Source organism: Cupressus sempervirens, chromosome 10 (assembly GCF_028749045.1).
Source record: "Cupressus sempervirens isolate cs-2001-9-10 chromosome 10, ASM2874904v1, whole genome shotgun sequence".
Classification (NCBI taxonomy): Eukaryota; Viridiplantae; Streptophyta; class Pinopsida; order Cupressales; family Cupressaceae; genus Cupressus; species Cupressus sempervirens.
Window position 1 is genome coordinate 642,642,026 of NC_143127.1, and position 144,179 is coordinate 642,786,204.

The following is a 144,179-nucleotide window of genomic DNA, read 5'->3' on the forward strand; positions in this document are numbered from 1 at the left end:
TTTTGGATGAAAGCTATGAATTCAAGAGCCATTGCATGCTTTGTGTGAGTTCACTTTGCCTCTTGTTTAATTGATATTAGTTGTAAGGAAATTACTTGTGGTGATGGTCTAATGGAGGTAATCAAATTATTGGTATGCTAAATGGTGAATATATCTGACATGTGTATGAATGGGTATGGTTGTGTCATTTTGAAGATTTTTGAAAAATCTTGTTTTATTTCCTTGGATGATTGCATTTGAATATTTTGAAATGTAGATCCCTATTTTGTACTATTTTAGGTTTGAAAGATAAAATATTATTCTTTATAGAAGTTTGATTTTACTCATGGATAATGTCTATAGGGATTAAATTCTAGTTATTTTCTTTAAATCTCTCATTACCCTCCATCTGTTGAAAGTTTGTTGAAATATGAGTTTAGTAGTAGTTTATAACATTAGACTTAGTTTTCTTTGCAAAAATTTATATTCTAAATATTTAGGAAAAAAATTGTATTACAATCTTCCACTTTCTAGCTCAATGAACCAACAAAGGCCCACTTTGAGTACTTATACATTAATCTTCATTGATCTGCCCAATGCAAGTGTGACCCAATCATGCAAGAGCCTTGGGAGAAATTCTCATTTCTCTTTCAAGAGAGGGATTTGAATTTTTTATCCCTATCATTGTGTCATGTTAACAATATGAGCAACACAACTATCATAGCAAGTAGTTGAGGAATCAACAACACACTACTCACTTATAAGAATAGTGTAGAGGTGGGCTTCAACTCCATTATAATAATATGGTGTATTTGGAAATGAAAATGCTTCCTACTATATTGAGAGGTAGGGTGATTTGTGGAAAAATAATATTTCACTTGAAAGCAATATTCTCATAGTCAATTGGCTCTTGTAATGCCCTGCCCGAAGATCCTTGGAACAAGGATTCAATTTAAGACAAGAAATTTTTTTTTGAACAAGTATGAGTGCACATGACAACATCAGACACGGATCACATAGATCATAATGGAAGAATTAACCACAATCCTGACAACCAATGAATCTCTAAATGCCACTACCAAACTGACACACAAACTCAAAAATGAAAACCAAAGATGACATCAAAACACAAATTCTTTGATCTGTCGAATCATGGAACCACTAGCATTCTTAAAGGGTACTCAAAAGTCCAAATTTCATTCTCCGAAAAATAGTGGAGAGGCCCCCTATTTTTTGTGTGAGAGAATTACAACTAACAGTCTCACATGAGGAAGCACCTCTTCGCGCGAGAAAGTACACTAAGCCACTCGAGGAAACACCCTTTCACGCAACGACATGCTAGGATCAACAGTCAAAATCACTGCACTAGTGTGGGGTTTTGCATGAGAAAGTGCTAAAGGGCACGTGAGAAAGCTTGACAAACCATGCGAGATCTTGCATTCTCACGCAAGAAAGTAAGATTTTGCATGAGGATACACAATAGCAAACCAGAAACATAAAGCGAAAAAGATAGGAGATTAAATTTCCTCCACACCGAGGAGTACCAGATCCACATAAATTGAGGAAAGAACATTTGAGTGCATAAACAAAAAGATGCCATGAAACAAGAAAAAGGAACAAATATCCATCTAAACCATAGTAGTAAAAAGGACATATTGAAAGCAACATCATAGTGTACAAAAATAACATCACAATGTATAGAAATAACATCACAATAACTGAACAACCAAACTAAGTACACGATTCCTCCCAACCATAAATAACATCATAAGACCATCATGGATCCTAGCCATCCCCCGCGCATAACATCCCAAAATATCGACTAGATCGTTGGTGTTATCATATGAGGACGTCACTACTAAAATGTGCTACAACATAAGATTAAGGAAATCTAACATGCTAAAAGTAAAGCATTAGATAATCCAATAAATCAACCACATCATCTATCATATGCTAACATCATACGAATAGGAAATCTAACATGCTAAACTAATAAGCAATAGATATGCTAATAAAGTAATTCACATCATCTAATCATATGCTAAACATCATAATATCAAAATGCGTCAAATAAACTAACATCATCTAAACATGATATCCAAGCATTCCAATGAAAGCATAAATCACAAGAAAGCATACTCCAGAACCCAAAGTATCAAGTGAAAACATCCAGCAATAGTCGCACTAGGACAAAAGATCGTCTCTGTACACTAGTCCCCAATAGTGGTGAAGGTAGCTACGCCTCCCAACCATGTGGAAACCATAGGTCCACATTTGCCATGCTAATGGAGATAATGATTCAACCATAAACACACATAAAGCACAACATCCATGGCTAACACTCACGCCAGACAATATGATGACTGAAACCAAGAACATAGACAATGCATAAACTACAAGTCCTGATCAGATACTCAATGGCTATTAAGTAGGGCTGACATCATGGAGAGTCACTTGGCATCGACAAGCCCAAGCTAATATTGGCCGCTCAGACTTCCCAGTAGAAGGAGCACATCTTGAACCATTTTATTATCTTAAGTTTGATTACCACTCACACATTTTATTTAGTTATCACTTAATTAAAGCTCCCTTTGCCAACCCATGGTACCATGATCACCGAGCTGCAAGATAGAAGCCCCCTCCATATGCTACCCTACCCTACCCATGCTCATCCAATGATGAGTGCCCATAGGCATGCAAATTCCCAACCCAACCCCAGTGATCATAACTTCCAGAAGTACCACAGAAGATCGGGCTTCGCAAGTCACCCAACAAATGTATGTGCACGTACTCGTGTGTAACGCACCACCATCATGAAGATCATAACACAAGGACTAGATGAGAACACAAGCAAAATATCACTCAACCGAAAATAACTTAGGAGGATAGATTTTACACGAATCTCAAGAACAATAAAACCATACATCATAAAATCACTCAACCAACCTCAATCCGAGAATATGGATTCTACACGAATACCAATGATGCAACAAGACCACACATCATGAAATCGCTCAACGACCTCAATCTAGGGGCATGGATTCTACGCGAATCCTAGTGTTTACGAAACAAGAACAAAGGTCCAAAAGAAACCATAACAACAAGTATAAAATCACTTAATCGAACATGACATTAGGAGTACAGATGTGACACACATCCCAATGCAAACATAAAAGCAAAATAATAGTTTGACTAAAATCCTATGGATGATCCAAGTCCACGACCAACATCATGCCAAGAAAACCTGAGAAAACTGGGCAACACACAAATCGAGGTAAAAACCCCCAAAATTGGAAAAACTTCAAAATTAAAACCCATTTGGTCTTTGGGCACAAAAACCTCAAAAATTAAAAAATAATCGAGTTCAGGCACCGTATGCGAAAATGGCCAGCATAACAACACGAACCTCAAACCCTCATCTAAAAAAATAAGGAAATGCTCATACCCGACGAACCGGGTAGAACCAGCAAACAAAAACGAAGGAGAACACTAGTTCTCAACCTCCTAACAAATGGCTACCAAAAACAGAAGCTGAAACAGAGTAGAAACAATAAAACGGGAGAGCCATACTTCACAGCCAAAAGGGCAAAATGAGAATCTAAACCATAAAATAAAAATCTCGTAGAAGTAGCTGAAAATCGCGGCAATCCAAGGTCTCTTCGAGCTGGAACCAATGAGTCTGATCTTGTGACAATCCCATGCCCGCAGCTCCCACAAAAAAAAGAGAGCCAATCCTCATGAAGAGGATTTTTGGATTTTACTCTCCAACTTTCTAATTCAAAAGTGAGAAATGAGGAATTAAATTCCTTTTTGGATACTTATTCACTTTTCGAGTGAATAATTGATTAAGGCAATTAACCAACCAACCTAGTTAAACCCCGAATCAACCCAAACGAAAAAAGGCCATTCCTAGAAATAGGAATTCATTATGGCAAAGTTGCCATAAATTAAATTAAATTAATTTGAAAAGCCCTAAAACCCAAAAACACATAAATTTCCTTAACAACTTTTGCGACAATGCAAACCTCTATATGCACAGACACACTCACTAGTCTAACCACATAATGCAAATGAGTTCAGATTTAATAATCATCGCAAGGATTAATTTATCAAATAAAATAAGGATACGTCGACCATACAAGGACAACATTGGTGAAATATGAATGGCTGAATCACTAACTCCGTGTGCCACTGCCAAGGATATAAATCTTGCATCTAAACAACACGATCAAGTGCAATTGCATATAATAACATAGCCAAAGCAATAAATGCATTAAATCATCTAATTTAACCATTTATTTAATTGTACTCAAATAATCCATTTACATCACTCACATTCGCATAAAGCATAATAACGTAGGAACAAAGTAAATAACCATAGCATTAAATCCATCACATAACATAAGTAGAGATATGTCCAAATGCTGGATAATCAAATATCATCATAGAGCACACTGTCATCTCAAAATGGCGTCATCGTGCAATATGATCAACTGCCTGACCCTCAGGTCATCTCAAATGTAAAACATAACATGAGTAACAAAATATCTATCAGATCAAAATATAACAAGGTAAATATCCACAGTAAATAACTAATGAATCCAACATGGACAATTCATTTCTAATTATTTAAGCATTTAATAATGGTTGATTAAACAACATGAAAAGACACTTAAAACACATAAGCAAACATAGTCATAAACATGACTAACCATTGCTACAGGAACCTAGTCCAGTATAGCACGGTAATAGTACACAGTGCAATCTTTGCACATATCTTAGGGTAATCATGAAACAACCTCATGATACCACAAATCACATCATAATCTCAAAATTCAACCATAAGCATAAACAAAGCAACTAATATAGTAACATAAATCTAATCACTTCAATGGTGTAGACCACTCATGGTCCTAGTCACGATCCCTTCTCAAGGAGAGATCAACAATGTTGCATCCATCGGGATGACTTACAAAAGTCAAATGGGAGAGGCACTACAACTCCCTCTATTGCCTATTACCACTCTTTAATGAAATCAATATAGGAAGACCTTTTGATAATTCTATTTCAATGCAAAGACATGCACACAAAGATAATTCAAATTGATAGTTTCTTCTAATATGCTTTAGCAATATGCCAAATTATTGTGAATGGATATTAGATATTCAATTTCCCAAAATTGTAAGGGGAGATAAGGAGGACATACCCATAGAAATGTAGAGGAAAATGTCTTAGTTTGAAGGTCGAAGAATGGGAACCACAACTTCATGCATAAAAGTGTTTGTGGAAAAAAAGGTCCCGCCTTAATGACTAGATTCTTGTCTTCTTTGACTTAAATTCGAAGATGAAAAACCTCCTGACACAGGGGTAGATGCTAATTTCATCCATCATACATTATTCCACTTATCACTAGTCCAATTATGAAGAACAAACAAACTTGGCTAGGTTCACATCAATCAATATATTAGGGCATTATTCAGTAAAGATTCCTCTCTATCAATTGTAAAAAATGTCAACACTTAATAGGGGCACCAAATGTGAAAACAAAACTAAAAAATAGGGGTTTAGATTTCCACATGTACATTAGGATGAATGCCAAGCTAGTGAAAAACTATGAGGTGAGTTGGGAAGGTTGACATACTCGCCTATATAAACACCTTGTTACAAAGCCATCCAAAAATCTAATGGGCTTGCTATTAATTTCTTTTAATGAAGGGTAAGAATACACTTTAGTTAGCTTTTGTGTTAGTGCTTCTATCTCATTAGTGAGGAATTGAACTAAGAGATGACATTTGAGTAGCTTTCCAAACATTTCCTTGCTACAGGGCATAGGGCTCCTACCTAATCAACGTTAAAGAAAAAGGTGCCATAATTGTCGTAACATCACTACAAGAATTGATATGCATATCAACCTATGGAGAAACCTGCAAGGAGGGAGGCAAAGAGACCTTCAGATCCAAATCGAGACCTCAAGTGCCATGAACAATGACTCAGTAGAAATTTTTGCATGGTGTAGGGTGGACAAACCCTACATGCCATTTGTTCCAAACTAGTTGCACATTTATCACTGCTACCAAATGCCAAGCCCTCAAAAGAAGCAAATGAAGGGATAGTTCCATCCTTCATTCAAAGACCTATAATAACATGGTTGCCATTAGTCGCAAGAAATTCAAAATAGGTATATAAAAGAGTAGAACAAGACATTTTGGAATTGATTGTATTTATATCTAATGTTTTTATTAGCCATATATTTTTAAAATATACTCAACCAAAATATTAATTTGAATCAAATTTACAAAGTTTCTTAAAAAATGAATATGCTAATATATAATAATAATAATAATAAAAATAAAAGCATTAATACATTTCTTAGACCATCAAAAAGGCTAAAAATCTTTTTCCAATACGAAATGACCGGGAACCTACCAGTTCTATTCACCAAAATCTTCATTTAACTAATAATAATAATAAATATTACCGGGTCTTACCTCGGCTAAATTTTTTAAGCTCAAAAAAGTTGGGATTATAAATTCGTGTCACACAGAGAGAAAAATAAAATGAATATGTAGTCCGTTCAAATATATTGACGACTGACAGCTGTACGGCCATAAAATAATCTGCCCCTTAAGCCAAATTTCTTTTTATCGTTTTCTTCTTCCGGCTTTTTGCCTCTTTCGGCGACCAAGAGCATCGACACTCCATGGATAAAATGCAAAGGACAAAAATAATGGCGGTCGTGGAAGCCTCCCAAACCCTCTTAAATCCGCTCATCACTTGAGAAAATAGGCGAATCTGCAGCCAATTGTAATAATTTTCAGGTACGCTGAAAAATGCCACAAAAAATTCTCATATTTTGCCTGCAGAAAATGGTAAGACTTTTAGGAAAAAAGAACTTTAAACTATCTTGATGTTCTTCGAGAATGTGAGGCTATGGTATATTTAAGGATTGAATTGTCGCTTCTGAGCTGTTTCGTGAATTTGTCCGGCATTTGGCGTTTTCTGCGGGGAAAATTGATGGCTGTTTGGGTTGAAGAGAAGCAGATACGTCGGCCTGCTGTTTCAGTCGGTTTTGTGCGGTTTCTATATGGCGATGAACTGTGGATGTTTGAGCCCTTTATGCGTTATTCCACGGGAAAGTGTTAGCTTTTATTATTATTTTGAGCTGTTCTCGAATAGGTTTGAATTTGTAGAAGTTTGATAGGGCGTCTTTCACTTTTCCTCTTGTTCATTGGTAATATGTGGTCTGATTTTTGGCAAATTAAGCAAGTGTAGTACTCTGCACGTTGAAAATCATCGGATGTGTTTTTTTAATTCACTTTTAAGCAAAGTCAACCTAGTATTTTGCAGTGCACAGTTAGTTTGTTGTAATATGAGCGCTTTTTAATCTCACAGGTCAGAGACTTGTAAATATTTAAATGACCGTTCATATTTCTGAATTACCTGGGGCTAAAAGAGGCGATTGATAAGACGGAAAATGTACAGTCGAGAGGACAAAATCAAGGGTTTTAGTAGCAGGGATGTTTATAGTATTTTGTATGCGTGGTTTGAAGGCTTGCAATTTTATTTTTGAGGTTAATTTCTTTCTATAAACAGGCAGTCTCTGTTTTTGCATTTGTATTGCTGTTGTTCAAGAAGTCCAATTTTCAAACCAGGGTCCTGTTTTAAGTTCTTTACCTGTCCTTATTGCTTGCAGCGACATATGAGAATTTTGATGTTTTTTGGCTCCTTGATTATTTGTAAATAAACTCATGAAAGTGGTGGATAGGTTTTGGTTTCTGGCAATTTAGGGGCATTTTTGAGGAAAATGACTAAATTTAAAAGGATATATTAATTAATTTCTTATTGGATTTTCACACAGATTAGGGCACGCAGTCAATGGGATATTTGATTCAGTCAGAGCTGTACCTGTTATTTGACATTGTTTACAATGCTTGGTGGTTCTCCGTTTCTGGGAAAAACAAGCGTGTGAATGCATAAAAAGTACTATTCAAATTCCAGGTCGGTGTGTGAGCTATATGTAGAAAATGGTAAATTTATGTTTCTGGGAGTATGTTGAGTGGTGAAGGTCATACACTATTTCTGAAAGTTGACGTCAACCTGTACAGTTTATCCTCTATATCCAGACTTGGGCTTTTGCAGAAGTAAAAATCACAGGTACTCAGAAACGAAACATAAATAGAAATTCAAGTAATCTTACAAACATAGAAGCTTTGAGAAGTGGAATTACTTCCACTTTTCCTGGCTTCTGTGTGTTTTTAAACGCAGTGGACAATTTCCATGGCTGCTGGCTCCACAGTTTTGGGTTCTGACAGTCATAGTGACAGGTGTCCTTTGCTCATGGAGCACACATCGGAGCGATCAGATCAAGAGCACATTGTTTTGAATGTTAGCACTGGTAATACTACAGTTTCAGTGTCTCGTCAAGGGGATGTTGCAACTATATCAGAGCAGGAAACTCCGTCCACAAGCACACAGGCCCCATCTTGGCCTGTTCCTCCATCTTCATCACTGAGGAATACCTCCTTTCCTAGAGCTGGTGATTTGAGAAATTATGGTCGTCGACAAAGAGCAAGCCCATTGAATTCAGGTCTATGGATATCCTTTGAACTTACCATAACAGTTAGTCAGATAATAGCGTCTATTATCGTTTTGGCGCTGTCAAGGAATGAAAAACCCCAAGCCCCATTATCTGTTTGGGTTGTAGGTTATGCTTCAGGATGTCTTGCGACACTTCCTCTTCTATATTGGCGCTATAGGCATCGGTATATACGCATGCCAGATCAAGATCCTTCACCCTCATCCATTGCTTCCCGTTCTAGCCCCCCTCTTTCACAAAATGTCTCTTATACAACAATATCAATGCCTCAAGCTTCAGGGGAGGAAGAGGTCCATGGCAGATCTCAGTCATTAAGAAGCAATCGAGACACAACTTCGACAAATCCAAGGTACTAAAGTATTTCTTAGCGTTGTTTTGTCTTGACCTCTATTATTCAATTACCGGAGGGTATTTTGCAATATATAATTTTTTCTTGTTGTTGGCTTGGAGTTGGTAATTGATTTGGAAAGAGTTGCATTCGTGCAGTATTTGGAATCTTTATTTTTCAGACGTGGACTAGTTATTCTCATGGTTGGATGCATTAAATATGCCAGGGAGGATGAAAGTATACAACTGTCTTGTTTTATTGGTTTGCTGTCTTGCTTTTATATATTCAGTAGAATTAAGCTTGGAAGCAAAATTGTTGTAACTTGTACATGATTTAAATTGGATTGGTATTTGAAGTTTTTTTTTTGTTACCTTACAGTTAGTCACCTTTCTATGTCTATTAGCAGATTACTTTTGATTTGAGAATGCTTTGAAATTCACTATGGATATTCAAAATTGAAATAATTTTGAATTGATTCAATATGTTACTAGCCCTGAGGGTTTTCAGGGGTTTGATGGCTGTTCCCTTGACAAATTTAAGCTTCTCCTCTGATTTTCAAATTTGTCAGATGTCTCCATGAATGATTGGTCTAGGTAACCAAGTGATGGACATTCCATTGAGAAATAATGACAAATATATATATCTTTTGTAACCTATGGATAACATATTTACTTGAGTATCAGAAGAGATTTGTTCCCAGATTATGAATATGCAAAAGTCGAAATGACTTTATTCATATATAAGAATATACTAAAACTACACGATCTCTCATCATATTGGAAGGGCAATTTATTTTACCACATATGCGATGATGTCTACAAAGTAATTTCATAATATTTTTGATAAACCCATTGTACTTTTTTGGCTTTCATATTAGACAAATGTGAGAGAGTGTGCTCCTGCAATGTTAAAACTGAGCAATCATTTCTTATGTTATGTGTTTTGAAGCTGTATTTGATGTTATGCATTATTAAGTTGTATTTGAAGAGTTGCATGGTAGTTCTCTGGACCAAGACTTGTATATCTTTATATCAGTGACATTTTGCGTCTTCCTTTAGGATCATCAGGAGGGAAGAAACATTTTTGTATTTCTGCTTGTGTTCACTGTTGATGAAAGGTCTAACCTATGCTCCCTTCTATTCTAAGCCAATTCCATACTTACTATGTCTTTTGTGCATGATAAGTCCAATGTGTTTACATTTTTCATCTGTGACTGGAGAACTACCTTCCCTTACTTCTGTCTTCTAGCAGTAGTTTTTTTTATTAACTTTTGTCCAAACTATTGTCCTTTTCCTCTTTAAATTCTGAATGATCAGTTGAAGCTGAATGAGGTTGAATTCATGCGTCTATAAAATTTAATTTAAAGATTCTGGAAGGTATGCACTGATACCACTTCCCTCTGCCTGCGATTATTTTTCATTCCAGGCTTCATTCTGGTATCTGAAGCGGGGAGGGTGGGCAGCTGTGATCTCACAAATATTAGTGATATTCTCACAAATATTAATGATACATTTTTTGTTTCTATAACATTCTTAAAAACCTCAGAGCCTTACATTTTCTTGCTGTCCAGACATATATTTTTCCTTTTGACAAGGCTTCGGAAGCAGCTGTGATCTCACAAATATTAGTGATATTCTCACAAATATTAGTGATACATTTTTTGTTTCTATAACATTCTTAATAACCTCAGAACCTTACATTTTCTTGCTGCCCAGACATATATTTTTCCTTTTGACAAGGCTTCGTCTCTTGCATATCTAGTACAAGAGAAGATTTGATAATGTCGGAAAATATTGAAGGCAAGTGATCATTTTAAATCCATCAACCATCTGACTACATTGCGAGCCATCCGAGTCCTGTAAACTAACTGGGGCATCTGAAGCAGAGTGTCCAATTTGTGTGAACATTTAACACCTTGCTGCTATTTCGCATGGTTTTGGGTTCCTCCATTATATATTCATTTGTCTTCAACACTGAGCCATATTTCTCAGGCAAGCATTTTGAAATATTCATTTACACATGTATTCTTGATGAAGTTGCATGAGTTAATCCAACTGTTTTAGGGTCAATTGCTGACAATTTACTTAACATACTCCTTATAACGTGGAAGCATGCATCCATCTAGAGCTATAGGGTGAGACATGGGATCTAAACCCATATCTGTTTAAATATAAAGTTTTCAGACATTGGACTAATGCTAGGGAATCATGCTAGATCACTGGAACATTTTAATCCAAAAACAATGGTCCATTCTCCAAACTAAAAGATATATTGTCTATAGTTTGACACAGGCTTGAAAACCACGAGCGCAAGGATATCTCTAGCCTTCCTTTAATATTCTCTAACCAGCATATAGAAAACCATGAATAGATCAAGCCATAAGCTATTGCATTTATAGTGTAATTCTTTACTAGGAAAGACTCACAAAGCACTTCCTTTCCCAGCATTAGGACCAGAGCTCACCTGCACATACTATACATATTGATGTTAAGGTGACACATCTGGGGAGCTGAAACCACAACATTCTGCTTGCTTGCATCAATAGGAAACTCCAAAACCTCCAGCAGCTGTTCAACATTTGAGTTTCCTGTCCCATTTGATACACCATTGTCAGATATCTTTTAGATATTACTGACAAGGCCTTGTTTTCGAGGTGTAACAACGTGGGAGAGATGCTTGATTTCTAAATAATAGGGGCTCTAATCCTGCCTTGTCTTGTGCACATTGTTGTCCATGGATTCATACTCCTACGATTCTACCCCATAACCACGTGCTCTTGCGAAACTAAGGTTTGCAGAAGACAGATTGGGAGTTATTCAAAAAATTAAGAGGTGTTAATGTTTTGTAGCAGCACGAGACATCAGGGCCTGTTGTCTTTGTTGTTGATGCTCTACTGTTCTCAAGCTTGTTCAGTTCTGCTGATCAGAGTTGTCTTTATTAAATTATTTGGTTCCTCCATTTGTGCTGCTGTTTTAAGTTTGTTCCCTTTGTTCTCTAGCTGTCTCATCGCTGCCAGCTCAGATGCCTTTGTGTTCGTCTTGTGGTCATTATATTTAATATGTTGTATGTTTTGAAGGTGAATCAGCTATTCTTCATAACCGTCACTGTTCATGCAATGAAGGTTGAAATTCAAGTGTCGTCATTAGTTATTGTTAACCTTCTTGTGTACCTGCCTTGAACAATCAAGTTATGTTCATTTTAGTATCTCGTTGGTGCTCGTCAATTATTCTTACTATTTGCCAAAATGAAATTAGAGATCGCCATGGCTTAATTGCCTCCTGTGGTTCTATAAGACTGTGGGTTGTATTGGGCATTGATAGGTTGGTCTTTGGTGCAACAACAATCCTGACCATTCTAACAAGTGGTATCAAAGCTTGGTTGCAAGTTCAAATCCACACAGGCCACAACAAGTGACGCTAGGAGATGGATTGTTGGCAATGGGTCAATGTCCCTCACGGGGTTCCTGACATGTCTTAACCGCCTGTTGTGGTTCTATAAGACTATTGGTTGTATCAGGCAGTGACATGCCAATCTTGGTGCAATGGCAATCCTGACCATTCTAATGTAATTGCCATCACTTTTTCTCCTTGCCCATGCATTCTTCGGTATGGACAGTTTCTGTGAAGTCTATCTAGTGAGAGATTATTACAGGATTGAAAGTGGATTGATTATTGTATCTTCTGCAGACTTTATTTGTATATGATCTGCAAGATCATGTAGTGTGTTAGTCGTTGTTGATATTGTAAAAGGCATCCTGCTATAAGATTGTTAAGAGTTAACAATCCATGTCTACTTCTATCTTTTGATTAGGCTTGAGAGTACCATATTCAGTTTTAGGCATTCAATAAAGGATATATTTTTCAGTTGTGGCTTGGTTTTTCCTCAGTTTGGAGGGATTTCCTAGGACAAACTATTGTGCTTTCCTGTTCTTAAGTGTAGGGAGTTTCTAATTATTTGATCTTTGTTTTCTGGTTTAAAATTTAACATGGTATCAGAGCAGGTCTAAGTGAATGATACAAAACCAGAATTTTTTAAACTTCAAATTATTCTTTGCTGTACTTTCTGCTTGCATGTTTCAACTTCCAACAATGGTGAATGAACTCAAAGTTGAAGACGTGCTGGATGCATCCAAGATTACTTCATGGAAATTCGAAGTCCTTATTGCTCTTGAAGAAAATGGTCTTCCTGAGCCATGTGACTGGTGATGTTGTTGAGCCAATAGATGATACCGAGCAAGCTCAATGGAGGAAGAACAATACGATGGCAAGAAAGATACTTTTGATTTTTTCAAGGATCAATTGGTACCTGTTATATCCAAGTTGAATTCAGCAACACTAGTAGAGCTCTAGCTTTGAGATGCCAACTCCTTTACATTAAGATGGCTAGAGAAGAATCTGTTGTATCTTTCTTCATGAAGATTACAAAGTTGAAGGATCAACTTAATGCTATTGGAGATTCAGTTGAGGACAAAGACCTAGTTATGTCGGCCATGAATAGCTTTCTCACTCTTGGGAGTCTTACATTCAAGGGATTAGCGGAAGAGATGGACTACCCAAGTTTGATAAGTTGAGAGCTGATTGCATTCAAGAGTAATGCAGATCAGAGTCTAGAGGAAATGGGCTTAAATCTCACATAAAGAAGATCATGTCCTTGCTGCCCATACTCTAAAAGGAAAGGAAGGAAGGGAAATTTCAAGAGGTTTAGAGATAGGAATTATGAATCTACCCTTGCACCTAAGAAGAAGAAAGATTTCTCAAGGATTCAATGTTTTAGATGTGACAAGTTTGGTCACTTTTCCTAGAGATTGTTCATCAAGAGCCAAGCAACAAGTTGCTGCTTCAAACGTTGAAAATGATTCTCCTTATAGAAAGATAAGTGAAAATTCAAAAGGTATCTTTTTAATTTCTTCTCTTTCAAGTAATGTTGCTACTGATAGTGATTCCTGGCTAATTGACAGTGGAGCATCTCACCATATTACAAGATACTGTGTGCATTTCTCTGATCTGATAGAAAAGAGTACTCATTTACAATTTATTATGGGTGATGAGGTTTGCTATTTTGTGAAAGGTGCTTGAACTACATCTTTTGGTTTAGAATCTAGAGTTCTTCTTCATCTGAGTGACGTGCTGTTTGTTCCTGGAATCAAGAGAAAATCTGATTTTTATTTCAGTGTTAGAAGATAAAGAATACCAAGTGGCATTTGCTGAAGGTGAAGTTTTTGCATGGAAGAAACTTGTGAAATTGGTGTTCATCATGAGAGTCCATGTAGACTTTCAACTCATCCTATTTAAGCCTTAGCACATGATTCCACGAGTTCTAATGAGCTGTGGCATAAAGGATTCTCTTATTTAAATTCAGAACTCTTTCCTCCGTGGAGAAGATGGTCACTGGTCTCACAAAGCTAAATCAAGAACACGAGGGTGTCTGCAAAGGTTGTGCTCTAGGTAAGAACTTTAAAAGTCCTTTTCATAATAGCAAAAGTAGAGCAAAAGATATATTAGAGCTGATTGATTCTGACTTGTATGTTACTATGTCTGTTGCTTCATTAAGTGGCGTTTGGTAGTATGTTAATTTTATTGATGATTTCTCTCGTAAGTCATGGATTTATTTTCTGAAAATTAAAGAGTCCGATGAAGTGCTGTCTAGATTTAAAGAGTTCAAAGCTCTTGTAGAGAATTTGTTCGATAAGAGGATAATTTTTTTGTCTGACATTGTGGCCGAATATACTTTGCTGTATTTCAAAATGTGTGTTGAAGTTGGGATTAAGGGGAGGTTTGTGTCCCTTATAATCTACAACATAATGGAGTAGTAGAAAGAAAGAATAAGTCTGTTGCTGAGGCGTAGAAAGTCATGATCCATGATCAAAGTATTTAAACTTTTCTTTGGGCAGAAGCTTGCAAGACAAGCGTTTATGTTCAGAATCATAGTCCTCATCAAATTCTAGAGAATAACTCCTTAAGAAGCATTTAACATATATTAAACTAGAAGTGGATCATCTCAGAATTTTTGGATTTACAATTTACATACTGCTAGAAAATAAAGTCCACCAAGATAATTTGGGGGGGGGGGCTGCAAATCAGTTATGCATTTAAAACAATTCTCACTATCTTTATTACTTCTGAAACATGTAAACGATAGATGCAACAACCATAGAAAGATAATCATACACAATAACACCGGATATGTTAACTTGAAAAAACTTTGATCAAAGGGAAAACCCCGGTGAGAATGATGCCCACAGGATGATGTACCAATATAAAAGTTCCTTGTGAAAGGATAGACTCTTTAGGAGCCAATGAAATACAATCAGTACATATGAGTCCCTATTAGAAGACTTTGAATCCCTGTAAGGAGATTCCAACCCTGATAGGAGCTATGCTACCTTGTTAGGAGTTGAAAAAGGGACAACTGAACCCATTGTTCAAATAGTTTCAGACTGTCTTCACCAAACAACTTTTCAGGGTAATCATATCAAATTCTGAACTAACTAAACAACTTATTTGCCAATACAGTTCCTTTGAAGCTCATAGTACATCTTCAACATCAATCTTTGCTACAATTTTAGCCAAATTCACATTTAAGCCAGCATACAACGAAATGATCTCAGCGATCCAATGTTACACTTACAACCAAGGAAATGACATTTCCTTTATGCCAAGTCCTAAAACAAGTATTGAGTCGGCCATGAGGCTTTCTCAATTTACAATGAATAATATAGGACATCATTATGATATTACAATACACGTTACATTACAATTAAACTCTTTCCTTAAAGATATTTAACAATAGTTAGCTCATAGAGACAAGGACATTGAACAAACTTCATAAGTTGGCTCAAACTGAATATTTGATTTCACCATCTTGAACATAGCATCTTGACATTGTCCTTGACCTTTTTTCTATCACGTTGAACAAAATTCCATCTCTACTAAAAGATATAACCAATTTACCAGTACTTGCTTTCCAGAAACTCTCTCGGAAAGCTACCTCCAAAAAACATCGCATAACTCTGACATATCTTTACATCTCTTTCTACCCACATAATTGTAGCAACTATACACATCATTGAATATACTCCCAAGCGCGCAAATTCCAACTCATTGACCGTTGAATTCCAACTTTGCTAGAAGATATAACCAATTTACTAGTACCTTCTTTCCAAAAACTTTCTTGAAAGCTACCTCCAAAAAACATTGCATAACTTTGACATATCTTCATATCTCTTTCTGTGCACATAATTGCAGGAACTATACACATCACTAAATATCCTCCCAAGTGCACAAAACCCAACTCGTTGACCGTTGACTGCGCCGAGCGTTTCTTCATATGCAACTCTGGTAATCTTCACAAAACAATGTATGTGTTGACATCAATGACAAACACAGTCATGAATGCAACACAAGCGCATAAACGTCTCTCCAACAATGCTAACAATCTCCCCCTTTGGCATTGATGGCAACATAAGATGAAAAACATCTAAGTACCATGAATACCAAAGATACATTTCTTGCTCTTCTACCTTACTCCCCCATTCATGCTAACCATGAATGTAAACATATATCTCAATCTAAGTCAGGCTGTAAGGAGTTTTTAATGTTCAAATCACAACCATACAATAAATCGAATAATCAATATGCACAAAGAAAGTGTTAATCTCCCCCATACATAAACATCAATACTCTCTCTTCAATTGACATCAATCAATGTATTTCATGCTCTATTACATCACCTCCATCGACATCAGTGACAAAGGTATCATTATGTCAATTCAATCATTTCCAAAACAATCTGTAAGTGCTCTCAACAAAGTGTCCAAAAACACTGTTAAATATCAATACCAAGAGTCATCAGTGAATCAACTCAAACACTGATACTTCGCCATAGGAGGAGTTATCAAGCATCTAGTTCAGACAAAAAAATAGTGCTTTGTTGCATATTGGATTGATGCACTCTCTGCATCAACTACTCTGAAGTAGGTTGGGGCATGACCCCAAGCATACCTCTCAAATACTCAAATGCATTCTTAGCTAAAGGTTTTGTAAATATGTCTGCTATTTGCTCCTTTGTGCTAACATACTTCAATTTGATCTCTTTCTTTGCTACCTTTTCTCTCAAAAAATGATACTTAATTGAAATGTGCTTTGTTTTTGAATGTAAAATTGGTTTCTTTAACATACTCACTGTACTTGTGTTATCACAATGTATGATAACAGGCTCAGTAAACTCAATTCCAATATCCTTCAGCATCTACTTCATCCAAATTATTTGATCACAATTATTTGCTGCTGCTACATATTCTGCTTTTGCTGCACTCTGTGAAATGCAATCCTGTTTCTTGCTCAGCCAAGAAACTAATCTTCCTCCAAAGAAGAATGCTCCACCACTTATGCTCTTTCTATCATCTACACTTCCTGCTAGTCAACATCAGTGGATGTATACAATGTGAAATCATGTGATCTCTCATATCATAAACCATAATCAGGAGTTCTGTTCAAGTTAATAAAAAATATTTTTGTTGGTGCAAGGTGTGTCTCTTTAGGATCCGCTTGAAATCTCGTCACAATTCCAACTGCATTAGCTATATCAAGTCTAGTATGTGTCAAATACTGCAATTCACCAATCACAGCTTTGTACTTCGTTTGTTCTGTACTAAGGGATTCATCTTTTTGATAGATAACTTACATCCAGTTACCATAGGTTTTCCTACAAGTTTACAATTTTCCAACTTAAATCTTTTCAACAAATTTGTAAGATACTTAACTTGTGATATGAACATACCTTGTTTGTTTTGCACAATCTGCAATCCCAAGAAATATTTTCTCTCTAATCATACTCATCCCAAATTCTTTCTTCATTTCTTCTGAAAATGTCTTGCTAGCTTCATCATTACCTCCAAAAATAATGTCATCCACAAATACTATAACAATCAACGATCCATTTACATTCTTTCTCAAGTACAAATTACTATCAGCATTACCTTTCACAGTTCCCAAACTTGTCAAATGCTTATCCAATCTTCCATACTGGGCTCTAGGTGCATGTTTCAGTGCGTACAATGCCTTCTTAAATATGCAAGCCATATCATTTTCCTTTGTCAAAGTAAAACCATCATGTTGTTTTATATATACTTCCTCTTGAAGTCCTTCATTCAGAAAAGCTGACTTAACATCCATTTGATAAACTTTGAAGTTCTTATTAGCTGCATATGCCAAAAACATTCTGACTGCCTCTAGTCTAGCAACAGTTGCAAAGTTCCTTCAAAATCAATTATTTCTTGCTGTGAATATCCCTTACAAACTAGTCTTGCTTTGTTTCTTACAACTTCACCTTGTTTATTTATCTTGTTTATAAATACCCACTTAGTTCCAATAACATTCTTATCTTTAGGTCAATAAACTAAATCCCAAGTCTCATTCTTTTCAATTTGCTCTAGTTCCTCTGTCATAGCTTTTATCCAATAGTCATCTTTACAAGCTTCATCAACATTCTTAGGTTCAACTTGAGATATTAAACACAATTCTTCACTAACCTCGTTCCTTGTCATAACTCCTTTTTTCACACTTCCAATGATTTGTTCCATAGGGTGATTCTTTTCCACATTTCTGTTAGGGGTCGCTCAATTCTGATTTATGCTCTAGGTTCTCTCTGCTCTTCTCTTTGCAATTCAATTTGCAAATCAGTGTCAGTTTCGTAAAATAATTCTTGCTCAACATTCTGATTGTTAGTAAGACTATTGTTTGTATTGGGCATTGATAGGTCGATCTTTTGGTGCACTTTGATTAGTCTCTCCATCAGAATCATAATCAAGTATCCTCTGTTGAATTCTAAACTCTTCATCAACTCCCACATTAGCACTTTCAACAATAGTCTTCAACCTCTGATTAAAATAAATCTATGCTTTAATCTTTAATGAATACCCAAGAAACATTCCTTCATCAGTTCTAGAATCAAACTTTCCAATATCATCATCTTGCTTAATATAGCATTTACTTCCAAAGATTCTAAAGTATTTCACAGTAGGTGTATGTCCAAACTAAAGTTCATAAGGTGTCTTATCAGTTCCTTGTATAATCTGCACTCTGTTCATTGTGTATACTGCAGTGTACATTGCTTCTCTTCAAAGATGTGCGATACATTGTCCTGAAACATCATTGCTTCTCTTCAAAGATGTGTGATACATTGTCTTGAAACATCATTGCTCTAGCTGCTTCTGTCACTGTTCTGTTCCTCCTTTCTGCTATCTCATTTTGCTGTGGAGCCCTAGGGGCTGAAAGTTGTCTCGTTATGCCATTATCCCTACAAAAGTTGTTAAATTCATTTGAAATAAATTCTCCTCTATTTGATCTCAAGCATTTAATCTTCAAACCGGATTCATTGTCAACTCTATTCTTAAATATCTTGAAGTTCTCAAAAGCTTCAAATTTCTCTCTAAGAAATGCAACCCACACCATAATAGTAAAATCATCAATAAGAAGCATAAAATACCTTTCTCCATGAAATGCTGTAGTGTTTGTTGGACCACTCAGATCTGTATGTACAATCTCCAACAGCACTGAAGTGGTAAACATCTTTGCTTGGAAATGGACTTTTCTTTTGCTTTGCTAACACACATTCTTTGCAAATCATATTAGAAGGTTTTATAGCCTTAGGCAAATCTCTAACAGCAAATGTTGTACTGACCTTCACAATGTTATCAAAGCTGTACTGACCTTCACAATGTTATCAAAGCTGACATGACAAAATCTCTTATGCCATAACCAATTGTCATTCACTTTATCTACCAAACATGTCATTTCAGTAGTGTTTCACTGAAATAAATTACCTCTTGTTCTTGTACCAGTACCAATCAAAGTGCCATTCTTATCCATGATAATTCAAGTCTTCTTTGTAAATTGCAACTGATATCCCTTGTCAACAAGCTGTCCAACACTCAAAAGATTATGCTGTCTATCCACAAAGTAAACATCCTTAGTGTTAGCCTTTCTATCAAGAGTAATAGATCCTTTTCCTTTTATTTGACATGCTGCATTATTTCCAACTCTTAAGTATTCCATCATCATAACTATTGAACTCAACAAATTTGTTCATATCGCCAGTCATATGATGGGAACAACCACTATCAATAATCCAATCAGACTTCTTCTTCTCAATTTGTGATAGTAAGACTTTTTCTTTTCTTCTTTTATTTCTTTTTCATGGCTTTCTTCTTTAATTTCAACAAATCCCATGTCATCATCTTCATCATCACTGTCATCTAGGAAATTCACCATCTTAAAATCAAGTTCATCATCCTCAATAACAAAGAAGTAATCTTTAGGTATTCTTGACTTGTAAGTTTTTCTAGGCTTAAACTTCTTTTCTCTTAGGACATTTAGAAGAATAATGACCAAGTTCTTTACGTGTCCAACAAACAACAACTTTGTTACCTTTAGGTTCTCTCTTCACAAGTAGGGCAAGTCCTTCAATCTTCTTGTCTTCCTCTTGCTTTGTTGCTCGTCCATTAGCATAAGATCTCCAATTGTACTCACACTTCTTGTCAATGTAGGTCTATCTTTTTGTACGCTAAAAGCAGTCTGCTTTCTGCAAGAGGGTGAAACCTCATTAAGCTCTCTGTTCTTGGCCATAGTGGTCTATTATATGCTGTTTTTTTTAAAGTACTAGTTTTCAGGGATGACTGGGCTTACAAACATAGTGCTGTATCCAAAGATTATTTAAACTCCAGGGGCATGTTTTATTGTATTGATTGATTAAGTATGTTGCAACTATCAGTAAGATATAAGTAGCACTTATATAGTTGTCTAATTAAGATAGCAAGGACATCAATGACAAAGGTATCATTATGCTTCATCATGTTTTACCTACAACTCAGTTGTCTGCGACCTTACAAGAAGTGCAGACTGGTTTCAGCGTACAAAAAGATAGACCTACATTGACAAGAAGTGCAGAGTGCTTTCAGTGTACAAAAAGATAGACCTAATAAAGATAGACTGCTTTCTGCTTTCTGCAAGAGGGTGAAACCTGCTTAAGCTCTCTGTTCTTGGCCACAGTGGTCTATTATATGCTGTTTTTTTAAAAGTAGTTTTCAGGGATGACTGGGCTTACAAACATAGCGCTGTATCCAAGATTATATAAACCCCAGGGGCATGTTTTATTGTATTGACTGATTAAGTATGTTGCAGCTATCAGTAAGAAATAAGTAGCACTTATATAGGTGTCTAATTAAGATAGCAAGGACATGAATATGTCTAAGAAGCAAAATGCACTTAAGTAGTCCTGTTCATCCAAACTATAGAGCCCGCAGTTAATGTTGTTGATTCATTGTTTTAAAATCTTGGACTTTGCAAAAACTGTCCAAGCCCAAAAAACACAACTTGGCAAAACTGGCAAAAATTTGGTAGAACTCCACTAAAACTCAGCATCTTAAAAACTTGCTTAAATTTTATTAGAACAATTTTTTTGCAAAATTCAATTACAAGATCTATTCAACGAGACCATAAATGAGTACAAATTTGTTTTCTATTAAATTTCACTGATTTGAATGCAACTTGAGTACATAATCACATCCTCATGCAGAATCCTGATAATAGCTAGCTGACAGCTATTATGAATTTATGATATTTTCTTGGAACACCATCATTGTTCATTAGAATTCATGAACTGCATATTACATCATTTGACATCTTCCTTTTGGTCTAGTGAAAACTTTGAGTAAGATTCTCAATTTCTAATAATCACATAATTCATTTGAATCTTTGACATTGATAACAACAGTTTGTCATTTATTAATGATACTATGATAGGTGATAAAATTAGTTGTTTAAGTTTTCGCTTCTGGCTTCCGTTCTAGATTCCCTAATTGTAATCAAATTTTTTACATGACAAGATATCCCAATAACTAGCAGGGGTTTGGGAGTGGAGACTCAAATGGGTTTGAGGGGTAGTGATTGAAAGCTGCACAAGGTGTTACACATGAGAAATCTGAAAAACCTTATGATGGAGTGGGTGCAAAATTTTTTTAGACATCTTTTTAGTTGCATCTGGGTCTTCTTTATTGATGCAGCTTAGTTTTGGCCATAGATTTGCTGAGTTGTTCACAAAAACTCGCAAAATAGCTTGTCCTTTTAAAGGCAAGACTGTGCGACTAGAATTCATATATTTTTGCCTGAAACATTTGAGAGTTTCTGAAAAATTTGCCTAGTATTTGGTTAGTCTTGCATCTATAGTTGTTTCAATATCTGAAGTATGACGCTATTTGACAACTACAAAGTGGTCTGAAGGATGAGCATCAATTGCAAGCAAGCTGCATCAATACAATTTTATCTTGTCAGGAATGAAGTAACTCTTTGTACAAGTTAATAATTGCTACTCTGTGAATTTTAATGCTTCTCTGCAAACGTTAACTTCAAATTCCCCCCAACTTGTTGGATGGGCAGCAACAAAGGTGACATGGCTAAAGTTGAAACCATGGCTATTAAACTTGTTGAATACTAACCGAGGCTAGCCAAGTCTGCCAAGGCTAAAAAATTGAAAAAGGCAGCAATAAACAGAAAAATACAAAATTGATGTAAACCCTGTTAAAACAGTTCACTATCCGGTATAGGCTTATGAAAATTGTCGAGATTGGGGTGATGTTTTAGCTGAATTGATCAGCCAATCATAATTCAATTTTAGTACGTCAGGACGGCGAGACGTTAGAATGAGTTTCCGGGACGGGGGGAAAATGGGCCTCATTTTTAGGACGGCGGGGGGACGGCCAGGGGATGGTGGCAAGGGGAGGATGGGGCAGAGATGTCTCGGGGAAGTGTACTCCGAGGTTTGGGAGGGGGTTGCGAGTCCCCGTGTAACACTGTCATAATTTCTAATCCTAAGTTTTATTATGGTAAAATAATGAATGTGTTATAGAAACATTCTCTTGTATCTTGTATATATAGACCATTCATGATCTTTGTTTAATAAGACATTCATAATTTTACCATAATATGGTATCAGAGCAAAATCCTGGCCACTTCAAAAATTTTAATTTGAAATTATTTGTGCAAAATTTTCAAAATATTTGCCCAAGTGTTTAAAATTTGCACCGTTTTTTCTCTTGAAACTTGACTAGGGTTTCGGTGTCCAATTTTATTTGTGCAAAACTGCCTTTTTATCCAAATCTGCCCTCTCTTCAAGAACTTAGCAATTTTTATCATGTTTTTAAATCCGATTAAGGTTTTTTTGAAAACCCTTCGATTCTTGTGTTGGATTAACATTTTTTTTTGCATATTCTTGGTGGGTTTTGCAAATTTCAACTAGGTTAGTCACATTTTTTTTTGGGTGCATCATTTTCCATGCCTCAATTTTCGAGTCAACAGAATCAAAATCTAATAGCAGATTCTATTTGGGTTTCTTGAGCTCTTATTCGGGGGTCTTTTCAAATTTTCTAGGTCTTCCGTCAATTTGCCTAAAAGTTTGCACCATCTCAATTTTTTCATGCTCTTTCATTGAAAAACATGCAGTGACATTCCTCACTAGTCTTATGCTGGAAGGTCGACAATGATTCAATGGAAAGAACTACATCTGGAAGCAGAGAATGATGACACTCGGGTAACACTTGGTTATAGGTAACACTGAGGGGGAGATTGTTGGCAAAATGGTATGTACTCCCCTCAAGACTCAAAACAAGGGACTAATCGCCTGCTGTGGATTCTATAAGTCTAGCAGTTGTATTGAGCATTGAAAGGTTGAGCTTTTGGTGCAACAACAACCCTATCTTGTAATAAGAAGTTTCCCATAAAACAGATTTGAACATCCCAAGAAATTTGTTATATAGTGAAGGAACAACACCACACGGTGAGAGGGCTAAATAACCCTCACAAACAGGACATTTTGAAGAATATGACCAGAGACAATAGGCCGGATATTTTGGTTATTCAAGAAACAAAGATGCTGAAAGATAAGGTGGAAAACCTCCGATTGTTTAAGAATGGTAAGATCATTGGCAATGATTCGACGGGAGCTTCAGGTGGGTTGGCTGTGTTTTGGTCTAGTAGATGGATTCAAGGGGAGATTGTGTCTCAAAACTCTAATTTTATGAATATTAGATTCAGTAATTCTAGAGATAATTTTAGTTGGATCCTTATGGGGAAGGAAGGCTCTTTAGACTGAAATCTCTAATCAGAGGAATTTTTTGAGGATGAGAATTGGATTGTTATTGGGGATTTCAATACTCCGCTCAAAGATAATGAAAAGTGGGGGGGGGGGGGGGAGCCAGACTTAGCTGGATAATAGAATGGATTTAATGGAGTTCATTGACCACCACATTCTTCATGATATTGACTTACATGGTATCGAGTATACTTGGACTAATCTAAGGGCTGGTAAGGATCTTATTCAGGTCAGGTTGAACCGTGCCCTCATTAGTAATGAATGGCTCCTTCTATGTAAATGTAATCTTAGTGCTCATGTGAGGGTGGGTTTTGATCATTACCCTATTCATCTGACTGTTGATAAGATTAATTGCTATAAGAACTTCCCTTTTAGGTTTGAAAAAATGTGGACTCATCATCCGGGTTTGGAGACCCTTATTAAGGAGTGGTGGGATATTCAAGTTGAAGGTACAACAATGTTTAAAGTGGCAGCTAAATTGAAGAATGTTAAGAAAAATATCAAAATTTGGAATAATAATACTTTTGGCAATATCTTTGAGAACAAAAATAAGATCTTGGAGGAACTTAAGGATATTCAAGATAGGATACAAGTGGAGGGTTATGAGACCTTTTCTATGGAAGAGGAATGTGGTAAATTGGTTGAATTGCATGATATCATTGCTAAAGAGGAAACGTTTTGGAGGCAGCGCTCAAGAAAGGTTTTCTTAAAAGAAGGTGATCGTAATACTAAGTTCTTCCATGTTACTGCTCTCAAGCACAGGATGGCCAACAGAATTTGCAGACTTAACATGGATAAGGGACCTACGGAGAATGAAGAGATCATTAAAAAGGAGGCGGTGGATTTTTTTAAATCTTTGTTACAAGAATTTAATTTGGATCTGGGGAAACAGGATTTGTTTCTTGAGTGCATCCCTTCCTGTGTTTCTGAGAATCAAAACTTGTTTCTCACATCTATTCCTTCCAACGATGAGATTCTTCAGGCAGTTTTTTCCTTTGAAGGAGATAAAGCCCCTGGCCCTGATGGATTCCCACTACTGTTCTTTCAAAAGTACTGGAATATTGTCGGTATGGATGTTTGCAATGGGGTTAAGGAATTTTTTGGGTCTAGGAATATCCTTAAAGAACTAAATGGAGCTTTCCTTGCACTTATTCCTAAAAAGTCGGGGGCTGATAGTATGGACCTGTGCAGGCCCATTAGTTTTTGTAACTCTTTCTATAAGATCATTTCCAAGGTTCTTACTCTGAGGATTATGACTCTCTTACCCAATATTATTTCTAGACAGCAAAATGGGTTTGTTCCTGGCAGACAGATTGTTGATTCTATTATTACTGTGCACGAAAATATTCATTCTCTTTTGGTTTCTAAGAAGGAAGGTTTCTTTCTTAAGCTTGATCTTTCTAAAACTTATGACAGAGTTGATTGGCACTTTCTTCTCCGTGTTTTGGAAGCTTTTGGTTTCAATAAGAGATTTCAGGATCTCATTTTTATGCTGGTTTCTTCGGCTTCTTTCTCGGTGCTCGTGAATGGTTACCCCTTCTCTTTCTTCAAGGCTTCTAGGGGCCTTAGACATGGTGACCCTATTTCCCCTATTCTCTTTATTATTCTTGCTGAATGTTTGGGAAATTTTTTTGACAGGTTGGTTCTTAAAGGGGACTTTGTGGGTCTTAACCCTTCCTCCTCGGCTCTAGTGTGTTCCCACCAACAATTCGTTGATGATTCGATTGTTATGGGTGAAGTGTCGGTGAAGAATGCTAGGAGTTTAAAGAAGGCTTTGGTGGATTATGGTGTTGCTACTGGTCAAATTATCAATTGGAATAAAAGTTAGATTTTCTTTATGAATGTTAGTATGGACAGGCAATTGAAGATTAAAAAGATCATTGGCTGTGAGATAGGTGTCTTGCCAGGTTCTTAGCTGGGTCTTCCTATGGGTTTATCTCCTCCTAATAGCTTCTGGGACTCCTTGATTGACAACATTCATTCAAAACTGGCGGGTTGGAAAGGTTCCTTGCTCAGCCAAGCAGGTAAGGTTGTAGTTCTAAAATCTATTTTGCAGAGTGTCTCGCTTTATGCAATGAGCCTTTTTAAAATTCTTAGAAAATATGCTCTTGCTATTGAAAAGATCCAGAAATTTTTTTTATGGACGGGCATGGAGAATAAAAAAAGACTCCTTCTCATTGCTTGGGAAAACGTTTGCATGCCTTATAACAAGGGTGGTCTTGGATTACGGAGGGTTACCTCTATGAATGATTACTTAATGGCAAAGCTGTTATGGAGGTGGCACAAAGAGGATGGGGAATGGAAGAATATATGGAATGATAAATACAACTTGGATAACTTTGACTTCTACCATCTACTAAATAGTAATGTGGAGCAAGGAGGTTCTATGATTAAGGAGAAATTCTCAGAAGCTTAAAAATATTATTAGAAAAGGGATAAAATGGAAGGTTGGTAATGGTAGGAGAGTTCTTTTTTGGGAAGATGCTTGGATTTTGGATCACCCCTTGTGTGATGATGCAAGATGGAACATGTTTATGGATCTCTGTAAGACCCAATTTGGTTCTCTTGTGGCGGATTACTGGATAGACAATGATTGGGTGGACCTCTCTAGACTGGACCCCATTTTGGTTGAACTAAGAAAGTGCCTGAATGTGTTTTTCCTAATCCAAAAGGAGGATGAGCTGATATGGAGAAATGAACCTAGTGGTTTATTTTCTGTCGCTTCAGCCTATGCTGATTCTTTTGATAACCATGAAGAACCTTGCTGGGCCAAGGCATGGATGAAGGGATTGACACCCAAAGTCAACATTTTCTTTTGGATCCGTTTGTAGAATAAAGTGCTTACCCTGGATAATCTTAAAAAGAGAGGGATTATTATTATTAATAGATGTGTTCTCTGCAAGAATGATGGGGAATCAGTTGATCATATCATTTTGCATTGCCCCTATTCTAAGAAGGTTTGGGATGATTTATTCAAACTTATTAATGTAGATTGGGTCTTCCCTCCCACCATTCAGCTGTTCTTTTCTAGTTGGAAGGTACCTTCTAAGAATACCTTGATTGTAAATTATGGGACTTCATTCTGCCATATGTTGGATGGGGCCTCTGGAAGGAGCGTAATGATAGAATCTTTAGAGATGTTGAATCCAACTTGACTCGAGTCTTCCACAAAATAAAGACTCTATTGATTGAGAATATTAATAATTTGGCTTTAGAACAGCAATTTTGTAATGAATGGGAAACTAGTGTTCTTCACCACTGTAATTTGAAGAATGTGACAAAGGGGCAACCCGGGCAAAGCAGGGTGTGGTATTGTGATTAGAAATTCCAATGGTGATAATATGGGAAGTCTGGCTATCCCTATTGGATTTCAAACTAATCATGTTGCTGAAGCCTCGACAGCTCTCCACGGTCTTCTTTATGTGAAAAAAATGAACATGAAGAAAATCTGGTTAGAAGGGGACTCTCTGAATATTATTAATTGCCTAAATAAAAAAACCACATCTTCATGGACAATTAGTAATACAATTTATGAGGCTATCCAAATTATTAATTTTTTTGATATGTGTGTGATTTCCCATAATTTCAAAGAGGCTAATGGGTTGGCTGACTGGGCAGCCAACGTGGCTTGTAGAAATGACCATTCCTTCATTTGGGATACTCATGATCCCTTACCTTCGGAGGCTCGACTTCTCTTTAATCATGATAAATGGAGGTCATCAAAGAAGGCTTTTTAATTATGGTTGTATCAGTACGGGGTTATAATGTGGAGTTATGTGGTCGCGGGTTTTGTGTTTTAATTCCCAATGATTTTTACAAAGTCTCGCACGGATTTTGGGTCTATTTTGCCTTTATGTTTGTGGCTACTCCTGAGCTTTCCTTTACGTGGGAGTTGCAGAATAGGAAATTTAAGAGTTTAGGTGCTTGGATTATGGGAGGAAAGAGGAAGCGTGTTGAACCTGTGAGTTGCAGAGAATGGATGAAAAAGGACGAGGTGTCGGAAATTTTGAGAAGGGGTAGCTTCACTAGGTTTATGGAGAGGTTGAATGGCAACAATCCTACCATCATGCAATAGTTTATAAAAACTTGGAAAGAGGGCTTAGTCATGGTGGGCAATCAACGTATGGAGGTATCTGCGGAGGTGATCGCTGAGGCTACGGGTTTGGATATGGAGGGCCTCAATTTCTACAGGGAGTGGAAATTGTCTGACCAAGCCGTTGCAGAGTTTGTGGATTCTGAGACTGAGAAGAGCCGTCTGGTTAAAATTGGTAAGTCTTACATTAATCCGGCCTCTATCTCTCGTCCCTGGCAGTTCGTTATGTATGTTATAATGGAGTATTTAACTTTGGATGGGAGATTTACAAAATGTTATGGTTATCACTTCATGCTGGCCAACCATTTTAGGCACAGCGTCAAAATCAATTTCCCTTACTATCTGAATCAGTCCCTTAGCATTTCTGTTCAAGCTTTACAAAAAGACCCTAATGGCGATCATGTCTGTCATGAGGGTCTAATAGTGCTTATAATGAATGATCTTAAGTCCAAAAGAATTGTGAGGAACAGAGGTTGAATTAAGGATGCAGATTATGATACGGAAGGGAGCATGCAGGAGAAGGGTTACGATTTTGATACCCAGGATGAAACTAAAGGGGGTGATGTTAATACAAACAAGGGAACTGGGAATAGGTCTAAGAAGCAAAGAAGAGTGGTGGGTCATTCTGACTCTGACAAGGAGAGCGATTTTATGGAGGATTTGGTGAGGGACTATAAGAAGAAATCTGAGCTTAAAGGTAAGAGGGTTAAGGTGAGTTCGGGGGTGAGGGCTTCTTCCCCTTCGGATGATGAGACCCTGGCCTGTCGACTGGAGAAGAAAAAATTTCCTTCAAGGCGCCTCGAGAAAGATTTAGGTGATAAAGGGGAGTCGAGTGATGAGGACACTTAGGAGTAGGGGACACAGGAAGATTTTGATGACAAGTTTGATGTTTCTTCTAGACCTCTGAAAAGGTTGTATGGTAATTCAGGGGCTATTCTGAAAGAAATTGGGGTAATGAAAGGCCAAATGCAGACACTTGGTAGGGAGATGCAAGAATTAAGGACGAAAGTTGTGCATGCCAGTAAAATTGCTCGTGGTGAGCGCACTCTCGGCGAACATATTGACAGGCTCATGGAGGTGGTTGTAAATGCTGAAGATGTTAAAAACTTAATGATGAAGATCTCGCAGTTGGAGGCCAAGAACAAGGCTATGGACAGAGACTTCAATGCGAACCAAGGCAAGGTCACCATGATGGAAGCCAAGATAAGTAACCTTGAGAAATTGATGAAACAATTGGCTGACAATGTGGGTACTTTGATTAAAAAACTGGAAATGGATAAAGGCCAAAACTCCTCTCAGGCGGCCGATTGCCAAGGTCCCAGTGAGCGCACTAGGGCTCACTCGAAGAAGACGGATGACACGGGAACAAAGGATGAGGTGAAGGTAGTGGCAGACAACATGCAGATCCTGGCTGATCAGGCGTTGGATCTGATCAAGGCTACCTAGCTGGGTTTTTACTGTCTTTTCTGTTGTCTTTTAGCTGTCTCTCTGCTGTCTTTTTGCTGTTTCTTTCAGTAGTTCTTTATTTGACCTCTTTTGTGTTATTTCTAGAGGTTTGTTTCGTGTATGCTTCTACTTCCTCTATCTTTTTCTAGCTTAATTTGTTGTACTATGGTTTCGGGTCCTTAAAACCCGCTTTTACTTAATCAAAACACCAGACGGTGAGAACTGTTACAATAGATATGAGCTTGTACATGACACGTCATAATTTTTGAAAAGACAACGAAAATATGGGAAACACCAGAGTTTTTTCAAGGTTCACCTGGTAGCCAATTTTTTTGAAAAAGCCAATTAGTTGTGCCAAGATTTGTGAAATTGAAGATGGCATCAATAACAAATTGAAATGTTCACGGAAAAGGATTTGCCTTCACTACTTAGTGGAACAAAATCTACAGCTTGCTATTGAAGGTCTGCTAGTTCACACAATTGTGCTATTTATCTGCAGGCTTGCATTCGAAAACAACCGCCAATCCAATATTGAAGTTTATGTTGCTCATACACCTGAATTGTTCATCCATAGTTGATTACTCAAAAAAACCTATAGCTTGTAATCAAGGGTACAATGATTCAAACTCAGGTTTTGGCAAAATGTGACATGCTTATAAATATATAAATTCAAGTTGAAGTTAAATAATGTTCAAATTGCCATTAAGAAGGTTTAAAACATGAATTTAGAGAATATTGAAATTTCAATAAAAAAAAAAAAAAAAATAATGCACAATAAGACAAAGAATTATATTGGGAAAACCTTCCAACTTGAGGGGAAAAAACCCAGCCACAAATATATCACTAACATTTTATAATTGTGCATAAGTTTGAAATACAATATGCCTAAAGACAAGGTTCAAACTGAAGTGATGATTAACTACACTCCTCTCATTATTAGACTCGAATAAAATACTTCACACATCAAGTTATCAATCTAAGAATCTACATATGAACTACTCATGTAAGAATTTATAAAATTGCCTTGACCTTTCATAGTCATGCCATTACGAAGAGGAGACCCTTCGTTGTCTTGACCTTTCATTGTCTTTGACTCTTCAATGACTTGTCCCTTTCAAAGTGAAGACCCTTCGTTCTCTTCAATAAAGATAGATATTATAAATATTTCAAATTTGGGAGAGAAAGATAGCTCGCAACACTATATTTCTAATACTCCCTTTTAACTAGGGAGGTATCTTACTAGATATTCTCATGAATGATTGTGGAAAACATTTGTATCATGTAATCTCCCTCCCAATGTGATAACTATTATGATACTAGATAGCTTTTATTATTACTTAATGGTTATTTATTTGTAATCTATTGTAAATATTAGATTGTTTCTAATATTAGTTAGTCTGTAGTTATTTGTTAGCTTTCTTTAGCTTTCTTTTAGCTATAATAGAATGTTTCTATTCTTTATGATCATTTCCTAAGGAAAAAGATCGTTTTATTCTTTTGTATATATTGACTTCTCAGTCTTTGTTAATCTTAAGCAAGTATTTTACCAATTACTTCGTAATATGGTATCATAGCCAATTCTTTGAAATTTTTCCAAAAATATTACTATTTCTTGTTCGAAATTATTAGAGCAATATTTTTCGAAATTATATTTTGTGATATTGCTTTTTACGACCATTTTTTGCAACTGCCATTTTTTGTGGCTTTTTTTGCAACAGGGCCGTTTTTGTTCAAAACCCTAATTTTTTTTGTACTGGATTAAAATTTTGTTTATAGATTCTCGGTGGGTTTTTAGAGACCTCAATTGAGTTGTTTGTTTTTTTGGGTGCCTCGATTTATGTGCCAACAGATCCATAAACTACAACATATTCTTTTTGGGTTTTTTGAGCTCTCTTCTGGATACCCTTTCAAATTTTGTGGGTCTTCCTTTTTTTGCCTCAAAGTACTTGCCTTCATTAATTTTCACGCATTTTCATTGAAAAACGTGCAATGGCATCTTTGACTAATATTCTACTCGAGAGCAATTCAAAATTCAATGGTCGGAATTATGACACTTGGAAGCAGCGGTTAATAGCAAATTTTGAATGTCGAAATATTGATCAGATTGTTCTGGGTGTTATACAGCGTCCGAATGCCCTTGGTATTGATCAGGATATATGGGATCTAAATAATCGGGAGGCAGTGATACTTCTCAAAGTATCTATAGCAGATGATCGACTCTCTCAGATTCCATCTGGCAAGACAATTGCTGAGATATGGGCACATCTCAAGAATCTTCATGAGACTTTTGACAAAGCAGAGCTTTTTTTTGAAGAACACTCTGGCTCACCTGAATAGGATTCAAGAAATCCGTGATCAATTGCTTCGCATTGGTTGTAAGATGGAGGAAAAGGACATTGTGATTATCACTCTTTGGAGTTTACCCAAGTCCTATGAGCATTTTATCGAGACTCTCAACATCACGTCTTCTGGTGTTGATCTGTAGTTCACAGATCTCTACACACTTCTGCTTCAGCAAGATCGGTGGCAACAACAGTTCGGTAGCAGTTCCAGTTCAACCCCCACAGAGCAAGCCTTTGCTGCTAAATCCTTTCAGAAGGATAAAATCAAGTCTTAGCAGTCTTCTCAAAAGAAATCCTTTGCTCTAGATTTAAAAGGCTCCCAGAAGAAGACCATCCAATGCAACTATTGCTAGAAGTTTGGTCACATGAAGGTTGAATGTCAGAAATGCTTAGCTGACCAAACTAAGCAATTAGGTTTACAACCCAAAGCAAACAATGTAGAGCACACTGAACTGACAGAATTTGCCTTTACCCATTCATGTTCAAAAGACCAGCAGATCATGTGAAGTCGTCTGCCTAGTACATTGATTACTTGCCTCTCGTCATTTCACCCATTGCCGAGACTGCTTCAGTGACTACCAACATTAGATTCTATTATTTTTGGTGGTGGAGAAGAGAACACTGTTGTCAGAAAAGGCAACATTCTAATTCAGTCTGTTGGGAGGAATCTCATTTTCCTCGATGTGTACTACATTCCAATGATGGAACTAAATCTACTCTCAGTCAGTTGCTGCGACATACTCCACAATTGGATGTCACCTTCAATTCACATCAATGTACCATCCTTGATAGGGCAACTTAGTCTTTTGTTGCAAAGGGTCTTGAGGATCATGGTCTTTTCCCACTTACTGATTTTGGTGATTCTCCAAAATGCATGCAAGATGAATATTCAGTGCGTCTGTTGATGAGACTTGACATCCATCTTCAGCAGCTGATACAGTAGTAAACACAACACAAATGCTCGATGTGGTGGCTCTCTTGATTCTGCCAAGGCTTCCTTAATATTGCCGGCTCAATAAAGTCTGGAACTTTACCACTGTAGAATCTCTGCAAGCATGTAATTTCCAATTTGCCAACATTAGAAAGTCTGGGTGATAAATATTAAAACATCAAACCTAATAATAGAAGACAACTTTCATCAGATTATTATAAAACATCAAATAATATATATATATATATATATATATATATATATATATATATATATATATATATATATATATATATATATATATATATATATATAAAATAGCAATTGTGGATAATCTCATAACTTCACAATGATCTACGTCAACTGTAATCTTTTATACCTTTTTCAATTATCTTGAGGGTAATAATGAACTCATAATCTGGACACAGACCTATAATACTCAAATAGAAATACCCCTGAAAATTAAGATATAAATTTTCACAGCAGTTATAATATTAATTTGATTAAAGGACTAATCTGCAAAAGAGATCCGATATACTGAAATAGAGGAATTTGATACAGGCCTTTGGTGCAGAAGTATTGATTTGAAATACTGAAATGTTTCATGCCCAGTCTTCTGCCAGTGGCTTATGTCGTTCCACTCAAACATACCAGTATCTACAGATTGAAAAGGCTGCTCCAAGCCTTAGCAACACTGTACCACTCAGTTTTGAAGTGAAATCAAACCCAGATAAGTCTTCTTAACACCTCCACTACTTGGTATAAACACCATTCACACCCAACAACTGCTTTTTGAGTTTTAATTGCCAGTATAATTATATGCTACACTAGGTTATTAAGATTTTCACCTCAACCTGAAACTCATTGCTTCAGTCATACCCAAGTCGAACCATACACCAGCACCTTCAGTCATGATTCTTATGACATAAATCAAGTAGCATTATTCCAGTACGATTTATGAGGGCAGGAGAAAACGAAGGAGCACCAGCCGATAACACATACGTCCCCGATTGGAGGAGGGGACAAGAGACAGGGAGTTTGAAATGAGGGCAACCCCTGCCTTATACAAAGGTTTAGCCGGGAGCCCCTAATAAAACATAACCCCATTCCGAATGATTCTTAGCAGGCGTTGAGGAAGTACCCCCGGCCTATTGGCCCCCTTTCAGATTATTGCTAAGGCCCCCCCTAGCCATTTTATGGAACGATTATTGAAGGGAGCGAGTGCCAGGGCATATTCTTGAAGACCGCCGATATAACGTAAGCAAGCAAGGCTCCCCATAGAATTGTAGGGCCATGCGAGGACCAGATGCCGCCTACCATAGAATAGTAGGGCCATGCGAGGACCAGATGTCGCCTACCATAGAATAGTAGGGGCCCTCCCATGGTGATCAGTTCTATTCTCTGCGCCTGGAACCGGGTGGGTAAACTCGATGATCGGCAACCGGGGGTGCCCTTTTTTTATAGAATTCAGGTAATGAACTCGGCAACCGGGGGTGCCCTTTTATTTATAGAATTCTATTATTCTAGCTGCTAACCGGCGGAGATGACTGATGGATGCTGAAGAGGAACCAATAACTCGCCCATAGAATAGTAGGGGCCTGGGGGTGAATGGATGGCACCCACGGCAAATGAAAGCATGCTCCTTCACAGCCCTACTATTTGCCAGGCGGGTAGCTTTCCCTGCTACCTGTTGCCCACACCTCCATTTACAATTTCTTATAGGCTTGCTTGCCTATAGAATAGTAGGGCCGGTTAGTGATGTTTGGCCTCTCTATCCATCCACCCGGGGAATCAAACTACCGGGAGCAGGCTTAGCCGGGGTTCAAAGGATAGAATCTCACTGGGTTAAGGTCCCTTAACCAAAAGTTCGGGGCATGCAGAAAACAACAGACTAGCTACAGAGCTAAGGCATGATCACGACAGAATCCTGCTATATATCAAAATGATGTACTAGGTCTTCTGTTATCTATACTCGTGAACTCTACCCGCTAACACTCCAATCTTTGTCAATCTATTATCAAGATGTCCTTCCACGCAAATGTCTCTTATAACAGCTGCAATGTCACTAACAGCTCTGTATTGAAATAACATGGCATCCTTCCCTCGGATGCTTTGGCCGAATAGTCATCAGACCAGAAGGCTTCTGGCAAATAGCTGGTCAGATGACAATACTCAGGGGCTCTGATTGGAATATACCCTAGCTTGAGTAAGAGAGCTTGAAGAGATGGTGCCTCCTTGACATGGTCAAGGCATGTATTTATTCGTAAGAATACGAGAGGTAGACCTAGTGGGTCTATTGCCTCTAAGGCAATTGCTAGAGGCTCAAAAGGCCAACTGCCTAAATGTTACCAATTCTTCTAGACCCCTATGGATACTGAACCTCAAATCTTGTCTATGGAGTTGAACTGCATTATATGGGCTATCTGGGGGCTGGAATCCCCTGCTAGAAAATACGTGGTTAAAAGATTTTTAAGATCTCATACGAATATTGACGTTTTCCTAGTTTGCACTAGAAATCAATTTGAAATGCATTTAGAGAGATGCACATTTCTTAAGACTAATTACTGTAAGGGTTTGGGGAGGTGCAGCCATTTTAATCAGTTACAGATTGACTAATCAGATTCTTAAGTGGGGGTGGTCAGTCTGCAATAAAGGGGTGTGAGTCATCTTGAAGATTAAGGATAAGGAGGTCAGAATATGTTCAATATATGCATCTAATGAGTGTTGTGAAAGGGTTGAGTTGTGGAAATGGTTGACTCAGTTAAAAGATGTGCCATGGATTCTTGGAGGTGATTTCAATGTGATTGAAAGCCCCTCAAATAAATCGGATGGGAAAGGTGAAGAGAGGTGTGTACATAAAATACCTTCATGAGACATTAGATAAAGCAAACATCAATTTGAGAGCTAAAGATCTATTCTAAATAACAATGCGAACTGAAAGATTGAGAGCATTTCATGGATCTCTAACTAAAATGATTTAAGGATTGCACTCACATGCAAAGCATCCTCAAATGACAACTTCTAGAATGAGAATTAAGCTAAGATCGATGCAATTGATGGATCTAAGATGCAAATTATGTCAAATTGTATGCAAATCAAGCTAATCTATATGATGAAGATCACTAAAAACCTCATGAAAACTCTCCATAATGATACTACAATGCAAATTATGGAACTAAAATGATCTCAAATATGCTATTCTCAATGCCTTTGACTATAGTAATGATGCTACGATGATAATGGATCCATTGCTCTAATTGTGCATCCTATTTATAGGATTTACCAAGGGGGTGAGTGATTTGAGTTAACCATGATTAAGGCAAGTGGTTGAGTACGTTTGACTAGTGTGTCCAAATGAAGCGACAAGATTGATTCTCCAAAATGAAGGGTCTAGATAGCGAAGACTTGAGTGATCCATGTGCACATAACACTCTTCTCTCATTGATTGATTGATTTTTGTCTTGTAGTGGTAGGCGAGGGATTTATGTAGCAACTAATTCAAAGAATTAATTAAATTAGCATGCGAATTGAATAGGTTGGATACAATTATTTAAATGAACAATATAATCAAGTGATTAATACATTTACATAGTTATTTGATTTTTGAATTTAGGGCCCATTTGGTTGCTGGCAAAGGAATTGAAAATTAGAATAGAAAAATGGAACGGGAATGGAAATGGGGAATGAGAATAGAAAAGGGCAATTCCAATCCTGTTATGTTCACCTGGAATTCGATTGGGGAATATATTAATCCCTTGTTTGGTTGTACAAAAATGGAATAGGAATAAGGTTAAGTTTTGTATTTTTAAAAATATTTCCTTTAAATTTTTTTGTTTTAATTTATTGTTTTTGGTTAATTTTTCCAATAATGGTAAATAGGTTAATTTATTTCATTTTTATTTCATTCATTGAAGTTAATGAGAAATTTAATTTATTTTATATTTTGAAATAAATAGATATAATAATAATTTTTAAATAAAAACAAAAAAAACTCATTAAACTAGTAAAATATGTTCATTTATATACGAAAACACACAAAAATTAATCTCCAGGATAATAATTGAAAAAATTATGCGTGCCCAATCACAACGGATTTGAAAAAATTATGTAATTTGAAAATATCAGATTGGGAATAGGAATGGCCTATTCCAATGACAGATTTTTTGGCATAGACATATGCCCATTTTAGGGGCAAAATTGGAACATGTCTTCCTATTCTCAATTCTGATTGAGCGTAGCAAACAATGAATATAAAACATATTATAATTTTCTCTTCCTATTCCAGTCCTATTCCGACAACCAAACGGGCCCTTAACTAATCCAAATGGATTGAAATTAATTAATTGATGGCTTTGATTTAGTTTGCTGGGAATGAATGATTAACAAATTGAGGTTGTTTGATCCTATGATTGGTAAGATGGTACATGGTGTAATTTCCAATAGGGGAATGAAAGGATTTATAACCAAGTTATCGATTCTGGTTCTGATGCTGATGCGGGTGCGGGGTGCTGATGCGTGGATGCCTGGATTTTGGATGCGTTTGGGTGTGTCCATATATATATATATATATACACAAAGTTTTCAACCATAATTAATGTATACAAAGAAATACAAGAAATATACAAAAATAAACCATTCATTGAATCATTATCATAATCAAATTGAAATAACAGTAATGTATAATTAGTAAATTACTCAAGTTCAAGATTCTAATGCAATTTGAATTACAAAATGAAAACAGAGTTCATGGTTCAATGTTGATTAATAAAGAGTCAAGGCTCAAGATTCACAAATCACATTCAGTCATTCAAAATCATAAGCATTCTCATAAAAATCCACATTCTCATCATCTCCTCCTACTGCAAGACTTACAAGTTCATTTGAACTATGCATGGTACCTGTTGTGCTAGATGCACATGCTATGATGTTATCAACATCATCATTCGTCATCATAGTAAGATCTTGAAGTGTTGCATCCACTTTTGCACATTCAGGGGGCTACATCCCAAAGCTTGGTTGACCCTTCCTTGTATCCATCCTCCTTATGTGACAAAAGATGCAAGTTGGTATGTATATAAACCAAGTCCTCAGCTTTCTTTGAGCCCACCGGTTGCGCTTCACTGAATGGATATAGGAGTATGTACTCCAATTCTGTTTAGAGAAGAACTTGCAACTTGAATAGTGTTTATAAAAATTTAAAATTGAACATACAAATGAAAAGCAAATTAGAGAATGTTAAACACTAAAGTGTAGAATACAATTGCTAAATAAATAAATAAATGAAAACTTATTTGTGAGAGGATCTTAACTGCAAGAGGTTGTAGATTCTTTAATGGTTGACCATACATGTACCACCATGTGATAGCTCCCCTGTCATTTTTGGTCCTTTATTGCATATGGAGTAAGTTTTGATTCTGAAGCAAATAAGCCAAATTCTTGCCTCACCTTTTTATGCATTTCATCATCTAGGAACAGTCTTCCAAATGCAGTGTAGCACTCAATAGCAACTTCTTCATCCGCATATGGTGCAACTCTATTTGGCATAGCAAATGTTTCCAAGCTATAGTACCTTAGAGATAAGGCATATGCAAGGAGGTGCAATGGGGTAGTCATCCTCTCCCAAAGATGATGAGTAATATCCTCCACCTTTTTGCACAAGGCTTCACATTCTGTGGGGTTAGTCTCATGTGCTTGCATGGAAAGCTTTACCTTTTCTACCATGGTGTCTGTGCCATCGTACACATCCCCTAAGCAAGGTGCATCTGTTTCGGCAAATCGTAGCATAGTCATGATAGGCTTAGTGAAATCCAATGCAAATTGCACATGAGCCCACCAATACTCATCCAAGATCGTACCCCTGACCTTCAAGGCTCTCTCTGAATTTGAAGCCTTCCATATAGCCCATTGGTTACAAATAACCATTTGGCCCAATGCTGATTGCACCTTGAAAAGTCGTTTCAGAACAACAGTACGAGATGCAAATCTAGTCTCAGCAACCTATAAGCAAGTTGACAATATGACGTCAAATATAAAACACAAGTTATAAACAAGAAATTTGATAATTGAACATGAATATAAAACTTATGCAAAATAAATAAATAAATGAAACTAATTAATCACAATTTTAAATTTACCTTCAACAACTCCAACTTGGAGAATGCTCTGAATATAGATTGTGACATTTGGTGGTTTGTCACAAACATTTGTGTATCTCCTCTCCCTCTTGGTATATTTGCTTCACCCAATCTATTTGGGTACCAATTTGTTGCATGACTAGGTTGAGAGAGTGTATAGTGCATGGTATCCAAAAAATATGGTCATATTGAGACTCAACAAAAGCACTTGCACCCCTACAATTTGTGGCATTATCTGTGACCACCTGGACCACATTCTTATTACCCAACATCTCTATTGCTTCAACGAGAATTCTAGAAATGAATTGTGAATCCTTAATTTGTCCTTCACAATCAATAACCCTAAAAAACATTGCCCTTGTGGGGACATTGCAATCACATTTACCAATGGTTGGTTTCTTGTGTCTTTCCATCCATCAGACACAATAGTTATGCCAGAAGTTTTCCAAGATGTCCTAATTGATTGAAGAGCTTTGTCTATAGAAATCTTTTCTTTTTGCAAAAGAGTAGTACGAACCTTTTCAAACCCAGGGCTAATGTAATCAGCTGGTGCTCTAAGGATGGCTGCAATCATTTCCTTTCAATATGGCGATTACCAAATTGAAAGGAAGACTTGGGATAAAGGCAATGTGCAATTGCTTCATCAACAATCTCTCTTGCTTCCATTTTCAATGCTTGATCCAATGGACCTTTTTTGTAGGTAATAACTTCTACTTCATTATTCTCCTCTCCCACTTCCAAGAATGGATGTTTGGAGGATGCAACATGATCGGTGGGCACATTCACTTTGCTCTTTGTAGATCAAGGTTTGTACAAACTTGTTTTTGATTCGCTCATAAACGATCAGCAGCCTCTTGTTCTTTTATTAATCTGGCTAACTTGGCATCGCTCAACCTTTTTCCATCTTTACTTCCCTTGCACAATGCTATTCCTTTACCGGTAGGGCTCATAAAATGAGCTTTGACTTGAGAATATTGTTAAATCCATCACTTTCAATCATGCTGGTCTGAGTACAAATCATACTGATCTGATCTTGCATTAGATAGGTCTGAACTTATTGTATTATCCTCTTAGGATATCGGCACCTATAATGAAATACTAGTTTGAAGAAAGTACTAATCACCGTTGGTTAGTTTAGATTCTAAACTAATATATGCCTGAAAAGTTGCCAACTTCAAGAAGATGATTCAAAGGAGACTTTGGAAGGGACACTTCCTTTGTAAGGACATGCCCCTTGATCTATATATTTAATAAGGGTGTGGTTGAAGTCTTAAGGACACACAAGAAACAATAAAGTCTGCTCCTTAATCAATTCTGCCCTAAGACGACTTGCAGAAGTGAAAAACATTTCCAGATTTATATCTCTCAATTCATTCAAGACTGAACATTGAAGATTATCTACAGCAAGCATTTAGAAGGTATAATTTAAGTTTGATTGAAATCAGAATTTTGCAAAAACTTTACATGGTATCGGAGCTCTGGTAGTCGTACCTAGGCTTTGCAAATTACTTAATCAGACTTGATATCTATATCTAGCAGTATTCTCCTATCTTCAATGGCATACACAATTAGACCCGAGGACAGGTTTCATAGGAAAGAACACTTTGATGCTTGGAAATTCAGAATCATGATGATTCTTGAAGAAAATGATGTAAAACAATTTGTTGATTCAGCATCCAGACAACCTACTGTTGAACCTCATAAAACTATTTGGAGTAAAGGAAATAGAAAAGCCATTCAAATCATATTAGATGGAGTGAAAAATGATATTGTACCTATGCTAACGAAACATCAAACAACATTTGATATGATGAATGCATTATTAAATGCATATGAGGTTAACAATGCAACTAGAGTTCTCGGACTAAAAAGGTAATTAAATCACATACAAATAAAGAAGGGAGAATCTATGAACTCTTACTTCCTAAGGGTTGCTAGCTTAAGAGATGAACTTACAAGTGTAGGAACCATCATTAATGACACAAAACTAACACTGATGGCTATAGATGGATTACTAGATTCATGAGAAATATTCGCACAAGGAGTAAGTGCCAGAGATAATCTTTCTAACTTAAATAGATTTGAGGGAGATTGTCTTCAAGAAGAATCCATAAAACTTAAGAAAGGAGAAAAATTAAAAATAGAAGATGAAGAACTTCATGTTCTTAATACAAATTCTTATAAAGGCAAGAAGAAAAAGGGTAATCAAAAGAATGACAAACCTAAGAAAGATCTATCCAAAATAAAATGCTTCAAATGCGAAAAATTTGGACACTACAAATCTAATTGCCCTGAGAATCCTAAACAACAAGTGAACTGTACAAGCATTACTAGTGAAGAAGATAACTATGATCTTGAGAATCGTGTATTGTATTCGACACTATCAAATGAAGTCTCAAGTAAATCATGGGTGATTGATAGTGGATCATCTCGACATATTGTAGGATACAAAGAAGCACTAGATTCTATATTAGAAAAAAGTTAATGGCAAAGTCACCATCGGTGATGATTCAACACATTCCATTAAAGGAATTGGAAATTGCACCTTGAAACTAAAGTCGGGTAGTTTTCTTATTTTCAAAAGGGTACTCTATGTACCAAGAATAAAAAGGAATCTAATCTCGGTCACAACACTTGAAGACGATGAACATAATGTTGCATTCATGGACGGTAAAGTCATAACTTGGGCTAAGAACTCCTCATTTAAGAAAGCAAAATTGATTGGTTAAAGAAAAGGATATTTGTATGAATTAAATTTAGAACCTAGTCGACCTATTCAAGCCTTAATTCATGAAGTTGCTGATAAACGAAATATGGCATAGAAGTTTAGGACATCTCAATTTCAAAACCTTATTAACTATGGAGAAGATGGTTATTGGTTTACCTAAACTGAATAAAGATCACTCAAGCATATGCAAGGGATGCGCTTTGGGTAAGAACACCAAAAGTCCATTTCATGATATCACCAGAAAAACTAACAATGTTTTGGAATTAATCCACTCAAATTTATGTGGACTTATGTCTGTTCCTTTTCTTGGAGGATTCTGGTACTATATACTTTTTATCATAGTTCCAAGAATCACGGCGATTCATGCGATTCACGCGATTCGGCGATTCGATTCAAGCCAAACGATTTTTTGTGAATCGGTGAATCGAATCAGCGATAAAGGGTTTATGAAATAAGTTACTCACTAAATTTCAAGGGTTTTTTAAATTTTCCGATTCATGGCCGATTCGATTCCGATTCATGGCCGATTCACGATTTGATTCGGCCTTGCCGATTCCGATCCGATTCCGATTCTTGTTACTTTGCTTTTTATAGATGATTTCTCTAGGAAAACTTGGATTTACTTCTTAAAATGCAAAGAACTAGAAGAAATCCTGAAGAGATTTAGGGCCCGTTCGGTTGCAAGCGTAGGAATTGAGAATTAGAATAGAAAATTTGAATGAAAATGGAGAATGAAGAATAGGAATGGAAAAATGTAATCCAATCTTGTTTATCCCTTGTTTGGTTATGCAAGCTTAAATTGGAATAGGGTTAACTTGCAATTGGCGCCATTTGAAAATATTTCTGAAGATGCAACCGGTGCCATTGGAAAATCGCTAAAATATTTGAAAATATTGAAAACAAAGTTCCAGCGCTAACCCCAGGTCAAAGCGGATTTGAAAATTTAATCAAATTTGAGAAAGTTAAAATGAATGCAAGAATAGCAATTCCAATTACAGATATTTTTTGGAATGGACAAAAGCTCATTTTGGGGCTAAAATGAGAATACGTATTCCTATTCCCTATTCCTATTCCATGCACCAAACAAAGAATACAAATCATATTCTAATTTCCTATTCCTATTCCGGTTGTATTCCAACAACCAAACGGGCCCTTAAAGAATTTAAAACCTTGACTGAAAACTTATCAGGACATAAAATTAAAAGTCAATGATAATGGAGGGGAATACACCTCAAATTTGTTTAAAAGGTTTTGTAAAGAAACATGAATTAAGAGGGAGTATACCGTTCCTTATAACTTGCAACAAAATGGAGTAGCAAAAAGGAAGAATAGAACAATTATAGAAGTTGTAAGAGGTATGATATTTGATGAAAATCTAGAATATTATCTTTGGGCAGAAGCCTCTTGTACTACTGCCTATATTCAAAACAGAAGTCTTGACTCGTATCTTAGAGATAAACTCTTGAAGAAGTCTTTACTAAGGTTAAACCCAATATAAGTCATCTTAGGATTTTTGGGTGCCTAGTATATATACATGTTCCAAAAGAAAAGAGAACTAAGTTAGAACACTCTGGGAGGAAAAGTATTTTTGTAGGGTATAATGAAACATCTAAAGCATATAGGATTTTCATACCTAGTTAGAAAAATATTGAACTTAGTAGGGATGTAATTTTTGAAGAGGATTTAACATTTAAAAGAGCCCTAAGTTCTGAAGAATCCTCACATTTAACTAGTTTTGAAAGAAATACTGAAACTGAGTTTCAAAGGGAGAACATTGAAGAAATTGAAGATGAAATTCAAAATCTTAATCTTGAAGAAACTCAAAATTCTAAGAAAATACCACTTTGGGCCATTAAGACAATAGAGGAAGCACAAGACTTCGATGCACCATCCGGAACAATCAGAGAATGCAAAAGACTTAAAAGATTTTCTATTTATACAAAAAACATGAATGATTTGTCTAAATCAGAACCAACCAATGTTTCAGATGCTATTAAACGTACAGCTTGGAAGGATGCTATGATGGAAGAATACCAATCCATTATGAAGAATGATGTTTGGGAAATTGTTCCTAGACTCGAAGGAAAATCTGTTGTCTCTTCCAAGTGGATATTTAAAATAAAGCATGTGGCTGACGGTAGCATTGAAAAATATAAAGTTAGATTTGTAGCCAGGGGATTCTCTTAGAGAGAAGGGACTGATTATGAAGAAACCTTTGCTCCTGTTGCTAGATACACCTTTGTAAGAGCAGTCCTAGTTATTGCAGCATTGGAGGGATGGAAAGTACATCAAATGGATGTAAAAACAACATTCCTGAATGGAAATATTACATAAGAGGTATATTTGGAGCAACCTGAAGGATTTGAAACTCATGATCTTAACGTTTTTGTTTGTAGGCTCAAGAAAGTTCTCTGTGGGCTTAAACAGGCTCCAAGGGCTTGGTATGAAAGATTTGATAAGTATGTCACCAGCTTAGGATTCTCCAAAAAAGAAGCAGATCCAAATCTATATTATAAAAGGGATAAAGATGATATGGTAATTTTGATATTGTATGTTGATGATTTACTAATAACAGGTGATGATCATCTCATAGATCAATGCAAGAAAGATCTAATTAGAGAATTCAAGATGAAAGACTTGGGACTCCTTCATTACTTCCTAGGATTGGAAGTGCGGTAGAATTCTGACAACATTATACTTAATCAAGGAAAGTATACATTAGATATTGTGAAGAGATTTGGAATATGGAACTGCAAGTCTATGTCGTCTCCAATGGAGACTAATCTACATAAACTTAAAGAAGTAGCAGCAGAATCACCTTCCATAGATTCTACTCTACATACATATGATTGGGTCCTTTATGTACCTGGTAAATACAAGACCTGATATATGCTATGCTGTTAACACCTTAAGTCAGTTTATGTGTGAGCCAAAGGAGATTCACCTAGTTGTAGTCAAACACATTATGAGATACTTACAAGGCACTCTTAAGCTTGGCCTCAAATATGAGAAAGTTGACTTGGATTTATATGGATTTACTGACTCAGATTGGGGTGGAAGTGTTAAGGATAGAGAAAGTACTTCAGGATGCTGTTTTAGTTTAGGATCAATAACGATATCTTGGATATGCATAGAACAGTCTTCAATAGCACAAAGTTCCATAGAAGCCGAATACATTGCAATGACGATGGCCTCTCGAGAAGTAGTTTGACTTAGAAAGTTACTTGTGGGATTATTTGGTCAAGCCATGAATCCTACGATTATTCATTGTGATAATCAGAGTTCCATCAAACTTTTGGTGAATCTAGTTTTCCATGACAAGTCCAAGCATAACGAAATTCCTTACAATTATGTAAGAGATATGGTAGACATGAATATTGTAAAATTAGAATACATTTGCACTACAGATTAGACAATAGATATTCTCACCAAACCTCTCTCTAGAGTGAAGATAGATCACTCTAGGAAAAGACTTGGTATGGTTGAATTGTAATTCTTTTTTATTCTTTAAATTATTAATAAAATAATTTTATTGTTAGGCTATTGATTGTTATGGGCTCCACCATTTGTATTCATTATTTTACAGGTGACGATCTCTGCGATATTGAACACTTGTATGAACGACATTATGAGAGATGACGATCTCTTAGATAATGTGTTAAACAGTAGAGTTCTACTATAAGATCCATATGAGTTCAAGATCACATTTTGAAGTGGACATTGCTATGTTCATAAATCACAATTTGGATAAAGGAAGAATTTTATTATTCTTCGGAGTTTATCCTTTTGTCATGCCCTAAACCTAGCAAGGTAAAAATACAACTACTTTTTTTTTTGAAGCTAACTAAGATAACATGAATGGGTCCTTACTGAGTCACAGACAAATACCAACTCCTATCCACTCGAGAATGTTATCGAGTTTCAACTTCGATCAAAGTGATTCATAACTAGTGAGGTATTATTATTTAGTTGTTGATCAAATAAAATTGACAATTAATTGTTTAGTTGATTGATAATCAATTTGGATAATAGTATGCATTAGGGTCTTCTAGTTGTCTTCCCCTACATTCGCATCCTTAAGTTTGATTCCCTTATTTCCAAAGTAAGGTTAATCGAATAATCTCACTCAATATCCACATGCATCTAGGTCTTCCTATGTGTTATGGTATATGGTTAGCTAAAGAAATTGCTGTGGGGACTCACATAAACCCTTTGATATTTCATTACATCATTACCACTTTCAACTCTATTCTATAATTTGTAATAATAGGAGATCTAGAATTCATTTAATAGATTAATAAGCTTGCAAATGATTAATAGTTATCAGAATAAAATAAATATCTTAAGGAATTCAAGTTAGTGAAGTATATCAATTAATATATGATTAAGTCAAATAACTTAACTAGTACTTGAAACAATAGATAATCGTTAAAATGAATCCAACTCAGGATGTTATCCTATAAGATGGTGAAGTAAAAAGTAACTAAAGGTTTCCATATTATTAATTTTCAGTCCTTCTCTTCAAATAATTTAAATTCCTAAAAATCAATTCCTCAACCATTTGCAAAACGATTATAAATCTAAACCAACCTCTGAACCTAATTGATTTTTATCTAAACTATACGCCCCTTATCTATTTCCCTAACAAGTATTTGTTTAAAACAAGTAATAAGGAAGCAACAAATTTCATTCTCATGATTATCTTATTCCTTTCCAAATTTCGAGTTTACCTAGGTCACGTTCTCAACACTTTTTTTTAAAAATTATTATTATTTTGTTTCTTTTTAACAAGAATCATGTGACTTACTCTCCCTGTGCAGAGAGGATTTGACATCTCTACTTGACAAGGTTTAAGTCCCTTCAGGGACCCTTCCCAAGGCTGCCAATTATCTCTCCTTCTACACATGTGGGTCCCATTCTTCTTAGGCATGGTGGGGAAAAAAAACGTTTCCCAACAAAATCTCACACTCCCTTTTTGCACTTTTCCCCAAACCTAGGCGGATCTGCATTGTGTCAGGCGAATAACTAAGCTTTCTTTTCCCTGCGGTACTCTTGGTAAGTTTTTTAACAATACTCAAACATGGGTCGCCAAGTATTTGATTCAAGGTGAAATATAAATCACCTCCCAAGCACTTTATTTATTGGGAAAATAGACATGGGCAGCAGATTTAGGTGGGTCCCCATCGTCTCCTCCATAAAGTAGACCCCCATCAAGTGGCTTTTTCCTAGACCTTTGGGAAATTGGGCGCCTATTACATGGGGCCCCCAAATTTTAAATTTGGTTAATGTAGGAATGTAACAATAAGTGGGAAAATTGGATAGTTTAAATAGTTTATTTATTTAGTTATCCATTATTATTTTGTTTTCTATCCTGTCTTAGACTTTATATATGAATATTGGTCACTGTCAATGAGGAGAATTTGTTAAGGACTTGAGTGTTCAACTAGTATTAGCAATACTAGGCTTAAGTCACTTCTCTACAACTTGTAGGTCCAATCTAGGAGTTAAGTACATGTTCATATTATTATATTAGTCTGTATTCTTGGGGCATTATTCTTCTTTCTCCCATGCATTTTCCAGAGAGGAAAATGTAGGTCTACAACAAGTCAAATTTGGATTGATATAAATGTTGTTTTTCTCAACTAACCTCTTTATTTTGAGTATATATGTTGTATCATAAAAAGTTCTAGGTGGATATATGTATAGTAGAATAGTATTGTCTACTAGCAGATTTATTTGATCTTCAAGAAAATTCAACACGAATGAAGATTAGACATATATAATGAATTATCAAGCAAAAAAAATGATTTTCTTCCAAGCTATATTATGCACAACCTACAACTTTTCCATGTTTCTTACACTTTTTTTTTTTTGTATCTAACCGACTATATTCATAATCATAAATCTACATGTCACTTATAAAATACACATCTATAATGCATCAAGAGAAGAATTAGCTACAATCTTTCTTCATAACATATGAAATTTAACATAGAGAACTTCATTACAATTAAAATATGAGCATACAATCTTTCAATCTTCCTTCCACAATTTTCAATGGTAACCATGATACAAATATATTATACATCACATAATAACTCTTCCAATACTCATAAAACTTCAAATGATCATTTCTTAACAAGGATACATACATACATGTACAACACTCTCAAATTCTTCCCTCTACATAGTCTCATGGTAACAATGGCACAATCACTTTACATCACAATGAGACAACACAAGAGTCCTTCAAAATCATGAGCATTGAGAACATGAACATTGAGCCTTCTTCACTCATTTGGTTCTTCTCCTTTTAGACAAGGGTGAAACCCCTAATAGTTTATAGCATGAATCTTCACAAAAACCTGCACAAAACACACAATTAGGAACCATGGAGGCTCACCTCCCAACCTAGGCTTCTTGAAGCCACCCACCGAGCAGGGGAAACAAGGACCAAACAAGTTACACACATACATCACATGAATACACAACACAAACACAATCAACACCCTTCCATGGCTTGCACAATGATTCACCATTGGGAATCATAAAACATTGGGTGAAGGTGGGCTCTTCAAGGAGGAGAGATTCTAACAACATAAATATCATATTGCCAATGCATTTTGCTTCTCAAGGCCACCACAACATAAACAACATATTGCCACTGTATTGCCTCTCAAGGCCTTCAAAAACAACCATCTTCTCCTCATCCACCAAACCTCCTTATACCTCCCAAACAACAAGATTTCATGGCCATGATGGAGCCCATGCTCCATGATAATAACAAACCTCATCATGAGGTAAAAAAAAGATTTCTTTTCTCACCTGCAATGTCAAGCCCAACTTGTGCCCTTCACCCAAGGCTTCTCTGCCCTCCCTAGGGTGAGTGAAGCCTTCACACCCATAATCACAATCAACACTCACACTCAAACAAGAAACAACAACAAAACAAATGAAGAACAACAAAACAAAACCAAGAAAAGATCTTCATGAGCACAAGACACATTCACTTCTCCACATCACAATGACAAAGATCATAATGCAACAAGAACACTACATATTCTCACAACAACACAATATCCATCCAAGATACAAGACTCCCACCATAATGCATATTCCATTGACACATTCCTCATACTTGCAAATAAACTTTGCAATACTCAAGAATGAGAATGAAGCATGGTTTGGAACACTAACCTTGGTCCAAGCTAGGGTAAGGATAGTTGTAGTAGAGTTCCCTTCATCTCCCTCCAAAACTTAACTGTCTCTAAATTAGAGAGTGGGTGAACACTCCACTAGTTTGCCCAAGACCCTCTAATAAGGCCTTCACACTAACTATTTTTAGCAAAAACACTAAGCCATTTTCTCTTACAAACTTGTCTCCTCTGATTTTGCTATATTTGGTTTAGTGGAAACATGAAAGAGAACACATGTGACAAGTCCATTTTCGAATTTGAGGAAGAATGCATGGATAAAGGGGCCCTCTAGGGTGTCTAGTCACCATCATGGTCAAAATTAGGTCCCTGACATGATGTACTATCATATGGGTAACTTATTTTCACCTAAAAGACACTTTGGGATCACCTAATGACCCCTCAAAACCCTAGTCAAGTCCAAATTCGAATTTATTATGATTGAGACCCATCCTTCCCTTGTCAAGTGGGTTTAAATTACTTATTAATAGGGTAATTATTTTTAGGGTAAATTGCCACCATGGTCCAACCCAAAATGACACGTCAATCACATATAAAATTCACAAGTGTCAAGTGACACATAAAGCACATTCACCTTACCATGACACACTCCTAATGCACCTAACTTATGATTAAACATTTCCTCATGCAAACAAAGTTACATTAAAAACAACACATTTTCACAATGAGGCTTTTTGAATCTTCCAAAGATTCGCCTTGGTTAAACTGTGTTCACGTAGGTTTGGAACTTGTTTCCCCCCCAAAGTATCCATGGTTCCACTTCTTGCACATTCAACTTGAGCATCAGTAGTCCAAGGAGGTTATATGAATAAATATCATAAATGCCTATAATTTCAATCGTTACATAATCTTATTAACATAATTCAAATAAATTTCCTTTCCCAATCATTTCAAGTAAATCATTCAAAATGTTAAAATATCAAGATCTACATATCAAAATCAAGTCAACATATGTCTATGTATCATAACTCATCATAATCAAATTAACATTTATCTGCATACCACATTAATTATCAAATTAACATTTATCCGTATTTACATCATAAGCCATCGTAGTCAAATTATCATTTATCTACATATCATAGATCCTCGTAACCATCATATTATAATCTAATTTTATCATGTCATTAAGTTGCATCCATATGTGTTTGATCATTCCATTCACAATATAAGTTCTATTGTGCATATCGTAGAAGCAGAACACTACTATAAGTGTCAAAATCAATTGATAAGTAAGCCATTGTCCTACTAGATATGGAATAATGTCAAATATTCAATTATCGAATATAAATAATGAATCACAAGCATTTCTACAATTTAGCCTATATCAAAGCAATAGAAAAGGTCTAGTTCATGAGCAAAATCATTAATTATATCATTTAGGCTTTAATGTGCAAACATAAATGTGGATCATCAAAATGTAGATATTAAAATACCAGACTAAAAGTACCACAATGCAATTATGTCATCTATACTACGACGGATTGGGTAAGGTCTCACACCTTTGTTCTGGTAGATCTTAAACTCAGGATCATGTTGTGAAATAGGAATACTAGTACCTGTGAGTCACCACTTGGATAAATGAAGAATTTAATTATTCTCTGGATTTATCTTGTATACTGTATTGTCATATCACAGGTTTAGTAATATGACATTGTATCGTGTGTTCAATGATACCACATGCTAAGAAGATTCAAATAGATATAGAGTATTAGTCCTTGCTTGTTCATCTTAATTGATGTTGCTAGATATGATATCTTTCAGTATGATTATCAAGTTAAGAGGGAGTGTTAAATCCATAACTTTCAATCATGCTGGTCTGAGTACAGATTGTACTGATCTGATCTTACATCAGATAGGTCTAAAGTTATTGTATTATCCTCTTAGGATATCGACACCTATAATGGAATACTAGTTTGAAGACATACTAATCACCCTTGGTTAGTTTAGATTCTAAACTAATATTTGCATGAAAAGTCGCTGACTTCAAGAAGATGATTCAAAGGAGACTTTGGAAGGGACATGTCCTCCCCTTGATCTATATATTTAATAAGGGTGTGGTTGAAGTCTAAGGACACACAAGAAACTATAAAGTCTGCTCCTTAATTAGTACTGCCCTAAAACGACTTGTAGAAGTGAAAAACATTTCCAGATTTATATCTCTCAACTCATTTAAGACTAAACATTGAAGATTAACTACAACAAGCATTTAGAAGGTGTAACCTAAGTTTGATTCAAATCAGAATTTTGCAAAAACTTTACAAATATGAGCTGTTGAATGGTTTACTATGACATACATTGCATCTCCAAATGTATGACCCACCTCCGAAAACATGTGATGATCTTGTGGTGTGTCTCCATAATGTAGACACCACATCAATATTGAAGTTATCACTTCGTTCTTGCCCTACTGCTGAACTTTGACTATCAGTAGTGGCCATTCTTGCATAATAGAAACTATGAATCTAATAAGAAAATAGAGAAAAATAACTTAGAAATGTTTAAAAAAACTATGAACATGAAACATACAAGTGCAAATATACAATACAAAAATACTAAAAAAGATGGCTACACTTATTCCTTCATTTAAAAAAAAACGAAAAATCTTCAAAAAAATTCTTCTAAAACTTGAAAAATTAATGAAGATCTAAAAAAAATCACTAAAAAAGCTCATGAAATGGATCAAATGCTTACCTTAGATGCTTAATCGTCCTTTGTGGAAGTTCAATAGACACCCTACGAAATGATCCTTTTCAAAACAGATGACCTTGCTTTCAGAATGCCACAATGGAGACCAAATGAGAAGAGAGTCCAGCTGCAAACAAAATGGGAAGAATGGGCAATGAATGGCCTCTTTTAGGGCCGTTTTAGGGTTTTGAGGAAATAGGAGAAAAAAATATAATTAAAAAACACATTAAGCACATGTTTTATTAAGTTACTTAAGTGATTGGCCACTCAAAGCATCCGGATGCTCACGGGATGTGCTCAGATGCTCTCCCAAGCACCCCACGTGCATCCATGGGAGAAGGAAGTGCTTCCTGGCAGCATCCCCCACGCATCCTTCCGCTCACCAAAACGCATCAGCATCCGCATCCCCCTCTATCCTAGATGCATCGGTAACTTAGAATTTATAGTAGAGTGGGCAAGTATTATGCTAACAAAAGTGTGTTCCACTTCAAGAAAGAGACTAATGGAGGCAGTGTCTGTGTAATTCCTCATAAATTGTTGGATCTTCATCCTGTGCATACTGCTATTGTATAAGGCACTACTCAGGAGGATCACAAAAGTAAAACAGAGGCCTTTGCCTTGAATACTAGGCTCCTCCTAGATGATCATTTGATGCAGGCAGGTGGTATCATTAGATTCTTAAGCAAAGGTAACATTACCTTCCACAGTGCCAGGGAGAGGTGGAATCAAAATGTGGTTGCTTGGAAGGGACTCTTTCAGACAGTAGGCAGGAAAATGCCAAGAATATGAGGAAATTGGAGACATATCTGGATAATGTTTTGTATAAAACAGAGCAAATGCTGCAAGATGATCCTGCTAATAGAGAAGCTAACGATGTTCTCTGTCATGCCAAGCATGCCTTGAGAAGAGTTTCAAAATACTTAGATTATGGGGCTACAGAAAAGGGCCAGAGTTAAGTGGCTTGAGCATGGGGAAAAAGGCTCTTATGGTTTTGTTCAAATTCTTAAATGCAAGGACGCTAAGGAACATATAGAGAGCATATAGGACAGTGACAGAAATACCAGATATGGGACAATGACACAAATATCACTGATCGGATGGAGGTCTGGAATGCTCTCAAAAGCCTATATGGTAACCCTCTTTACCTCAAAGGACAATGAAAATGGGAAGGATGAGTTGTAGTGGAGATAGCAGTTTTTAAATGGTTTGATAGACCATTGCCTTGGGCTGCTTGGTTTAAAGAACTTAAAGATAACGTTCCTCAGGAACTTGATAGTTAAATCTGTATAAAATGGGCTTCCTATTTTGTAATGTATTTAGTCTATTGTCTGTATCTGAGATAACCCTGCACTTATAGATGTATATGTTGTAGTTTTGTTCATGCACACGGCAGCATTGATGATAGTCTTTAGCAGTTGGGGATGATGGTATTAAGTAGATCTTGGATCTGTTACTTTTGATTATAGTGAGCGCCTGTTATAATTAATAAAAAAAATTGTGTATATATTGTAAACTCCAGTTTCATTATTAAATATACAGTTACCATTTCCTGCGGTCCCAAGTGCAAACTCGTGCCCTTGGTGTTGGACTGGGTCCTAGGAAGAGGAAGATGATGGCATTCAAATCCACAGCTCCTGTCGATGACAGTGGCCGTCCTCGGGAAGTGAAGCAGGGTTGCGACATGGTAATGGCTTGAGGCGCTTCCTCCTTGGTCAAGGATGAGGCTATGACGGGTGGATGTTTTGTTGCTGGAGGACCGTGCTGGGGCATCTGGTTCTGGTAGTACTGCTGCGAAGAGTGGAATGCATGGAGCTTCATGGGGTGGAGAAATCCACAATTTCTCCCATGCTGAAGCAGCAAACTGGTTCAAGTGAACTACGGTCTGGGTGGGTATAGTGTTTTCTTACAGATTGTTTTTTGGTAGTTGTATTTTGATCACATTTTGGCCTGGTTGGGCAGTGATCTCGATGTAATATCAATGCTGTGTCTTTGTCATAGTTTCTAGGTTGGTTGGGGCCTCTGTTTTCATGTTTGGTCTGGTCTGTTCTGGTCTGGTCTTTAATGGCAATCAACTATCTGTAATCCTTTTTGATATCAATATAAATATTATCATTACTGATCAAAAAAATATATACAGTTACGACTATACATGGTATCAAAGTGGGTCGATGGCGTTCTACAAAGTTTGGTGAGTTTTTTTAATTTTTTTTTTAGTTTCCTCTCCGTATTTTTTCCCAAAAGTTTTTAATCAATTTTTAATAAAAAATCATTGGAGGTTTTTGGAATGTGGTTTCAGATTTTGGTTTTTGCAAGATTTTTGAGAAAAAATATGTTTTTTTGACTGATTTTTTTGTGATTATGCTCAGCTCCCCGGGACAAGGTTTTTGATTTTTTCCAAGGTTGCATGGGTACGGGAACGGGAACGGGTACGGGAGCGGGTACGGGTACGCATATTTTTCAAAATAGGGGACGGGGGTACGTGTGTAAGCCTAATTTTTTATATATAATTAATATTTTATAGAAAATATAAAAATCAAAATATCTGTCATGAGTCATGACATTGAGCATTCAAAACAAGAAATTTGAAAATATAAGCCATAAGTCAAATATATATATATATATATGCTATTGCTGAATGTTTAAAGTATTTTTCATAATAGGGGATGGAGGTACTTGGGTATGTCAAACTTATTTAAAAATTACACTTTTATATTTATAAAAAATCTGATATTATGAGTCATGACAATGGTTTTTCAAAACAAGAACAGTGATAAAGTTTGCAAATGTAATGTACTGTTTTCAGTTTCAGATTTGCTATATGTTTGAAATAATAACACATGATAAATGCTTAGATGCATAACAAAGAATGCAGACTTTAAACATGAACACGAAGATCCTAAACCATATGACAATGACATATTGCAAATGATAAACTTTTGACTTGAACAGTGATAAAGTTTATTGTTAATGAGTATCGAAGTTTCAAACTGATTTGGTATTGTATTAAGTTTGATAAACAACAAGCTAATACAAAAACAAAAAACCCAAAAAAAAAATCAGAATCTTAATCAAGGTCCTTAGCTATGATGCTCTCCACCGAGTACCCGGTACGTGGGATACGTGTACCCGGTACTTGGGTACGTGGGTACGAGTACCAGGGGTGTGGGTACGAGTACCCATGCAACCTTGATTTTTTCCCATAGTTACACCAACCTGGGGGACGGGGGGACGGCGAAACGGGGGGACAAGTTTCCGGGACGGGGGGACAGAGGGGCCTTAATTTGGGGACGGCAGGGGGACGGTGGGGGGACGGCGGCAGGGGACAAGAGGGGTGTATATATCTATGCATATGGTATTTAAAAATGTTAGTTATGAAAATATGTATTGCAATATAGGATGTAAAGATGTAAAAGAGTGAATACTTGAAACATTGCATTGAATTGGAACATTGAACATTAAACATAAATAGTTGAATTTGCAAATAGTGAATAGCAGGATGTCTCCCATCCTCGGTGGAGGTGGTGGAATCTAGTGGCACCGTTGGGGACGGGGAGACGGAGTCCCCAAGTCTCCGGTGCGTTGAAGTCTCCGAGACGTCGGGCAAAAAGGGGGGGGACGCGTCCCCGTGTTACTATGTAATTTTTCCACAAAAAAATCACAGTGGGCTGCATTTTGATTTTCACAGTTATGGCTTTTCCTTCTTTGCTGGGGGGTCTTTTGATTGTTTTCCACAAAAAATCATGATTGATGTTTCAGTATCTGGGTTTTATAATATTCTTCCTAAAAAACTGCTGTTATTGTTGATTTTTATTAACTTTCCTTAAAAAAATTATTCTATGGGTTTTGGTTGATTTTTCTCCTTAAAACTTGTATTTGGTTATGATTGATTTTTCTCCTCAAATATTGTTTTTGGTTTTTAAAATTTTTTTCATAAAAAGAAATCTAAGCGAATGGATTGCTTTGTTTTTTCCTAAAAAATTAGGATATTTTTTCGTGGGCGATTGTAGCATCACAGCAAGGGTTTGGCAATATTCTTCACAAAAATCATGGTTTCTTGCAGTCAGTTTTGGGTTGTAATGCCCATCTAAAAGAGGGCTTGGCGAATTTTTACTCAAATCCACAGTTTCAGTTTCAGAGGTTGAACTTGGTCTCTCTGGTTAAGAGGAGGGACAATTTTGTTTTCCAACATTTGGTTGGAAGGGTGTTTTTATTGGGTTTTCTTAGTTATTTCCAGAAGCTTTTGCGGTATCAAGGAGGGTCTCAATAGTAGATTCTTGGCGCAGAGCATTCTGAAGACAAGGGGGCAGCCTTCTACGCATTTGTGACCAAAAAAGACTTGCAGATTATGTCTTTTGTAGGGTTGTTAGAATGCTGAACGTTAAGGGAGGGTATTAAAGTAATGTAGTATTTCTGTAATGGTCATCTTAGTTGCTTTAGGTAGTTTCTAATTCCGTCTTTTGTTTTAAGTTTGTTTCTTTTAGAAGCATCATAATGTAATTGCATATATATTGTAAACTCCGTTTTTGTTATTAACTATACAATTTCCAGTACTATATATCTATATATATGCGTGTATACACACACTCACACATACTGTGTCCGCTGTAATGCCTCCTTATAAGATACTTTAGGGTTTGGGACTACTTTCCTAGATTTCACTTGCAGGAGATGTAAAGTTATACTCAAATATGGGTCTGGAGAGTAGCAATGTAATATCAATTATCTTGATAATATGAAAGGATTAGATTGTCCAATGCTACTTCTATAATGTTGGCAATTTCAATGATTAATGTTAATTCTCTCTCTCTCTCTCTCTCTCTCTCTCTCTCTCTCTCTCTCTCTATATATATATATATATATATATATATATATACACCCAAACAATTTTTTGCGAATCAGTGAATCGAATCAGCGATAAAGGGTTTATGAAATAAGTTACCAAATTTCAAGGGTTTTTAAAATTTGCCAATTCATGGCCGATTCACGATTTGATTCAGCCTTGCCGATTCCAACTCCGATTTCGATTCTCATTACGTTGATATATATCATGAGCAAGTGCTGTCCTTGATATCTTCTTGAAATATATGCAAATGTTTTGCCGATCAGCTTTATTGATTGATTTAATAACATAGTTACATTGTCGTGGGGGACGACAGAACGAGGGGACAAGTTTCTGGGATAGGGGGATAGAGGGGCCTTAATTTGGATATGTCGGGGTGATGGCGGCAGGGGATGGTGGGGTTTGTACATATGGTACTTAAGATGCTAGTTGTGAAAAGATGTGTTGCAATATAAGATATAAAGATGTAAAATAGTAAATACTTGAACATTGTGTTGAATTGGAAAATCGAACATTGAACATAAATAGTCAAATCAGCAAATAGTCAACACCGGGATGTCCCCCCATCCTCAGCAGAGGTGGCGGAATCTGGTGGTGCCGTTGGGGACGGGGGGAACAAAGACCTCATGTCCTCGGTTCATTTTTACGAACTTGTTCCAGAATTGAAAAAGGTCCATACCTCAAGGGGTTCATCTTTCTTTCTGCTACTTGAGTTATGCGCTCACTCAAATACAACCAAGCTCAACTACCCCCTTTGAATTTGTGTTAAGTGTGGTGTGACATGCTGCCTTGTATACTTTTCTTTTCCCTCCTTAAGCTTCTCTTATACCTGGATCTGCACTTGTTTGATATGTTCAATGAACTCTTGAGCTCTGTCCTCATAGTTAACTTCCTTACCTTTTTGATATGGCTGCCCCATTAGCACATCCTGTGGGAAGGGAGGTAAAAACCTATTAAATGTTTAAAGAGGTGATAAATTCCTAGATGAAAGCACTGCCTGGTTGTACGAATGCTAAACATGTTATGCTCTTATCCCATATTTTCTAATTTAAATGTCCACAAAATAATTGAACCAGAGACCTATGACCTATTTATAACGTTAGTTTATTTTCAGTTTAGTACCCATTTTCTGCAGAAGAATGCATCAAAGCTTACCAAAAAAATTGGAATCTTAGTCTAAAATGATGCTTTGAGGTAAACAAAAGAAAATCTATACAGTTACTAATAATGATTCTGTGGCACCCTTCTTGTCAATGATTTCGTACATGAAATTAAAAGACACATTTTATTGAATCTATCAAGCACCATGACCAAATAATTTTACCCTTTCATTTGATCGTTAACCTTCAATTCTTTTTACTGAATTGTATTCCTATTGATGAGTTGGTAGTGGAAGTGGCCGATGCAGTCCCAATTTCTGATTATTGAGCTTGCTCACACTGCATAATTTACAAGCATGAGCAGATTTTGCCACATCTTAAAAATAAAGGCCTGTATACATACCATTGGAAATCAGAAACTGTTTACATAACCCAAGTGACCAGGTTCTTCAGAAGTGTGTTCTCTTGAAAACACCAATCTCCTCTCTTTTGAAATGCACAAAAAAAACATTGAAGAGTAATCTGTTCTGGAATGAAAAGTTCTGCTTGGCTGGAAAACATCAGAGTTGCCTTCTTTTACGTATTGATGTATGTAAATGATGATTAAATTTATTTCAGATTAGAACTATGAATTTCTTTTAAATTTTCAGAATATGATTATTACTAATCTCCGAATTCTATTTTGCAGGATGTAATCAGAATTCAATCTTTGTGAAATGTCTATGCAAATGACAATGAGCATATATTAATTTTGATGTCTTTCCTTGGGATCAGATCTGCATTATATAGGATGCAAATAGACATATCCATGGGCGGACATGTGCCCGTTCATTGTTATCTCATGAAAAGGTGTCTCTTCATGTCCGATCTCTAATCAGGTTTCAACCCTTAACAATTGCAAATGATTTCCTTAATCAAGATCGAAAGTGATCTGCTCAAACATATTAAATGTCCGATCTGGTTCTTATTGCCGATCACGATGCTCGATTGGGATTGGATATCAAACATCAATTAACTGCAATATGCAATTTAATACTCTCTAATGCAGATTGATCATATAATTAGAATCTATGGTTCTTCAATCAGATACAAACATGATGATTGGTTTTCCAAAAATATATGAAGTAATGATATGGCTGAATGCAATACAAATATGTATGTGTGTATATATATCAGAATATACAGAGGCTGATATGCACACACACAAATATGTAGATACATCATGGAATCACTCATCATTTCAATATCTGACTGAAGCTGCCATTTATTCAACACTCCCTCTTAGCTAGGGAAGATAAATCTTGACCAAGTATAAATCACAATAATAGGCTTATCTATTGAAGGATAAAATATCACCTCACTCATGATATTAATGGATTATAATATGCTTAGGAATATCAAGTCACATGACATTCTTCATAAATATCCAAGTTATGGTATGTGCACTGACATCAAGTCTCATGATGTCTACCATAACAAATCATGGCATATCCACGGAAACACTTATCCGCCATGATTATCTCATAAGAAACATAATAATCTTCAACTAACATCAAGTCTCATGATATCTATCAAAATGTCCAAGAGATACTAACTATCATGATGTGCACGTATATAAAGTCACATGATATCCATCATGATAGTGAAACTAATCATTGTAAAGTTGTCAGCTTACAATGTCAAATACAAGTGTTCATTATCTAAAAGATTGTCACCTTTCAATAACATACACAAGGGCCCCATAAGGTCATGGAGTCACACACATGACTAAAGAGTTTACACATTAAACATCTTATATATATGTGTGTATATGTATATATATAGATATGTGTATATTAGTAGAAATAACAAGAGACTCAAATCTTAATAATAACTTACATTTCAACCATACCAAGTTTCACTCTAGGGACATGCTTGGTGAGAATGTTTGCTGTTTAATCGCTTGTACTAATATACTCCAACTGGATCACATTCCTTTCACCATATCTCTCACATAGTGGTAATGAACCTCTATATGCTTCGATCTATTACGGAAGAATAGATTTACTGAAAGCTTTATACAACTCTAATTGTCGTAGTGGATAATAGTAGGACTTAGGGGCTCACCAAATAATACCACAATCAATTTCCGGAGCCATACTGCTTGCCCATAGAGGTTGCAAAATATTTGGCTTCAGTTGAGTTTTTGTGCCATTAAAGACTGTTTCTTACTGATCCAAGAGATCACAGTCGATCCTAAATTGAAGCAACATCCTAGCACGCTTTTCCGATTAGTTAGACTTCCAGCCCAATTTCAATCAATGTATCCATGTAGATCTAGGTCAACATTTTTGTATTTAAGACCATATCCAATAGTACCTAGAAGTTATCTTATTATATGCTTTGCAACAACAAGGTGTATTTCTTTTAGTTCACACATAAATTGGCTTAAAGCATTCACTGCATAACAAATACCTGGTCTATTGGTAACCAAGTACATCATTGACCCAATTATCTACCTATAGAGAGTAGGCTCTGTAAATCTTGACTCTGCTGTTGCTTCCTTCAATTTAAGTAAGTTGGTTTCCATAGTTGTAGACATGGATCTATATTCCAACATCCCAACTCTCTTTAGAATATCAATAGTATATTTTCCTTGATATAAAGTGATACCATCTAATTTTTTCCAGACTTATAACCCAAGGAAGCAATGTAATACCTAAGTCCTTCATATCAACTTTTGAGGCCAAATCCTTCTTACATTGAGCAATAAGGTGATCTTCTCCTATAATTAGCAGGTCATCAACATATAAAATTAGTAATTAACATATCACCTTTAATCACATTAAAATAGCGATTTGGATCTGTGTCATTCTTTTGGAAAATCCTAGTCCCTTAAGATAGCTATCGATCCTTTCATTCCAGACTCGGGGAACCTGTATAAGTCCATATAGGGCTTTCTTCAATTTGCATACATGTGAATCTGCATTATGTATCACAAAACCTTATGGTTGTTATAAATACACTTCTTCATTGGTTCTATTCAAGAATGCAGTTTTTACATCCATTTGATGGATCTTCCAACCTTTAGTTGCTGTAATAGCTATTATTGCTTTGACAGAGGTGTACCAGGCAACAAGAGCAAACGTATCTTCATAATAAATACCTTTCTTTTGTGAGATTCCTCTGACAACAAAACATGCTTTGTGTTTCTCTATATTGCCATCTGCAACATCTTTAATTTTGAAGAGCCATTTGCAGGAGACAACAGATTTCTCTTTTGATCTAGTTACTAAATCCCATACATCATATTTCAAAATGAATTGATACTCTTCTGTCATAGCATCCTTCCATACTTGATGCTTGAGAGCTTTTGTGACACTAGTTAGTTCTGAACCAATGATTTCACTCATTAAGACAACACAGCTTGAAAATCTGTTAGGTCTCTTACTTTCTCTGAAGTTTACTTTGGGTGTTGCATAGTTCTCACCTTCCTCAGTCATCTTTCTAGCTCAAAGTGGTCTCTTTTTCTTATTGTTATTAGGATTCTCTTGTGGAGTAGTTTGGTTTTCATTTATGGTTTCTTTAAGATACTCCCTTTGAATCTCAAGAGTAGGATTCTCTTCCATGTCTTTTGGAGAATCTTGCATGTCTATCTCATTAGAACTCTTCACTCTTTTGAAGACAATGTCTTCCTCAAAGATGACATTTGTACTCAGTTCTATTTGTCTTTGTTCAGGTATGTATATTCTTTAATCTTTTAAGGTTTCACTATAGCCCACAAACATCCCTTTCTTTCCATTAGGTTCTAATTTACACCTCTTTTCGTTGGGCACATGAATGTAGACAGGGCAAACAAATATTCAACCAAATATTCTTAAGTGACTTATGTTAGGTTTTACACTTGTAATGCTTCTTCGGTAGTTTTTTCATCTAGATGTGTATGGGGTCATCTATTTTGATTGTAGACAGTTGTCCTAAAGGCTTCTATCCAATACGAAGATACTATGATTTGGTTGTACAACATTGCTCCAACATCTTCTACGATGGTTGTATTTTTCCTCTTAGCAACACCATTTTGTTGTGGATTGTAGGCTACAGTAAACTCCCTCTTAATCCCAACATTTACACAAAATTCCTTAAAAGTTTCAAGAGGTGTATTCCTTCTCATTATCTGTTCTCAGTACGTTAATTTTCTTCCTAGAAAAGTTTTCCAGTAAGAGCTTTGAACTCCTTAAACCTTTTAAGGGTGTCCTCTTACTCTTTACACTTCATAAAATATATCCAGTTTTTTCTAGAAAAAGTCATCTACAAAGTTTACATAATATAAGAATTCGTATAGACATGGGTCCACATAAGTCAAAGTGGACTAATTCTAATACATTTTTGGTTTTAACCTAGGGCACACCCTTTGCATGCCCCTTCATGAATTTGTTTTAATTTGGGCAATCTTGTTGCCAATTTTTCTACTGAAGGCAGGACAAAAATGAATATGTCCTAGTCTTGGATGCTAGATTTCATTTGAGTCAAAATTTCTATGAATGAGGGCTTGAGTAATGTTTGTGCAAAGTTTGTATAGATATCCTCTTCTTATACCTATAGTTTGTGCTTTCTTTATGGTGGAGTTCTATGGTGGAGTTCTTTGGCCATGCTATGCTAGAATTTTTCCATCCATAAAGGTAATTCTATATCAGTTGCCTTCAGGAGTAGAAATGGATATTAGGTTCCTCTTTAATCCTTGTACAAATAATATTCTAGTTAGTTGTAGAGAAATGCTAGACTTTAATTTCATGGTGCAAGTTCCAACACCCTTTATTGGATGTGCACAATCATTCCCAATAGTTACATCTTCGTCAGTTTCTTCTATCATAGTAACTAAGTGTTCTTTGAATCCCATGATATGTGTTGATAAACCACTATGAATCACCCAAGTGTTGAGTTTGTTTGATACTTGGCTTGATAATGCTAAGTAGAAGACAACTTTCTTAGAATCGTGTTCTATGTTTGTTTTTCCAACTTTAGCAAAGGATGCTTGTTGTTTTGTTCTATCAAGGCTCTTGATTGCATAGTGTCCATATTGATCACATCTGAAACATTGGTTTTGGGATAGTGTAACACGGAAAAAACTGGGCCATCTTGGAGACGGGGACGTCCCCGGGATGGGGGGACGACATCTCGGTGTTTTAGGCGGTGCAACTTAGAGCGCCATCTCCGCCAGAGACAAGGAGACGAGGAGACGTCTCCTTTGTGTGGGTGTGGGGGGATGCGACAAAGTTTGCTTTATTGTGGGGGGACGCGATGAAGTCTCTTTATTGCGGGGGGACGAGACAAAGTCTCCTTTATTGTGGGTGCGGGGAGACTTGTAGTTTTTGTTTGCATTATAATATTATATACTTATTTTGATATCATGATTCATGGCACATGATACTTATTATAATCATCTTTATATCATGACCCATGAGTCATGATTCATATGATCATTGATTACTTTTAGATAGTAGAATCTAGATACTCATACTATTGATTTGAAGACTGATATATAGACTAATATTTGCTGATGTTCAATGTCAATGCCCATTGTTTGTTTGTCATTTGATCATGAATCATGATGTTCTAGTTCAAAACTTCAATGCAATGTTCAATGTTCAATTTTTTATTGTTTAAGTTTACTGTTTTTTACATCTTTATATGATTATATCAAGTTATAATGTATAATTGGAGTACATATTTTCATAACTAGCATTTTAAGTACCATATGTATAATATATACACCCCTGCTCCCCCCGTCACCTCACCGTCCCCCCGTCGTCCCCCTAATGCTCCCAAATCAAGGCCCCTCTGTCCCCTCATCTCGAAAATTTGTCCCGCCATCCCCTCGTTTCCCAAGGCGGTGTAACTATGATTTGGGAAATATCTTTCCTCTTCTTGGATGATCCCTTCCCATAAGAATCCTTCTTTCTCTCGAAGTTTTTCTTCTTACCTTTCTTATGAGAATTTGAGTTTAATACATGAATATCCTCATATATGGGCTTTTGCTTGTTTATTTTTGTCTTCAGTCTTGCTTCTTGTAAGCAATCTATTCTTAGCCTATCAATTATAGGGAGTTTTGATCTTCACTTATTCCTTGAACAAATGAGTCCCATGTGTTTGTATTAAGATAATATCTTATACTTTCTATAATAGTCAACTACTTGTCTGTAGTCCGTCTTTCAGTCTAGATAGGAATGTTTCCTATCCCGTCTCTTTTTTCTTCAGTCCAGATAGGAATGTTTCCTATCCTCTTACTAGTTTTGTTTCTAATTCCGTCTTCAGTCTACGTTGTTTCTTTTAGAAACAACGTCCTTGTAATTCTTTATAAGGAACACATTTGTTCCTCTGTTTATCAATGAATCATCCGGAAAGCCGTTAATCTGCCAACTCTTCTTGAATCTTGTAACATGGTATCAAAGCTATTACTTAAATTTTTTCGAAAAATTTATAATTTCTTCGTGAAATTATTTGTTTAAATTTTTCCAAAATTATTTCTGTTGAATTTCTCTAAAACCCGCTTAGGGTTTTCGGCCTAGAGAAATTCTCGAACTCGGGTCTGCCTGTGTTTGTTCAGCACACTCTAGCCCCATTTGTCCATGCACATCAATCCTTGAAGAAAAATTTGCCATTTTTTATCAAGAAATTTGAAGTTTTTTCAAGCTTTTTTCAGCTAGGGCCGTTTTTTTTTCGAAACCCTAATTTTTGGGGTCAAAAAAATGTTTTGTTTGCAGATTCTTGGTGGGTTTTCCAAGAGCTCAACTAGGTTGTTGTCTGTTTTTTCTGGGTGCCTCGATTTTCGAGCTAGCGGATCCAGAAAACGAGAGCAGATTCCTTTTGGGTTTTTCGAGCTCTCTTTTGGGTCTTTCGTATTTTTGCCTCGAAGAACGTGCCTTCACAGATTTTTACAATTTTTCATTGAAAAACGTGCCATGGCATCTCTGACAAATATTCTGCTCGAGCATAATTCCAAATTCAATGGTCGCAATTATGGAACCTGGAAGCAGCGCATCATCGCAATCTTCGAATATCGAAACACCGATCAACTTGTTCTGGGTGTTAAGCAGCGTCCGACTTCTCCGGGTCCTGATCAAGATACATGGGATCTGAACAATCGAGAGGCAGTAATGCTTCTCAAACTATCCGTAGCTGATGACCAACTTTCTCAGATTCCATCCGGCAAGACAGCTGCCGAAATCTGGACACATCTAAAAGGTCTTCATGAGACTTCCGACAAGAGCAGAGCCTTCTTTTTGAAAAACACTCTGTTTTCTATTGTCATGGATGAGCTCATCTCGCTCCAGGCACACCTGAATCGGATTCAGGAAATCTGTGATCAGTTACTTGCCATCGGTCGCAAGATGGAGGAAGAGGATATTGTGGTAATCACTCTTCAGAGTTTACCAAAATCCTATGAGCATTTTATCGAGACTCTCAACATCACATCTACTGGTGTTGATCTAAAGTTCATTGATCTCTGCACCCTGTTGCTTCAGCAAGATTGGTGGAAACAACAGTTTGGTAGCAGCTCCAGTTCCACCTCCACTGAGCAAGCCTTTGCTGCAAAATCCTTTCAACAGAGCATTGGCAACCATCAGTCTTCTCAGCCTTCCCAGCATCAACCTTCTGCTCAATCCTTGGATGGCTCTACGAAGCAAAATATACAGTGTAATTACTGTCACAAGTTCGGCCATATGAAATTCGAGTGCCGGAAACGTTTGGCTGCCCAAGCAAGGCAAAATGCTTCCCAGCCAACAACACAAGTTGTCGAGCTTCCTGATCAAGGCGAAGCTGCATTTTGCGCCTTCTGATTTTGTTTCTGTTTTTTTGGGTTTGTTGATTTTCTCCTCAATAATCATTTCAAGTTCTCTGTAATACGCAAGGTTGCGTGAGATTTTGGGTTTGTTGATTTTCTCCTAAAAAATCATTTCAAGTTGTCTGTAATACGCAAGGTTGTGTGAGATTCTGGGTTTTACCCTTTTTTCCACAAAAACGAAGTTTTGTAAATGCAACTTATTTTGAGTCATAACACTCTTTTGACAAAGCTTCTTGGTTTCAACATTCTGTAGATCTAGGGAGGGTCTCAATTATCCCAGAATGTTCCAACATTCGTACGTTGACCATTAAGGGAGGGTATTAAGATAATATCTTATACTTTCTATAAGAGTCAACTACTTGTCTGTAGTCCGTCTTTCAGTCTAGATAGGAATGTTTCCTATCCCGTCTCTTTTTTCTTCAGTCCAGATAGGAATGTTTCCTATCCTATCACTAGTTTTGTTTCTAATTCTGTCTTTAGTCTACGTTGTTTCTTTTAGAAACAACGTCCTTGTAATTCTTTATAAGGAACACATTTGTTCCTCTGTTTATCAATGAATCATCCGGAAATCCGTTAATCTGCCAACTCTTCTTGAATCTTGTAGCAGTTTGATGGGGCACTTCGAGCTATTAATGTTAACTCCTTTCTATCAATATGATATTCAACTATTGATAGTTGATCTCTTAGTTCAATGATTCTCATGAAATATGCATTAATGGATTCTCCCTTGTTCATTTGTACAAGTTTAAGTTGCCTCTTTAGAGCAAGGGTCCTACTGGTGTTATTTATTTCAAAAGTGCTTTCAAGGGATTTAAACATTAGGTATGCACTATCATGTTTTGACAATATAGGTACTATATGGTCTGTAACTGCATTTACTAAAAGTTTCATAGTTTTCTCATTGTTCTCAATCCACTGGGTTTTCTTCGGATCATTCTCTGGTTCTATTTTGTTTTCTTTCACAAATGAGTCTAACTTATTTTCTTTTAGTATCATCATGATTCTACGTTTCCATGATGTAAAGTTGTTTGCAACTTCAAGACGATCCTCAAATCTGATTACACTTTGTCATTATGAAGAATGAATGTGATTGTGATTTCAAGAGAGAATATGGTTTAAAGTAATCTGATATCTCAAATTTAATCAGATCTTCCTTAGCAGGGCCTTGATACCATGTAAATGATGCTTAAATTAATCTCAGATTAGAACTATCAATGTCTTTTCAATTTTCAGATGATGATTATTGCTAATCTCTGAAATTTATTTTGCAGGATGTAATCAGAATTCAATCTTTGTAAAATGTGTATGCACATGACAATTCAATATTGCTAAATACCAAATATTAATTTGTAATTTTAGATCTGATATTTGTAGTCACCGAACTCCAAAGGGCAGAGAATATATTAATTTCGATGTCTTTCCTTGGGATCGGATCTGCATTATATAGGATGTGGTGGACATATCCATGAGTGGACATGTGGAGACATGTCCATTCATGGGTATGTCTCATGAAAAGGTGCCTTGTCATGCCTGATGTCTAAGCAGATTTCAACCCTTAACAACTGCAAATGATTTCCTTTATCAAGATCGTTCTTATTGCCGATCATGATGCTCGATGAGGATTGGATATGAAACATCAACTAACTACAATATGCAGTTTAATAGTCTCTAAATGCAGATCAATCATATACTTAGAATCTATGGTTGTTGAATTGGATATAAACATGATGATTGGTTTTATAAAACTATATGAAGTAATGATATGACTGAATGCAATACACATATGTATGTGTGTATTTATATCAGAATATACAGAGGCTGATACACACACACACACACCCATATACATCATGAAATCAATCATCATTTCAATATCTGACTGAAGCTACCATTTGTTCAACAATTTAACTCCCCAAAGTCTGCTCCATGTTTGTAATCCTTTGCACAAACCTCTTTACGAAATGATTCAAGAAGAGATAAAGTAGAAATGGCTGAAACCAAGGGTGACTAATAAATCAGTAAGCTTATTGGTTACCTTTCTTGTATTTAATAACAAGATGACATTGGTGTATGAAGCTTGCCTACTTCTTGTGCCTCACCTGTTGCAGGATTCATTTAAGCTCGATATATTGAAGTGGTTGATGATGTCTATCCACCAGGGTTTGCTTGCATCAGTGCATGTGGCTCTCTGTCAGAAGTGCAACATCTCAGACTGGACTCGTGGAACAGTTCGACTGATAACAGATTAGCTAGCATTTTGCAAGAAAACAGCACCTATAGAATAATTGCTAGCATCTAATTTCATCTCTAAAGTAAGTTGCAAAATGGGTGAATTACTGATGCACATTCTCCCATTTAAAATTCTTCCTAATACCAGTAAAAACCGGTAACAGAGTTGCAATGCAAGATAACAATTTTACAAACTTATTGAAGTTTTATGCTGACCTTGCAAAGCATCTTATCTTGGTTATGCTTGCAGGGTTCGGCCAATATACAATAGCCTCATCAAGGTCAATCTTTAGCCATACAATCAGTAATGATATGTGCAATATAAACCAAACTCTTTCTAACAAATTCACTTGTTCAAACATTTCGATGTAGCTTGTTTTTCTATAAGATTTTTAAGACCTTCCAGCAATGCTCAAAATGCTCTTCATATGTTTGACTGAAAACAAGAATGTCATTCAAATAAACTATGAGACAGCCATCAAGGAGTGCACATAGCACCTCATTTTTTATAACAGAATCTAAATAGAAGCACTAGCCATTCAAATAATCTATGCCTAGTCTTCAATGTTGCTTTCCAAATATTGTCCTAAATCTGATTTTATAAATATTTGGCATGTTGAAGCTGATCTAATAAGTCATTAATGTTTGGCAAATTGCAGTGGTTTTTAACTGTGATTTGTTTATGCTTGATGCACATGTCCAGTGTTTTATCTTCTTTGGCACCACTACAATCAGAGAACTACATGATGAAGTGCTAGGTAGAATAATTAAAATTTGTCTTTCCAACAAATCTCACAGCTGATCTTTTACTTCATTGGCTTCAATTCTTTTCTGCCAATAGGATCCTATGTTTGGAAGTGGACAGTTTGGCAATAAATGAATCTTATATCGACTAAAATAGGGAATCAATTGATGTATATCCCCCTTTTTGTTTCCCAGATGTAGTCCAAATTATTTTAGTGCGCACCACTAATTTTTCTTTGTTTTCCCCTCCTTATAACATTGATAAGCAATTTTTCTTGTAGCATCTATTAATTGTGTTGCTTGGGCAGCACTCACCATGGATACCTTGGGTTTCCCTCTAATAATTTAACCATCATCTCTCCTTCATTTTTCCTTTAATAGGTATTTGTTGAATCTGTGATAGAAAATTACTTCAGCTCATAGGCTCTACCAAGAACAATCCCATACGCATCTGATAATACAACATCCACGGTTACCTTGTCATCGAATTCCACCAAATATGCAAATTGATTTTGCATTACCTTTTGTCTAAAATTTCTATACCTTGTTTAAGCTGATCAAAGGTCTTTGGTTTTGGGCGCTTCTTTGTTTTCAACCAAGTTTCTTGCACTATATAATGAAAAACAATTGTTTTGGAGAAGAAGTATCAAAATGTATCAATTTATCAGGTGAACTTTCAAATGCGAAAAAGCTTGGTTGAGGACTTTGCATTACCTTTTGTCTAAAATTTCTATACCTTGTTTAAGCTGATCAAAGGTCTTTGGTTTTGGGCGCTTCTTTGTTTTTAACCAAGTTTCTTGCACTATATAATGAAAAACAATTGTTTTGGAGAAGAAGTATCAAAATGTATCAATTTATCAGGTGAACTTTCAAATGCGAAAAAGCTTGGTTGCCTTGTCCTCATTTTGAGCTTCATCATAAACAACGTTTGCCTTCAAGTTGCAGCACCTTTTGTCTTTTTATTTATTTCTAATGGGTGTTACCCCAGTTGTAATTTCTAGCTCACATCTTCATTATGACTCCTTGTCACAATATTTGCAATATATTTTTTGATTGCCTTTAGCTGATTTCCTGCCTTAGCACTTATTTTTCCTCTTTTGCCTATCCTTTGCCTGCCAACCCTCTGTCTTGCCCTGTTGTTTTTCCTTGTGTGAGTTGAATTTTTTTTTTCATTAATCTTCAACTGATGGGCCTCTGCACTTATGTTATTGAGATTTTGAGGTTTGGCCATTAATACAGCCATATGAATATATTTATATATTTAAATGAGCCTCCAACACACTTTAGAATACCATGCCCGCATAAAACACACTTTAGAACACTTTGTCTGCATCATTGATGGAAATAACGCTACTTAATAGCTTTTCCACTGAGTAGCGTATAGGGTAAGAGTGCTTCTTAAACAACTCTTTTAAATCTTCCCATTTTTGAAATGTTCGGGCTTTCCTCAATCACAAGTATGTATATTTGCTTAATACCATTTTAATGCATGACCAAATAACAATAAATAAGAAAAAGGAACCTTGGTTTATGTTAGATATAATATACCTTCATTTGAGAGACCCATTGATCTTCACTTCGAACAAAAGTGACGTATTGCTGTTCGAGGTGGCACCATGTTCATACGGAACCTTGGGCCCACTTCAGCTTTGGGGCATCTTGAATACCCAATTTTAGAGTTGTGATCATCAACACAGATTAAAATATGTACGTATTTTTCATATGATGGGAAATCACAATATCCACCTCATTTTTCAAATCTCTCTTCATCCTCATCCATTTTTCTTCCGCCCTTTAGTCTCATGGTTGGATCTCTATTTTGGTCTTCACTTTGAACATAACTGAAAGTGACTTATTGCTGTTATAGGTCTCACCATGCTCACATGTAACCTTGGGCTCCGCTCCTGTGTTTGGGGTCTCTGTAATGGCCATTGACAGACTTTCAATTATATCAATTTCTCCCATATGATGGGAGATCATAACAACTTCTGCCTCTATTTTGTTGAATATCTCTTTAGCCTCAACCATATTTCCTCCTCTGCGCACGATTTTACCAGTTGTTCCAATTGTAGGTTCACTTCCTCTGAAATCTTCACTGTCACTAGAACATGTATGGGAAAAATCCCACTAAAACTGTGATTTAAATCACCTAAAGGGCTTTCAAATCTGCTCTAATGCAACTCTGATCAGTAAACTGCTGCAGATATTTAAAATGGCTCACCAATTATGGATTTCTAAGGCTGGCCACTCGGAAAATCGTTCAATTGAATGCTAAACGAGAAATATGGTACCAAAATCAAAGCAAAATTAAGTATAGAACTAGAAATAGTAATACAAGATTTGGTCCAGAGAAACTTTAAAAGGGGAAAAACTCCAGTTGGATGAGTAAATACTAACCACAATATAACCAATCAGTTAATATAGATGACTTCGGCTTAAATCCATTCTTTACAACTCTTTTACAAGTGATGAGAGTGAAATATATTGATACTACTTCCCAGTTTTATTGCCATGATCATATTGTTTGCATTCACCTCTCTTGGTAGTACTGCTTGCCAGGGCAACCAAGCTTTCACCAAGGTGACCAAACTGTCAATAGGGGTGAGCTTGCCAATGTGAGCTAAAAGTCCAATTTTGAAACTTGTGTACAAAAATCTTGTTTCTGAGGATGCTTCAAATTACATGTCTCATTGTACTCAACTGATAAAAATAACCTCAACACTAAAATAAGTCCTAATTAAGCTTCTTGATTGAATTGGATTAAAAGGACATTCTAATTATAAAATACTAAGCTACATGTTTCTGAGGATGCTTCAAATTACATGTCTCATTGTACTCAACTGATAAAGATAACCCCAACACTAAAATAAGTCCTAATTAAGCTTCTTGATTGAATTGGATTAAAAGGACATTCTAATTATAAAATACTAAGCTACCGTTGGTTTCCAGGAGGGGTGATAGGGAAATGAGTTCCTGGGCTATATATATTTTTTAATATCTTGGGGTAGGGGACAGCAATGAGGAAGACTATTTGAAAAATAGGGGGGAAATCTGAAATTTTAAATATATTCATATGATTTACAATCATCATAATAACATGATAAATCTAAAATCAATGACCTTTCATCGAATCAGTATAGAACATAGCATTGTAGCAATTGAGTTGATAACTGAAATGAGAGTTCAAACAATAAAATTAGAGTTCAAATTTCAATTTCATATCTTCATAGATATAATTCATCACAAAGTATCATATCGTATATCAAAATGCCCAAAGGCTGAAAGTTTCAACAACATGAAAAGTATCACATCATATATCAAGACTCGATTATTATTGCATCAATGCATCATATAATGTTAGAAGTCCGAAGGGAAAAATAAAAACAAATATAGTATGTTGCTGTCCCCAATCTTGATCCATACCAGTGTCATTGCCACTGTTAGCTTGAGCCTCAAAGGTTGCATCACCCAATAGAATGCCAAATAATCTCTTCAGTGTGGCATCCACATCAACTTGGGTGGCATCTTCAGAATTAATACCCCATCGTAAAGATGGAGCCTGTCGATACTTTGGATTCTAATGATTCTCAAGTCTTAGAGCTATTCACAACCACCAACTTCGTTTTTTGTCTAGAGGTAAGCCTGTTTTTCTTGACGTAGTGGATAAAGCCATATGTAGACCGGTTCTTTTCAGAAGAGGAATTAGTAACCTGTGAGAGTAGACAAGTGGCAAGTGTCCTCAACTCTGGTGCATCTGATTAATGCCATTGCCACCATCTAATGGGGCTCTTTTATGCCATTACCACTTCCTTTAGCTAATCCAATTTTCCTTCTTGACACTATTCAATGAACAAGGCAAAGAAGAGATTTTTTGGGGTTAAAAGGGTCTTGTGCAAAGTCCTTGAAGACAATTTAAGGGATTTCAAATTTGTGAGGTTCATGTTTTTCTTCACCCCAACACTTCCACTACCACCCCCAACTGCAACTTCTTCCCCTTGCCATTCTTCATCACTACCACCACCATTAATGCCGCTGCTAATGTTTAAGGAGTGTAATGCAAGCTCAAAATATTGAAATATAAGGAGAAAAAAAATATTCAAAAATCAAAACTTTTTCTTGAAACTACAAAACATTGTTAAACAAACCCAAATATGAAAGCTTGGACCCATAATCAATGCGCTAACTCCTCCGAATGTTCCTTGAAGCCCTGTTGTTATCTTCTTTTCTTCAAACCCTACTGCCTCCAAGTCCTTGCTGCTTCCTTGCTCCTGTCAAAATGAAAATGAAATGAATGAGAATGAGCATCGAAGAAACATATTTAATCATATTTAGGGTTGCATCAAAGTGTGGGGCCCATGTTAGAATTAAAAAATTGCTTTTTTTAAAAATAAAATTGTCTTGCTTTATGGCTTCTGTGCCAGAAACAGCTGTCTGTCCTTGCAACAGCTAGGGGACATTCCCAGCCATATCGGGGATGGTCAACCATTTCTGTACAAGCGTTTACTGTCTCTGCATTTTTTGTACAGTTTCTGTTTATTTTCGCATGGTTGGGACGGCTTGGAAACATTTCCGTCCATCCCCTCGTCCCCAAAACTGTTTCCATTTCAGATACTTGTGCATTCAGAAAGGAAGTGCACCCTCAGTAACATAGGTAAAATAGGATCCAATTTTTTTTTTGAGAAATAAAAAACTAGAAAAAGGGACATAAAGTGAAAGATTGAGACCCTTGTATAGAACAAATAGGAAGGAAAAATAATAAAAGCATAAAACAAAACACAAATCCCGATCACGTACCTTGGAAATCCAGTTGAGAAATTCTTCAAATTTGTCAATGACCACTTAAAAGGCAACTGAAAGATGATTAAAACATGTTGCAAAGCTAAATACAACAATAATAAGTAGAAAAGTAAAAAAAATGAGGGATTATCAGTCATTTAAACTTTTAAGCCATGACTGATATATGCATGCAATTGATGAGTTCTTCCCATGAATGTGTGATCAACTATGAGTTTCCAGGTGAGAAGAAGCTCGGTGAATGTTTGCTGAGTATATTCAGCTCTTTAGTCTTGGGGGAATTTTCACCTCATTTCGGAATCATTTTTTGTGTCCAATCTCTTTTGGGATACCTCCCAAATGCTGTTTTAAGTACTATCCACGAAAGTGCATTTTTTTTGTCCAATTACTTTGGACGCTTGGTCTACTTTTTCTTCAGTCCAACTCTTAGCAGCATGTTATATATGAAAGAAGATATTTGCTCCATTGGTATAGACATTTGGGTCTAATTGGTTGATGTGTGGAGGCTTTGGCAAATTAAGGGGCCAAAAATGATTCTCACTAGGGCAAGGTAAATCTAATCTTTTGTTTAGAATTTAGTGGGTGGGATAAACATAGGGACAATGTAACAACTCTTTTTGGATATTGTTTTCCCTTAGTTACTAAGTTCGGACCCTGGAGCTTGGGTTCGGATCCGGATTCCTCTGGGTTCGGACCCTGAAGCTCGGGTCCTGATCTGGATTCATCTGGGTTTGGATTCGTGCTTGGGTCTGGATCCGGGTCCGGGCAGGGTCCCTAATTGGGACTGTGGGCCATAAAAGTGTTTCAAATTACATTAAAATATCATTTTAAAAATATTTTCAATGTATGATTTTCCTTACAATACTAACATTGATTAATGAGCGAGTATTTAATGTTTATCTTTGGCATTTGGCATTGATCAATGATAAAGTAACATTGATATATTCATACTATGAAATGACTTCGTAAGTTAGTTTTACAACTATGCATGTTTCTCTTTTTTTGGCATATATATATATATATATATTGACCCACACACACACACCCATGAACCCAAATGGGAAAATTTTCTTTTTGCCCGAACCCACAAACCCAAACCCCGAACCTGAATTCGTCCTTGAACCCGAATCGGCAACTTAGTTAGAAACCCAAGGACATCCGTTGGTCAAAGTGGTTAAAAATGGAGAAAGCACTTCGATAAAGAGTGAGCTAGCGATGGAAGTGGAAAACACTAAGTTGCCGATTTGGGTTCGGGGACGGATTTGGGTTTGGGGTTCGGGCAAATTTTCTTTTTCACATTTGGGTTTGTGGGTGTGTGCAAAAAAAAGAGAAACATGCATAGTTGTAAAACCAACTTACGAAGTCATTTCATAGTATGAATATATCAATGTTACTTGATCATTGATCAATGCCAAATGTCAAAGATAAACATTAAATACTCACTCATTAATCAATGTTAATATTGTAAAGAAAATCGTACATTGAAAATATTAAAAAAATGATATTTTAATGTAATTTGAAACACTTTTATGGCCCACAGTCCCAATTAGGGACCCTGCCCAGACCCGGATCTGGACCCAAGTGCGAATCCGAACCCAGACAAATCCGGATCCGGACCCGAGCTCCAAGGTCCGAACCCGGTAACTAAGGTTTCTAACTGTCATGTCTCTGTTACTGTGGCTACGGGTTACCCCTGCCTGAACCCTAATTGGTAAATACTTGTTGATGGTTGACTGCTTAGGTGTATTTTAGGCATAGGGATGCTTTCTTTGATTGGAGTACTACTTTCCCTTGGCTACTGCTTATGGTTTGTGTTACATAGAACTTGAAATATCACACAGACTGAATTTTCTGCACATAAGTCCGCCCTATGCTATAGTCAGGTTCATATTGAAGATGCTTGCTAATTATTTGGTGATCTGTGAAGGACATACTAATCCAAGCTAAGTGTATGCATACATTCCATATTTTATCGGTTGAAATTAAATGTGGAGCTATGGGTCTTTTTCATTTTAGGGAGTGAAAACATTTTGCTGGTTTACAAAGATAGAATGTTTTGGCTATTCTTACAGTTATAGCATGTTTTAACTATTCTTACAATTATAGCTTAACTGGTTACATTTTCATTTTATTAACTATTCGCAGTGCAACAAGTTCCTTAAATCACATCCAATATTTAGCAAAATATCAGGTGTTCAACTGATAGTTGTTAGCATTAGAAACTTAGTAGTAAGCTTCAGCACCAAAGCAATATATTATATATGGCTAGACATCTCAGTAAATACATGAGTTGGAAGCTGCCCCAGGAAAACATTGTTCTCATTGCTAGATTTCAGGGTATCTGGGAGGTTTTTGGTATTCAGTACCAGATGTGGTGGGTATCTGTGTACATTGTGCATTGATTTATGCCAGAAGCCTCACCTATTGGTGTTTGTGTTTCAGTAGATATAATAATAATGGAGCATCATATAGATGGTTTGGCTAATCTTCCCAGCTCTACCTTAAGTTACCCATTCCACAGATCCAGGATCTCATCTTTATTTTGACGGTGATACTCTCATTTTGCCTTGATACAAAACTCTGTTTATGCATATTTATTTTCACTAGAGATAATGAATTTAGCACTTCAGTTGTATCCATGGGTAAATCAACTTAAGCTCTATTAGTTTTCCCATAATGTAATTATTTAATCAGTCTTTAGTTTGTTCATCTATATGTTTGTGTCCTTTCACATTGAAGGGTGGTAACTGGTACAGTGTAACTTCATTTAAAATGTAATCCACACTCACAGCAATGGCCGAGTTGATTTGAGATGGGTCCAACTCCACTTGTGTCTGCTTTTTCTCAAACCGTAAATCTAGAAGCATGCTATCTATGGTTATTTAATTCACCTTCTCTGCCAGGGTCTGGTACTGGTGGTCCTTACAGGATTTGGGTGGATAGCACATATTGGGTCATGGCTGTTCTGTTTTCATCACATGAATGCTTAGAATGTTATTTTGTATATCTTCTTTTGTGATCATGATTTTTCATGTCCAGGTTTAATTTGTTCTAATGTTAGCGATCTAATTCAGATAATTGGTTTGTGTGTTGACTGGAACAATTCACAGATGGTGTCAACTTTCTGTCTGCAAAGATCTTATCCATTATTTGAAAATCTTAAAGCATCTTAGTTTTCAAAGGTAGAAAACACATTATATATCTTTGATATTTGCTTTTAATGTTGCAGGCTTAATGTATTTGTAGAACGGTTCAAAATGGCTTTGGATTGCTTCTTTGCTGTTTGGTTTGTTGTTGGTAATGTGTGGATATTTGGTGGTCATTCGTCTGCAAGTGATGCTCCAAATCTTTACAGGCAAGAAAAGCTCTTCAAAATTTTACTTCTGTAGTATGAGTTATCTGAATATTTATTTACCTCTTCACAATAACCAAATCTGCGTTAATTTTAACTGTTAATGGAGTAAATTAAAAGCCATTGGAGCTTCTAGAAAGCTTCTTACTTCCTAGATTTTGTGGATCTGTGCAGGCTGTGTATTGTATTTCTTACATTAAGCTGTATTGGTTATGCTATGCCTTTCATTTTATGCGCAACAATATGCTGCTGCTTACCCTGCATCATATCTCTCCTTGGACTTCGGGAGGATCAGACACAAACAAGAGGAGCTTCACCTGAAACCGTTGGTGCTTTACCAAAATATAAATTTAAAGCAAAAAAGTCAACTGAAGGAAATGGAAGCAAAGATGACAGCTCAGATAGTTCTTCAGGTGAGGGTGGCATTATAGCAGTTGGTACTGAGAAAGAAAGGTCTGTTTCAGGCGAAGATGCGGTATGTGCCATTTTATGTAATTGGAAATATAACTAAAATACTTTAATTTTTTGCATAGTAAAAGTTGTAGACCAAAAACTGCTCATGTGTTCCTATCGTCATAATGCAGATGTGCTGTATTTGCTTGGGCAAGTATAAGGATGATGAGGATCTGAGAGAGTTGCCCTGTGCACACTACTTTCATGTTGAATGTGTTGATAAGTGGTTGAAAATAAATGCATCTTGCCCTCTTTGCAAACATGAAATTGGAGAATCCAGTGAAGCAGCATCAGAATCTGTTGGAGATAGACAGAATGGAAATGGATAAATCTTGGATTGAGGTATTGTGAATCAGGGAGAACTAGTTAGTTATTTTTTATGTTGTACAGACGGGTAAGAAAATCCAGGACAAAATCATCAATTTTGACTGATTTTAGTCATATCCAACATATTGGCCACGCTTTAAGCAGATGGTCTACAACCAAAACACTTATGATCGAATTTCCAAAAACCTTTTTAAGAAAGAACAGCATTGTTTTCAGCTGAAAATAGGGAAAAGTGCAATTGAAATACAATAAGGTTCGCTGTACCACTTCTGGGATGGTGCTGCGTATGTATCTGATTTGCAGGGTACCACAGGAAGAGACTTAACAGTTGAATGCCCCCACCCGGCAGTTATTATAGTTTATTCAGTCCAAGCCATCTTCAGATGGGGTCATCAAAGGTGGCCATTTAAGGCGCTTAGACATATTCTAAAGGTTCTATATTTGCCGAGTACAAGCTAGCCTGTCAATAGTTTCTGAGATTTTTGAAATCGTTTGCAGTATTTTGTAAGATGCTGTTTGTAATTTGGATAGATATGATCTGATTTTTTTGTTTACAATTATCTGCATTCAAAGTAATTGTTTAGGCCAAGATGCTCTTTTCTATTCTTTCCCCACTCTCTGAAGTATTAATATGTGAAATTGATTTCTCAATGTATACGAAATTGCTCTATTATTATACCATTTCTCTCATGTTAATATTCATTATGATTTTTTGTGCTTATTTCTAGTCAGATGCAAAATTGGATAATGACTTTGTATCCGACTTTTTATGATTCTGATTGATTCTGATATTCTTTATAAGCTCGGTTAAGTACAGAGTGCCAATTGTTGGACGGATGTGAGGCTCTAGGGTCTATGGAGCATAGTGTTGAGATTCTTGAGATTCGGATCGGTCATATGATTTGCAACGAGCCAAAATGAATTTGATTATTCAAGATTCCCCTACTCTTGGCAAGACTTTAAGTTGAAGTACCTGGTTCAGCTTCCTAAACTCCCTTTTGCAGCTAAAGACATGATTTGAATCAGCTGTTGTGCTGAATTTTGCAAAGTTTGTTTGCAAAGCGGGGAGCCTCAAACTGAACATGCACATTGAAACAGAACTGTGCATTTAAATGTGACCATTGATTGGAGAATCATGATTGTAACCGTCAAACTAATTGTAACCGTCAAACTAATTTGGCTACCAATTTTTTGATCCATACGATGTAGTCAGTTAGAGGATAGAGTCAAAGAAGTTGCATCTTCGAAGTGAGAACGTGAGAATGAATTCGGTGCCTTGTTCTCCTGAACAACTAAGAACTCGAAGTCCTTACATAATAGTGCTGATTGCTATTTAGCTTGAATGTCATCCTGAACTGTTTGTCACTGATTGCTGTTGGGAGTACAAGTGTTGTGATTATGCCGATTGTACGATTCGTGCAATATTGGTCATGGATACTTGATCTACGTACACTGCAATTTTCACATCAAATTGAAATTTGATTAAACTTCTATTGCGTCACTGGTCATCACCAACTACTGCTGTAAACAATATAGTTAATGCGAATTCTGCTGAGCCAATCATTAATGCAACATGGTTAATGTATCATGGTAAGTGATTTTTTTTTGGCAAAGCAACGAACTACTACAATCATTGGGCAATTTCAACCATCCAATTGTCAAACTGTCACATGGAATATAAATAGTTGTTGATGCTCAAAATCACACCAATTTTTTTGTTGCTGCTGCTCTTGCAGTGGCACGCGCTTGTGATTGTATTGAACAATTTGTTAATTATAATACAATTGCTCCAAGCATTGGAGTGTAGAAGTTTTCTGTCAAAAATGTTTACTCCATATAAACTTAAGAAGTCCTAAAGTATAATTTTATTGCGCACTTTTATTTTTTAAGTCACTACCAGGGTCTAATTTATATGTACAAACCTATCCTTAAAATTAGATTAATAGGCGTTGCTACATTTATGCTTTCCTTTAATTTGATGTCAAGCCCAAATCATTGAAGATTTTCTTGAATTGGGCGGGAGCTCTTACGTATAACATGAAGAATAGAAATGGAGTTCTTAGGTATAAATTTAGCTTTGGAAGCTTAAGATGGAGGATATGCTTTATATGGAACACTATGAGCTATACTATCTAGGTTAAAACATTTCGCTACATCACAAGAACACAATAAGGTTGGGACAAAAAGAATGAAAATGAAGAGGCCTCCATTATACTCTATTTGGTAGACTTTATCGTTGAATGTACATAAAGAATCTTACATGGGCATAGTATGGAAGAAGTGGAATGAGATTTTGTAGGCAAAGTCCATGGTAAATAAATACTGCTATGTATTAGAGTTCGCATGGGCGTATAAGTTAACCACATTGTACGTATTAAAAAATAATTTAAGTTAATATTAGTTGTTGATCTATATCACTTATAAGTGTGTGCAGCTAACTACGTTGTACGTATTATAAAATAATTTAAGTTAATAGTAGTTGTCGATCTATATCACTTATAAGTGTGTTCAGCTGTGTCTAGAATAATGTGAGCTGACAAAGTGTTAATGTTAGTGCAGTTTCAGTTGGATAAATTTCTCTCTATATGTATGGTTATATTACATTGAGGTTATATAGGATCATGTGTTTATCCTTCCTAATTAAGCCTCCCTAATTAAGAGGGAGCGTTAATGTTAGTATAATTTCAGTTGGATAAAAAACTCTCTCTCTATATATATATATAAATTGTGTGTGTATGTACACATATAGTTTATTCAGTAGTATTTAATATAATTTGTTATATAACACGTATATGTATTTGCATACATATGAATATCGCATATATAATATTATGCATCACACATACACACACACGAGGTATATTACATATACATAATATTATATATGTGATATTTATATGTATACAAATATATATAGGTGTATTGATGAATAGATTATATGTGTGTTAATGTCTATCCATATTTCATCTAATATAAGAGAGATATCTTCCAAAATCAACACAAAAGATCTAAAAGTAAGAGTATTATTAAGTATTTGAATTTTTAAAGAAACTTATATATTTTGGACTTTGTTTTACACATCCTGTAAAAATGTAATGTCTATTGAACAAAAGTGAAGAAGATAGGTTGCAATGATTGCCCTTACCTCTCATATGGTATTGGATCCACTCTTCCCTCCATAGCTTAGTTGACCTCATATATGGTAACAAAGCTACTCTTCCCTCCATCACTTATTTGATGTCTCTGAGAGGTGCTCGACTTGTATTTTTCTTTTAGCTGGTCCAATTTCATGAGGTGATTGAAAAGTAAAGAAAATAAGGAATTGGAGAGTGGGGTGAATCAGTATTAGAAATATTAATAATAGTTGGGATAAATTCAAAATAATAAATAGAGACAATGTTGCTCAAGATGTATCACGTGGAAACCCTTTTTGGTAAAACTATGACTCACTAAAAATTGAAAAAGAGCTTCAACCCAATAAAATACCTACTCAAGACTCTACACTGTCTATCAATGAGCTACAAGACTTCAATAACATAGCTAGCTGAGCTGCAACTCAAGACTCCAGCTTATCTATCAATGAGCTATAATAAGTCATCTGGCTACAACCATCAAAAACAATAACCCTTCAAAAAAGCAAATTCAATTTGTTCATCTTCAATACAACATGCAAAATACAAGTTTATAAAAGCAATAGCTACTAGTAGGCACAAAAATGATAGACTTGCAACAAAAGTTTTTTGAACCCTTTGCCATTGTATCATAGTTATTGCATCAACTCTATCTGAACATGTACTTACACCCCCGGTTCTTGAGAGCTCTCCAAAATTCACTGAAAATGATCATCTCCCTTTTTGAACATTCACATTTGGACACATTGAGCAACCTTTTGTACACTTCAACCTTTATGAACTTGTGCTGCCTTTAACTCACACCCCAAAACTCCAAACCACCTTTTTTGTATATCCTTTCAGAGTTTTTTCACAATATTTTATGCATACATGTGAAGCTCCCAAAAATGGGAATCTCTCTCAATATTGCAAAAATTAACCAACGAGTATACACTTTTGTTGTAGTATGTACATCCCACATTACTTATTGGTTCATCCAATTCTTTCCTGGAGCGTTGATAGTTGGTATTGTTAGTATTGGTTTGTAGACATATCTGTGTGACTAAAATTATTAGTTCCTGCCAAAGGTACGATACTATTGCTTTCATTCAATTCAATTGACCAATCAACTTATAGAATTTAAAAGATTGAAAGAAACTTCAAATATTTATATCTTTTTCTAATTTTTCATTATTTTATAAATCACATTTTTCTTTCATTCTATTGGACCATATTATTTTTGGTAGGAAGAAAATTCAATTTTCTTCAACAAAAATATAAATATTTTCTAACTCTATCATGCATTAATTACAATTTAATCTTTTTCACATTTGTGACAAGTTGATTAGATTTTCAAAAAAATAAAAAACATTTTTATCTTCCACCTCACATCACTTTGGACAAAAATGAATCTCTATTCAATATTAATTATCACAATATATTTTTATTACCAAGTTCAAATATAGAGTTAAATATTTTATATTTATTATTATTTTAAATATATTTATTAGTTTTACATTGAAGTTTATTTTTGTCAATTGTAAAATGTCATTTCTTTAAGTTTACACTATGTTTTACTAGCTACTATTTACAATCATGTTCTAATTTTTTTTATACCATTTTACAAATTGTAAAACTAACTACCTCGCAAACTTATTTTGGTAGTTTAAATTAAGTAATCAACGATTTATTTTTGAAAATTAATACCTATAATTGAATTGGTTGAAATGAGTAGTTCATTCGTATAATATAATTTCTATCATTATATAGAATAATATAATTATTAATATTTTTAAAACTGCCTTCAAGTTTATCTAACACTCTACATTTACTTGTCCTTATAATAACATATCATTCTCTATTTTAGCTCTCTCTTCATATCCTTCCTTTCTATCTATAAATCTCTATTTTCCTTCTTTTCCAATTATTGGCAGGAACTTTGACGCATTGCATCTCTTGTTGAGAGTGCAACCTATGTCTTCCTCTACCATTTTGTATTCCTCTCTGTCATACATGTTCATTTTCATACCATGATAAAAGTTTGCATAAAAAATTATGAATTGTGAAATAGAAGAATCACATTTCATGCACACATGTCATGTTTCAATTAATAGCAATACTTATTGCCATTCAGAGAACCGCTTCATTTTAACTCTTACAACCCAAGTTGTTGTTGTATAAGATGAACATAAATGGTTTTGACGCTAGTAAATTTAGACCTATATTTTGACGAGGATTTGTCGCAATTTTGACACTACTATGTTGACAAAACAACGAACATTGCCGTTGATCTTTTCTTGTCAATTTTATGACACCCTAAACATTTATCGAAATTATGACGTTACTATGGTAGATAAATCGATGGAACTATCGTTGCCTCAACCCACAAGCATTGTGTACTACACTTTCCACCTATATGACCAATGGTTGTCGAAATTGTGACGAAAACCCCCTTGAAATGCTCTGTGTCTGTGTGTCGAAATTGCAACGGATAGTGGTCGAACCTATGAGGCCTCGCCCCGCCCCATCGTAGCATAGTGATACCTTATTATTATTTTGATACTCACGACTCGAGATGTCGGGACATTATCTGATGCTTTGAACATAGTATATTATTTCATGTTGTGTGATGTTACTTTCAGATATTTGATGTTTGTCATTTAATGTTTTATGTATATATATGTTGATGAAATAAGTAAATGTAGGATTAACACTTTGATTTAAGAGATTTTAATGGTTAAGAATTGAATAGGATGAGAGAAACCCTGATTGTTTTATAGATGTATGTTTTAATTTATGTGAGTTCCTGATACGTATATACATATGTGCATGTGATTTTATGGGACTACTGATGTGTGCAATGAGTGTGCAGGATATTTAGCCGAGAAACTCGATGGAGGAACAGAATTGATCCCTATGTACCATTGTGGAAACCTTGTTGTTCGTAACTTAATTTTATTGTGAGATGTATAAATGTATCTTTCCGTAATTAGTAAATATTATGATTCGTAACTGTGTTCTTTAGTGTCGGTTGACACTCATGAATTTGCATATGCATTCCAGCATGCTAGTTAGCATTATCTGTGTAATAACCTTTGGACCTAAGTCAGACTAAGTTAGTGACCTTTTTGCTAATTTGGCTCTTAATCGAGTTTAGTCACCCCTATTTCGGATTAGTGCTTAATCTGCATTTTGGAGTTGTTAGATGTTCCTAAATATTCTTAGCATTTGTTTGGTCCCAAATCTATTCCTAAGACCTTTAAAACATGAAATTTTTATACCCAAGGGGTATGGATATGGGTTGGGGGCATTTTCCACCCCCTAAGCCCCTTTTGTTGACTTTTGAGGTCACTCAAAAAGTCTATTTTTGCCTTTGTGCGAAAATTGCAAGTGGCTACCATGAGTTACATCACCTCAACTCCACTTAGTGGTTAACCTTAGTATGGGTTGAGTTAGAAACTTCTAGATTTGTAGGTGGGTGGGGGAAGTTATTGCCCTTTTTGGTGGTTGAGTTTGAGACTTATTTAGAAGTCCTTCTTAGAGTAGTTTTGGGTTGTTACCCAATCTCTACTTTTAGAGAGGAGTCCTGGAAGATTGAAGGCAAGGAAGGGAAAAGCTCTACTCAAATTGTTCATTTGCCATTACCTCTTTGTGAAGGTAGGAGTTCTTCATCCCCCTTGTTCAGATTTTCATGCTTGTTTCATGCTTGTGCTATTGTGTTGTTATTTGGATGCTTGCATGTATGTTGGGTATGTTGGGAAGGATTGCAACCATGTTTCTTGAATACTTTTCTTTCATGTTTATGTTTGATTTTCTTTTAAAGTTTTCTTGTATGGGTTTTTTGGCATTACTCACCCTTGGAGAGGGTAGAAGTGGCCAATTTCGAGAAAGGTCCTTTTAGTTGGACTCCAATAGTGTAGAGTCTCTTCTCAGAACGAGAAGAGGGAGAGAGGGTAGGGTGTTATGGGCCCCTACCTGTCAGCACAAACCATGTATGAGTTTTGGCATGTAAGAATGGAAGAACATAAGTTCTTGAGTTATAGCCTCGATTGGGCACTTGGTTTGGTGTTGTGTCTGACATCTCCTGTTGGAAAAATCCACCTTTTCCTAGTTTTGATTCATTGTGAATCCTGTTATGGAAACCTAGTATGAATATGCATGTTTGATGTTGTCTCTTGGTTATGCTTGGTTGTCACCCGATCAGATTCTGTTCCCTCCTTGATCTTAGCGATGTGTTGCAGAAAATGATATTGATCCCTTGATAAGGGACTTGAAGAAAATTTATTTGATTGTTGAAAATTCGGAATTGAAATCCTATGTAAATTGTATTTCAAAACTTTGTTGTAATGACAATGACGCTAGGTTTTCTTCCTAGTTCTTTTTCGGTTGAGCCTTTGAATCTAGTTTGCCAATAAAATAATGGTTGAGCAATATTATTTCTCATGAGATTTAATTGTAATTTTCGGTTATATAGATGCACATAAAAAATAAGATGAAAATGATGATGTTCAATTTGGCAAAATTTCAAGTTTTCTTATATGTTGAAAACGAAAATTATGATTATGCATGAGGGTTCAGTTTTCGGGATTATTGGAAACAAGACAATTCTTGTATTGTGGCTAAAATGGATAATTAGATTTCTTGGTTTATTTAGTTGTAATTAGTTCTATTAGATTTACTTTAAAAAAAAACCCCTCTTGATTAATAGATCAACTTCAAAATGTATACTTAGAAAAATAAAGGCAAAAAAAAAAAGTGTTTCAAGAGAGCAAAAACTCTCTGGTTTTTGTATGGGAACCAAATTTAAAGTTTCTCCCTTGTGACAGAGAATCTTGGAGAATCTTTAATATCCATAAATGAAATATATAAATGTGCTTTCAATATTTAAATAAATAAACAAAGGAATAAATCTATATGAAAACATTTGGGCTAATATCTTCTTACCCACTTTACTTTATGCATTTAACCTTCTCCTACTTGGCGCCACCCTTGATGATGTGTTTGAAAAAGTTTAGTATCCAAGTCAATTTTAGCTGCTAGGGTGACGTCACTGTACCTTCACCTTGTCTTTGTACAGTGGAAAGGTTTTATTGGAATGCGCTGGCCCTCTTATCATGGTTGAATTTTGATTTGGTTATAACATGTTTAAGTCTTTTTTCCCCCCCCATGTTACCTTGGTCACCACTTTGTTTGTGATGGGCCTGCACATGATTTGAAGTCTGGGCCAGAGCGTTGTACCCTAGCTAGCGCTTGGCCTTGGGAAGCACATGGTAGGGTGTAGGGGGAGTTTAGGTAGGGGGTTAGTGTTAGGGTTAGTATAGGTTAGTGTTAGGTATGTTAAATGTTGTGGTTAGTTAAATTGAGTTTAGATTAGTTATGTTAGGGTTAGTTTTAGTATAGTTTGTATCATTTAAGTTTTTAAGTTAAGTTTAATTTAGTTTTAAGATAGTTTCAAATTAGTGAATGATAGTTAGTCATTAATTAGTTGGATTAATTGTTGCAGATAATTTAATTATTGCGTTCCTTTTAAATGTTAGTTTTAGTTTAGATTAGTGAGTGGTTAGTTTATATTCTTTGTAGTTAGATTTTATTGAATTTAGTTAATTTTAGATTTAAACTAGAATGTTAGTTACATTTTTAGGTTGGTTTGTTTTGTTATTTTAAAGTTTTTTGTTTAAAAGTTAGTCATTAATTATGTTTGTTTAGTTGATACTTGTTTTAAATTTTAAAATATATTTAGTAGTTTAGTTAAGTTAGTAAGGTTTTACTAATGAAATCTAGTTTAGATTTTAATTTATTCAACTTTCGTTATATGATTAATGTCATCTTTATCTTAGAATAATTCTTACAATTTTAAATGTATTTAGTTTTAGTAAGTATAATTAGGTTAGTATGTTTTATTGTGTTAAGTTTTAAATTTAAGATAGTTGAATTATTCAATGGTATTCATTTTAAATGTTTAGAGTGTAAGGTAAATTTAGAAATTAGTTTTAAATTTAGTAGTAATTTTATACATATAAAGTTTTAGTAAACTTATTGTGAGCTATTATCTTGTTTTAGTACGTTAGTATATGTTAGACAAATAGAAAATGTTAATTTGTTTTTTCTTTTTCAATTAGTCAAATTTAAGTGTAATGTATATTGTTAATATCTTTAGAAATGCTTAATTTTAATAGCATTATAGATTTAAATAAAATTGAGATTAGAGTAAAGTTAATTAAAGTATAATTAGGTATATGGTTGGATGTAACACTTATTTTTAATTAATTCCTTGATTTAATATTTTTAAGTTAATTATACCTGCGTCCGTTTAAATGGTCATTCAATTATTTTAGATGTATTGTGGTAAAATTTATGAAATATCGAAACAAATGTCGTTATTAAATTAATAACGAGAGTTCAAATTTAATGTATTATTCCTCTTCAAGATTTCAAACTTAAGATGAAACGTAGAGGACCTATACTTTAATTGTGGACACAAACATTTCAACTTAGTGAATTTTAATTATTAACTCTAGAAAAAAAATAAATAAAAAAATTGTGTGTTTTTGCCCTTGTGTTTTTGGGCATGACAAAACCTCACATCACATGTATATCATCCTCGTCGAAATGCTATGCTCCTTTGCATCAAAATTGTGACGAATATTGGTCAAAACTCATGTCGTATGTATAACATCCTTGTTGAAATGCTATGCTCCTTTGCGTCGAAATTGCGATGTCGAGTTCTGTTTTTTTAATAAAAATAATATATTATCGATTAAAATATGTATAATTGTGCTTGTGAATTCTTAGCTTAGATATATTGAGTCTAGAATCTAGACTTGCATGGGTGATTACAAGTTAATTTCTTAATGATATTACCCATAGACTCTCTATCATGTATATTTCTTGAGTGTTGCCATTCATCGATTGTTGTGTTGAACAATTCTATCAAGCAAGGTATTATATGAGTCTAGAGAAGCTTGATGAACATTGGCCCTGCTCTAGAGCTCATTGATGACACAACTTTCCCTCAATGACATTTCCCCTTTTTGAATGGTATCCCATATGTATTTAACAAATTTTCTTTAGCAAGTGGACATCTACAATTTTGACATACCAAGAATACTGCTAGGCAAGGATAGAGAGTTCAAAGTGGTATGCCCCCTTGTAGCATAGAAAGTTATTGATTTGAGGTATTTTCAAAAGAAAAATTTCAAAGAACTTCCTTGACTACAACATGACACCCAGGTTGAACATGATAGCAGCACAACAATATCTATTACATGCTCAAATATATCTAGCAACTATTTCTCCTCTTAATTTCTGTGTTGCTACAATCAATAACAAAAAAATCAAACATGAATTGATAAAAAGCTTGTAAAGAAAAAATATACTATACATACAATATTGTTGCAAATTGGAGAAACCCTCCATTGATAGCTCTTACATTATCATGGTTTGCCTTATGTGAACAGTAATCTTAATACATTATTATCCTATAAACATCAATCTCATCCAACCCTTGTGCTTTGCTCAACTTGGCTTTGTGACCATGTACATATTCATTCTGGGATACAATTCACTGAACAATAATGTCAGACGGCTGCATGATGTGAAATACATAGACATATTTTCACCTTGATAATGGTAGCAATTTTGGTGTCTTCAAATCATGTATCCACTCATTACATGTAATTATCTTGCAAGAGAAACTATTACATTGTAATGTCAACTCTAAATTTGGTTCTCATAGTATCTCTATGGTCCAAAAACTATTGCATACGTCTATGACAATGAAGTGATATAATCATGAGACCCAAAGAAGAGATTTCAAATTCAAGTAAATCAACAAAATATCAATATTCTAAATCTACTAGCATGCCATGTTTTTGTCAGAATCCCAATTCAAGTTTACTCAGTATTACAAAAAGGAATTAATAAGATTCAAATTATAAACAATTTCATTTGAACACTGAATTTGTTCCCATGGAATGATCACCTTAACATTGACTAGATTGATTTTATACTTTCCTTTTTGGCATGAATGACGTGTGTCAATCAGGATTTGGAAGTTCTATTTGCCATTCAAACAAGAGCGAGAAATTGATAAAGATATCTCCATCTTGTTTGTTTACACAACTCTTCCAGTGCTTTAAAATAATATATAAGAAAATATTTGTAACTTATTTCTCTTTACAGAGTCTATATTGTCCTCCTAATATGTTACCTTAATGTGCAATAGTTAATGCCATACTACCACATCATCAAAGAGAATAAGCAGAAGCTTTCTAATTCCCCTCATGGATAACAATACTATTCGTAGGCACTAGGTATTTCAGTCTCAAGATAAGCTTCATATTGGAAACTCCCTACATGACATAATTATTACCATTATAACAAAGTCAATCAAATAAGTTACAACACTCAAATATGCTAAGAATAAACTTAGTTGAAAAAATCTTCATTCAGTTAGAAATATTTTTTGATTTTTATAAAGCAACAAACACTCTAAGCTTGAATAGTTTCAAATAGAATTGTCCACTTCAATAGCCTATTGCTATATCCTCCCCATTTCAACATGTTACATATAAGATCCAATCTTGATCTAGTGCTCCTTTTATACTCACAACATTCTTAATGAAAGAATTGATAACATTAACATTCTTTTATAATATGATATGTTAATATTAATATGGAGAACTCCAAAAAGATTGTCTAATATAACTTATCCAAATGGCACAACATGACAGATGAGCTGAATATAATAGCAGCTCACAATCTCCATTATGTGATCAAGCATTTCTAATAATTATTTCCCTCATTACTTTCTCAAGTGCTGCAATCAGTTCAAACACCATATCAAAACCAATAGAGAAACAAATTTAGTAGCAAATGTACCCCATACAATTGCTTGTGTTGTGAAATTGAGAAACCTTACCTGGACAACTAGCAAAGAGTTCAAATTGTCTCATGGCCTGCCTTATGAACATTTCCAGTCCACTTACAACAGTGACCCCTATCTCCTCTGCTTCTTGTAGAAGTCGTGTAACTTTTGGGTTGTAAAAAACATAAAAAACAAGATCACATGACTTCAAAGCTTCGTAAAGAAAACCTACTAAATCGAACCTCTCATTTAAGTGGAGCAAAAACAAGATCATATGATCTCAAAGCTTCCTGAACAAAAATCGAAGGTATAAAAACTATCATGAACACAAATAATTGAATTGGAAATCTTTCTTTCTGAAGTAAAAAAAAAGCTAGTTAATATTGAACTAAAAAATTCTTTCAGTACCACAAAATTTGACCATGGATTACAAACAAGTACCCCTTAGACATTTACAGGAAAAAAGAATCTTCAAGTGTACGCTAAGGATCTCCATATGCTACATGAAAAGACAACATGATTGCATTTGATTGCAATACTTGTTCATTTCAAAAGTTCAAGATAGCTTCTTAGTGTCAAGTATGACAACTCATATACTTAAGGCACACACAAGATAACAATAAAAAAATGATAAACAATAGGGATGTGTGTAGGCAACATTCTCACAAATTAAAGGAACTGCATAGAAGATGATACAGACAAAACTTGAGACAACAACAAAATGTGATACAATATTTAATTTGCACCAATCAATAAAAAGAAACAAAAAAGCCAATTATTGTCTAAAACTAGTTCTACCCATGAAGGATTGTGTCCAATTGTATTGGAAAACCTCAAAAAGGAATTAAAGGGTACAATCTAAAATAAATATGCCCAAAGACAAGGCAGATATGACATCTCTTTCTTCCCAACCTCTTCATTATAAATGGCGTGACCACATCCTCTTGTTGATTCCTACGGTAGGCCTTGTCATAACTTATTACACCTATGAAATCCAAGTTTGCTCCAACTTGTTTGGTTGACCTTTAGAATCTATTTAAAAACCATCTAGATTCAAAATAAATTTAGTAATTGGTCAATTATTGAATGATTTGTTCTTATAATGGGTGAGTTGGCATACATTTTTAGCATAACCAGTCTCAAAGAAAGTTTGCATCTAATTATTTAGGGAACAATAAAAATATGGATCTAATTGAATTTAACAAGGAAAACAAAATCATGTGCATGAACCCTTTTTTCTAGCATATAAGGACATTGCTACATGGCAAGGAAGTAAAAAGAGGAAGGTTGCACAGGGACAAGAATACTTGGGTACTTCAAGTACAGATACACCTAAGGCTATTTTCACTATAGGGGACAGGGGTTATATAACTTAATATTTTATAGAAAATTTGAGAATATGTGTCGTGACAATGAATTTTCAAAACAAGAACAATGATAAAATTTGCAAATGTAATGCTTTGTTTTTAGTTTGAGATTTGCAATATGTTTGTACTAATAATATATGTTAAATGTTTAGATGTGTAATAGAGAAGACAAACTTTAAAAATTAAACATGAACAAGATCATAAATCATATAACAATGACATATTGCAACTGATAAACTTCTGACTCAAACAATGATAATGTTTATTGTTAATCAATACTATATCAAAATTTCAAACTTATTATATATTGAATTAATCTTGATAAAAAACAAGTTGATATGTAAACAAAAACAAGAAATCTTAATCAAGGTCCTTAGCTATGATGCTCTCCATTGAGTACCCACTGAGTATCCAAGTGCACATTGTAGGGGTATGGAAATGAGTATCATGTAACATTGAAAAGAAGACAATTCCTAATTGTAAAAGACTAGAGTTGTGGATTCTTTGGACATAAGGCATAGATGATAGGCGACATGGATCCTAGGTAGTCCAATGGACAACACAAGAAACCAAGGCCTAGATAGAAGATGTGTTGTAAGAATGCAAAAACAATATGGATATTAAGTGTTAGGCAAAGAAGAATACTAGGACTGGAACCATTTTAACTAATTTGTATGTTTCATATAGGGCATTCTCTCATTATCATGCTCTCATGCTAAATCTTTATATTTGTTATGTTACAAATGTGCATTTAAAGTCTACCTGATCATGACAATGGAGGTTGTTTTTGTCATGCCTCGAGATTTACAAGACAAAACACAACTACTTTTTTTTTTGTTTGTTTAAAATTAGTTTACTTATTATGACTATTTATAAATTTAATATTCTTAAATAGCCTCCAATAGACATGTGTATATTACAACTAGATTAATGTCATTTATCCAATTTTTTTTCATGTTAATCTTGGACCGAACTAACGCTCACTAACTAGTACTAGTTACTCTTCAATTGATCATTTATATGCTACCATAGCTACTACCAATTTATCTATGTCCATTTACAAATTATGATTTACTTGCCTTCATTAATACCTTCAAACTCACACATGTTTTATTGCTAACTAACTCGTTCCCATTTATACCACTTATTTCCTAACCATACTACATTAACATACTACCAATACATGTTAGTGAATGCTTGCTAACTAGCAATCTATGTGAATGACTAACTAATGATAATTATTTGTTTTGAACATTATCACTTTGGCCACTTCCCTTATATCTTATAATTACTTTCTTAATTTATCTTATAGTCATACTACCCTATGACATCATTGAACTTTTATCATATTCTAATTCCACAAATATTAGAATATCCCTTTTCAACTATCCCATTAAATAATAGAAGTTCCAATGCCTAGTGTCTAGCTATCCTTAGATCCTAACACTAATCTTGACCACATCAAAATTAACACATGGACTTAACATGAGATTACAAATTCTAATTCTAATCTAATAATACCTCCCTTATTCTATGAGACAAAAAATCCGCCACCCTATACTACCTATTAATTTCTTTTTAATGCAAAGTCTTTCTTTTTTTTTTTTTTCCATTAGAAGCTCACCTACCTTTTTCCCTTCTCCCAAAGTGGGGTGACATGAGTCACGTCCCCCTAGAACGTCAAGTCAAGTGGCAGCTTGTCCTTCTTGGGAAGTCGACCATGTCATTAACTTCAACTTTTTCACATGTTATGACTTTCCTTGTCCTCCCTTAACGTGAGTTGGTGGATGGAGAATGTCATTTAACACAATTGTCACTTTTTCCAAGTATTAGGTGCCCATTATAAGTTGCTGACATGGTTTGCTGCGCCAAAGTCAAGGACAACATCATTCCACATTTAAAAGAGTAGGCGCTATGTGGGCCCTCTGTTCCCTTTGGCAGATTTGATTTTCAAATTGTTTTTTTTTTTTTGGGTTTTGTTTCTTTGTTTTGCCTCTATAATGAGGATGGCGCCTAGGCAATGCAAAACTTTTATTATTATTATTATTTAATTAAGCTCTCTCTTTCGAAAGTGGACTTAGACTATGTCCCATCTACTTTAGTCTATTGCATTTACTAATACCTTGCATGGGATTGGATGGCTCTCCTTGAACATTTTATTGGTCTGTAATAGAACTAGGATTTAATTATGCATTCCCATACAAAATCCAGAAAGATAAATGAACACCTACATTAAGTCATTCTTATGCTCTTATATATTCTATATTATTCACTTGATTTTCTTCTTTTGTAACCTAGAATTTTCAAGGTAAGTTATTGCAGGATAATTAGGAGATAATTATAAACTAAGTGTAGTTTTAAAATTGTGATTCATTTAGCATTCAAACATTAAATTTAATCTAATAGATAAACATTTCAAGAAAAGACTTTATATGAAATTATCTAGATCATCCCTATCTATGAATTATGAAATTTAGAAACTATTTTCTCAAGGATCAACATTATCTTCTCATGCAGATCTAAATTTGAATGTATATTCACAATTGGTACACAATGGAACTAAAATGATAATAACAACCAACTAGGATAATCCTTCCTATGAATATTATCTTTTCTATGATATCAATTTTTTTTGGAAAATCCTTCTATATACCACTCCAAACATCAAGTATTCTAAACTCTAGTGAGATGCTCCTATCCAAGGCAATAAGACAACTAAATTATCACATTAAATTTCTCTTCCATGATATTCCCCTAATACATAAAGGTGATGAAATCAACGTATCAAAATATACACAATGGATATGCTTCTTACTACACATGGACACTCACAACCTTTCCAAATGACAGTTAATTAAGACAATAACATCTTCTTACAATACATTTAGACTCAATAATAGAATGGAGTTTTCTCATAACCTTAGCTTAGATACAACAAAGAATGTCTTAATCTCCTATACACATGGAGGAACAATAAGAGCTCCAGATTCTCAAGATCATCCAATAGGGTCCTACAAATCAAAGGTAAAAATAATGAACCATGGAGGCTCACCTCCCAACCTAGGCCTCAAAGAGACCACCCCCACACTAGGGGAAACAAGGCTCAACCGGGGTACATCCAAACATCATCACAAAAACATAAACTAACACGATCACACATTTTGCAACACATTTACAACCCCAACCAAGGTTTGCACAATGATCCACAAATAGAATCATGACATTGGGTGAAGGTGGGCTTTCAATTAGGAGACTTGCCATAACATACCAAAGCTATAACAACAATTTTCATGCCCTTTCGGGGCTTTCACAAAACAACAAGTTTTCATGCCCTTTCGGGGCTGTCACAAACATCCTCTAATCATACTACCATCAACCAAAGCACCCTTGGATTTCCATACTCCATCAACCTTTTTACCACACCATCATTCTCCTTATTGTCCATAACAAATTATGAAAGAATCTAGCATACAATGGAGGCCATACTCCAAGGTTCTCAACTATATCTCAAGCCCAACTAACCCCTTCACCCAAGGCTTGCTCTTCCCTCCCAAGGGTGAGTGAAGCCTTCACACCCATGAACAAATTTCAACATCCAAACAAAATAAGAAAATTTAAAAGAAACCCCAAGTAATTGCATGAACAATACACACCCTTACAATACAACACAACACAAAAATCCCAAGAACAATCCTACAAAAAGGCACTTTTACAATTTCCATTTTCAGCTATATAATATAAAGGAAGCATGGCATGAAGCACTAACCTTCTTACAAGCTATGGCAATGGAATGAAGACCCCTTCCTGCTTGGTTTCCAATTTTCCCCTTTCCAATCCCCGTCTGTCTCTAAAATTAGAGAGTGGGTGAATGATCACCAAGGTTGGCACAAGCTCCCTATAAAGACCTCCACTTTCATCCTCACCTACCCCTCTTACTTTTTGTATCTTTCCACCAATGAGAACTTAACCAAGTGGTGTAATGAGGGAAGAAGGCATGTGACAATATGATTTTCGAATTGGCTTGGAAATGACTATTTTTGAGGGTCCCCTAGGTCCTCTAGACCCACTTATGATTATATTTAAACCCCCAACCCATACTATTACCATGTGGGTAGCTTATTTTCACAAAATTAACACTTAGGAATCGCTTTAGGCTCTCTAAAGTTCCTGTCAACTTATAACTTGAATTCCGTCAAGAAGGTGACTTTTCCTAACACTCTCCAAGGTGGTTTAATTGATTTTGCAATGAGGATTAGGCTTAGGTTAAGTGACTTCATGCCAAGGAACCCTATTTGACATGTCATTTACACATAGACAATACAAGTGTCAAATGACACACTCACACATAAAAACACTTTGCACATTACGATGACATGTCCCTAATTAATCATGCTCTCTATCTATAACACTCATGCACAATCACATTACAAAATAAAAAAAATACAACGAGGTTTTGAATCTTCCAGAGATTCACTTTGGCTTTACTATGTTCACATAAGATTGAACCTTATTTCCCCATTAATCTCCATGGTTCAACTTTCCTACACACTCAACTTAAATATCAGTAACCCAATAAAATAATATAGGATACATACAAACATGTACAACATTGATCTAATATCTCATACTTCTCATTAACATATACAATTAATAATTATCATCTAATCATTTCTGTTCTAAGTACTATCAATAAAACATTGCAATATCATATTCCATTTAACTTTCATCTAAGTGAATATTCAAAAAATTGCATTATCATTCTCATAAAATATTTAAAACATTGAAATATCGAATATGTGTATCAACAGTAATCCTTCTTACTATAAATAATTTTCAATCAGAGTATCATCACAACTCTTTCTCACATAACAATGAAACTCTAAGTCATCTTTAGTGAATCGTAAAAACAATATAAAATGGATCTTAACATATATGTCCTAAGTGAAAATCACTAATGTGCAGACCAGTTAACTAGTAACTTTAGATTGAGTTAAACATAGTGAAATTCCTAGCAATATACCTTTATCACATTATGAGGGGTTTGTGTGATTTTTCAGGTTTAACTCCATGGACTGTTAGAATGTTTCAATCATTATGTCGTAATAATTTAGAACCAATTTCAAACATATCCATATACCTGATTATCATCATAACCTATGCTCATAGTTGTTCTTAGTAGGATGAATGCTATTTTATCCTTCCTAACTGCTTAGTAGATCATCCATACTGTCTCATGGTTAGGTTCTTGTCTTGAACATTTTAAATCTCATTTCCATGTGGTCTTATCTTATCGACCTAATATTACGGGATAGAGTATCAAAATCTACATTAGTCTCCTATAGGATCCCTTAAATCAGTATTAGTAAGAAAACAAAATGTAAATCATAACTCAATTAACTCCTAACCATATTTATTTCATTAGGATCTAGAATAGGGTGCTAGTGTGGGCCTTATAGTTTTAGATGGTTTATAAGTTGGTCTTCATGTATAACACTTCCAATCATAGTTGGGAAACTTATTCTCAACAAAACCTTGACAAAACTAAAAAAATTGACTTGGCAAATAATTGGGTAACTTAAAAAATTGCTTGAATGTCTTTACAAACACCTTTTTTTCTGTACAAAATTTGATGACAAGAAGTATCCAAAAAGTCCTTAAATGATTACATAAGTGTTTTCATTTTGTACCAAGTTTTATTGACTTGAATGCAAATGAGTACAAAACCTCATCACCATGTGAAATCCCGATGGCTGATAGCCTGATATAAAGGATGTCTGACAAAATTAGAATAGTAAAACTAAAAGTAACTACAACACCATCTTCTTCATCCCGAATCTACTGAAAACTAGGGGAGAGATAGATATTCTAGTCCTTGTAAAATGTTATTAATTTTTAATTGGCATGAAAGGCAGTGGCTAGACCTCCAATGTCCAATCTAATAGTAGATGGCAATGAGTCCTCAATGTCATCAATGGCATATTCTTCAAACTCATGGCATTCAATTATTAGAACACTACGTTCAACACTTGATGGAGGACAGAGCAAGTCTTGAGATATCCCAAACCAAACACCAACCATATTCAAAACAATGTTGTGACTAGCTATTCTTTTTGCTAGAGTAACTATCACCTCGCCCATTTTGGACAAGTAAGGCATTTCTCATGTGTTATAGATTTTGGTGCTAGATATTTCCCATGGATAGCTGGCCTTAGAAATTTGATTTTAGTTTAGTTTAGTTTGAGCTTCACTTGGTTTTGAGAACAGTTTAATATTCTCTACTTAACAAGGCCAACCACATGAAGGTGGAAGCTCATTTGCCCCTGCCAAAAAAAAAAAACCAATCTAAATTCTCCATTAACATCTAATAACATTCATTCATTCAACCATTTTTGTAATATAACATTCAATCATTATAATCACATGATAACATTCATTAACACACAACAGTCATGAATAATTCATTAACACACAACATTCATGAATAATTCATTAACACATAAAATTCATTAACAACATTTCCTTTTGGGCTTTTAATGTTCTTTTTAAAAAAATAATCTTGTAAGAGAAATATCAATGTCCTCATCATTCCCCTCCTCTACCGATTCTAATTCCAACACATGTCTCCTCCTCATCTATTCAGAAATAGGTGGCCACTGCGCCAAAGGGAGTCTAATGCAAAAACAATTGCATCATGAGTTAAATTCAAATCATTTATATTAGTGAATTACATGTATTTAATTAAGTAAAAGAACTATAAATCAAACAATTTATTTAAATGAATAAAACATATATTTGCTTTACCTGAATGTGTCACATGATCTACATGTTGATTAGTCTAAACATCCTTCGACACTTGTTCAACACGACATTCTATATCCTCTAAAATATACACAAAAAGTGTTACACCAAGTTCAATTTAATATGTTAAATTATATTAATAATTACATAATTATTTTTAAATAGAAAATGAACACCTCCATTGACACTATGATGCACATCAGGGGCTTCATCATGCAAAGTAGGATCTATGTTACAATTAGGAGGTTGCATTGCAATGTCATGCACACATTATTATCAAATAGATTGTTGCTCAATTATTCAATTTCTAATTTTTTTTCTTTATATTTACCTATTCAGATGATGTAGGGGGCTCTTGGGTTGGGCCAGTGGAAGCTTGGCATAGGCGTTCAACCATGGCTTGATAGCCTTCCTTGAAGGCAATTTTTTGGTGTTCTCTCATGGCCTCTAAATTAAATTTAGAGCCCTGTATTTTTTAATGAAACAAAATTATATCCATTTAATAAATAATTTTTTTAAAGGAATTTATTTACTCCTACTTACAATTCATGCTTTAATTTTCGAATATCCACCATAGCCAATTTGTGCTGCCCAATCCTTTGCAGCCTGGCCTTTGTTGCCTTTGATGTATCCTGCAACCTATTAAAAGTTTGAAATATGTTAGATGATATAGATATAAAGATTCCTAATTAGTGCATTGTTACATTGTACTAGTAGTTAATACTATTGCAAAACTTCTCTCATTTGTAGGTGTAACTCCTGTTTTAACATCCATTTTTTCCTTTGCATCCAAAATGAAGTAATTCCAGTCCCTCACTGAAATAAAGGGAGGACACTTGTACTTTGGATTGTGGACAAGACTCCTTCTATAGGAGTCCCTCACAGTGTTCATATGTTAATACACTTTGCAAGGCCCCTCTTATATTTCCTCAACATATCAAATTCTTATATAATAAAATTGGAAATCATAATCTGAGAAATTACAACAGACATAATCAGACATATGCTAGCACATTATCAGAAGATCAAAGAACATACAAATAGGCGAAGGAAAGCATATGTATTGTGTTAAGGATATTAAGAATCTTGAAGAAGCATTCTCCACATTCATTATCATAGCAATGGAAGCATGGGAGTCTATATATGTAGAATATTGGACAGGGGGGCATTACACTTAGCCAAAATGGAGAAATTGAGAAACAATTGGAGTTCCCTATATTTCTCCTTAACAACAAAAAAATCATTTGAAAATCCTTAAAATTCATAGAGAACATTTGGAAGTATGGTGTTTGAGTTTTGGATATTGACATGTTTTATGAGCATGGCAGTAGGCCATCAAGCTTACAGTTTATTTTCTTTGTTGCTTATAGTTAATTAAATTGGAATAAGAAGAATTTTGGATTTGCCTTAATTTTAAAGTATTGATTTGTCAGTTCATAGCACAATTTGAGAAGCTACACTTGTACTTTCAATTAAGTTGCCCAGTTATTGTCAACATTTGAGGGCTATCTTCCTCAATTGAGATGTTCCAGGAAAGGAGAGCTTGAGTTATATAATATGTTGGGAAGAGAAGGTATTCACTTGAAATCTGAAAAGCAATTTTTTTTTTCATGGGCTGAACATTATCCCTCTTTGCATAGAGATCAAGCTTTTTGAAAAGGGACACCCTTAAGAGAAAATCACCATTTAGATTAACATCTGGAATAAAAATTGTGTCCATTCCTAAAAATAAAAATGTTTAATAAGTTGTAATAGTTTAATGAATCTCAATTTTCTTGTGTTATGTTTCAAAACAATACATAATATACAAAATATAGTATTCATGGACATATATAAGTTGTTGTTTGTCACATTCAATCTATGTTATTAAAATGGTACGAAAGCTCAACTCCTACTAGCCTATGAATCATGGAGGGAATTTTGACAAAAAGAAGGGAAAACCTTTTTCAAGATAAACTTATTTAAATTCATAGAAGCCAAGTTAAAATGATTAAGCTTCTCTATAACTATGAACAATAAAATGTAACTCAGATTCTTGTTGAGATTTCACACAAATGTAATGTCCCCTTCTTGTGCATGAGCAATTATTTAGCCATTGGCTTATTTCAAAAGTTTTCTTGTAAGATAATTGGCATTGAAAAAGGGAGGTTTGAGTAAATAATTAAGTTGTCAAAAGTTAATTTTCAATATTTTAATTGATAGCCTACATTTAATTATTTTAAAATGTTGTTTTCGATATGCAAATATAATGTTGCTAAGCTCAAGGTCATGAAATGTGATCATATGGAAACTTATATAATTTTACTAAGCAAAAATATATATATTTTAAAAAAGAGCATTTTTTCAAAAAAAAAACATAATTTTTTTTTCCAAAAAAAGCAATGAAAACAACAAAACAATAAGCATATTAGAAAGAGCAAAAGGGCACATTTTAGGAAACACAATGAAAAAATAAAAGAATTTTCTTCAAAAGGCAACATAAAAAATCTAGAAAAGGAGGTTGGGTCTTGAAAAGAAGGGTTACTATGGTAATTTCATTATCTAATTTCTCTGAGCAAGAACTTTTTGTTTCTTGAGGAAGGAAACCCCCTTGAGTGCTTGTTTCCAGAAAAGAAAAATGGTTTAAGATAGTTCATCCAAGTCCAACACACAATAACGAAATCAGCGATAAAAATGGTGACTCCCTTGGCAAGTCTGAAAGTGGAAAACAAGTTCGAAGATCTTGTGAGGCATTGCAAGCCATGCAAAACATTTGTATATAGAGCATCCAAGAAGACTCACACTATTGGCTAAGAGAATTTCTAGCAATGCCATAGGGTGAAAGTATACACCAGTTCATGAAACTTAAAGTAGAAATAACAATCTCCTATGACACATTGAAGAAAGCATGAGGTAGAAATCAAATTGGTGCGAGATGACTATGTGATTGTGCCAAAGATCAATAATACCAAACAAGGAAAACACAAGAACATACAATCTTAGAATCATCATCTCAAAGAACTATCAATGAAGTTTGAAAACTAACCAACCATTAGGCTAATGAAGCATTGGTTCATCAGGGGCTGATTCTCTCATTGCATAGAAAGGTGAAAGCAGCACCTTCGTCGTCGTACACCAATGATTACAATTGGGTGACAAAAATTGGGAATGAAAATAAAACATCATCTCAAGGTGGTGTAGGAGCACCCACAAAGTACTCAATATGATGGTTTAGGCATTCACAGGAGTTGTCTTTTGATGTAATAAGGTCCCTTGGACCATTTCCAAATACTGTTCAATCACTTTGTAAGGCTTTCTAGCCAAATTGCTTCTTGTATGAAAAATGTGGAAATGGAGTGTTTTATATGTTTTCCATATTTGTAAGCTTAGCTTGGCATATTGGCAAAGTTTTAGGGACCTAGGAGGTCACCATGTTAATAAATGACAAAAGTTATTAAATGTTGCAAAAAGTTGCAGTTTAGAGATCCAATGGTCACTACAATCAAAAAGTGGTTGATTTTGGTTAGAACAATTGTATGAAGGTTATGTAAGCCTCTTTTTGGTTGAGGTAAACAAGTTTTTAAAAATTTGGCACATCAATAAGAAGAGTTTTTTTTCCTCCATATATGTAGAAATTATAAGCAAATTAATGCCTACAAGTTTGAAACCCTAACAGGCTAGAGTTTGGACATTAAAATGCTCTAAATTTTGGTTAAATGATAGAGTTAGGGGATATGTTTAAGATTCCAAAATTCACAAAGAGAACTTTGATGGTTCCCATGGCCAAAGTGTAAATTGAGGTATGGCATCCTTATGCGACGATAAAAGAATTGGCTATGAATGATGTGTTGGAATTATGATATATTTGTCATTAGTTACAACACTTATTCGATTCTGAATGCTTATCAAGCTCATCACTCAGTCTATAGTTGATATCGAGCATTCCTTTGGAAACTGAGCTTATGGGCAGCTAAGTAGTGTTTACCAAGTTCATAGTGGTTACTAAGTAGAACAGTGTTCTCCAAGCAGTTAGTGGCCACCAAGCTTCACAATGTTTACCGAGTTCTCAGTGCTCACCTAGTCATTAGTTGAAATCAGTGTCTACTGAGTGATCAAGGTAAACAAAGGATTTAGTGTTTACCGAGTGATCAAGGTAAACGAAGGACTTAGTGTTTACCGAGTGATCAAGGTAAACGAAGAAATTAGTGTTTACTGAGTAAACAAGGTAAATGAAGGAATTAGTGTTTACCAAGTGAAGAAGGTTGTCAATGGATTCAATTTTTATCGAGTAACACAATATTCACCGAGTCACCAATGGTTACCGAGTTCCAAGCTACTTAGAATGATTAGTATGAACCGTGCCTCTACTCTTACTGAGTGCATGACGATGCAGTGTATTGTAGTGGATGCGGAGTATCAGAAGGTCACCGAGTTAGTTTGAGGAACTCGAGTTTTCTACTATCTAGCTGACTCAGTAATGTTATGTTCACTTGTGTTTGGCCGACCTTGCCAGCGTAAATATTGGAACGGTATATATCATTTGAAATGATGAGATGTTGAATATCATTGTTGGTGTTGTGTTGCAATATTTTGAGAAGAGGGAAAGTGAATCACTAGCAGAACAGAGGAATATAGCAAGGTCAACATTGATACTGAAAAGTTATATCTATCACATCAGGTGATCAGTGCATAAAGGATCTTATCAGCAATCAATTGTAACCAGATCCACTGCTTCATTCTAATAGGTGAATTAGTTTGTAAATCCTTTAACAAGGTAGACTTAATAGTCTTTTGTAAATCTCCTAACAGAGTACATACTTCATTGTATGTTTGTAAATCCTCTAACAAGGTGGATCTAGCAATCCTACTTGCTCCTAACAGGGCAGATCATCAGAAGTGATCATTGTAAGCCTTAACAGGCCAACTTTATACTACAGTATTGAAGTTTTGTGGGCATCATCCCCACCCCAGTTTTAATTTCTAATTGGAAGGTTTCTGGGTCACCAAATCTGTGTGTTCATGTGTTATAAATGTTTATCTTTTCATGCATACAGTAGATTAGATGGATGAATGGTGAATATGTTATTATGCAGAATTGATTTAAAGTTTTAGAGTTATTGATTCACCCCTTCCCTCTCAGTAACCTTGTTAGTCTTGATTATTTCCAACAATTGGTATCAGACCTTTCTGGTTCTTAGGATAAAGTTTGACAGCTTGAGCAAAGATCAAGGACAATGGAGATATTTAGACTTGACAAATCTATTGAGAATGAAAAGCTAGATCTGAAAATAGCCATGGCTCAACTCAAAGAAGCAAAGAAGCATCTTTCTCAATCTCTAAAAAGAAGGAAGGAACTTGCAAGACAAATGAATGATCATCAATATATTGAAGAAAGGATTGAAGACATTTTACCATCAAGCAGTTCAAATGAAGCTAATGAAGCAATCAAGGAACTCCTAGCAAAGAATGGTTCTCTACAAGAAGAAGTAAGAAAGCTTAGAAGAGAACAAGAAATCCAATCCATCAGGCTATGTGAAGTTTTGGAATAGAGAAACGAGGAAAATGAAGACTTAGAGGTAAGAAATAATCAATCCCTTCAACATGAAGATCTTGTAGATCAACTATCTAATGCAAATGAAGAAATTATGAATCTAAGATATGAGAATGAAAGTTTGAGAAATGATTTAATCATTGAAAGACAAATCAATGCAAGCTTACAAAGTGATCTGAGATTTGAAAGACAAATCAATGAAAGTTTGGAAAATGACTTAAATGTTGAAAAGCAAGTCAATGAAAGGATGATAAAATCTCAAGCAGATATGGATCAATTGAATCAACAAAATGAGCAGAATCTTCGTAGACAAAAAGGTAAAGCAGGCCTTGGATACAATGAAGAAGGTGAATATTCCAAACAGGGTACCCAAAAGAATCAAAGACCTACTTGCAATCATTGTGGTAAGTTAGGTCATACATCTAACAGATGTTGGAGCAATGGTAAAGGAAATTCAGTGGTAAATGCTACAATTGCAATCAGCATGGTCACAAAGCCAATGAATGCAAAGAGAAACCAAAATTTGAAGGCAAATGTCACAAATGCAAGAAACAAGGTCACAAGGCATCTGAGTGCAAATCTAAATCATTCAATCCAGTAGAACAAATTGTGAATGCATTATTTGGTTGGAACTACAATACTTGGTGCAGATGTCACTATTGTGGAGAATATGGACATGTTGGAATAAACTATGCAAGGCATCACCTAAGGAAAAAAGATACTACTATAAGATGTTATACATGTACCAAACTTGGTCATATATCCAAGAATTGCACGAACATAGGAAGAATTGAAGATGAAAAGAAAGCTAGAGCTGACAGCATTTGAAAACAAATGAGACAATAGTGGATTCCTAAATCGACCAAGCCAGAAAGTTCAAATGATGGCAATGTCACTCAAGAAGTGGGTGACTCCACCATTTCTAATTAAACTCATCAAGGAAGATCAGGGATTGCATCTTCAAGCAATATCCTAAGCAGTTCCATAATGAAGGAGTGCAAATGGGAAATCAGTATTCCAGATATAAAACATAGTTCACTATGGTGCATCTACCGAGCAAGGTTGGTTTCAGACTTAACTGAGCTAGGTCAATAATGTGAAAGGTTTTGTTTGTTTACTGAGTTGCAAGGTTTATCGAGTAAGTCAGTGACTATCTAACAAACCCTAGGTCATCTTAGCTACCTTCGTACTCGAGCATTAATGGAAAATTTTTCATCAAAAAGGCAAAATTTGATCTCATTTTTCACCGCAAATTTAAAAATATACAGAGCAAAGAGATTTCCAAGAGCACGCAAGTGAGTTCAAGCGATTTGAAGTGATTTTTCAGCGAATAATTTATTTTACAAAATCATTCACTCACCAAGCAATAATGGCATCCACAAGCACCAACAGTAGCAAGGCAAAGAGAGGCTCTAAAATTCTTGTGAAGGGAGTGGAATGGAAAGCACCCAGCTTCAAGCTCGTTCCCGCCATAGCTGAATCGCTCAACCCGCATGGAGCCCAATCCCAGATTCCACCAAAGGTACTACTTATAAATGACATTCGTACTCATTTCAAATGCACCATTCAAGAGATAGGGACACTAGATATGGATAATGCCCTAGCCGAGTTATGTATGGATGGAAACCTCAAATCCGAGCACAAGCATCTAGAAACCAAGGGCTTGATTCATATCGCGCATATGCCTAGAAACTTTCAAACCAAATGGATTAGGTATATCTTGAGTCGGCTGCATAATGGTCAATTGTGGTTGGAGCAACCCGTAGTGATAACAAAGAAGATGATTCACAAAATCACGGGTCTCCCTATGCTCAACAAAACCAAAACCACCAAAACCCTAGGTCGGGAAGAACTACAAAAACAAACCCTAGCCAAGTGGGATGGTAGAGGTTTAAAGGTCAACACTATACCTGATGTGGAATTGAGATTTGGAATTCATATAATTGCATATAAATTGTACAATTCTAGTAGATTAAATAGTGTACCTTGTGAAGCTGTGGATTTGGCTCTCAAGATTGTAAAGAAAAACCTTGAATCTGATCTGTCAGAAGTAATGCTGAGACAACTAAATAAAAATATGGATAGCATAAGGACTTCAAAGAATAACCCCTATAAATTCAGATCTCTATTAATATGTTTATTTTTCTATGTACAAAAATTGTTTCCATCAAAAGGAACAGTAGAATGGAGAAAAGACATTCCAATTTTGTATCAAATTAATGAGTTTGTAGCAGAGATGGGTGAAAATTTTGATAGTATTATGGATAATTATTTTGAAGACTTCAAGGAAAGGATGAATAATAGATTCAAAATTCCTCCTAAGCTTGTTGAAGATTATAAGGATGATGTATGCTTCATGGTTGACTGTGACAAGGTATACATTCAGGCAGTTAGACCCCAAGTTGCATGGGTGAAACCTCTTCCCTATGAGGTAAATATTGATGAAGCCAGAGATATCATAGAAGCATAGGTGAATGAGCCAGTAGAACCAAGGCAACAAATTTTTTTGAACCTATGATGAAGCTAAGGCCATAATTGAGCTTGAAATCAAGCTACCACAGGCCATAAGCAAGGGCAAGAGGAAAATAGCCAAATTGAAAACAACAACCGATCCTCTTATGCTCACTGAGGGAAAAGGTGAAGATGAAGAAGGTGAAGAAGAAGAAGGAGGAGAAGAAGAAGGAGAAGAAGAATTTTTAGAAGAACAACCTAAGAAGAAAGGTAAGGTAATCATTACCAAACCTAAGAAGCTACAGTATTTACCAGAAGAACCAGAAAAAGTATGCAGGAACCCATACTAGTCAGGCCTGCACCCACATTCAAGCAAAGGCTCAAACTATTGGAAGAAGGAGTTGGGATCACAAATTTCAAGGCATTAAAAGTTGAAACTAGAACTGATGCTGAGAAAATGTAGATTGAGGAACTGGTACTCAGTAAGATGGGTAAATGGAAATACTCCCCAGACCAGATTGCCCCTCAAATCTCAAAAGAACTACTGGAGAGATTGCAACCAAGATGGGAGTCAGCCACCCAAACGGTAAAAGATATTTATGAGCAATCCCTGAAGAATCTTCGACCAAGTCTCACTGGAGTAGAAGTAAAAACTGAAATGAAAAGCCATGAAGGTAAAATGATGATTAGATTCCACACCTGTTTGATTTTGATCAAAGACATTGCGCATGTTGTAAATGATGCTACAAACATGTGGAAAAATATCTATCATCTACATAAGTCCAGTGAAGACCCAGTAGAAATCAAAGATGATGACATCAGCAATGATGATGAGTTTGATAGCACTCCATCCATCACAGTCTCACCAGGAGAGCTGCATGCACTGATGGAAGATAAAGAGGAAGAAGACAAGGAGGAAGAAGTTGAAGAGGCAGATAAGGAGGAAGATGATCTGATGAAAATTGCAGTAGCAGTTATTGCATCCCTTCCTCACTCTCCACCTAAAACTGTGACATCATCAAGGTTGGAGTCAGCTTCAACAGGTTTGATAACATCTACATCAGATTTATCATCTGCACCTGCCACATCTCAGCTCCAGGTATCATCAATGGAAGTGTCTACCACTTCATCTATCGAGCTGCATCCCTCTTCTTTAGCTACCGAGCTAGCCTCCTCAACTCCATCATCATCAGTCGGTATATCAGTAAGTTCCACAATTTTGTCAATTCCAATTTGTTCTACAATTTTGTCAGCATTATCTACATCTACTTCAGACCCAGTTAGTTTAGATACTGCATTACCGAGTGTATCACCATTTTTGGCAAGTACTTCAATTTTTGATCTGATATATACTCCTATTGGCACTCAATCCTCAAGCATCCCAATTTTCACTGCTAGTCCTTCCATCTCTACTATTGTGTTTATTCCTAAGGTCAAACCAATCATCACAAGAGTCAAACAAAAGCAACCATTAAGACTTATGATCACTGGAAAGGAAATTCCTGAAGATATTGACTTAGACACAGAGATAGTAATTCCAAAGATTGACTATGAAAATGCTACCATTGAAGAAATGAGGTATGCTAGTCAACTAATTGAGATGAAGGCTACACAGAAGCAACTAAGGTCTAAAAGGGATAAGGAATATAGAATAATTGAGAATGCTCATAATATAATTAATGAGGCTATAGGTGTTGATGTTGATACTTCTCAACACATTTTGATACAATTAGAAGAGGCAATCAATAAATTCAATGAGGATACCTCCGGTCAAGAAAAGTTGATGGAGAAGGTAGAAAAGAAGTTTGATAATAAGGTGCTTGAGCACATTGCTCAGCATATAGCAATAAAACAAATTGAATTAACCACAGTTTTAGCCAACATTGAAAATTCTTTTAATAATGTAACATCTCTTTTTTCTAAGCTTTGAGACGTTACCGAGTATACTAAGGAGATAAGAGAGAAATTGAATAAGATAGATGAGGATCTGAAGGCAAGCACACAAAACCTGAAGCTTGACCCCAGTTCAAGCTCATCTCATCACATCAGGATCAAATTTTTGTCAGAAAAGCAGGCAGAATTGTTGAGGGAAGAGGCAAGGATCCGATCTACATTGTTAGATATTCAAAATATGATCCTTCCCATCATGGACACAATGCAAAAGCACATTGCACATTCAAAAACATTGATCCATGACAAAAATTTCTCTGTTGCAGACCATGTGATTGAACTCTCTGCAGAAGTTCAAGTAGCTCTATCCACATGAAAAATCTTGCAAGAGAATTGGGATAAGACTCTACAACTCATTCTCCAGGTACATTATGAGTTTATCTCACATTTTGGTGTCTCTATGTAAATAGATTATTTTATTCTTTGGCATTATTGTCAAAAAAGGGGGAGAAAGAGATACTCAGGAAGAAATATTGGTGAGATAAATGTACAAAAGGGACAAAGAGATATTGTGAATAAAAGTCATATAACTCATGTAAATACCTTGTGTATATTGTATGGGGGAGTTATATGTAAGGAAGCCATGTATATTCAGCAGAATCAGTCGTCAGTATGTCAGATGTTGTATATAGTTTTGGCTCATAAGTTTTTTTGTCACTAATGCCAAAGGGGGAGATTGTTGGAATTATGATATATTTGTCATTAGTTACAACACTTATTCGATTCTGAATGCTTACTGAGCTCATCACTCAGTCTACAGTTGATACCGAACATTCCTTTGAAAACTGAGCTTATGGGCAGCTAAGCAGTGTTTACCAAGTTCATAGTGGTTACCGAGCAGAATAGTGTTCTCCAAGCAGTTAGTGGTCACCAAGCTTCACAGTGTTTACCGAGTTCTCAGTGCTCACCTAGTCATCAGTTGAAATCAGTTTCTATCGAGTGATCAAGGTAAACAAAGGATTTAGTGTTTACCGAGTGATCAAGGTAAACAAAGGATTTAGTGTTTACCGAGTGATCAAGGTAAATAAAGGACTTAGTGTTTACCGAGTGATCAAGGTAAATGAAGAAATTAGTGTTTACCGAGTAAACAAGGCAAATGAAGGAATCAGTGTTTACCAAGTGAAGAAGGTTGTCAATGGATTCAATTTTTATCGAGTAACACAATATTCACCGAGTCACCAATGGTTACCGAGTTCCAAGCTACTTAGAATGATTATTATGAACCATGCCTCTAATCTTATCGAGTGCATGATGATGCAGTGTATTGTAGTGGATGCGGAGTATCAGAAGGTCACCGAGTCAGTTTGAGGAACCTGAGTTTTCTACTATCTGGCCGACTCAGTAATGTTATGTTCGCTTGTGTTTGGCTGACCTTACCAGTGTAAATATTGGAATGGTATATATCATTTGAAATGATGAGATGTTGAATATCATTGTTGGTGTTGTGTTGCAATATTTTGAGAAGAGGGAAAGCAAATCACTAGAAGAACAGAGGAATACAACAAGGTCAACATACTAAAAAGTTATATCTATCACATCAGGTGATTAGTGCATAAAGGATCTTATCAGCAATCAATTGTAACCAGATCCACTGCTTCATTCTAACAGGTGAATTAGTTTGTAAATCCTTTAACAGGGTAGACTTAATAGTCTTTTGTAAATCTCCTAACAGAGTACATACTTCATTGTATGTTTGTAAATCCTCTAACAAGGTGGATCTAGCAATCCTACTTGCTTCTAACAGGGTAGATCATTAGAAGTGATCATTGTAAGCCTTAACAAGCCAACTTTATATTGTAGTATTGAAGTTTTGTAGGCATCATCCCCACCCCAGTTTTACTTTCTAATTGGAAGGTTTCTGGGTCACCAAATCTGTGTGTTCATGTGTTATAAATGTTTATCTTTTCATGCATACAGTAGATTAGATGGATGAATGGTGAATATGTTATTATGCAAAATTGATTTAAAGTTTTAGAGTTACTGATTCACCCCTCCCCTCTCAGTAACCTTGTTAGTCTTGATTATTTCCAACATGATGGAAGAAACATGTGACAATAAGGGAAATATGATCATAGGGAAACATGCCTAGTTAGTTTTTCCTCCTAGTTTATGTAACTTTGAATTGGGCATTCTCACTTCCAAAACCCATTTCCCCAATTTTCTCATTCTCACCTCCTTGAAATTTTGAGTCTGGTGTAAGTTATTTTGGGGATTCTACTTTGGTGAGGGTTTACTACTTTTAACCATATTTGATAACAAATAATGCTGAGATTTGAACTTAGGATGTGGCTTATGAAGATAAAATTTGGCCAAATTCATGGTATAGTGGAGTGTACTTGCAAGTTGAGCATGGGAAGGTTCAAACATAAGACCTATAGTGGAATTTGAGCAAATGGATAAGGATGCAAAATGGGCATAGACACATATATTTGCACACACAAAATCTGCTTTGTCAGAATTGCACTTAAAATTCATGGGGCCAAAATACCTCTTTTTTCAGAAGAAATCTATTGTTTGAATTTTTGACAAATGTGTGTGATCACTTCAATTATATTAGGCTATAGATATTTGGAACATGATAAATATTGTTTACCCTAATTTTACAAGCCTCTATGGTTTCGACATCGACTGCGTAAGTTTTTTTGGAGGTACTATTGAAGGGCATTTGAAACATCAAAGCAAATGGGAGCTTAATTTGTTCTTTGTTTTATCACTACTCCGACGCACTTTCCAAATTCACTGCACATCAAGAAGTGCCCAATATTTCATGCATTGCAATCAGTCCATTAACTTAAAAAGAACTTACTGCCTTTGTGATGCCAAAAAATCTGTATGTGAACTTGCCTCCTCCCACCCAAAAGCGCTTCAGCATAATGAAATAATGAAAACTGTGTATGAAATAATGAAAACTGTGTTTCAATTTTTAGTTTTCTTTCTGATATAATCCTGTGTTCATCACTATTTTGAGATTTTCAGGAGCATAAACAAAAAAAAGTTCACAAGCCAATTTGGCTTTTGTCACTATTTTGACATCCCATGTTAGTCGCGATTTCGACATTTTTGGGAGCATAAAAATAATAATTTCACAAGCCAATTTGGCCTCTCATTGAAAATAGAGGCCAAATGTACTAGTGTGACACATGCACAAGCAAGATTGACACCTTCCGTTCTTCAATCATTCAACAACCAAAACTAAGAAATAATTCTCTCCTAAAGGTAACAACAAAAACAATATCATTGGTAGCACCACTGCATAACACTTAGTACCATTATCAACTTCAACCCCTAACATAGTTGGATATGGACAACTCACGATCTACACTTGATTCCAAACCACAATATGATAACATCATCGTTATCATACTTGAACCTGTCAATAAATTCCTTTCTTATGAATGTTTTCACTACCACCCAGTACTCACAACATATCACAACAAGATTTGTCTCATTTAGGATCAAGTCAACAGAATTTATCTCGTACACAACCATACTATCATACAATCTAGATGCCAACACAAAAATTGGCTGTCCCATATGGCTTATGGATCTAGTTAGCACACTTACATATAAAAAAAACTATGTGATAGGCAACACATAATATCATCAATGAAGAATTCCTACAGTCTCCTGTTATCTTTTATTGATGACAACTCACTTTTGAAACTGGCTTGCAAAGAAGAATATGCTACAAACATATATCTCCCCCCAAATGAGACTATGCCCCCTTGACATCCATGACTAATAGTTAGGATGTGTGAAAAACCATTTACTGATGAAAGATTACACCAAGTCAGTGTTTGAAGAATTCAAAGTGTTCATGGGTAATGGCTTAGTAAATATATATGCTACATGTTCCTTAGTGCATATATATTTCAGTTTGACAATATGATTAACAACTTACTCTTTCAAAAAATGAAATCAGATTGGAATATGCTTAGTTCATGAATGTATAATTGGATTCTTGGAAATGTCTATAGCATTGGTATTGTCAAAATGGATGGAAATAAGATCAAGTACACTTTCAACTTTGAAATCAAGCAATGTATGTTTCATCCAAATTACCTAAGTACAACATGATATAACTGCAATGTATCTAAGCTTCAATCGAAGTGCATGATTGTTTCTTGCTTAACAATGACCATCATCAAGGAAAAATGCACCACCACTTGTACTTCTCTTATCATCAACTGATCCTGCATAGTCTGAATCAGTATAAGTTGTTAAAGTGAAATCAAAACTTTTAGGATACTACAAACTAAGATTAACAATCCCTTTAAATATTTGAAAATTCTTTTGATTGTTTGCACACACATCTTCTTAAGTAATGCTTGAAATCTTGCAACACAACCTACAACTTGCATGATATTAGGTCTAATAGTTGTAAAAAATAATAAACTTCCTATCATTGACCTATAGAATGTTTGATCAAAACATGGAGATTCACTATCTTCACTTAATTCACAACTAGCTATTTCCTTTGTAGTAGTAATCATATTACAATCTTCCATTCTGAACTTTTCAACAACTCTCTACTATATTTTAATTGAGATAAGAAGATTCCATATGCCAATTCATGAATTTAGAACCCAAGAAAATAAGATAACTCGCCCATCATAGACATTTCAAATTCCTATTTCATACTTATAGCAATCTCCTATCAATATAATGCAATCAATCCCAAAAATCAAATCACCCACATAAACAACAATAACAAGAATGCAATCACCTTCTTTTACGTACATGTTTGTATCAAAAAATATCTTTTTGAAACCTTGATGTTGTAGATATCTATCTAGCTTGTCATACCAAGCTTGTGGAGCTTGTTTAAGGTCATTCAATGCTTCTTTAACTTGCACACAGTCAATTTTTTTAGTCAAAGAAAAAACTTCTAATTGTTCAACATATGCTTCATTTAATTCACCATTTAAAAATGTCAATTTGACATCCTTTTGATAAACTTCAAATCCTTTATATGATGCAAAAGAAAAGAAAATTCTAATAGCTTCTAATTGTGTTATAGGTGCAAATGTTCCATTATAGTCCACACCTTCAAGCTTGAGCATAACCCTTATATGTTAGACATGCCTTAGTTCTTATTACTTGATCTTCTTCATTTAGGTTGTTGCGGAAGAACCATTTAGTACCAATGACATTTTTGTCTTTGGGTCTAGGTACAAGCTCCCATGTGTTACTTTTTGAATCTGCTCTACTTCTTCTTCCATAGTAGCTATCCAATGTTTATCTTTGGCTGATTCTTCAAAACATTTAGGCCCAGACAAGGAAACTAAATAAACATCCTCATCTTCATAGTAGTTAACATTTATTCTGGTAGTTCTAGTTCTATTTCAAGGCAACACTTGTTCAATATGATGGCCTTTGCATAAATTTATGAGTTTTGGAAGAAGTTGTACCAATTTCATTTTAGATTCATATTTGGTTAATTTTTTTTTAGTTTCAGCTTCATCTTTGGAAGATGAACCATTTTCACTTTGTGAGTGTGGCTTTTCTTGAGTACTTTGCTCATCTTTATTTGTTGTCCCAGCTTGTGGTGATGGAGGGGAATGAACATGAGTGCTAATCTCTTTCATTTTCCCATTATTGCTTCCATTTATAGTCTCACATGACTCATTAATAACTTCATGAACTTAACATTCACACTTTCAACAATTTTATGCAACCTTTTGTTGTAACATGGAACGTTTTTCTTTTAGAAGAGTAGCCAAGAAAAATATCTTCATCTGATTTAGAATCAAGTTTGTCCAAATTATCATGCATCTCTTCTAATATAATAAGGACTACCAAATTTTTTAAAGTATTTAATAGTTGATGGTTTACCTTTCCAAAGCTCATACGTGTCTTATTATATTTTGCCCTTAGTAAACTTTTGTTCTGAATATATAGAGTTGTGTGTATAGCTTCCATAAAATAGTGTCAATTAGTTTACCATCATTCATCATGCAATGAGCCATTTTTTGTACTATTCCATTCTTTCTTTCTACAACAACATTTTATTGTGATGTTTTAGGGGCTAAAACTTGTCTTTTGATTCTATGTTGCTCACAAAAACTTACAGACTAATTAGAAGTAAATTCACCACTATTATTCAAATGTAAACATTTAATTGTTGGATCTATTTCATTCTCAACCAAGTCTTTAAAAGCTTTAAACTTATCTAGAGCTTCTGATCTTTCTTTGAGAAATGCAACCTAAGTCATACATTACTAGTAAATTTGGACCTATTTTTCAATGCTAATTGGTTGAAAGTTCGATGCTTCCACATCAAAAAATGTTGCTAGAATTTAGTCAAAATTTTGATGCACTCCACAACTGTTGATTTATCAGTGGGCTACTTTGTCAAAAATCATCCCCATCTATGCAACATGGTGGCATCAGACAACTTGTTTGAAGCATCAAAATATTGACGACAACTAGAGATGATTCGACGGGTTTGTCATACCATCGATGATAGGCCACATTGATATATCAACTCATGCCAGAGAAGATTTGATGATTTTTTCATGTCATCAATGTCTAGTTGCATCAAAATATCAATGACATCTAGAGATGATTCGATAGTTTTTTCATATTGTCGACGACAGGCCGCGTCAAAATATTGACGATAGCCAGAGTTTAAAATAAAACAACATGAATTTTTCTCACTGTATATAAGGATAATAATAGGCTAATTACATCATTACTAGACATTTATGATTGTAGTAGAAATATCAACTACAATTGTGTTATTTTGTTCTTCATGCTTTATGCTCAACTTTAAAAGAAGTAAATGACTACGGTAAAATTGTTACCACAATCTATTGCCATGTATGTTTAATTAGAAATATGTCCAACTTATTTTATTTAAAATTATCTTTTAGATATTTCTTTATAATACTTGAATAACTTCCTCTTGTACACTTGATTATTTTTAATACTTGTTTTATACTATTAGGCCTATTTACTCTTCAATGGTAAGGTACACAATGGGTGGATTTCATATTAGCATTGATTATGTTGACCTTGCTAATGTGTATCATTTTAGTAACTTCCTACACCATCATTCATGTTGGAACTTGCATGTTTATCAATTTGTGAAACCCTTAGACTATTTTTCAGCCCTATTAAGTTCTTAAGTCATGTTCCTTCTTTTTGTACCTCTTTTTAATCATTACTAGACTATTTTTTTGTCTCATACTATGTTACACATAGGTGAGAGGTGGGCGATTGTAGTTGAATATAACATGCACTTCAATCTCCAGTACATATATCAATCCCTAGAAATGAATATCCCAATAGCTTTATTTTTAAGGCCATTTTAAGGCGTTCACATGGAATTAGGTATCTTTTAGGCCTAAAGTGTAGAGTTCAAATCTTGGAGGAAGAATAGGTTTGGGAACCTTGGTAGTTTGCATCCAAATGATTGAGAATAGAAGCTTGAGGGTCTACCCATACTTGAAGTACTAAATTCTTGTTTTACCACATAGTGGAGAGGAGTATACACTAAAGGGATAATGATCTTTGGATCTTGTCACACAAATAGTTAAGGGGTTGAACTTTGAGTCTTACAGTTTGAAAGATAGTTCTATAAAGTTGTTTGCATCTGAATTGTCTTTGAGAGCAATTGGTTTTTGAGTTACCATATCAAGGGCTATGAACCTAGTTGCCTATATAAGCATGTTTGAGCGCCCATTACTCAAGTGCACATAATCCAGTCTGATTATCTCCTCATCACTACAAATACGAGTACATCATTTTGAAATGAGCTATAGAAAAATATAAATAGGGTAAAGATAGGCTATGTTTAGGCATGATGTGGCTATATAGCCTAAGACAGAGCTTGCGTCGGCTATGGATAAAAATTCTACCATGAACCAAGTATGAATATGGCCACATTGATAAAACCACCAAATAGACATTTAGTGAGGTTTGTTATAGGACTGTTAATAGATCCATTCAAAAGGAATCTATGGTCACAAATATTTAAAACATAGTGCTTGGAATATTAACATAGCCTTACTAGTAAATATTAAAAAAACTTTACTAGGAAAAAAAATATAAATATAATCCAATTCCTATTGCTCTGTAAGAAAAAAATGTTTTGTCATATAGTGCATATGTCCAAATTAAAACAAAAATCTACATAATTAGATTATACCAACAACAAAGGGAAGAGAAGACAATTAACCTCTTCTATATCAATTATAATTCAACCCAAATGCCGAGAAACCTCAATTATGAGATCTCTCCAGAACTGAAACCTAGCTTCCCAGCCTAATCTTTTCCCATTGAATGCCTTAAACCTTGTACTTGTTATCACATCATCATCCCAATCTGCTACTTGACTTTTTATAAACTCACCCACTGCAGTCCCCATTAATGTCAGTAAGGCTAAAACAATTCAATATCTATTTTGTTGACAATTTCATACCCAATAGCTAAAATTCACTCAAAAGCCCTTTCTTCTTAAGCTAAAGTAGATTGTGAGATGAATATATCAATCAGAGCACAAGTTAATTAGAAAGATTATGAACACTTGTCTTCATGATTTCATTTCTTAGCCTTCTCCACTAGCTTTGCAACCGTTACCTAATTGAGAAAATCAATGAAGCAATAAGTATCTCCCAAAAATGGTTGAACAACCACATAACTATATCAGTCAATGAAGCTAATGAGAATTCTAGTGGACTTTATGATCTATAGTTTGATATTAGGTCAAAACTATAAACATAGGAGCTTTAAAATAGAAACAAAACTATCATGTACAAATAATAAAAGTGATATTCAATGGAAGGGTGCACAAGAACAAAGTTAATTGAATGACAATTTTAAAAATAACCTATACCTTGAACTTAGGATCTTTATTAGGGGACGATCAATAGTTTTTCCATCAAGTTCTTTGATTGCTTTATCAAGGTTCTGTTACAAAATAGATGATACCCATTCAACAATGAACTGCAAAATATGCACCATCCGCACTCAACAAAGAATACAAGCATATCAACCATTATAGAATGTGAAAAAATAAATCAAAAGAATACATTAGACATCAAATGTGTTAAAAATGTTGTAATTTTATATCAATCAAACTGTGGCATCAAAAAAGAACAAAGCACACTTATGAAATCTAATTTTATACTTACAACACATGTCAAGAAGTGAACAAAGGCAACATGCACATTAATCTTTCTAGATATAGCAACTCTTTCTAATTGCAACTAGACACAAATATCTCAACAACCAGTCTAGAAAACTGACCATTGCCAAATTTTTACTTTATAATAAAGAATGAAGAAAAAACTATACCTTCCCAAAAGTTTCAAACAAATTTCTTAAAAAGTCTTCATCAACATTGTTTGGAAGATTGCTAACAAAAGAAATTTCAACTTGCATTTCAAAAAGCAAATCACATCAAATTAGAATCACATGATAGTTGATACAAAATTATTTGTCTCAATCATGTATGAAACACATATAACCTAATATGAGACCTTGAAAGACATAATGTAAAGCAAAACACATCTAGTTCACTTTCAACCCAGTCCACTATAGGATGCCACTTGCCTCCAAGCTGAAAGTCTTCTTTGCTCCCAACTTGATAAGTTTAGTTTGAGCTTCACTTGATTTCGAGAATCCTTTCATATTATCCACTTAACAAGGCCAACCATGTGAAGGTGGAAGCTCATTTGGCCTCTCCCCCTCCCCCTATAATCACTCTAAATTCCCCATTAACAACTAAGTAAATATTGCATTCATTTATTTTAGAAGTATATCATTGAATCATTATAACCACATAACATTCATCAACAAGACATACAATTAATTAATACATATAAACATTCATTAATAATTTGTGAACACATAAATCATTATATTCACACAACATTCATTTACATGGCATATAAGTCATTAATACCTGTAAACAGTCATCAATAATTCATGAACACACCAATTATTATAATCACATAACGATACTTAATAACATGACATAAAATTCATTAATAAGCAACATTCATTAACATGACATAAAATTAATTAATACGTATAAACATTCATCAATAATCTATGAACACATCAATCATTATATTCACATAACATTTATTAACACAACATATAATTCATTAATGCCTATAGAAATTTATCAATAATTCATGAGCACGTCAATCATTAAAATCACATAACAATATTCAATAACATGACATTAAATTTATTAATAAGCAACATCCATAAAAATTCATCAACACATTCATCATCAAACAAGGTTTTTAACATTCATTTCTTCTTTTCTTTTTTCTTCTGTTGAAGACAAAGGCTAATAGGCACATTGTGGCTATCCTCGACATTCTCCTATGGCTCTTGTGGTTTTGATCTTACAACATGAGGCTTCCTCTTCTTTTTTTGAGGATAAGGCTAATGTGCCCTTGCAATAAGAAATAAATGGGTTTAATTTTAAACATTTTCTTTAATGTTATAAGTATTTCATTAATCTAAATACCACAACATGGATTTTTCTTTACCTGGTAGTACCACATCATCTACTCTCACATTTTGTTCAGCCCCAGCCTCAACATGATTAACACTAACATCACACTCTGTATACTAAAAAAATATCCCATAAAGGTTACTCTTACATATTGTGCCCTTGCCAAATATTTGAATTTTAAATACTTGCTTGCCCTACGATCAGTTCCCAATTTAATGTTATTTTAATCATCCTAGGAATATCAAAAAAATTAAATGATGAAACCTTAGGATATTCCTTATTTCCTAGGTTTATTTCTACAAGCTTGCAACTTCCTTATCATCAAATCATCGAGATAGATCAACAGTTGGCGGTATCTCGCTATGGGAAGTTGCACGTTGTTTTGCCATAGCGACATAGCACCTTTTGGCTGCGTGTCAGGTGGGTCCTCCCTTTCCTTGTTGTTTCTTTGGCATCGGGTTTTGATAGATCCCTAGAGGGCGCTATCAAAAAATTTGTGTTCCTCACCATTAGCGACATAGCACCCAGACAGAAAATGATAATGCGACGACATCAGAAAGAAGGTGGGTCCCAAGCATGCCCCATCAGATATCAGTGATGAAATGTGGCACACACAGTGGGACCTCAGGCAACATGGAAGGATGACCGTGCTTTGAAGAAAGATTTTGATTCATCACCAGCTGTGTAGATCTTTTGATGTCAGCAGTAGCTTGGACCCATGCCCCTTTCAGATGCACAAAGATTTCCTCACCCTTGGATCAATCTGGATCAACGGTGGGCGCTATCTCGCTATGGAAAGCTGTGAGGATATTACCCATAGTGACATAGCACCTCAGCAATGCATGGTAGGGTGGGATCGAGTGTTATAAAAAATATAGGGATGGTACCAGTTTGGGCCGAGTCGGATGCCAGGTGTGCTGAGTTGGTTCGTGGGTGTAGAATTTTTAAGGGCAAATTGTAGCAATATGGTGAGTCTTCATGATCATCAGATCTAAGGATATCGACGATAGGCGTTATCTTGCTATGGAAAGCTGTGAGGATATTACCCATAGCAACATAGCACCATTGTGCCACATGGATTAGTGGGGCTAGATCTCTCCAAGATGAGGATGCCAGGTTGTGCCAGATGGTTGCCAAGTGTTTCGCGGGCCCATAAGTTTTAAGGAGATAGTGCAATAATACGGCAAGTCTTCACGATCGTCAGATCAGTCTGGATCCATGGTGGGCGCTATCTCGCTATGGGAAATTGCTCAAAGGATATGCATAGCGATATAGTGCCTTGGTGACATGTGTCCCAATGGGTCTAGTGGAGGCAGTAATGGTTAGCGATTGACAGTTAATGTAACTATCATGATCAGGGTTGCAAGGTGGTGCAGTTAGTAAAGAAAGATTGGTCAACCTCGAAAAGACCTTGTGGGTGGGAAAGAGAAATGAATTGATTGGTCCACGTGGCCTGTTTCACTTACAGTGTTTGGCTGACTCATTGACTCTGCTGATTCATGCACCAAAAGTGATAAGAAATTGAGGTTTTACACACATCCGATCTTATGATCAATTCCAACCACCAGAAGTGAATGTGAAGCATGCAAAGACACTCTACCACCTTGATCTAATCTATCTATTTGGTTAGAGCACAGTTATGATGCCACCTCTATCTTTTTGAGGCCCTTTTTAGTTAAAAATTAGATTTCATAGTACCAAAAGCTATACTTAGATTAGATTTCTTCAGATCCCCATGATTGTTCTTGGTAGAACCTTGATGGCAGTGGTGGCAGGATAGTTTTGGAGGGAAAATCTCAGTTATGCTTGAACTATAAAGGCAATTTTTGTGAATTTTGAAAAGGTTGACCTTTCTCTATTTTCTCTATTACTGCTCTGCAGATTCTTAGTGTAAATTCCCCTGTGCCTCTGAACTACATGATTTTCTATCTTATCTCCTTCAACCATTGGTATGAAAGTGCAAGAATTCTTTGCCTCTTACTAGTGTTTTGTAGAGATCTATGATCTGTATGACTGTATCTCCTTGGCCTACAAATGATAATATAAGTGAATCTTTCTTTCCTTGTGTCATTCATTTTGGTATTTTGATTTGCATGTGATTATTAGATTAAAGCAAGTCTAAACATGTATATCCTTAGTTTCATTCTAGTTCAATAGAGCATATATGGGTAGATTTTGGTCTGAACACTCTATTTTGGTGCATCACCTCTTTAGATTAGATTAGGTAGATTTTATTTCATGCTCTCCTTCTCCCTTTTCCTCTCCAAGAGTAGTTAGGTGTTCCTTGATAGTAAGAGGAAGCCGATCTTCTCAGGAGACTCAACCTCATAGTTCAAGTCCCACAGCTTGGAGGTTGTTTCCATGTTTCACTAGGTTGTCCTCATGCATAGGCTTTGGACAAGGGTGCAAACCTAAGTGACAACAGTTTTTGGTATGCCCGGTGGGACAAGGTTTCAAAAAATTTCAAGCCTACTGGTGTCAAAAGGGAAGATTTCAATATCAATACTGAGGAGATAGTACTAGCTTCGATGTTTAAGCCTTCAAGAGGCTCATTCTTCAAAGTACTTGGTGACTCTGAGCTTCAAATACATATCTGGTTCCAGACCAAAGTTGTAGTGATTCATGCCCAGAGCTGAAACAAGGGCATCTTCTAGAGGTAAGTTTTAGTATCAAGAGCTTTCATTTTCAAATCCTAGAAGAAGGAAGACTAGAATATCTTTATCACTAGTTAGGAGTGCAATAGTAACAAATACACCTACAAGATCTATCTCTACTCCTCCTGCTGTTAGATCTTAGCCTAGATTGCCATCAATACATATCATAAGATCACTTGTCTGTATGGCGTTGCCTAGAGCTCATACTTTTGCCACCTTTAATGGTGGAAGCCCTCTCTTATTATCCCAAAGACATGACATACTAGTAGCTTCCCTCAAAAGTATACCATAGTTTACTGGTGAAACTTCTATCTCTCCCTCAGAACACATTCAAGAGGTTGCAAATATTTGAAATATCCATGGTATTACAAAGGATGATGTTGCAATTAGGCTCCTAACCTCATCCTTGAAAGGAAAAACACTACAATGGTATAGAGGTTTAGCTCATGGTTCTGTAACAGATTGGGATGGATTAGGAGCAGGATTGTGCAAACATTTTAAGGATAAAAGTGACTATTTGTCACTTTTAGAGTAGTTGACTACTATAAAAAGAGCCCCCCATGAATGTATGATTGATTTTAATTATAGATTTCAAAAGACATGGGATAAAAAATCTACTTCAGTGAAGCCTACCCTTGGTAATGCCTTCTTGCATTACCTTAGAGATTTTAATAGTGATATTGCCACTACAATCCAAACTATGGGAGGAGATACCTTGCCTAATGCTTATGACATAGCCATAAAATCAGAGAACATCCTAATACAAGGAGGTAAGCTAGCTCCAAGGCCTCCTATGCCCTTCTTTCCCGATGTTCCAAATCATCAACCAGAAATGGCTCCCCTTCCCACAACTTCTACATCACAATCCCTTACTCTAGTCCCTCAAGCTTCCACATCCTCAAATGGGATAGATGAAATCAAAGAGATGATGTAATCTCTGATGTAGAACATGGATAAAAGAGAAAAGAACTTAGAGAAAAGATTGCAAGATTATGGAAATAAGCTAGAGGATAACTCCTCTATGATGTAAAAGGTAAGCAACAAGGTGGTGACTTTAGAAAGACAACAAGCTCAAGGTAGTAAGCCTCATCGATTGCAATATCAAACTTCAAGCAATGGTAGGCCTCCAAATCCTAATCATTGGAACAATTCTTTTGATCAGAATAGGCAGGGTGGCAATGCTTCAACCTCAAATGTAAACCAAAGTAGGGCCATAGTCCCTCAAAACAATATGGCTCAAGATCCAGATTTTTGTCCCTCCTATAACTACTCTTATGCCTATTGTATGTGTCAGAAGGCTGAATATTTTATGGCTTTGACAGTCCAAGAACCTGCAGCAGAACAATCATACAAGGAGGACCAATTTAAAGATACCTTAGATATGCAAAGATAGGGTGATTGCTCTTTTATGAATCATCATATGGAGGAGCATTGTAATGTAAACTAGGATTCCATTGCTCATAACACTAGAAGAAAAAGAAGAGCTATGGAAGATGCTATCCCTCCTCCCAATTAGGCCTCAACTTCAAATGCAATATCTCATGAGAAAGTAGCAAATAATCAATCAAGTACCTTTCAACAGCAAAGGCAAAATCATGGCAAAAAGGATGCAAGTGATCCTTAGGTTATTCCATCTCAACCTCATACAATGCAGCTCCCAAAGCTTGTACCAAAGTACCTGCTATGCCATTTAGTGTGGTAGAGAAAATGAAGAAGACAAATGTGAATATCTCCATGTGGGATGCTGTTGCTACTATACCCATGCAAAAGAGGTTGCTGCAGCAAGAATTGGAAAGAATTGAACCAAAGGATCAGACATTCAGTATGGAAAGTGCCACAAGCCTAGTACAACCATCAAGGGAGGTAGACATAAGTAAAAAGTTTAGACCTCCTCCATTCTATGTTTCTCTAATTATAGGGGACAAACTAGTCCATAATTGCATGATTGATTCATGGGCTAGCAGTTCAGTAATACCTAGGTGTATTGTTGATGCTTTATGAATGAAATGTGAGCCCATTATTAAGGATGTATTATAGTTGGATGGTAGTACTGTCAAGACTGTAGGGATCCTTAGGAATGTGGAGATGGCCTTACATGCATGCCCTGGTTGTACTATAACTCAAGATATCTCTGTTGCTAAGGTCAGGCCATATTTTGCCATCTATCTGTCAAGAGACTTTACTGCCCAAATAGGTTCATATCTTCTGATTGGTCATATATGTCTTTTAAAACAAGACATGGAGCTAATGCTTCAATTAGAGTAGAGCCTCAAGCCCTCCATCATACTGAATCTTACACGGCCAACCCATTCAACATGAATTGCCCTATCCTAGAGATGGATGAGAATGACATAGTGAATGAGCCCACCATTTTCCTAGTAGAGATACCTGATTTTTTCTTAGATGAATGGGCTAACACATATCAATTTGATTCTACATCAGAAACTCTTGAGACAGGCCTTAGTACATATTGTATATTGGAGAAAGATGCTCTAGTTCCCAATCTTGTGGAGACTAAAGAAGATATGAGTGGAATATGGAGTATGTACTTTGATGGCTCAAGGAATAAAAATGGATCAGGGTTTGGTGTCATGTTAACTTCTCCTGCACAAGTAAGGTACTATTTCTCTTTTAGGCTCCAATTTAGTTGCACTAATAATGTAGTCGAGTATGAATCCTTGATTCAAGGTCTCCAACTTGCTCAAAAAAGAGGAATTCAAGCCTTAAGGGTGTATGGAGATAGTAAGTTAGTGGTTAATCAAGTGAGAAATTAGAATACCACCAAGAATGGTTTGCTCAAGTCTTATAAAAATAGGGTATGGGATTTTCTTGAAGGTTTCAATGCATTTAATATTCAAAGCATCCCTAGGAAAGAAAATAGACATGCTGAAAGACTTGCAACAATAGGCACATCTTATGATGTGCCAAGGAATCTTGAGGAGGAAAATAAGCAACAAATTAGAGTGGTAGTATGGCCTACTATCCCTGATAACAACATCCATTGGCAAGTGTTTCAATCTGATGAGAAAATTGTGAGCTTCTTGCAGAATGAGGCAGAATTTTCAGAGAGAAATTAGTCAAGACTGCAGGATCAGCATGGTGACCAAATCATTAACCTCAGCTTCAACAAGTAGCCTAAGGGTATCATTACCTTAGAGAGTGTTTTTAATCCTGATAATCAAGCAAGAGGTAGAGTCATGAACCTAGCTGCTGATGAAGGTGACTACACTCTAGTCATGATTGCCGATGGAAAGTCCTTGAACATGGGGAAGGTATGTTCTGAAATTGAACAAGAAAAATTTATTCATCTATGTCAATAATTAATGATTTATTTTCTTGGACATATGATGACTTAAAGGGCTTTGACCCAAGGTTGTTTCAGAATACCATAGATTTAATTAATGATGTAAAACTAGTAAGACAAAAGCAGAGACCAGTGAATCCTAAAATTGAATCCTTAATGAGAAAGGAGCTATCCAAATTGATTGAGGCCCACATAATTTCCCTATCAAACACTTGTCATGGGTAGCAAACCTTTTCCTTGTGAGGAAGAAGAATAGAGAAATTAGATTATGTGTTGACTTTAGGGACCTTAACCAAGCTTCCCTTAAAGATCACCATCATCTCCCTTCTATGAAGCAGATTTTGTCCAAAGTCAGTGGTTCAAAGAGATTTTCATTTCTTGATGGATTTTCTAGCTACAAGTGCTGGTTAAAAAGTCTGATAGGTACAAGACTACATTTACCACTAAATGGGGTACCTATGCTTATTGTAAGATGCCATTTGGGCTAACCAATGTAGGTGATACATTTCAGAAGGCAATGGAGATGGCCTTCAAAAGATTGATTGACAAGTTTGTCTTAGTTTACCTTGATGATATCACTGTGTATTCAAAGGATGTAGAAGATCATTTTGATCATCTAAGACATGTATTCTTAAGATGTAGAGAGTTTGGGGTTTCCCTTAACCCAAGCAAGTGTATCTTTGCTACTAATGAAAGAAAATTATTAGGACATATTGTATCTGAGGATGGCTTAACTATTGATCCAGAGAGGACAGAAGAAATACTTGCCCTCCCTCTTCCTAAACACAAGAAAGGGCTGCAAAGTTTCTTAGGTGGGATAAATTTTGTGAAAAGATTTATCCCTAATCTTGCTACCATGGTGAAACCTCTTACAACTATGCTCAAGAAAGGTATGGTCTTTGCATGGACCAAGGAAGGGAAGGAAAGTTTTGAAGAGATCAAGACAGCCATAGCCTCAGCCCCTACTCTCATGAATCCAAATTTTAAGAAAGATTTCATCCTTTATACCCTAGGTGGTGAGTCAAGAATTTTTGTTGTCTTGACTCAAAGAAATGATAAAGGTGACGAGTAGCCCATAGCTTTCTTTAGTGAAGGGCTTAAAGAATATGAAGATAAATACATCTATGTAGAGAAGCAAGCCCTTACAGTCATAAGAGCTTTAAAGAAATTCAGATACCTCCTATCTCATAATAAGATCCATTTGTTAGTACCCCATGCTAGTGTGAAGGATTTCCTTTTGAGCAAAGATATTAGTGAGAAAAGAGCTACCTGGATTACTAAAGTAATGGAATATGATATTGACATTCAGATTAACAAGCTGGTAAGAGGGAGGGGGTTGTGTAAACAAATGTTATCATCTCAAGAACTTGATGAGGAAGCTACTATGATACTGACAGAGCAACACGAGGTAAGAAATAGAGACCCAAGGAGTTGGATGGATGATATGATGAATTTCTTATTGGGCAATGGATACCCTCAAGGATTAGATAGAACTAAAAGGAGACAGTATAGGCTACAATCAATTCCTTATGTCGTAGTTGATGGTATCCTTTTCATAAAAGATTTTAATGTAGCCCTATTAAGATACCTTGATACAGACCAGGCTGAAAGAATGATCAAAGAACTTCATGATGGTCCTGATGGTGGCCACTTTTCAGCAAGGACAACTGTAATGTAGATCATGAGGGCTGGTTATTACTGGCCATCTCTGTTTCACGATTGTCATAAGTATGTGAGGAAGTGTGAAAAATGTGCCTTCTTCTCTGGAAAACAAAGACTTGCAACTCTTCCCCTTCATCCTATCTAGGTGGATCAACCTTTTTCTTAGTGGGGATTGGATTTCATATGCCCTATCAATCCTTCTTCCAATTTTGGTCACAAATGGATTTTAGCTGCTACAAATTACTTCACTAGATGGACAGAGGTAGTTGCATTGAAGGATGCCACTGAATCTTCAGTTGTTGAGTTCCTTGATGGAATTGTGACCAGGTTTGGTGCCCCTTCAACCATTATTTTAGATAATGCAAAGTCTTTTGTTGGAGCTCATATTTGTGCATGGGCAGTGGATCATAATATCTATTTGAGCACATCCTCAAATTACTACCCTTAGGGTAATGGTTTGGCTAAGTCCTCCAACAAGAACCTGATCAGGATCATGAAAAGAACAATAGAAGATAACTAGAGGTGTTGGTATAAAAAATTGAAGACTGCACCATGGGCTGATAGAATAACGCCTAAAAGGTCAATAGGGAATTCACTATTTGTATTAGTTTATAGCAGAGAAGCAAGGCTTCCAATTTCATTGGAGTTCCCATCCCTAGAGCTAGCTCATCAGCTGGAGTTGATTGAAGATGATGCCATGACAATAAGAGTGGCAGAGCTGATGGAGCTAGAAGAGAAGAGAAGTAAAGCCATGCAGACCCTAGAGACACACCAGTAGCAGGTAAAAAAGAGTTTTGACAAGAAGGCTAGGAAAAAAATCTTCTGAGAGGGAGATTTGGTTTTGAAATGGGATGTAGATAGGGAAAAACTAGGAAGACACTCAAATTTTGATGCATTATGGAGGGGTCCCTATCTGATTGTCAGTTGCAAGTAGGCCAATGCTTTCCAATTAAGTAAGCCTGATGGTGAGATTCTACCTATCCCAGTCAATGGGATCTATCTCAAGCCATGTTTCTGAGGGTTTGAAATTCCATGTACATAGTTAGCTTAGTTTCATTTCCAGTTTATTCCCTACTTTTCCAAGAAGTGCACGAGCATAGGATTGTCTCTGTGAGATAGCAAGTTTTCACAATTTTGAAGGATGCAGAAGGAGGTTTTGGTCTTTGGTTCCAATTGCAGAGACAGGGGTTTCAGGGTTTTTCCTCTTAGAGGTAGGGTTAGGGTTTCATAGTGCTCAGAATTTGCATATTTTTTATGACTCTGTAGCCCAATGGATACTTTAGGCCACTAGTCTTATACATAGTGGGCTAACATCCCCTGTGAGTTGCCAGAAATGTTACATATTGTGCCCTTGCCAAATATTTGAATTTTAAATACTTGCCCGCCCAACGGTCACTTCCTAGTTTAATGTTATTTTAATCATCCTAGGAATATCAAAAAAATTAAATGATGAAACCTTAGGATATTCTTTATTTCCTAGGTTTATTTCTATAGGCTTGTAGCTTCCTCATTGTCAGATCATCGAGATAGATCATCGGTTGGTGCTATCTCGCTATGGAAAGTTGCACGTTGTTTTACCATAGTGACATAACACCTTTTGGCCAAATGTCAGGTGGGTCCTCCCTTTCCTTTTTGTTTCTTCAGTGTCAAGTTTTGATAGATCCTCAGAGAGTGTTATGGCACTATCAAAAAATTTGTGTTCCTCGTCATTAGCGACATAGCGCCTAGACAGAAAATGATACTACAGTAATGTCAAAAGGAAGGTGGGTCCCAAGCATGCCTCATTGGATATCAGTGATGAAATGTGGCACACACAGTGGGACCTCAGGCAACGTGGAAGGATGATTGTTCTTTGAAGAAAGATTTTGATTTGTCGCCAGCTATGCAGATCTTTTGATGTCAATGGTAGCCTAGACCCATGCCCCTTTTAGACGCATGAAGATTTCCTCACCCTTGGATCAATTTGGATCAACGATGGGCGCTATCTCGCTATGGAAAGTTGTGAGGATATTACCCATAGCGACATAGTGCCTCAGTGACGCGTGGCAGGGTGGGGCCGAGTGTTATAAAAATTGTAGGGATGGTACCAGTTTGGGTCGAGTCAGATGCCAGGTGTGCTGAGTTGGTTCGTGGGCCCAGAAGTTTTAAGGGAAAAGCGCAGTAATATGGTGAGTCTTCATGATCATCAGATCTAAGGATATCGACGGTAGGAACTATCTCGCTATGGAAAGTTGCAAGGATATTACCCATAGTAACATAGCACCATTGTGCCATGTGGATTAGTGGGGCCAGGTCTCACCAAGATGAGGATGCTAGGGTGTGCCAAATGGTTGCCAAGTGTTTCATGGGCCCAAAAGTTTTAAGGAGATAGCACAGTAATACAGTGAGTCTTCATGATCGTCAGATCACTCTGGATCCACGGTGGGCACTATCTCACTATGGGAAATTGCTCGAAGGATATGCATAGCGACATAGCGCCTCAGTGACACATGTCCCAGTGGGTTCAGTGGAGGCAGTAATAGTTAGCGGTCGACAGTTAATGTGACTGTCGTGGTCAGGGTTGCAAGGTGGTGTAGTTAGTAAAGAAAGATTGGTCAACCTCAGAAAGACCTTGTGGGTGGCAAAGAGAAATGAACTGATTGGTCCATGTGGCCTTTTTCATTTATAGTGTTTGGCTGACTCATTGACTTTGCTGATTCATGCATCAAAAGTGATAAGAAATCAAGGTTTTACACGCATCCAATCTTATGATCAATTCCAATCACTAGAAGTGAATGTGAAGCATGCAAAGACACTCTACCACCCTGATCTAATCTATCTATTTGGTCAGAGCACAGTTATGGCATCGCCTTTTTCTTTTCCAGGCCCTTTTTTAGTTCAAAATCAGATTTCATGGTACCAAAAGCTATACTTACATCAAATTTATGGTGGTGGTTACATGATAGTTTTGGAGGGAAAATCTCAGTTATGCCTGAACTATAGAGGCAATTTTTGTGAATTTTGAAAAGGTCAACCTTTCTTTGTTTGCTTTGTTACTACTCTATAGATTCTCAGTGTAAATTCTCCTGTGCCTCTGAACTAGATGATTTTCTATCTTATCTCCTTCAGCCATTGGTATGAAAGTGCAAGAAATCTTTGCCTCTTACTGGTGTTTTGTAGAGATCTATGATCTGCATGACTGTATCTCCTTGACCTATGAATGATAATATAAGTGAATCCCTCTTTCCTTGTGTCATTCATCTTGGTCTTCTGATCTGCATGTGATTATTAGATTAAAGCAAATCTGAACGTGTATATCATTAGTTTCATTCTTTCAATAGTGCATATATGGGTAGAGTTTGGTACGAACACTCTATTTTGGTGCATCACCCCTTTAGATTAGATTAGGTAGATTTTCTTTCATGTTCTCCTTCTCCCTTTTCCTCTCCAAGAGTAGTTAGGTGTGCCCTGATAGTAAGAGGAAGCCGGCCTTCTCCGGAGACTCAACCTCACAGTTCAAGTCCCACAGCTTGGAGGTTGTTTCCATGTTTCACTAGGTTGTCCTCATGCATAGGCTTTGGACAAGGGTGCAAACCTAAGTGACAATAGTTACACCAATTGTAATTTAAGACGTTAAATTTTATTAATAATTAGATGATTAATTTTCAATAGAATTGAATATGTACCTGTATCATTGTGATGCACATAAAGGTCTTCGTCATGTGTAGGATTCGTGCCTTCATCTTCATGAGTAAGATATGTGCTAGGAGTAGTAGGATGTAATAAAATGTCATACACACATTGTTATCATTGTTCAAAATTAACATCAAATATATTATTTCTTATGAAATTCTCAATTACTGTTATTATTCATTAGGCCTATTTACTTGTGTGTGAACTGATGCACCAAAATCTTCTACATCTATTTGGCCATTGGAATCTATGTAGTGGCAGACAACCACTACTTTATAGCCTTGCTTGAAGCCAATTTATTTGTCCTCTTTTGTGGGTGCTAGATTAAATTCAATGCCATGCATTTCTTCCATAATATCGTCAATATTGAATGTATTGCTTATTTGTAATTTTATATAAAAAAATTGATATGAGATTTCATTTACTACTACTTACAAGGCATGCTTGAAATTTCATATATTCACCAGAGCCAAGATGGTGTTGACCAACCTTCTCTTTCCTAGCTTGTGTCACCTTTGATGTGTCCTACAACTTGTATATGTAGACTTTAAAATATGCTAGAAATATGTTAGGTTATATAAATCCACAATCACATTTCTAAAAATATCTACCAAAATCCACAATCCAAATAAACACGACATTGTTTTCATACTATGTTGATTTTAGGGTGGTACAAATTTGGTGCAAATTGCATGTTGTAGTTTGTGCTTAATGCTTCAAGCATGTTGTTAGTGTCATAAAGATATTTGATGATTGATAGCATTATAGAACTTTCCAGGCAACTTGGTCAGTATTGTAACTTATGTAAATATTAGATAGTTTCTAATTTATGATTGTATCTTTATATAAACATCATCTTTGTAACTCCTATAGATGATCACTTTGAGCTCATTCATTTAATTCATTCAATTATTTTGACATCTTTTCATTAAAAAATTAAATCAATGTGCTGCAAATATGTTTTGATATTTTTGGTTCTTTATATGCCTTAAGCCAGAATTTGTCTGAACCCACCAATTTCCTAACCCCCAACTCTTCTGAAGGGTCGGGGAGGCTATTTGATTGCCACTATCTATCAAATAGTATGAATTCTACATCAAATTCTACACGACCTATTTATCTAAATTCATGTCTTGAATTTATACTCATACCTAGCTTTCACAATCATCTTCCACATTCTTCACAGGCACAATGACTAGCAATGCTTCGAATAATCAGCAATCTTAGGTTATCACAGATGACTCTTGACGACTCACATCATATTGGAAATGAAAAACTCATACTATCTATTTTCCTCTTCAAACTAAACACACAAATTTCATACCAGTGGGATACTATGTAATCGATTACTATAGGAAGCATTAATAACTTTAATCCACCACAATGGTGTTTGACTTCCAACCTCATATGGTTCAACAAATACCTACACCATATATTGTGTACATTTAAATGATACATGTTCTTTCGCTACGACATGCTCCTAAAAACATAGAGGTGCTAATGAGAAGACACTGTTTTGCACATTTGACAACCCATAATAGTGTGATACTACATAAAGACAATGAAAGCTGAAAGTAAAGACATTTTAGTTGTTGATTCAATCAGATTCAAATGGATAATCTTTTCCACTATTAAGAGGTGAATTTAAACAATGATCATATAGTTAGATGGTTAGTAATTACCCAATAGTTGGATGATTACTAACTATCAAAAACAATCTACAACACAACCATTTGAGAGGTTGATGATATGCCATATCATTGTTTTGTAAAATTGTATCATTTAATTTCAGTCGAATGTTAACCACAACATGTATAGATGTGCTGCAAATGTGTATGTGTGTGATTGAAATTTGAATGTACAGATTCATTTTCTCTTGGTAATAGATCGAGTAATGATATGATATTCATGCATATAATAGGATTGTTTTCCAGTGTTTATTTTTGTTATCCTAGAGTATCTGATGGAATGGTTAATTAATGAGTGGGTGTAATTTTGTAGCAGTACAAAGCTGATCATGGATGAATTAAATCATTTTATTAGAGATTCATCAGGGTTTGCATCAAATATGCTTGACACTCTGCCTCTACCAAGTCATCTAATTTGACATTTGATTATCTAGAGGTGCAATTGAGATATATTTTGGTTTTACATGGTTACAAAAATGTGGTGTATAAAATGTCACTTTCAGATTTCATGATTCTCATTTGCTTTATAGGAATTGCTTACAAGTAGATTATGAACTCAAGGGCATGAATACAAATTAATTGATATATTTTCTTTCCACCATTGACAAATTCATATATTATACATTTTAATATAACATAGAATCATGTACATGTTAGATATACTAGCATACCTAAAATTTTTAATTAATTTTTTTAATAAATTAAGTCGAGAGATATCTAATTTAAAACATCTAAAGTTTAGAAATATAAATATTTCATCATTCTAGTATTTAAAAAAAATCTTTATGACATCTAAAATACTATGATATCTGTAAGATTTCACAATTTACTATTTACCCAAAATCAAAATCAAATTTTTGTAGTTAGCAAATCAAAGATATTCATTTTATTCCAATAAAAAACATAATTTTATATGAAAAAGTTTATATTTATTTTAAATAATAAAATCATTAAATTTTTATAGAATTAATAATTGAATATATAGATACCAAGTAGATAAAAATATAGAATTTAGTTACTTATTGATATTTATAAATATGAAAAAAATGTTTTTTAAAAAAATATTTAGAAATAATTAATGAAAACAATCAATGTTGTCGAAATAATTTTCCTAATTTGGCTTCTAAACTTTTTCATTTTTTTTTTCTAAATATAACGTTTGATTTTCACAATTTTTTGTTTCAATCTAAAAAAAAAACTAATTTGTTATATTTAACCAATTAAAAGTATTCATTGTATTCTAAACAAAAGAAAATACTAATGAAAATAAAAATAGTCTAAAAATTTACTACCAAATTTTATGGACTTTGAAAAACATCATTAATTTTTTTGATAATAATAACTTCAATGATAAAAATGGCTAGTTCTTGTTTTAGTTACAAAATTAATTAAATTAAATCAAATTATGTTAAAGTTTAGTATTATTAATATGATTTATCTGCCATTTTTAATATACATTACACTAAAATGACCGTCAATTTTTTTTTAAATGCTAAAAAGTTTACATTGATGAATGCTTCCATTGTAGAAAGCCTCTTGGCTTAATAACTCTAATCTTTTTAAAAGGTGAATATCTAACATAGAATATTATACATGTTAGATATATGATTACAATTATTGTAATTAAGTCAAGCATTTTAATGAATAACTAGAGATCACTAATTTGTGCATAATTATATTAATACTACCACATACCTATTTTTTCTTGGTGGTGGGTTAATTCCTTTATCTTTTAGTCTCATCTCTTTTGCATCTTCAATGATTTCATTCCACTCTAGTTGTGGCACCATAGGAGGACGCTCATACTTTGGTTTGAGCTTTAGAGCCCTTTTGTACTGGTCTCTCATAGTCTTTAGATGTTTGCAAGCTGTTTTTAGAATTTGGGTTTTGTTCAAAATATTTTGACCAAAGAACTCCTCCATAGTTTTATGAGCTGATCTTTTAATTTAGGGCCTTGCTCATTGCACCTTTTAACAAAAAACAAAACTATTAGATAAAAAATTAGTTCAACCAATGTACGTTGAATATATTACAACAAATGGATGAATGAAAAAATGTAGCAACCAATTATATCAAGATACATACTTTTTACATAATGTGGGCCCAAATATCTTCAATGTTAAATCATAAAAAGTTTCATAAAAATATCGTTTCCTGCAAAAGAATCATGAGATCATTAGTCGAAAATGAGTTATGAATAAGTGAACTACAATTACACTCTAAATAATTACAATTTTAAAGTCTTCAGAAGCTTAGGAAATTTTAAGGGAATCATATCTTTCTTGGCCATCAACAATGATGCCTCCAACGATCTAGTACAAGTAACACAGGATGCTCTAGGAAAGGTTGGTAAATTATCACTAGTACTGGTATCAGTTCTATCACCATGAGAAGGTGTACCCATCCATACACAAAGTTAATCAAATTTTATACTATACTCAAATGAGTAAGAAAGTACAAATCAAATCATATTTAACACATAACAAAATGTAGCAAAACAAGGATTTACCAGCTCTAGTTGTAGTAGGTGTGGATGTTTGCATGCTCCTTGTTGCCGATCCTTTAGTCGACAATCTCAGAGTGATAGCTGGCCTCATGGAAGTAGGCATATGGAAATCATCAACACCTAAAAAATAATCACACACACACACACACACACATGTATATATATACAATGTATTGTCTTTTTAAAATATGGATTGCAACAATATGACAAGATTAATATAAAACTGTCAATAATAATCATAAAGAAAATAATGTCCCTTCTGATGATTGAGAATTGAAATCACATACCTCTAGGACCTACAATGGTACCCTCATCAGGTAGAATAACTCAATGCGTTCTCAAAAGTTCTTGTAACAAAACATACATATTATGGTTCATGATCCAAAAATTAGTATAAAAATCAAGCTTTATTGAACTATTGTCCTAGAAAAAGACTCATTGTTGCTTGCTTCCAGACAACATGCTCTACGACACAATTCATTTCTTATGGTCTATTTCTCTTCTGTTGGATTTAAATCCATCGCAAGCCCAAGAATATGTAGATTGATGTTCTTTAGGGTCTTTTTACATAGGGTTATAGTATTACTGCTATATGCAATGTCATCATCACATAATACTATAGCCGCCATATCAACAAGTAATTGCTCTTGTGTAAGATGTTCTTTTCCCTTTCTATAAGAATTAAATTGTGACAAAAACATCAGTAAAACAATCAAAACAAGTCCAAAAATTTAATGAAAGTAACATAATAATATGACATTTTGTAAAATTACAATTTCATAAATTTTTATACAAAAGGTGTACCTGCACTAGAGAAGGGGTGGGAGAAACATCCCTACCTCTATCATCCAATGGATCGGTCATGTTGCCCCGTAACAAAGAATATATATAGAAACATCAACATAATGAAAGGAATAGTTGACTTAGCAAAAAAACTCATTATTAAAATGGTATATTATATATTGGAGTTTTAATTAGAAGTAATTAGTTTAAATATTACATATATAGTACTTGCAAGTCCCATGATACTAACTTTCTTTGTATCCATGCGATTCAAATTGTAATCTATTAGCAACTCTTCCCTTGAACATATTGATTTTATCACACATACAAAAACATGATTTAACTCACACGCCTCAAAAATGCAATTGGGTCACTTATTAGTTGACCTAGGATGCATACTATTTATAAAACCTACAATGTTCCTTGTTGCTTTTGGCCTTCCATCAATGTACACAAGAAGTCTTTTACTTGATCATTTTCTTTCCAGTGTAGATAATTTGCTGACAGTGCATACCTATGAATATTTTTTTATATTGAACTATCCATATCCAGTTTTTGTAATTGTAACAAGGTCCTACATACTCTATTAATTCAACAACTTTTTTTATAACTAACCTTTATGCCGACCATGGAAAATAGGCCCAAACCATGTAATGATGATGGAGCTATGTGATATATCCTCTTGTTAACACAAAAATCACTGCTAATTGGAGGTAATTCCTTGGGTACCCATTCTTTCTCAAGATATGTGTACCTCAAAGGAACCTTGCCCTTTGTCTCATCATCATAAGAACACGACCCCCCTTGAGTAAGGAAAAATTGCATGTGTTTATTGAATTTTCTTCTAATCTTTTGCCCTCTAGTTTGTCTCTCTTTCATAGGCCTACTGCATGTCTCACTATCCTCTTCTATTCCTTCATTTCCCTCACTCGAGGAAGACAAATATGATAGATACCTATTGGGTGGTACCTGTAGCCCATCAAATGAGAGATATAGTTGAAGGAGTGAAATATTTTTCTATAAAATGAGGCTAATATTGATGAAGTTTTCCTAAAGTTAATGTTGAAGGTAAAGAGAAAGCAAGCATGTAATAAACTTATACCTTTCGATCCATGTCACTTTGTATGGTCCTCGTTAAAGGGGTATAGTTTCCTACATATATAAAGCATTTATCTTAAGTTAGTTACAAATTACATGATACTTATGCTACAAATTATATAAAATATAATATGAATAATATGCATACATTGCAAAAAACATAACATTGTATATTTTTTAATTGGTTACCTCTACAAAAAACATATTAACACCAAGAATTGTGTATTGTAACAAATATTTCAACCTAATCAACACCTAATAAATTTCCATTGATCATGTCATTGATCATATTATTCATCCATCTCATCATCATGAATATCATCATTATCACCATCATCATCCAAATCATCAGAATGATCATGATCAACATCATGATCATCACTATGACCATCATTGTTGTCATTGTCGTCGTCATCACCATAACCATCACCACCATCATCATCTTCACCACCACCACCACCACCACCACCATCTTCTTCTTCATATTTTCCATTATTAGCATCACATCATCTCCTTCTTGAATTTTTCCATTATAATTATCTACTTTATCTTTCACTTCTTTGGTATCTTCTTCTTCAATCACATTGTACTTTACCAGTCTCCCTCTTGGATCATGTCTAATAAAAAATGACCAACTCGATTTATGTGGAACTCCAAAGTAAAATACTTGCTCACATTGGCTTGGAAGAACACAAGACTCATTTCCAACTGGCTCAAATGACCTTTTATTAATCATTGTAAATCCATTATCATGTTCAATAACAATTCTATCAAAATCATTTCGATTCAATCGTAGCCTGTACCACTTGACACCAAATAGAACTTGCTTGAAGGAATTAAAATCAAACTCAATTATATCATCCAAAATGCCATAGTATCTATTCTCAAATTTTTTATGATGCATGTCATTTCTAGATGAAATAGTGGCGACCTCGAAGACTGTAGTTATCCTAGAATTAAAAGTTCTCTTAGTCTCGTCCACCTTTTTTATGCAAAATTTACAACCATTGTAGTACATAGCTCTGTGGTGCTTGACCTGTTATTTTTCAAACATGTCAAAATTATGCATCTATCCATGAGTTGATATTAAATAAATGGGTCATGATAGATTAAATTATACACACCTTTCCACCTCTTAAACCATTTTCTAGATCAATTACTATTGATCTAACATTGGGATCTCCATTACAATGAGCTTCTTTAACCAATGAAGCAACACGTTCCCATGTTATTGAGCGGCCATTTTGTTGAGATCATTCATCCATACCATCATCCAATCAAATATTGTTTGCAAAATACAAATGAAGTGCATCCCTCTCATGAGAAACTATATAAAATAAATAGACCAGTTAGAAAAAACTTATATTGATGATGGATAAGAATTAATTAATTACAATAACATCTTACAATTACCTCTCACTTTCCTCAATCTACCTTTCCCCATCAAGTACTCCCCTTCAAATATGTTCATGGAGTTGGGATCCCAAATGCAATCTACATGGATCTTTGATGCAAACTTGGGAAGATATTCACTAATGTACAATGGTCTGGTAGAACATATATCCCTTGACCATGGAACCCTTAGGACATGCTCTCTGTCGAACTAAGACCTTCAAAAATTTCAAGTTCCTCTCAACCATCCACATTAACCTACTTGGTATAGGTCTACACAATTCAATCTCCTCAACTAGATGTATGAGGTAGTGTTCTTGTGCATTGAAAAAAGTTGAAGGTAGACACTTTTGCATCTCACACAAAACCTGAGAAATTTTTCTCTTCCATTGCTTTATGTCTTTTTTATCAATTTCTTTAGATGATAGCCACTTGGAAGATATTCAACACACAAAAACATATTAATGAGACTAATAAAACTTCTATACAACAACTCTAACGAATAACACTTCTAACATCATGCATTTCCCAAGATCATATATAACGTGTTTGACACTCATGTTGTCGAAGTTGTGTGAGAGAGATAGAGGTAGAATGTATTGCAATAAAAAAAATGATCTTTTCAATATATTATAAAATAAAACAATGAAAATTACATGTTGTTTTACAAATTTATTGTAAATAGAGAAGAACATGACTTACCTTGATGAAGGTATGCCAATCATGTGTTTTCAACCTTGACCCAAAATCACCTTTCTTTGATACGAGACTACTCATTTTTTCAATAAATCCTGTGGGAAATTTAGTTTGTTTTTTATGGTTTCATAAATGGCATCAATTTCTTACTGCATTAATAACCAAGGAATGATGCTTATATTAATTCAGTTTCCATTGTTATTTGATTCAAGGAAAAAATTCAATGCATGATTGGATTCATCCATGTCATTGTAAATTTTGACCAATTTTTCTTTGTCACACCTCCTATCCATTTTTTTCCATAGTGTCTCTATTATATTATTTCTAATATGCATAACATCAAACAAATGTACAATTGGGAGGTGCTCGTAGTACGAAAACCTACTAAATTGTCTAGGATAGCTTTTAAGTCCTTTTGGAAGTATCTCATTGATGCCTTGATGACCTTCACAAACATCAATTATATCATTAGTAAACAAAAGATAGTATCCAAATTTAAATTTCATACGAAAACCTACATCAGATGGAATGACATCACCTTGACGATTTGTTCTATTGTGTTCCAACTTCCACATGTGAGTTGTCATTCTTAATGGCATTGATATTGTCTCTTCTTTCCCATTGAAAATATGTTTTACGAAAATTTGATTTTTTGGAGAAAGTGTCTATGCTCATCAAACACTTGCTTGTCTAAACTTTTTGAATGACACGATTTCATCTTTGGACCAAAAATTGTATAGGCAAATTTTCCATTTCTCTGAAGACCTATAAGATCATGTATAATTGGATGACATGTGTACTATAAGATGTATATTTACAATTGTCACATGCAACTTAAACATACAAAAAAAATGCATTAGCACTATTACATACCAAAAATATGTGTTATCAATTTTACATACCACAAAAATGTGTTAGAGCAGGGGCATCATGTATTGTCCATACAAGCATTGCACATAATTGAAATTTCCTTTCACCAATTGATCTAGAGATTTCATACATAGTGACTCCATCCCATATCTCCAACAACTCATCAATCGAGGGCTCAATATATACATTCATATCTTTCACTTGGTACTTACCTAGTTGAATGAACATAAATAAAACATAATTATTATGACCATTTTGATATTGTGTTTATAAATTAATTTAGATGACTATTAAATGGAAAAATACATGGTACAATCATTGCCAACATTATGTGCTCCCTCTTTACGAACATTCAAGGAGGAATGTTATTGTTAATAACAAAAATAGTCGAAACTGAGTAAACATATCTCATCTCTCCAAATGGATTGACACTGTCCGCTACCAATGAAAGCTTCAGATTATAAGGTTCTTTAAATAATGGCTACCTATCTTCTATGTCCTTAAATGCAAAACCATCCACACACATTCACACAATATCAACTTGACTTCTATTGTGTGCATGGCAGTCCATAAACTGTGCCAAGCTCGTACATCTGAATAATTGTTGTAGATGTAGAATAATGGGAATGTACTGAAGAACCTTTTGAGGCACCTTTTTCATTATTTGATCTGATCAATATCTAGTAATGTGAAAATTAGGGCATTCTATTGAAAATTCATGTTGTATATGATAAATAATATGATAATGGGATATGCACATATTGTTTGATACTACATTCCAATACTTTCATAATGGTCGATAATTCTCAGTAAGAGTGAGGTAGAATGTTTGATGGTGGTAACAAACACTCACCTATCAACCTATGGAAAATATTGTTAATATAAAGAATATTAATGGTACGCTAACATAGAAGATGACAAAAATGACACTATACCTTAGCATATGTGAGATTGCTATATTAGATATACCGTTTATAACCATGAAGTTTACCAACAACAATATGATGTAGGGGGCTCCCCTTAATACATAAAGTCATAATAGAAACATAGAAATAATAGAAAATGCAAGAACAAAATATGAACTTCTTATTTGCATCACAAATGAAAAATTATAGAATTCATAAGTACAATATGCTAACCCACATGGGTGCCTTCAGTACAATAAATTGCAAGACAAGTTGCGAACTATCACCCAAAGTTGTCTTAGACAATGTTTAGGCCTTTCTTAAATAGGTAGTTTTATGCCACCTGGGAAGGTTCTAGATACTCAAACTTAATGTATAGGGCTAATAGACCCTAACAAAACATATAAAGTTAGCTAAATACATCTTTGACAATTATTTATAAGTTTTGAGTAGCCCGACTTTGGAAGGCCATAACTCATGAACCATTGCTCCGATTGGCTATTATAACCACTTTTTCGAAATGCTAGCTCTTGATCTACAGGCTTAAGACTATAATAGCACCCTTCTATCAAGTTTTTAGACCCCATATAGGCACTCTAAGGCCTCCAATGGTGAGCTTGAAGATTTTTGTGCAAATTGTTTTGTCAAAAATCTGCAATAACTTCTTCGATACTTAAGATGGAGCAATGAGATTTTTATGGTAGACTTATTATCTCTAAAATGAACCTTCCTGTAGAAAATGAGAACATTTTGAGCTCATATGAAAAACTTACTAAAAATAGCAAGTTCCCATAAATAATAACTACCTTGTCTATTAGTCCTTATTAAAATAGAAAAGATTGAAAATAAAATATTTTTGGGTGATGCAAGATTTCCCTTACACCTAGGATGCTCCTGCATCAGACACTCAGGGTAATTTGAGAAGTGACCCTATCACATCTTAGGTGTTCAAAGGAAAATCAAGATGGTTAACCTCCGTCTTTGCTAGCCATGATGAATCTTCAACTAGCCTCCCTTTCCATTTGACCAGATATTCCTCATAAGTTTTGTTTCTAGTACTTTTGCCAATATGACTATGTAGTATCTCCTCAATCTCCCCTATAACCGAACTAGCTGCTAGAATACTCCATTGGGCTTCTACAACTTCATCTCCATCACCCCCTTCATAATACTTTCTCAAATCTAAAATATTAAATACTAGTGGAATATTCAATTCAATAGGCAACTCCACTTCATATGCACTTCCAGAATCATGCCTTTTCACTATCTTTCACGGTCCAAACTTCTTCATCTTTAGCTTATTATATCTACCCACAAGAAAATGCTCCTTTCTCAAATGAACCATGACTTCATCTCCAATCTAAAATTCCTTATATCTCCTTTTTCACATATTCCTTAGCCTTATACTATGTATTCATCTTTATGATGTGCTTTCTTACCTCCTAATGGATGTTCTTCAAATGTTCAACAAAATATTTTGCTTCAGTACTACTTATCTCTCCTTTATCCAACTACCTCAATTCAAAAGCATTTCTGGGACTATTCCCATATACAATCTAGAATGGTGATTTACCAGTATTCTTATTGAAAAAATTATTATATGCAAATTTTTTCTGTGGTAAAATCATATCCCATCCTTTTGGTTGATCTCCAACCAAGCATCTCAACAAATTTCCCAAATTGTGATTCATAGCTTCTGTCTGTCCATCAGTTTGTGGATGATGTGATTAATTGAACTTCAAATCTATCTTCAACTTCCTCCACAATTTATGCTAGAAATAACCAACAAATTTAGTATCTCGATCTAAAACTATACTCTTTGGTAGACCATGTAATCTCACCACTTCTCTAAAAAACAACTCTGCTACATGAACAAAATCACTAGTCTTCTTGCAAGGAATAAAATGTTCCATCTTTGAAAACCTATCAACCACCACAAAAATAGAATCATACCCACACCGTGTCCTTGATAATCTAAGGAAAAAATCCATGCTGATATCCTCCCACAACTTCTCTAGTATAGGTAATGGTTGATACAATCCTATATTCTACTTCACTCCTTTCACCATCTAACATACTCAAAAACTTTGTAAGAACTTCATCACATCTTGCTTAACTGTGGCCAGTAATAATTTTCAGCAAGCAAAACTATAGTTTTATCTTTGCCAAAATATCCAACCAATCCTCCACTATGCTTTTCCTTGATGAGATTCTCTCTCATTGAACTTCTGGGAATGCACAGCTAGCTTCCTTTGAACAACATACTATCCTGGATCATAAAATACAACTACTTTTTCTAATCAAGTGTAACATGTTCAATCAAGTGTAACATGTTCTGTACAAGCCTTCCACGCCTCACCAAAATCAGGATCATATGGATACAATGTATTGAGTTCCTTGAACCCAACCATCTCTATCTACATTTCTGTTAGCAAAAGTTGTCTTCTACTAAGAGCATCTACAACTTTGTTAAGAGTTCCCACTCCTATGTTTCAAAATAAAGTATAACTCTACAAAAACTCAACCCACTTTAAATGCCTTAGGTTCAATTTTTCTTGACTATTCAAATATTGCAAAGCTTGATGATCAATATACAAAACAAACTCGTTGGAAAGAAGATAGCGTCTCCACCTCTTCAATGCTTGAACTATAGCATAAAATTCCTGATCATAAACATAATATTTTCTTTGCATCATTCAACTTCTCACTGAAATAAGGAACTGGTCTACCTTCCTAGCTCAAAATAGCTTCTATTGCAGTACCACTAGCATCATAGTCTAGCTGAAACACCTTGTTAAAATTAGGAAGTGCTAAAATAGGCCGCTTAGTAACTTTTTATTTCAATAGATTAAAACTCTTACCTACTACAGTCCACTTAAACTCTTTCCTATCCCCTCTCATTGTTTCAATCAAGGGTCCACAAATCTTGCTAAAACTTCTTATGAAATTTCTATAAAATGTAGCCAGTCCATGAAAAGATCTTACATCTCTTGTACCCCTTGGAGTAGGCCATTCGAGGATAGCCTTCACTTTCTCTAGGTCCATTTTCAAACCTTCTCCTGAGACTAAAAATCCTAGATACACCAACTCTTTCTTTACAAAATTTCACTTCTTCAGGCTTATCAGCCCAAAAGGCATGACTAACCACTCATATAGTCCTTCCCTTGTCTTGAAAGTAGTCTTCCACTCATCACCTTCTCTGATATGAATCTAATGGTATCCACTCTTCAGATCTAACTTTGTGAAATACTGAGCTCTGCTCAAACAATCCATAATATCATCCATCCTTGGCAAAGGAAAAATATGCTTGATGGTGATCTTGTTGATAGCATGAGAATCTGTGCACATCCTCCATTTTCTTCTTTGGTGCTAACATTGCTAGTACAACACATGGACTTAGATTCTTTTGAATCAACCCCTTCTACAACAACTCATGAACTTGCTTGTTCAAATCTTCACTTTTAGTTGGTGTCATTCTGTGCACTACCTTGTTTGGAAAACTAGCTCCTAGAACCAAATCTATCTCGTGACTAATCTTCCTCATTGATGGCAATCCATCAGGTACATTATCTAATATAATATCAAAAAACTTTTCCAACATATTTGCAACTTCTATAGGTACCTCCTCTACTTCTTCTTTACTATCTTTAGGAATTATAGCAAAACACATATGCTCATGTTTCATACCTTTAAGAAACTCTTTTCCATCAAAAAACATATTTTGGAAACATTGCATACCTTTTCTTATTTATCCTTCAATGGTTTCAAATTATGTTTCACTCCATCCTTGGTCAGAGTGTAGGTATTTTCTTGCCCAACATGTACAACATGCCTGTCAAGCAACATATGACATATGTCCATAGGTATGATATCACATAGTACCTCATCCTGGTAGCTTCCAATATTGAACTTCATTGAGCACTACTTATTGACCATAACCTTGTGGTCATCTTGCACCCAAGAAATATGGTATGGATGCAGGTGTTTCTATCTCTTTAGCTTCAACTTGATGACCATCATTTCTGAAACTATATTTTTAGTACTTCCACCATCAATAATCACATCACAACAGTTGTCTTCACATCTACACCTTGTGTGAAACAAGCTCCTTCTTTGCTCAGGTTCATTCTCACCACTCAGTAGGACTCTTTGGTTAACTAGGACCTCTCCTCTTTCAACATCTTTAGAATGTGACGATTTGGCATCTTTGTCAATATGTGCAACTCTAGCCTAGCCTTATGTTCTTCAATTTGTACTTCTTTAGTGCTAGGTACATTTAAATACTCTATGCCCTTCTTCTCCATAGTGAAAACATTTCCCACAGAAGCCTCCTCTTCTAGATCCTTGTCCTCTACCTCTTTCTCTCTAATCTCTATTATTATAATCATGGAAATTTCCCCTTTGGTTCTAATTTCTACTTCCAGCCTCATCCTCATTCTTTTGATCATCATTATGATCACCATAAGATCATCCACCAGACCTTCCACCATGACCTCTTCCACTGTTCTTATTGTCAACTTCTTGCTCAATTTCTCCTCGATTCTTAAGGAAAACTAGTATGCCTCATCAATACTTCTCATTTGAACTAGAATCAACTCATCCTGAGTGCTTGGCCTTAACCCATTAAGATAACTAGCAACTTTCTCCTTATCAGCTTATGCATGGCTAGTTTTAATGAGAACTTGGTAGAACTCTTTGGTATACTCTTGAATAGATTTTCCTGCTTGCTTCAACCCTTGCATCTTCTTCAATAGATCGAGCTCATAATCCACAAGAATGAATTGTCACTTTAGTTTATCTTTCATCTGATCCCATTTGGTGATTTTTTCCTTTCCCTTTCTACTTCACTCCAACTGAACCTCCTGCCACTAGATCTTCACATGTCCCTTTACTTTTCCTTCAAAAACTTGAACCTATCAGGATCATCAATATCTTCATACTCAAAGTACTCTAATTCATTGATCCAATCGATCATCTCCTTTGGGTTAAGATTTCCCAAAAATGTGGGAACCTCAAATTTATGTCTTTTTCCAATCTTGGAGATGGCCCTAAAAAGCCTTTCTTCCTTTGGATTTAGAACTGCTTCTGCTTCGACATTTTCTTCTACTTCATCCTC

The 144,179-nt window shown here is 35.2% G+C and overlaps 1 protein-coding gene and 1 long non-coding RNA gene across 7 annotated transcripts; both read left to right on the forward strand.

Moving 5' to 3' along the window:
• Window positions 1–6,614: 6,614 nt before the first annotated feature.
• Window positions 6,615–77,965, forward strand: LOC149535472 (E3 ubiquitin-protein ligase At1g63170-like). Of its 6 annotated transcripts, none has more exons than XM_089805477.1 (7): window positions 6,615–6,797; window positions 7,838–7,977; window positions 8,085–8,133; window positions 8,304–8,924; window positions 76,382–76,507; window positions 76,679–76,979; window positions 77,089–77,965. In XM_089805477.1, the coding sequence occupies exons 4-7, from the start codon at window positions 8,317–8,319 to the stop codon at window positions 77,284–77,286; spliced, it is 1,233 nt and encodes a 410-aa protein (XP_089661603.1). In that variant the 5' UTR covers window positions 6,615–6,797; window positions 7,838–7,977; window positions 8,085–8,133; window positions 8,304–8,316; the 3' UTR covers window positions 77,287–77,965. The 6 variants fall into 6 exon arrangements, with proteins under 6 accessions (XP_089661603.1, XP_089661602.1, XP_089661601.1 ...); XM_089805478.1 differs by lacking the exon at window positions 6,615–6,797 and adding an exon at window positions 6,882–7,550; XM_089805476.1 differs by having other exon boundaries at window positions 7,838–8,133.
• On the forward strand, window positions 53,140–54,346 carry LOC149535473 (uncharacterized). The gene is made up of 3 exons (XR_016357301.1): window positions 53,140–53,509; window positions 53,761–53,811; window positions 53,990–54,346. It is a non-coding gene; the product is annotated as an uncharacterized LOC149535473 (long non-coding RNA).
• Window positions 77,966–144,179: the final 66,214 nt, after the last annotated feature.

Excerpts from the sequence above, each read along its gene's own strand:
- LOC149535472 (XM_089805473.1), top strand. The coding sequence starts at position 8,257 with ATGGCTGCTGGCTCCACAGTTTTGGGTTCTGACAGTCATAGTGACAGG. Across the intron at positions 76,508-76,678 it reads GATGCTCCAAATCTTTACAG|GCTGTGTATTGTATTTCTTA; the intron begins GCAAGAAAAGCT and ends GGATCTGTGCAG. Across the intron at positions 76,980-77,088 it reads CTGTTTCAGGCGAAGATGCG|ATGTGCTGTATTTGCTTGGG; the intron begins GTATGTGCCATT and ends GTCATAATGCAG.